The sequence below is a fragment of the Marmota flaviventris genome, chromosome 13 (assembly GCF_047511675.1).
Source record: "Marmota flaviventris isolate mMarFla1 chromosome 13, mMarFla1.hap1, whole genome shotgun sequence".
In the NCBI taxonomy this organism is placed as follows: Eukaryota; Metazoa; Chordata; class Mammalia; order Rodentia; family Sciuridae; genus Marmota; species Marmota flaviventris.
The window spans coordinates 11,943,752-12,084,586 of NC_092510.1; positions in this window are offsets into that span (position 1 = coordinate 11,943,752).

Here is a 140,835-nt window from a genome sequence, read left to right on the forward strand (position 1 = left end):
TGTTAGGGTTAGGTTTCATATTTGGGTTAGGGTTAGGGTTAGTGGTAGGTTTAGGTTTAGGGTTAGGTTTAGGGTTAGTTTTAGAGTTACCGTTAGGATTAGGGTTAGTATTAGACTTAAAGTTAGGTTTTGGGTTTGGGTTAGAGTTAGGGTTAGGATTAGCTTTAGGGTTAAGTTTAGGGTTAGGGTTAGGTTTTGGGTAAATGTTAAGTTTAGGGTTGAGGTTAGGGTTAGGTTTATGGTTAGGTTTCTGGTTAGGGTTCAGTTTAGTTTTATAGTTAGGGTTAGTGTTAGTGTTAGGGGTAGAGTTAGTGTTTGGGTTAGGGTTAGGGATTGTGTTAGGGTTAGGGTTACAGTTATGTTTAGGATTAGGTTTAGGGTTAGGTTTATGGTAAGGATTAGGTTTAGGGTTGGGGCCTAGGTTAGTGTTAGTGTTAGGGTTAGGGTTAGGATTACCGTTAGGTTTATGTTTAGGGTTTGTTTTAGTGTTAGTTTTAGGTTTAGTGTTTGGGTATCAGTTCGGATTAGGGTTAGCTTTATGGTTAGGTTTAGGGTTAGTTATAGGTGTAGGGTGAGGTTTAGGGTTAGTTTTAGGTTTTATGGTTCAGGGTAAGATTATTGTTATGGTTAGAGTTAGGTTTAGGATAAGGGTTAGTGTTAAGGTCAGGGTTAGCTTTTGCAGTTGGTTAGTGTTTGGGTTAATGTGACGGTTTAGTGTTAGAGGTTAGGTTTATGTTTAGTGTTAGAGTTAGGGTAAGGATTAAAGTTTAGTGTAGTATTAGAGATTGGTTTAGGTTTAGGGTAATTGTTAGGGTTAGGGCTAGTGTTAGGTTTAGGGTTAGTGTTAGGGTTATGTTCGTTTTAATAGTTTGTGTAATTTTAAGGTTAGTATTAGGATTAGTGTTAGCTTTCAGGGTATGGTTTGTGTTAGAGTTAGGTTTTGTGTTAGGGTTAGGGTTATGGTTAGTGTTAATATTAGGGTTAGAGTTAGGTTTAAGTTTATTGTTAGAGTTAGCGTAAGGGTTAGGGTTATGGTTAAGTTTAGGGTTAGTGTTAGTGTAAGTGTTAGGGTTCTGGTTAAGTTTATGGTGGTGTTAGTTTAGGATTAGGATTTGGTTTGACTTAGGGTTAGGATTGGTTTAGGGTTAGTGTTAAGGTCAGGGTTAGATTTAAAGTTAGTTTACTGTTAGGTTTAAGTTTAGGATTAGTAATAGTGTTAGGGTTAATGTTAGATGTAGAGTTAGGTTAGGGTTAGGATTAGTGTTAGGGTTCCGGTTAGGGTTTTATTGTAGTTTATGGATAGGTTTACGGTTATGGTTATGGTTATGGTTAATGTTAGGTTTCGGGTTAGCATTAGGGTTAGTTTTAGGTTAGAGTTAGGTTAGAGTTAGTTCAGGTTTTAGGTTAGGGTTAGGTTAGTTTTAGGATTTATGTTATTATTAGGGTTAGCATTAGGTTAAGTTTTAAGTGTTAGGGTTCCGTTCTCATTAGTGTTATGCTTACGTTAGGGTTAGGATTAGTGTTAAGGTTAGAGATAAGTTTATTGTTAGGGTTAGAGTGAGGTTTTGTGTTAGGGTTTGCATTAGGTTTAGTATTAGTGTTTGGGTTAGGGGTAGGATTAGGGTTAGGTTTAGGGTTAGGAAAGGGTGGTTTTAGTTTTAGATAAGGGTCAGGATATGGTTTGGGTTAGTTTTTTCTTAGGATTAGTGGTAGGGTAATTGTTAGGGTTAAGGTATTTGTTTAGGGTTAACATTACAGTTAATGTTAGGGTTAGTTGTAGGGTTAGGGTTAGTGTTAGGGTTAGTGTTAGATTAGGTTTAGGATAGTCTTAGATTAGGTTAAGGCTTTTGGTCAGTGTTGGGCCTAAAGAATGTTTTGGGTTAAAGTTCCTGTTAATGTTAAGATTAAGGGTTGGTGTTAGGGCTACTGTTAGCATTAGGATTAGGGTTAGGGTTTAGGTAAGTGTTAGCATTATTGTTAGGCTAGGTTAGGGTTTGATTAGGGTTTATGTTTTGGTTAGAGTTAGAGTTAGGGTTAGGGTTAAGATAAGGGTAGTGTTAGGGATAGTGTTAGGGATAGTGTTAGGATTAGGGTTAGGATTAGTTTTCGTGTTAGGGTTATGGTTAGGTTAGGGTTTGTGTTAGGGTTAGGGTTCATGTTAGTTTTACAGTTTGGGTTAAGGTTGAGGTTAGTGTTAGGGATAGGTTTAGGGTTAGTGTTAGGTTTAGGTATTGTTTAGGGTTAGGATCGGGTTAGTTTTGCTTTTAGGGTTAGGGTTAGGGCTAGGATTAGTGTTAGGTTTAGTGTTAGGTTTAGTGTTACTGTTAGAGTTAAGGTTATGGATAGGGTTAGGTTTAGGGTTAGTATTAGCATTCGGGTTTGGGTTATGTTTAGGGCTTAGGGTTAAAGTTAGGGTAGATTTAGGGTTATTGTTAAGGATAAGATTAGGGTTAGGGTTTGTGTAAAGGTTAGGTTTTGGGTTATGGTTACGGTTTGGATTAGGTTTACGGTGGTGTTAGGGTTAGTATTATGGTACATGGTTAGGTGTAGGTTTAATGTTAGGGTTAGCGTTAGAATTGGGTTAGGGTTAGTGGTAAGGAAAGGTTTAGGGTTCGTATTAGAATTAAGTTTAGGTTTAGGGTTTGTGTTATTGTTAGGGATTAGTATTAGGGTTATGGTTAGCATGAGGTTAGTGTTAAGGTTTGGGTTAGCTTTAGGTTATTGTGATTAGTTAGTACTTAGGGTTAGTGTTAGTGTATAGGTAAGGGATAAGGTTAGGGTTAAATTTCAGGTTAGGCTTAGGCTTACTTTAGAGTTAGGGTTAGGGTTAGTAGTTAAGGTTAAAATTTGAGTTTGTGTTATGGATAAGATTAGGGTTTGGTTTTCGGTTAATATTAGTGTTAGCTTAGTGTTAGGGTTAGGGTTAGGATTACTGGTGTGTGGTGGGGTTGGTTAGGGTAGGTTAAGGGGTTAGTGATAGAGTTAGCGTTTTGATTATGGTTAGTGATAGTGTTACGGTTAGTGTTAGGAAAGGGTTAGGGTTAGGGGTGGGTTAGGGTTAGTTTAGTGTTAGGGTTATGGTTTTTGTTCGTTTTAGGGTTATGATTATGGTTAGAGTTAAGCTTAGGGTTAGGATTAGGGTTAGGTTTCGTGTTAGGATTAGTTTTAGGGTTATGGTAAGGGTATGGTTCAGTGTTAGTTTTAGGGTTAGGTTTAGGGTTAGTATTAATGTTAGGTTTAGAGATAGGGTTAGTGCTAAGTTTAGGGTTAGGTTTAGGGATAGGGACAGGGTTAATATTAGGATTAGAATTAGTGTTAGTTTTAAAGTTGTGGTTAGGTTTTGGTTTTTGGTTAGTTTTGGGTTAGGGTTAGTGTACATTTTGGTTAGGGTTAGGTTATTGATAGGGTTAGGGTTCGGTATAGGTTTCTTGTTAGGGTTAGTGTTAGGGTTAGGGTTAGGGTTAGGATTAGGTTTAGGGTTAGTGTTAGTGTTTGGGTTAGGATTAGGATTAGTGTTAGTAATAGGGTTAAGGTAAATGTTCATGTTAGGGTTAGGGTTAAGGTTAATTTTAGGGTTAGATTTAGTGTTAATGTTAGGGTTAGTGTTAAGGTTACAGTAAGGTTTAGGTATAGTGTTAGAGTTGAGATACTTTTAGGGTCACTTTTAGGGTTAGGGTTAGATTTACGAATAGTGTTATGGTTAGGGTTAGAGTTAGGGTTAGTGTTAGGGTTCAGGTCAGTTTTAGCTTTAGTTTTATGGTTAGTGTTACTGTTAGAGTTAGGGTTAGGTAAGGGATAGCGTTAGGGTTGTATTAGGTTTAGGGTAATGTTTTGGGTTAGGGTTTGTTTTAGTGTTAGGTTTAGGGTTAGGTTAGGTGTAGGGTTAGGGTTATGTTTAGGGTTAGTTTTAGGGTTTGCTTTAGGGTTAGGTTTCAAATTAGTGTTATGGTTAGCGTTAGGGTTAGGGAAAGGGTCAGAGTTAGGGCACGTTTTAGGGGTAGTGTTAGGTTAGGGTTAGTATTAGGGTTAGGGTTTGTGTTATGGTGAGGGTTAGGGTTAGGGTTACGGTTAGGGTTAGTTTTAGGGTTAGTGTTAGGGTTACGGTTAGGTTTTGTGTTAGGTTTACAGACATTTTTAGGGTTAGTGTTATGGTTATGGTTAGTGTTACGGTTTGGGTTAGCCTTAAGCTTAGGGTTTAAGTTAGGGTTAGGTTTAGGGTTAGGGTTAGGTTAGAGTTAGGGTTAGGGGTAGGGTTCGTGTTATAGTTAGGTTTAGAATTAATGTAAGTTTTAAGTTTAGGGTTAGGGTAATTGTTAGCGTTAGTTTTAGGGTTAGTGTTAGGGTTAGTTTTAGGTTTAGGTTTAGGGTTAGGTTTAGTATTCGTGTTAGTTTTAGGGTTAGGTTTAGGGTTAGGTTAAGTGTTAGTGTTAGGGTTAGGGTTAGGGTTAGAATTAGTGTTAGGCCTAGGTTAGGTTTTGGGTTAGTGTTAGGGTTAGTGATAAATTTAGAGTTAGGATTAGTGTCAGGGTTAGTGTTAGGTTTAGGGTTAGGGTTAGTGTTAGGTTTAGGGTTATAGTTAGTGTTAGGATTAGGTTTAGGGTTACATTTAGTGTTAGGGTTAGGGTTAGGGTTAGTGTTAGGTAGTAGGGTTAGGGTTAGGGTTAGTGTTAGTTATAGGGTTTGTGTTAGGGTTTGGATTAGGGTTAGGGTTTGTTTTAGGGTTAGGGTTCCTGTTAATTTTAGGTTTAGTGTTAGTGTTTGGTTTAGGTTTAGGGTGAGGGTTAGAGTTAGGGTTCCTGTTATGGTTGGTTTTAGGGTTAGGTTTAGGGTTAGGGTAAATGTTTTAATTAGGGTTAGGGTTAGGATTATGGTTAGGGTTATGGTGAGATTTAGAGTCAGTATTAGCATTAGGGTTAGGGTTAGGTTTAGGGGTAGGGGTAGTCTTAGTGTTAAGGTTAGGGTTAGATTCAGGGTTAGTATTAGGGTTAGAGTTAGGTTTGGGTAACTATACCACTTAAGCTTAGTGGTATATTTAGGGTTAGGGTGTGTGTTAGGGTCAGGGTTAATGTTAGGGTTAATGTTCTGGTTAGAATTAAGGTTAGTGTTAGGTTAGCGTTAGCATTAGGATTAGGTTACGGTTAGGATTATGGATTGGGTTATGGTTTGTGTTAGGCTTAGAGTTAGGCTTCAGGTTTGATTTAAGGTTAGGGTTATGGATAGGTTTAGTGTGATTGTTAGGTTTAGTGTTAGAGTTCGTATTCTTGTTAGGTTTAGGATATAGGTTTAAGGTTAGCATTAAGATTAGTGTTAGGGTTAGGTTTAGGGTTATTGTTAGGGTTAGTGTTAGATTTAGAGTTAGGGATAAAGATAAGATTCGTGTTAAGTTTAGGGTTAGGGTTAAAGTAAGTGTTATGTTTCGGGTTAGGGTTATGGTTAGAGTGAGTGTTAGGGTTAGTGTTAGGTTTAATTTTAAGGTTAGGGTTAGTGCTAGGGTTTGGTTAGGGTTAAAGTTAGTGTTTGGGTTTGGTTAGTGGTTAGGGTTAGTTAAGGGAGAGGGTCAGGGTTAGATTAGGATAACGATTATGGTTTGGGGTAGGGATTATGTTAGCATTAGAGTTAGTGTTAGGGTTAGTGTTAGGGTTAAGGCTAGGTTTAGGGTTACTTTTAGGGTTAGGGTTAGGGTTTATTGAGGGTTGGACTTAGTGGAAAGGTTAGGTTTAGGGTTCATGTTAATGTTAGGAGATCTGTTAGGTTTAGGTAAGGGTTAGCAGTAAATTATGTTAGGGTTAGTGTTATGGTTTGGGTTAGTGTTTGTGTCTGGGTTAGGGTTAGGGATAGGGTTAGGTTTAACCTTCACGTTAGGGTTAGGGTTAGTGTTTGGGTTAGGGTTAGGTTTAGGTTTAGTGTTAGGGTTAGGATTAGTTTAGGGTTAGTGTTAGGTTTAGGGTTGTGGTTAGTGTTAGGGTTATTGTTAAGGTTAGGGTTAGGTTTAGGGTTGTGGTTAGTGTTAGGGTTAGTGTTAAGGTTAGGGTTAGGTTTAGGGTTAAGTTTACGGTTCATGTTAGGGTTAGGGTTAGGGTTCATGTTAGATTTATGGTTAGAATTAGGGTTAGGGATTGTGTTAGGGATATGTTTATAGTTAGTGTTAGGTTTACGTTTAGGTTTATGGAAAGGTTTAGGTTTAGTGTTGCATTTAGGGTTAGGGTTAGTGTTACGATTAGTGTTTGGGTTAGGGTTAGTGTTAAGTTTAGTCTTAGTGTTAGGGTTAGCATTAGGTTTAGATTTAGCTTTAGTTTTATGGTTAGTGTTAGTGTTAGGGTTAGGGTTAGTTAAGGGATAGGTTTAGGTTTGGTTTAGGTTTAGGGTTTTGGTTTGTGTTAGGGTTTGTGTTAGGGTTAATGTTAGAAATAAGTGTAGGATTAAGGTTAGCGTTAGGGTTAGGATTAAAATTAGAGTTAGGGTTAGTGTTACGGTAAGGGTCAAGTTTAGGGGTAGAGTAAGTTTTAGGGTTGCCATTAGGGTTAGGGTTAGTGTTAGGGATAGGTTTATGGATAGGGTTAATGATTGGTTTAGGGTTAGAGTAAGGTAAGGTTTAGGGTTAGCGTTAAGTTTAGGTTGAAGTTTAGGTTTAGTGTTAGGTTTTGGGTTAGGGTTAGGGTTAATGCTAATGTTATTATTAGGGATAGGTTTAGGGTTACTGTTAGGGTTAATGTTAGGGTTAGGTTTAATGTTAGGTTGAGTATTAGGTTTAGGGTTATGGTTAGTGTTAGGGTGAAAGTTAGGGTTAGTGTAAGGGTTATTGTTAGGGTTTGTGTTAGGGTTAGGGTTACAGTTAGGGTTAAATTTGGTGTTTGGGTTAGTTTTAGGGTTAGTGTTAGTGTTAAATTTAGTTTTTTAGATTAAATTTAGGTTTTAGGTTAGGGTTAGGGTTAGTGGTAGGTTTAGGTTTAGGGTTTGTGTTAGGGACTGTGTTAGGGTTAGGATTTCTCTTAAGATTAGGGTTAGCTTAGTGTTAGAGTTAGGGTTTGACCTAGCCTTAATAATAAACCTTAACCTAACACAAACCCAAACCCTACACCTTGACCTAACCCTAGTGATAATTCTGGCTTTAACCATAAAGCTAACTATAACCAGAACACTGATCCTGACCCTAACACTAACTCTAGCTCTAAACATCATGCTAACACTAACCCTAACCCTAACACTTGACCTAGCCATAACACTAACTCAAAAACTGTACCCAAACATAACCCTAGTTTGTACACTAGCTGTAGCCCTAACACTAGCCCAAACCTAAACCTAAACCTGGCCCTAATCCGAGTGCTAACCCTAATTAAACCTAACACTAAACCCAGCCATAAGCCAGTCCCTAACACTCCCCTAACCCTAGCTCTTATCCTATTTGTTACCTTAAGCCAAACTATAAACCTAATCCTAACCCTAGTCCTAACCTTAATCCATAGCCTAACGCAAACACTAACCCTCTTACTAGTCCTAACCCTATACCTCATTCTAGCTCTAACCATAACCCAAACCCTGATTCTAACCCTGACTGACCCTAACACTTACCATAGGTCTAAACCTGACCCTAACACGAACCTGAACCCTAAAAGTAGCCCTACTGGTAATCCAATACCTAAACCTAAACCTAACACTAGTCCTAGACCTAAACCTAATCCCAAATCTAGCCATAACTCTAGCCCTAGACCTGAACAACAACCTTGCTCTAGCCCTAACAATCACCCTTAACATAACCCAAACACTAACCCTACTTTTAGACCTAACCCTAGTCCTAATTCTGGCACTAACCCCAACACTCACTTTAAATTGAATAGTGACCATGACTAACATAAACCTAGCTCCAAAGCTCACCCTAATTCAAAACCTAATCCTAACACTACACTAGCCATAACCCTAACCCTAAATCTAGCCCTAATCATAACCCTAGCTCTTAACTACCCATGGCCCTAACCCTAGGCCTAAAATAACACAAAAACTAGCCCTAAACTTAGGCCTAAACCTAGCCCTAAATGTAACCCTAAATTAACCTGAGCCCTAACCCTAACCCTAACCCTCCCCTTAGACATAACTCTAGCTAAAAGCCTAACTTTTACCCTAAACATAGCCCTAGCCCTAGCCCAAACCCTAACCTAACACTAGCCCTAATCCTACCCTCTCCATAGCCCTAACCATAGCTCTAATTCTAGACACTACACTAACACTAGCCCTAATCCTAACCATAACCCTAGCCCTAAAACTAGCTCTAATCCTATCCATTACCCTAAACATTTCCCTAACCATAATTCTAACCCTAGGCTTAACCCTAACACTATCACAATCTCTAAACCTATCCATTACACTAAAACTAAAGTGTACCATAATCCAAAGCCTATTCATTACCATAACCATAACTCTATCCCTAATGCTAATTAAAGCCCTAATCCTAAACCTTAACATAAACTGAACCATAAGCCATACCCTGACCTTAATAATACATCCAGCTCTAAATTGACCCTTACCCTAAATCTAATCCTTACACTAGACATAATCATAAACATAACCCTAAATATATCCCTAACCGTAAACCTAGACTTAACTCTAGACACTTACCCTAACACAAACCCTAGCTCTAAACCTTATCTTAACTGGAAAACTAACCCTAACACTAGACAAACCCTAAATCTATCCATAACCATAACCCTAGCTCTTACATTACCCATACAACTAACACTATCCCTAAACCTCACACACAACCTAGCCCTAATCCTAGTCCTAAAAATATACCTAAGCATAGCCCTAACCCTATCCCTAGCACTAAACTTAACCCTAACTCTGGCCCTGGTCCTAACCCTAATCAAAATCTAATCCTTAGCCTAAACATAACAATAGCCCTAAAACTCAGACTAACCCTAAACCTAGCCCTAATCCTAACTGTAACAATAGCACAAATCCTAGCACAAGCTCTATCCATTACCTTAAAAATAACCTTAACCCTAATGGTAACCCAAGCAATAACCCTAACCCTAATCCTAACCGTAGCCCTGACTCTAACTCTAACCCTCACCCTAGCCCTAACCCTAGCTCAAACCCTAACACTTCTGCTAAACCTAACACTAACACTAACCCTAGTCCTATCTCTAAACCTAGCCAAAATCCTAACATTAACACAAGCCCTAACACCGGCACTAACCCTATCCTTTACCCTAAACATAAACCTAACCCAAATGTTAACCCTAGGCCTAATCCTACTGCTTTCACTAATGTAACCCTATCTATTACTCTAAACCTAACCTGAACCCTAAACCTAACACTATCCATTACTTTAACCCTAATCTTAATGCTAATTTGAGCCCTAACCCTAAGCCTTATCCTAAACCAAACACTAAACTGGACTCTAACCATAATAATACAGCGAGCTCTAAACCTGACCTTTACCCTAAACCTAACTTTCCACTAGACCTAGCCATAAACCTAAAGTTAACACTATTTCTACCCATAACCCTAGACCTGATATTAGCCCTAGCTCTAATCCTAGCTCTAAACCTAACACAATCCCTAGCCCTCATCCAAGCCCTAAACATAGCCTTAATCCTACCCAAACACTCACCCTATTCTTATACCTAATTTTAACCCTCGCCCTACCCCTGAACCTAGCCATAACCTCATCCCTTCCCCTAAAACTAACCATAACCCTAACACTAACATTAACCCTAATTCTATCCATAACCATGGGCCTAACCCTAACACTAAGTGCTAATCTAGTCCTAATTTAGCCCTGACCCTAAGCAAAACCCTAACTCTAGCCCTAAGAATAACTCTAACTCTCAACCTAGCCATATTTCTATTTCTAAGCCTTTCCATTACCGTAACCCTATCACTAGCCCTAACCTTAGCCCTAACTCTAGATCTAACCATAACTCTAAATTATGGTTATAAACTCTAAATATAACCCTAACTTTAAGCCTAAACCTCACCCTACCACTAGCTGAATACTATCGCTAATCATAAAACTAACTCTAACACTAGCCCTAGCCCTAAAACAAAACTGCGCCATTACCCTAACCCTAAAACTAACCTAAACCAAACCCTAACCCTACAACTAGTCATAACTCTAGCTCAAATTCGAGTTCTAGGACTAAAACTAACCCTACACTGACTCATATCCAAACACTAACACTAGCTCTATATATCACCATAACCATAAAGCAAATGCTAACACCATTCCTAGCCCAAACCCTAACCCTAAAACTAACCCTAATAATAACCCTATTTCTTATATCAGCCATAGTCTTAACCCTAGTCTTAACCCTAAAACAAAAATAGCCCTAATCTGAGCCTTAAAACTAGATTTAACCCTAACTCTAACCCTAACCCTAGCCCTAAACCTAACCCTAACCCTAACCCTAGCTCTAAGCCTAGCTCTAATCTATCCCTTATCCTAAGCCAAACCCTATCCATAATGCTAACCCTAGTCCTAATCGTAATACTTAGCCTAAAACAAACACTAACCCTATTATCAGTCCAAACCCTAGCCTTCATTCTAGCTCTAAACCTAACCCAAAACCTAACCCTAACCTTCACCTTTATTCTGACCATAACACTAATTATAAGTCTAAACCTGACCCTAACCTAAACTGAACCCTGTAACTAGCCCTACAAGTAAATGTTTACCTAAACCTAACCCTGACACTACCCCTAGACCTAAACCTAATCCTAAATCTAGTGATAACAATAGCTGTAGACCTAAACAAAAACTTAGTCCTAGCACTAACAATAACCCTTAACCTAAACCAAACAATAACACTACCCCAGACCTAACCCTACTCCTGATTCTTGCTTTCACCCTAACTCTAATCTGAACACTGACCCTGACACTAACACTAAACCTAGCTCTAAAACTGACTCTAAACCAAAATATAAACCTAACATTAGACCTAGCCATAACCCTAACTCTAAAACTAGCACTAAATAGAACCCTAGATCTTACATTACCCATAGAACTAACCCTAGACCTAAACCTAACACAAAACCTATCCCTAATGCAAGGCCTAAACCTACCATAAGCATAACCCTAACCCTAAACATAGTCCTAACCCTAAGCTTAACCCTCACCTTATACCTAAGCATAGCTCAAAGCCTAACATTTGGCCTAACCATAACCCTAGCCTTAACCCTAACAATAATCCTACCCCTAACCCTATACATTATCCTTATGATAACTCTATTCTTAATGCTAACCCTAGGCCTAACCCTAACCCTATTGCAAACCCTAAAACTCTCCATTACCCTAAACCTACCCTGAACCCTAAATCTAACACTATTCATTACCTGAAACCTAACACTAAACCTAATGATAATTTGAGCCCTATCCCTAAATCTTAACCTAATACAAACCATAACATTGACCCTGAACTTAAAAATACCCCTAGCTCTAAAACTGATCCTTACCCTAAACTTAACACTTCCACTAGACTGAGACATAGAAATAATCATAAATCTAGTCCTAACTTCAACACTAGACCAGACATTATCCCTAGCCCTAATTCTAGACCTAACCCCACAACAAACCTTAGCCCTCATCCTAGCCCTAAACCTAGACTTAATCATAACCCTAACCCTTACCCTAGACTTAATCCTAATTCTAACCCTCACTCTACCTCTAAACCTAACTATAACACATCTCTTACACTAAAGTTAACCCTAAACCTGTCCCTAATGCTAGGCCTAAGCTGAACACTAACCCTAGTTCTATTTCTTGCCCTGATTTAGCCGATCCCTAAAACTAACCATAACCCTAGCCCTAAGACTAACTCCTACTCTCTACCTAGCCTTATCCCTACTTCTATCCCTACCATTTAACATAACCCTAAACCTAGCCCTACCCCTTGCTCTATCCTTAGACCTAGCCCTAACCATAGATCTAAACCTAACTCCCAGTCTTAACCTAACCCTAAGCCTAAGCCTAACAGAAACACTAGCCCTAACCCTAATGCCAATCATATAACTAGCCCTAACCCTAAACATAGGACTAAAACAAAAATGAGCAATAGAAACTGAGGATGTGGGTCAAGTGGTAGCACATTGGCCTCGCATGCACAGGGTGCTGGGTTCGATCCTCAGCAACAATAAAAATATAATTAAAGAAAAAAAAGATGTTGTGTCCATCCCAAACGAAATATGTATAATATATATATATATATATATATATATATATATATATATATATATATATATATATATATATATATATATATAATTTTCTCTCTCTCTCTCAAGAAGAAAACAACTGAGCAATAGTCCTAACCTTAAATCTTAACTTAAACCAAACCCTAACACTACAACTAGACCTAAACCTAGCACTAATTCAAGTCCTAACCATAACCTTAAACTAATCCTGTCCTTGAATCATATCCTAACACTCACCCTAGGTCTAAACAACACCCTAAACTTAAACAGAACCCTAACAGTAACTCTAGCCATAATTTGAGTCATAATCTTAACCTTAAAACTAACCATGATGCTAACTCATATCCTAACACTCACCCTAGCTCTAAAGACCACCCTCACCTCAAACTGAACCCTAACAGTAAACCTAGCCCTTATTTGAGTCCTAACACTAACCCTAAAACTAACACTGTCTCTGAATCATATCCTAATACTATCCTAGTTATAAATATCATGCTAACATTAAACCTAACCTTAACACTAGACCTACCCCTAACCCTAGCACTAATTGGAACCCTAGTTCTTACATTATCCATTGCCATAACATTAGCCCTAACCCTAACACAAAAATTAGCCCTAATATGAGCCATAAACCTAAGTTTAACCCTAACTCTAACCCTAACTCTAGCCCTAAGCCTATCTCAAAGCCTATCCCTTACCTAAAGCAAAACCCCAACCCTAATGGTAACACTAGACCTATCCCTAATCCTTAAGCTAACCAAGGCCCTAACCCTCTAAATAGTTATAACCCTACCTTCACTCTAGCTCTAACTCTACTCAAAACCCTAACCATTATTTTGACCCTAACACTAACCCTAGGTCTAAACCTGGCCCTAACCCTAGACCAAACCATAACACTAGACCTAGACCTAAATCAAATCCTAAATCTAGCATTAACTCTAGCCCTAGACCTAAACAAAAATCTATCGCTAGCCCTCAAAGTAATGCTTAACCTAACACAAACACTAACCCTACCCCTAGACCTAAACCTAGTTCTAATTCTGGCTGTAATCCTAACTCTAACTCTAACCCAAACACTTATCCTGCCTTAAGGAGAAACCTACATCTAAACCTGACCCTAACCAAAAATCTAAACCTAACACTAGACCTAGCCGTAATCCTAACCCTAAAACTAGCCCTAATCATAACCCAAGCTCTTACATTACCCACATCACTTATCCTAGGCCTAAACCTAACACAAAACCTAGAGCTAATCCTAGGGCTAAGTATAACCGTAACCCTAACCCAAACCTAACACTTGATTAGTTCTAACCCTAATTCAAAGCCTAACATTTATCTAAAACATAAACCTACACCTATCCTTAAATACACCCCTAAAACTACCCCTAATCCTAAACTTAACCCTAACCCTAACCCTAGCTAGGTTTACTAGCTCTAAACCTTCCCATTACCCTAAAACTAACTCTAAACCTATTGATAACCCTAGGTCAAACCCTAACCCTAAACCTAACCAGAAAACTAACACTAGACATAATTCTAAACCTCACACTCGCCATAGACCTAACTCTAGCGCAAACCCTAACCCTTACCATAAACCTAAACATAACCATAGCCCTAACCCTAAACCTAAACAGCAATCTAACACTAACCATAACCCTATGCCTACATCTAACCATATCCATTACTCTAACCCTAACCCTAATGATGATGCTAGCCCTAATTCAATCCTAACCCTAACCACACTCTAACCTTATCCCTAGACTTAACTCTAAACCTAACCCTTGCCCTAGCCCTAACCCTAGCTCAAAACCTAACCCTTATGCTCAACATAACCCTAACACTAACCCTAGTTCTAACCCTAACCCTAACCCTAACTTAAGACCTATTCCTGACCATAACCCTAGCCCTAAGCTTAGCTCTAACTATATCCATTATCCTAACCATTACCCTTGCCATAATGCTAACCCTAGGCCTAACACAAACCCTATTGCTAAACCTAACCGTATCAATTTCTGTAAAAGTAACCTGAACCCTAAACAAAACCTATCATTACCCTAACCCTGACCCTAATGCTTATTTGAACTCTAACCCTAAATCCTAACCTCAACCAAACTCTAACCTGATCCTGAACCTAATAATTCCCCTAGCTCTAAACCTGACACTTAACCCTAAACCTAACCCTTAAACCAGACCTAGCCATAAACGTAATCCTAAAACTGTCCTCTCCTCAACCGGAACCCCACACCTGACATTAGACCTAGCATTAATCCTAGCCCTAACCCTAACAAAAACATCAGCCCTTATCCTAGCAGGAAACCTAGATTAATCCTAACTCTAATCCTAACACTAACTCTAACCCCAATACTAACCCTAGCCCTACTCTTTGCCCTAATTTCACCCTATCTTTAAATCTAACTATAACACTAGATCTAAGAATAAGTCCAGCACTCACACTAGCCCTATCACTAGATCTAACCTTATCCCTTAAAGAAACCCTAACCCTAGCCCTAAACTTAGTGCTAACCCTTGCCCTATCCATAGCCCAAGCACTAACCTTAGATCATAATCTATCTCTAAATCTAACCCTGAGCCGAAGCCTAAGCCTAACCCTAACACTAGCCCTAACCCTAACACTAATCCTAAAACTAACCCTAATCCTAGCCCTAGCCCTAAAACCAAACTGAGCCATAAGCTCCATCCCTAACCCTTAAACTAAACCAAAACCAAACCATAAACCTACCCAACCCTAGCCCTAATTCGAGTTTTAAGCTGAACCCTAAAACTAACCCTGACACTGACTCTGATACTAACACTAACCTAGCTCTAAACATCACCCTAATCATAACACTAACCCTAACACTAAATCTAGCCCTGAACTTAACCCTAAAATTAGCCCTAACCGTAACCTTTTTACTTACATTAGCCATAATCCTAACCCTAGCACTAACTTAACCCAAATCCTAGCCCTAATCCGAGGCCTAACCTGAGCTTTAACCCTAACCCTAACCCTAACAACAGCCATAGCCCTAATCATAACCATAACCCTATCCCTAAACCTATTCATTACCATAACAATAACCCTAACCCTAATGCTAACTTTAGACCTAAACCTAACCCTATCTCTAATCCTATCCCTATCCATTTCCCTAAACCTAACATGAACCCTAATTCTAAGCCTATCATTACCCAAACCGTTACCCTAATGCTAATTCAATCCCTAACTTTAAGCCTTAACCTATTCCAAACCCTACCTAGACTTTCTCCTTAATAATACCCCTAGCCCGAAACCTGACCCTAACCCTAAACCTAAATGTTACACTAGAGGTACCCATAATCCTAACCCTAAAACTATACTTAAACATAATTCTAGATTTGAAATTAGCCATACTCCTAATACTAGTCCTAACACTAAAACAAACCCTAGCCCTCCTCTTAGCCCTAAACCTAGCCTTAATCATAACCCTAATCCTAACCCTTATTGTAAATATCACCCTACCTTTAAAACTAAACTAACCCTAAACTAAATTTTAAACCTAAGTCTAATTCTATTCTTAAACTGAACACTAACCATAGACCTAAGCCTAGCCTTAATTTGGCCCTATCCTTAACCCAAACCTTAAGCTTAGCCCTAAGACTAACAATAATTCTCACACTAGCCCTATCATTAGTTCTAATCCTAGCCCTTACCATAACCTTAACCCTAGCCCTAACCCTTGCCCAATCCTTAGTCCTAGCCCTAACCCTAAGCCTAAGACTCACACTAACACTAAACCTAATCTTAAAGATAATCATAAAACTAGCCCTAACCCTGCAACTGGCAGTAAAAATAACCCGAGCAATAGCCCTATCCCTAAGCCTAACTTAAACTAAAACCTATCACTGCACCTAGACCTAACCATACCCTTAATGTGAGTCCTAACCCTAACCTTAAAAGTATACCTGACACTGATTCATAGGCTAAACTCACACTAGCTCAAAACACCATCCTAAACTTAAACCAAAACTTAACAGTAACCTTAGCCATTATTTGAGTCTTAACCCTAACTCTGATCCTGACTCATATCCTAAAACTAACCCTAGCTCTAAATATCACCCTAAACTTAAACTTAACCATAACACTAAAACTGCCCCTACCCCTAACCCTAATCCTAAAATGAACCCTAATTGTAACCCTAGTTCTTATATTAGCGATTTCCCTAACTCTAGTCCTAACCCTAACACAAATCTAGCCCTAATCCGAACCGTAAATCTATCTTTAACCCTAACCCTACCCTAACTCTAGCCCTAACCCTATCTCTAACTCAATCCCTTACCCTAAGTGAAACCCTAACCCTACTGGTAAACCTAGACCTTTACCGAATCCTTAGGCTAACCAAAATCCAAAACTTCTTAATAGTCCTGACCCTAGCCCTCATTCTAGCTCTAATCCTATCCCAAACCCTTTCACTAACCCTGATCCTTATTCTGACCCTAACGCATACCCTCGGTCTAAAACTGACCCTCAACCAAGAACAAACCCTAACACTGGCCATAACGCTAACTTATACCTAAACCTAAGCCTAACCCTAGCCCAAAGACTAATTCTAACTCTCACACTATCCCTATCCCTAATTTCTAAGCCTATCCATTACTATGACCCTAACCCTGGCTCTAACCCTTGCTATATCCTTAGTCCTAGCCTTAACCAAAGATCTAACCCTAACTCAAAATCTAAACCTAACCCTAAGCCTAAACCTAACACTAAAACGAGCTCTAATTCTAATGCTCATTGTAAAAGTAGCCCTAACCCTAACCCTAGCAGTAAAACAAACTAAGCAATAGCCCTAACCATAAACTTTAACTTAAACCAAACCCTAAAACTACACCTAGACCTAATCATAGCATTAATTTGAGTCCTAACCCTAATCTTAAATCTAATGCTGACCCTGACTCATATCCTAATACTCACCCTAGCTCTAAACACCCTCCTAAACTTAAACTGAAACCTAAAAGAAAACCTATTCATAATTCGAGTCTTAACCCTAACTCTGACCCTGACTCATATCCTAACACTAACCCTAGCTCTAAATATCATCCTAACCTTAAACCTAACCCTAACACTAGACCTACCCCTAAAACTAACCCTCATTGTAACCCTAGTTCTTACATTAGCCATTGCCCTAACATTAGCCATTACCCTAACAAAAAACTAACCCTAATCTGGGACCTAAACCTAGACTTAACCTTAACCCTAACTCTAGCCCTAACCTTAGCTCTAAGGCTATCTCTTATCCTATGACCCTAGCCCTAATGGTAGCCCTAGACCTATGCCTAATCCTTAGGCTAACCAAAATCCTAACCTTATTAATAGTCCTGACCCTAGCCCTCATTCTAGCTCTGATCCTATCCCAAATCTGAACACTAACCCTGATCCTTATTCTGACCCAAACACAAACCCTAGTTCTAAACCTGACCCTAACACTAGACTAAAATCTAACACTAGACCTGGACCTAAACCTAATCCTAAATCTTGACTTATCTCTAGCCCTAGATATAAACAAAAACCCAGCCCTAGGCCTAACAATAACCCTTATCCTAACACAAACACTAACCTTACCCCTAGATCTAAGCCTACTCCTAATTCTGGCAGTAACCCTAACTTGAACTCTAACCCAAACACTGACTCTCCCTTTAACAGTAAACCTAGTTTAAAACCTGACCCTAACTGAAAATCTAAACCTAACACTAGATCTTGGCAAAACGCTAACCCTAAAACTAGTCCTAATCATAATCCTAGCTTTTACATTACCCTCAGCTTTAACCCTAGGCCTAAACCTAACACAAAACCTAGAGATAATCCTAGGCCTTAACCTGGCCCTGATTCTAGTCCTAACCCTAGCTTATACCCTAATCTTAACCCTAAAACTAGCCCTAATCCTAACCCTAACCCAAGCCCTAACCTTAGCTCTAACCCTATCATTTACCCTAAGCCAAACCATAAACCAAATGTTAACCCTATACCTAACCCTAATCCTTAGCCTAACTTAAATACTAAGAGTATTACTAGTCCTAACCCTAGCCCTCATTCTAGTTCTAACCCTAATCCTGACCATTATTCTGATCCTAACAGTAACCCTAGGTCTAAACCTGACCCTAATCGTAAGCCAAACCCTAACACTAGCCCTACCGGTAAGCCTATAAATATACCTAACCCTAACACTAGATCTCGATCCAAAACTAATTCAAAATATAGCTATAATTCGAACCCTAGACCTAAACAAAATCCTAGCTCTAGCCCTAACAATAATCCTTAACCTAAAATAAACACTTACCCTATCCTGCAACCTAACACTAGTCCTAATTCTGGCTCTAACCCTAACTCTAATTCTATCTGGATCACTGACCCTGATCCTAACATTAACCTATCTCTAACCCTGTCCCTAACCCAAAACCTAGTCCTAACACTAGACCTAGCCATAACCCTAACCCTAATGCTAGCCCTAAACATAACCATAATCTTAAACCTAACAGTAGCCCTAACCCTAACCATAGTCCTAACCCTACCCCTAAACCTAATACAAAACCTAGCCATAATCCTAGGCCTAAACTTAGACCTAAGTATAACCCTAACCCTAACCCTAGCCCTAACACTAACCCTAACACTAACCCTTGCCTTAGATCTAACACTAGCATAAAGCCAAACCCTTACCCTAAACATTACCCTAGCCCTATACTAAACCATAACCCTAACCCTAGCTCTTATCTTAACATTAATCCTAGCTCAAACTATAGTTCTAATCCTGTCAATTACCCTAACCCTAACCATAATTGTAACCTTATCCCTTACACCAAACTTAACCCTAACCATAAAAGTATCCAAAGACCTAACCATAAACCTAAACCTCACCATAGCCCTAACCCTAGCTGAAACATTAAGCCTTACACTAAACCTAATCCTACAACTAGCCCGAATTCATACCCTAACCCTAATTCTAACCCTAAACCTAACATTATCCATTACACTAAACTTAACCCTAAGTGTAATGAAATCTCTAGCCATAACCCGAACCCTAAACCAAATCTTAACCATAAACATATCCCTAGAACTAAATGTAAACCTAAACCTCGCCCTAGCCATTACCCTAGCTCAAACACTAACCCTTACCCTAACCTAACCATAACACTAACCCTAAACGTAACACTTACTGTAAACAAAACCTAGTCCTATCCCTAAACCTAACTCTAATTTTAGACTTAATCCAAACCATAACCTATCCCTAACCCTAGCTCTACATCTATCCATTATACTAAATATAACCCTAACTTAATGCTAGACTTAACCCTATGGCTAAACCTAACCCATCCATTACCCTAAACCTTAACTGAAACCTAAACCTAACCCTATCCATTACCTTAACCCTAGCCTAAACCTAACACAAATGCAAGCCCTAACCTAAACTTTAACCTAAACCAAGTGCTAACCCTGACCATGGCCTTAATAATACGCCTAACTCTAAACCTGACCCTTACCTTAAACATAGCTCTGACACTAGACCTAGACATAACCTAACCCTAAAACTATCCTTAATCATAACCCTAGTCTTGACATTAGCCCTAGCCCTAGTTCTAGCCCTGAACCTAACAGAAATCCTAGCCCTAAACCTAGCCTTAATCCTAAACTAAACACTAACCCTAGCCCTAATCCTAATTCTAAACCTCACCCTAGCCCTAAAGCTAGCTAAAACCTCACCCATTCCCCTAAACTTAATCCTAACCTCAATGCTAATTCTAAACCTAGCCCTACCCCTTGGCCTAACCCTAACACTAATCCTAGCTCTAATTCTAGCCATAATTTCCTTTATCCCTAACCCTAACCCTAAGCCTAGTCCTAAATCTAAATCTAACTCTTGTCCTAGACGTTTCCCTAGTTCTAACCCTATCTCTTACTGTAACACTAACCCTAGCCCTAATCTTAACCCTGGATCTAACCTTAACTCTAAATCTCTAAATCTAACTCTAACCCTAAGCCTAAACCTCACCCTAACACTAGACCTAATACTAACACTAATTCAAAATCTAGCCCTAACCGTAGCCCTAGCAAAAAAAAAAAAAAAAAAAAAAAAAAAAAAACAAACGAGCAATAGCTCTAACCCTAACACTAACCCATAGAGGTCAAGATGCAGTAAAACCTTAAAACACAAACTGTTCCTGACAATGAACCTTGAATTGAGAAGGCCCAACCTGGGAAACATGGTAATGCTAGGTAAAAGATGAAATCTGACCAGTATCAAAGAAATTTGAACAAAACTAACTCTAACCCAAACATTAGTTCTAACCCTAGCCCTAATCCTAACCTCAACCCTAATCCTAAAACTAAGCCTTTCCTATTTATATAGCATGATCATAAAAGTCAAAAACTTGGGGTGCCTAGTAGGATAAGGTAACAGATGAATCCTGCCCAATATCAAAAATTCTGATCAATAATTGTGGAAGGTGTTTCAGTACATGACTGTTTCCCCTGTTTTCTCCTAAAGAGCTCTTGGATAAATTGTTTTTTCGTGCTTCGCTTAAGGTACTTTCACAAGCAACAAACCAAAGCATGCTCACAGCAAAGTGATTGAGTGTGTGAAGTTTCATGCAGCCAGCACCAACCCTGTTTGATTTCCAGCTCCATTTCCGTTCATACCTATAGGCCATAATGTAGTGAAACTTAAAAATTCAAATTGTTCCTGACACTGAACCATTGAACCTTGAAGGCCTAAACTTGGGAAGCCTACTAAGGTTGGTCAAAGATGAATCCTGTAGAGTATCAAAGTAATCTGACCAAAAAAAATCAAAGCTCCTTCAGTACATGTGTATTTTGCTTGCTCCTAAAGCACTCAGAGATAAGGTTGTTTCTTTCTACTTGAGCTTAGGGATACTTCACAGAAAACAAACCAGAGAATGCTCACTGAGAACTGATTGAGTGTATGAAGTTCCAAGCAGCTAGCACAAACCCTGTTTGATTTCGAGCTACATTTCCATTCTCCCCTATAGGGCAAAAAGAAGAGAAACATGAAAATTGAAACTGTTCCTGAGAGAAAACCCTTCTACATAGGAGGCCCAAATATTTGGGGTATAGTAAAACTAGGAAAAAGGTAAATCCTGCCCAGTATCATAGAAAAAAAAAAAAAAAAAAAAAAAAACAACTAACTCTAACCCTAACACCATGTCTAAACCTAGTCCTAACATTAAGTCTAACTGTAAACCTAATCTGTTTAGAGAACCATTGATCATAGAAGTTTCAAAATTGGGGAGTCTAGTGGGGCAAGCTTACAGATGAATCATGGGCAGTTTCAAAGAAATCTGACAAAATAATTGGGGAAGCTATTTCAGTACATGCATATTTCCCTTTTTTTTCCGTAAAGTGTTCTCAAATAAATTCGTTTTGCATGCTTCAGCTTATTACTAATTTAACAAGGAACAAACCAGAGAGTTCCCACAGAGAACTGATTGAGTGTGTGAAGTTTCAAGCAGTTAGCACCAACGTTGCTTGATTTCCACCTCCATGTCCATTTACCCATGTAGGTCAAAAAGAAGTAAATCCATAAAATACAAATTGTTCCTGTAGGCAAAGAATTGAACCGAGAAGGCCAAAACCTGGGGAATATAGTAAGGCTAGGTAAAAATATATCCTGCCCAGTATCAAAGAAATTTGAACAAGACAAACTCTCACCCTAACACTAGACCTAACTCTAACCTAACCTGTTTGGAGAACCTTTGATCATAGAAGTCTCAAAGTTGAGGAGCCTAGTGGGGAAAGCTAACAGATGAATCCTACCCAATATCAAAGAAATCTGACCAAATGATTGGGGGAGATAGTTCAGTACATGCATATTTGGGACACTTTCAAAAGATTAAAACCAGAGCGTCTTCACAGAGAACTGATTGAGTGTGTGAAGTTTCCAGCAGCTAGCAAAAATCCCTGCTTGATTTCCAGCTCCATTTCCATTTACCCATATAGGTCAAAATGAAGTGAAATCTTAAAAAAAAAAAAAACAAAAAAACAACAACAACAAAAAAAAACTGAAATACTGACAGCAAACCAGTGAACCTAGAAGTCCCAAACCTGGGGAACATAGTAAGGCTAGGTAAAAGATAAATCCTGCCTATTATCAAAGACATTTGAACAAAACTCCTGTAAACCTAACACTAGATCATAACCCTAGAGCTCACCCTAGCCTCTTTAGGGAACCTTTGATCATAGAAATCCCAAACTAAGGGAGCCTAGTGGGGAGGGGTAACAGATGAATCCTGCACAGTATCAAATAAATCTGAGCAAATAATTGGGGGAAGTGATTCAGTACATGCATGTTTCCTTGATTTCTCCAAAAGTAGTCTGGGATAAAGTTGCTTTGAATGTTTCAGCTGAGGGCAACATTCACAAGGAACAAATCAGAGAGTGCCCACAGAGAACTGATTGAGTATGTGTGGTTTCAAGCAGCTAGCACCAACACTGTTTGATTTCATGCTCTATTTCTTTTCAACAAAATGGTTCAAAATAAAGTGAAACCTTAAAATACAAACTGTTCCTGACAGCAAACCATTGAACCGAGAAGGCCCAAACCAGGGAACATTATGAGGCTAGGTAAAAGATGAATCCTGCCAAGTATCACAGATACATGGACAAAACTGACTCTAACCCTAACACTAGGTTTAAACCTAGCCCTTTACCCTAACTATAAACCTAATCCTAATCTGTTTAGAGAACCTTTTATCATAGAAGTTCCAAATTAAGGGAGCCTAGTGGGGAAAGGTAACAGATTAATCTTCTGCAGTATCAAAGAAATCGGACCAAATAATTTGGGGAGGTAGTTAAGTACATGTATATTTCCCTGTTTTCTCCAACAGTACTTTTGGAAAAAGATGTTTTTGCATGTGTCACCTTTGGGAAACTTTCAAAAGGAGGAAACCAGAGAGCACAAATAGAACTGATTGAGTGTGTGCAGTTTTAAGCAGTGAGCACCAACACTGTTTGATTTCAAGTTCCATTTCCATTTACCCGTTTAGGTCAAAATGAAGGAAACCTTAAAATACAAACTGTTCCTGACAGCAAACCATTGAAGGGATAAGTCCAAAAATTGGGGAAAATAATAAGGCTAGGTAAAAGACAAATTATACTAAGTATCAAATGAATTTGAACAAAACTCACTGTAACTCTAACACTAGATCTAATCCAACCCTAACCTAATTCTAACCTGTTTAGAGTACCTAAGATGATAGAAGTACCAACCTTGGGGAGCTTAGAGGCACAACTTAACATATGAATCTTGTGTAGTATCAATGAAATTTGATGAAAAATTGGGGGAGGTATTTCAGTACGTTCATATTTCCCTATTTTTTCTTAAAGTGCTCATGGATAAATTGTTTTTCATGCTTCAGCTTAAGGTACTTTCACAAGGAACAACCAGAGAGCGCCCACAAAGAGGTGATTGAGTGTGTGAAGTTTCAAGCAGCTAGTACTAACTCTGTTTGACTTCCAGCTCCATTTTCATTCACGTCTATAGGCCATAATAAAGTGAAATCTAAAAATTCAAACTTTTCCTGACAGTGAACTGGCAAACCTTGAAAACCCAAACTTGGGGATCCTACTAAGACTAGGAAAAAAAAATGAATCCTGTACAATATCAAAGTAATCCATGCAAAAAAATTGAAGCTTGCTCCTAAAATGCTCAGTTATAGCTGTTTCTTTCTAATTAAGCTTTGGGCTACTACCACAAGAAACAAATGAGAGAATGTGCACTGAGAACTGATTGAGTGTGTGAAGTTTCAAGAAGCTAGCACAAACCCTGTTTTTGAGTCCAGCTCCATTTCCATTCACCCCTATAGGGAAAATGAATTGAAACATGAAAATTAAAACTGCTCCTGAGAGCAAAGCCTTTTACTCGGAGGCCCAAACAGGGGAAATATACTAAGAATAGGAAAAAAATAAATCCTGCCCTGTATCCATAAGGCTAAAAAAAACCTAACTCTAACCCTAACACTAGTTCTAACCTTTACTCTAACCATAACCCTAAGCCTAACCTGTTTAGAGAACCTTTGATCATAAAAGTTTTAAACTTGGGGAGACTAGTGGGGCAAGCTTACATATGAATCCTGCACAGTATCAAATAAATCTGACCAAATAATTGGGTGATGTATTTCAGTACATGCATATTGCCCTGTTTTCTCCTAAAATACCATTAAACCAAGAAGGCCCAAAACTGGGGCACACAGTAAGGCTAGGTAAAAGATAAATCTTTCCAGTATCAAAGAAATTTGAAAAAAAAAACAACTCTAACCCTAATGCTAGCTCTAAAGCTAGCCCTAACCCTAACCATAATACTAACCCTTACCTGTTTAGAGAACCATTGATCCTAGAAGTGCCAACCTTGGGGAGCCTAGTGGAGCAAGTTAAAAGATGAAATCTGATGAAATTGTTGGGAGACTTATTTCAGTACATACATGTTTCTCTGTTTTCTCCTTAAGGGCTCTCGGATACAGTTTCTTTTGCATGCTTCATCTTTGGCCTACCTTCAAAAGAAAGAAACCAGAGAGTGCCCACTGAGAACTGATTGTGTGAAGTTTCAAGCACCTCATTGGACATCCAGCTCAATTTTCATTCACATCAATAAGTCATAATGAAGGGAAACCTTAAAATACAAACTGTTCCTGACAGTGAACCATTGAACCGACAAGGCCCAAACCTGTGGAGCATTTAAGGCTAAGTAAAAGATGAATCCTGCCCAGTTTCATAGAAATTTGAAGAAATCTAGGGCCGCATGGGTGCTCTCGGCGCAGATGGAAGGCTGGCCTGCGCAGTTTCTCTGGGCACAGACAGCAGTCTCAGCCACACAGGCTCTCTCTGCACACACGGAAGGAAGCACAGAACACAGAGGCTCTGCTTGCAGGTCACCAGACCGAGCTCTGGACATAGAAAAAGGTCACTCCAGAGCCACCCAACTCACCAAACACCATACAAGGGTAATAGATGGAATCCATCTTGCAAAAACTTACTCACCATCTATCAGTGGGTGTGGCTACTAGCTTGGTTCTGCAGCTTATCCGGTACCATTTTCCAGCTCCCCTACCTCCAGCTGTGATAACTCAAGATTTTTCTCACAAGCTTTTGGGGGGTGTAGCTATCAATGAGGAACAGCAACTGTACAGGCACCTTGTTTCTAATTCAGAGACTAAGAGAAGAGAGGCTCAAGGTAGAAGCTCAAGCACTCTCACCCTTGTAACCTCCACCATCCTGAGCACAGAGACTCAAGCTAGGAATAGAAAACTACACCTAATGCAAGAAAAGAAAACTGAGATCTGAGAGACTTTTTTTTTCTTTCTTTTCTTTTCTTGCTCTTCTCATCCATTCTCCTCTACACTTCCCCCTCTGGTCCTAACAACCTCAACATATGTGAAGCCAAGAACATTCCTTGAAATTGTACTTTAAGAACTGAATCACTAGAATTGTATAATAAAGAGGAATTGCATAGGCCCCACCTCACCACCTCTTTATTTGCTCTTATTTTCTTTCTCCCTCTCTTTCTTTTTTTCCTTATCATTTTTTCTAGTTTTTTCTTTCACCCACTATCCCACTTTCAGCCTCCTAACTTTTACTATTTATACATAGGGTAATTTTATGAATACAGATAAGGAGTTTGAATGTATACCTTCTTCCACGAATTCCCCCTATTCATTAGAGTTCTCCTCCAAAGTTGCTAAGTTAATCACATACACTCATTCCTTCCCCACCTTAACATAGCATCCTACTACTGACCCTCAGTTGCCTATACACCACCCAAATGGTCTACCTTTTATGAAACTAATGACTATATTCTAAATAATAATTGAAGCCAACATCTGTAGACACAGAGTCTAAATATAAATGTATTTATAATGGTTAGGTTTAGGCTTCGGGTTAGGGTTAGATTTAGAGTTAGGTTTTGATCTATGGTTAGGTATGGGCTAAGGATAGGACAAGGATTAGGACTAACATTTGGGTTAGTTTTAGGATTATGGTAAGGGATAGAGTTAGAACTAGTGATCGGGCTAGTATGAGAGAGTTAGTCTTAGGGCTAGTATTAGGGTTAGGGTTAGGGTTAGGGATAGGGCTAAATTAGGGCTCATGTTAGTGTTAGGTTTAGGCCTTGGGTTAGGGTTGGAGTTAGGATTACATTTAGGGTAAGTTATTGGTTTATAGATAGTTTGAGGGCTAGGGCAAGGGTTAGTATTAGGGTTAGGGCTGGGGTTAGGTTTAGGTTTATGATTAAAGCTAGGTTTAGGGCTAGGATGAGGGCTAATGTTAGTGTTAGGGTTAGGGCTATTATTAGGGTTAGGGCTAATGTCAGGTCTACTGTTACAATTAGGGATAGATTTAGTGTTAGGTTTATGGCTTGGTCCAGTGTAGGCTTTAGGTGTATAAACTAGGGTTATTATTAGGGCCAGGATCAAGGTGAGGGTTTGGGTTAGGTTAGGGTTTAGGTTTAGGGCTTGAATTATCATTAGGGACTCGGGTTAAGGTAATGAAAGTGTTAGGTTTAGTGTTTAGATGTGGTTTAGTGTAATGGATAGGGTTACTGTTAGGCCTAGGGTTAGCATAAGAGTTATCATTAGGGTAATGAATAGGGTTAGACCTAAGATTAGGGGTAGGGTTATGTATAGGATTAGGGCTTTTTGGGGTTACATTAGATTTACGTTTAGGGTTAAAGCTTGGTTTTGCACCTGGGGATGTGGCTCAAGAAGTAGCGTGCTTGTCTGGCATGCAGAGGGCACTGGGTTCGATCCTCAGTACCACATACCAATAAAATAAAGATTTTGTGTCCACCAAAACCTAAAAAAATAAATATTAAACAAACTAGGTTTAGGACTCGGATTAAGGCTAGGTTTTGGGTTAGGTTAGGGCTAGGGTTAAGGCTATGGCTAATGTACAAAGTAGCGTTATGATTAGAGCTAGTGATAGGGTCAGGGATATGGCTATGGCTAGTGTTAGGATTAAATTTACAGTTACAATGATGTTTAGAGCTAGGTTTAATGTTAGGGTCAGAGTCAGAGTCCAGATTACTTTTCAGGTTAGGGTTAGGACTAGAATTAGAGATAAGCATTAGGGCTAGGTCTAGGGTTAGGGTTATGATTTTGTTTTGTTTTAGGGCTAGGAGTAGAGTTAGGTCTAGTTTTAGGATTAGTGTTAATGTTAGTGTGAGGTTTAGGCTTAGGTTTAGGGTTAGATTTAGAGACAGGTTTAAATCTAGGCTTTGAGCAAGGGGTAAGGATAGGGCTAGGATTAGGGCTAAGTTTAGGGCTAGATATAGGGTGATAGTAAGGGATAGGGTTAGAACTAGGGATAAGGCTAGGGTGAGAGTTAGAGTTAGTCTTAGGACTAGGGTTAGGGTTGGGTTAGGGATAGGGCTAAATTAGGGCTGGGATTAGGACTAGGGTTAGTGTTAGGGTTAGGCCAAGGTTTAGGGCTAGGGTTAGTATTAGGTTTAGGGTTAGGTTTAGGGTAAGGGATGGGATTATTGCTACTTTTAGGACTAGGGTGAGGTTTAGATTTAGGGTTATGGTTAGGGATAGGTTTATAATTAAGGTCACGCTTATGGCTAAAATGTGGGCTAAGGTTTGTGTTTGAATTAGGACTAGGATTAGAGCTAGGGCTAATGCCAGGTCTAGGGTTACATTCAGGGAGAGTTTTAGGGTTAGGTTTAAAACTAAGTCTATTGTAAGGGTCAGGTTTCTTTTTAGGGCCAGGTTTAGAGCTATGGGTATTATTAGAGTCAGGGTCAAGTTTAGGGTTTTTATTAGATTAAGGTTTAGGTCTTAGAGTTATCATTACAGTTAGGGATAGGTTAATGATAGTTTTTGGTTTAGAGTTCAGGTTATGTGTAGGGTAATGGATAGGGATAGGGTTAAGGATAGGATTAGGGTTCAGCCTAGGGTTAGCAAAAGTGTCAGGGTTATAATTAGGGTAATGGATAGGCTTAGAGCTAGTGATGGGGCGAGTGTTATGCTTAGGATTAGGTCTAGGGTTAGGCCTAGGTTTAGGGTTAGTGCTAAGTTTAGGGTTAGGGTTAGCTTTAATATTAAAGCTAGGTTAGGGCTTGGATTAGGGCTAGGTTTTGCAATAGGTTAGGGGTATGGCAAATGTAAGAACTTTGTTATGATTAGGGCTAGTTTTAGCGTTAATATTAGAGCTAAGTATAGTTTTAGGGTTAGGTTTAGGGTTAGGGTGATGTTTAGAGCTAGGGTTAGTTTTAGTGTCAGGGTCAGTGTTCAGTTTAGGGTTATGGATAGTGTGAAAGCCAGAATTTGGACTAGGGTTAAGAGTAGGGGAAGGGTTAGTTTTTGGCTTTAGGCTAAGGGTTATTATTAGGGCTAGGGCTAGGTTTTTCTTTAGGTCTAGGGCTAGAGTTATGGATAGATAAGGATTAGGTTTAGGTCTAAGGCTAGTGTTAGGGTTAGGTGTAGGTATAAGGTTACCAGTAGGTCTAGTGTTAGGGTTTGGTTTAGGGTTAGGATCAGGTTTAGACATATGATTAGGGTTCGGGTCAGAATAAGGGTCAGGGTTAGGGTTAGGGTTTGGGTTAAGATTAGAGCTATAATGAGGACTAGAGTTAGGACTACTTATAGGGTTAGGGTTTGGGTTAGGTTAAGGAATAGAATTTGTATTACGATTAGCATTAGGTTTGGGGTTTAGCATAGGGTAAGGGATAGGGTTAGAGCTAGGGTTAGGGCTAGGTTTAGGGTTAAATCTAGGTTTAGGGCTCAGATTAAGGATGTTTTTTTGTGTTAGGGTTATGGCAATGGTTAGAACAATGGCTAATGTAAGAGCTATTGTTTTTAGAGTTAATTTTATGGTTATGGTTATGGGTTAAACCTCTAGTGTTAGGATTATGTTAAGGTTAGGGTGAAATTTAGAGCTAGTGTTAGTGTTAGGTTAATAGTCAGGGTAAGCTTTAGTTTTAGGGTTAGGGTTAGTACTCAAATTAAGGCTAGGGTTACTATAAGGGTTTGGTTTAAGTTTAGGGTGGTGTTTAGACCTAGAGTGAGTGTTAGGATAAGAGTCAGAGTTAGGGTTAGTATTAAGGTTAAGATTAGGACTCGAATTAGGGCTAGTTTTAGGTCTAGGTGTAGTGTTATGGTTTGATTTAAGTTAAGGTTTAGGGTTAGGGCTATTGCTCAGTTTTGATTTACTGCAAGGGTTAGTGTGAGGGCTAGTTTTATGATTAGTGTTAGGGCTAGGGCTAGTGTTAATATTAGGCTTAGGCTTAGGGTTAGGGTTAGATTTAGAGTTAGGATTAGATCTAGGGTTAGGATTACGAATAAGGATTTGGCAATGTTTATGGCCAGGTTTAGGGGTAGTATTGGGATTACAGTAATGGATAGGGTTAGAAGTTGTGATAGGGCTAGTGTGAGAGTTAGAGTTAATCTTAGGGCTTGGGTTAGGGTTAGGGTTAGGGATAGGGTTAAATTAGGGCTAGGATTAGGGCTAGGGTTAGTGTTTACCTTAGGCCTAGAGTTAGGGTGAGGGTTAGGGTTAAGTTTAGGGTACTGAATGGCATTATAGCTAGGTTTGGAGATAAGGTGAAGTTTAGAATTAGGGTTAGGGCTATGGTTAGGGTTAGGGTAATGATTAAGTCTAGGTTTGGGGCTAGAATGAGGGCTATGGTTTATTTTAATATTAGGGCTAGGGCTAATATGAGATCTAGGGTTATGGTTAAAATATTTTTAGGGTTAGGTTTATGGCTACATGTAGTGTAAGGGTTAGGTTTAGGGTTAGGGTCAGGTTTAGAGCTAGGGGTATTATAAGGGTCAAGGTCTGGGTTAGAAGTTTGGGATAGGTTAAGATTTAAAGTTAGGGCTCAAATTAGTGTTATGGTAACTGTTAGTGAAATGATAGGATGAGGTTTAGGGTTTAGGTTTGGTTTACAATAATGCATAGGTTTAGGATTAGGGATAGGGTTAGGTTTAGGCCTATAGTTAGGGTTATGGCAATGGACAAGGTTAGAGATAGGGTTAGGGTTAGGGCTAGGGTTATGGTTTTGATTAGGGCTAGGTTTAGGATTATGTTTAGGGTTAAAGCTCGGGTTAGGGCTTTGATTATGGCTAGATTTTGGGTTAAGTTAGTGCTATGGTTAGGGGTAAGGTGAATGTAAGTACCAGGGTTACAATGATTGTTAAATTTAGGATTAGGATTGGTGGTAGGTCTAGTGTTATGTTTAGGGTTAGGGTTAGGGTGATATTTAGACTAGGGTTGGTATTATGGTCAGAGTCAGGGTCAGTGTTAGTTCTAGTTTTCAGCTTAAAACTAGAATTACAGCTAAGGTTAGGAATAGGTTAAGAGTTGGTTTAGTTTAAGGGTTAGAGTTAGGGCTATGGCCCAGTTTTGTTTTAGGGCTAGGGTTAAATTTAGATTTAGAGTTAGGTTTAGGGTTAGGCTGAGGGTTAGAGTTAGGGTTTGATTTAGAGTTAAAATTAGATCTAGGTTAGGGCTAGAGCTAATGATAGGGCTAGGCTTAGGGCTGGGTTTAGGGCTAGGATTAGGGTTCCAGTAAGGGATTGAGTTAGAACTACCGATGGGGCTAGGGTGAGAGTTAGAGTTAGTTATAGGGCTAGACATAGGCCTGGGGGTGGGAATAGGAATAAATTAGGGCTAAGATTAGGGCTAGGGTTAGTTTTGGGGTTAGGCCTATTGTTAGGTTTGGAGTTAGAATTAAGTCTAGGTTTAGGGCTAGGATAAGGGCTGGGGTTTGTGTTAGGTTTAGGGCTAGAATTAGGGTTATGGCTAATGTCAGGTCTAAGCTTACAGTTGGGGATAGTTTTAGGATTAGTGTAATTTCTAGGTCTAGTGTAAGGGTTAGTTTTACTGTAAAAGTCAGCTTTAGAGCTAGGAGATATATTAGGGTCAGGGTCAGTGTTAGAGTTTGTTTGAGGTTAGGTTTTAGGGTTAGGGCTTTAATTATTAATTGAGCTAGTGTTAGTTGAGCTTAGTTTGAGTTAGGTTTTGGTTTAGATTTAGGGCTCGAATTAGCATTAAGTTTAGGGTTAGAGTTACGGTTAGAGTAATTGATAGGGTTAGGTTTAGTGTTCAGTTTAGGTTTAGGTAAAAACAAAGTTAGTGTTAACGATAGGTTTAGGGTTAAGCCTAAATGGATAGGGTTAGATTTAGATTTAGGACTAGGATTAGTGTTAGGTTTAGCGTAACTGTTAGGGTTTGAGTGAGGATTAGGAGTATAGCAACGGTTAGGTTTACGGTTAGGTCTAGGATTAGGTTTACAGTTAGGGTTGGTGTAGGTTTAGGGTTAGGACTAGGGTTAAGTTTACAGTTAGTATTAGAGTAGGTTTAGGGTTAGGGCTAGTGTTATCATAATGTTTATAATTAGGGTTAGGGTAATGGGTGGGGTTAGAGCTATGCTTCATTTAGGCTTATGTTTAGGGTAATGGATAGGTTTAGGTCTAGGGTTTTGGTTAGGATTAAGGCTAGGTTAGGGTTAGGTTTAGGTCTAGGGTTAGTATTAGGGTTAGGTTTAGGCTAAGTATTAGGGTTTGAGCTATGGTTAGGGCTAGGGCGACGGTTAGGGTTAGTGTCAGGTCTAGGTTTAGGATTAGGGTTAAGTTTAAGACTAGGGTTATCATTAGGGTTATGGTTATGTTTAGGGTAATGGATAGGGTTAGAGATAGACTTAGAGCTAGGATAATGATTAGGATAAAGTGTAGGGTTAGGTTTAGGTTTAGGGCCAGTTATAGGGTTAGGGTTAGGTTTAGGGTAATGGTTAGGGCTAGGGTTAGGAATAGCATAAAAACGAGGTGTAGGGTTCAGTTTAGGGATAGGTTTTGGGTTAGGTTAGGGCTACAGCTAATGTATGAACTAGAGTTATGATTAGGGCTACTTTTAGGGTTACGGTTAGGGCTAGTATTAATTTTAGGTTTAGGTATACTTTTAGGGTGATGTTAGAGCTAGGGTTAGTGTGAGGTCAGAGTCAGGCTCAAGGTTAGTTTTAGAGTTAGGTTAGGACTGGAATTAGGGCTAAGGTTAGGGCTAGGTGTAGGGTTAGGTTTTCGTTTGGGTTAAGGGTTAGGGTTAAGGCTATGGCTCAGTTTTGTTTTAGGGCTTTAACTAGATTAGGGCTAGTTTTAGGATTAGTGTTAGTGTTAGGGCTAGTGTAAGTGTGAGGTTTAGGCTTAGGGTTAGGGTTCTACTTAGAGTTATGGTTAGTTGTAGGGTTAGGGCTAGGGCTAGTGTTAAGGCTAAGATTAGGGCAAGTGTTAGGGTTATGGTAAGGGATAGGATTAGATCTAGGAATAGGGCTAGGGTGAGACTTAGTGTTATTCTTAGTGTTAGTGGTAGGGTTAGGGCTAAATTGAGGGCTAGGATCAGGTCTATGATTAGTGTAAGGGTTAGTTAGAATTAGGGTTAGTTTTTGGGGAAGGGATGGGGTTATAACAAGGTTCAGAACTAGGGTGAGGGACAAAATTAAAGATAGGGCTAGAGTTAGGGTTCAGGTTAGGATCAAGGCTAGGTTTAGGGCTAGGATGAGGGCTAGTGTTTGTGTTAGGGTTATGGCAAGAATTAGGGATAGGGCTAATGTCAGGTCTATGGTTATGGTTCGGGACAGTTTGGGGGTAAGATTTATTCCTAGGTCTAGTTTCAGAGTTAGGTTTAGGGTGAGGTTCAAGTTGAGAGCTACGGGTATTATAATTCAGAGCCAGGATTTTTGTTTCGGTTAGGTTGAGGTTTAGGGTTATTGCTCAAATTAGCATTAGGTTTGAGTTAGGGTAAGGAAAATGGATAAGGTTAGGTTTAGGCTTCATGTTCAGTTTAGGGCTCAGGTTAGATTTAGGGTAATGGATAGGGTTAGGGTTAGGCCTAGGGTTAGCATTATGTTTATGGCTATCATGAGGGTAATGGATAGGGTTAGAGCTAGGGTTAGGCTAGGGATATGTTTAGGATTACGGCTAGAGTTAGGGTTAGGGTTAGGGTTAAGGGTAGGGTTAGGTTTAAGGTATGGGTTAGGGTGTGAGCTAGGGTTAGTGCTAAGTATAGGGTTAGGTTTAGGATTAGGTTTAGGGTTAGGATTAGGGTTAGGTTATGGGCTAGGGTTATGTTTAGGGTAAGGGCTAGGATTTGAGCTAGTGTTAGTTATAGGGCTAGGTCCATTATTAGGTTCAGCCTTAGGTCTAGGGACAGGATTATGGTAGGTGTAGGTTTAGGTTTAAGGTTAGGGCTAGGGTTATCATTAGGGTTAGGATAAGGGTTAGTGTAATGGATATGGTTAGATGTAGGTTTAGGTTTAGGTTTAGGTTTAGGGTTAGATTTAGTTTTAGAGTTAATTTTAAGGCTACAGTTATGTTTAGGTTTATGGTACGTGATAGGTTTTGAGCTAGGGTTAAGGCTATGGTGAGTGTTAGATTTAGGGTTAGGTCTATTGTTAGTTTTCTGATTAGGGTTAGGTTTACAGTTAGGGTTACGGCTAGGGTTACTGTTAGGTTTAGGTTTAAGGTTAGTGTCATGTTTAGAACTATGATGAGTGTTAGGATATGAGTCAGGGTCAGGGTTAGTTTATAGGTTAGAGTTAAGACTAGATTAGGATTAGGATTAGTTTTTGTTGTAGTTTAGTTTTTGATTTAAGTTAAGGTTTAAGGTTACGTCTATTGCTCGGTTTTGTTTTAGTCCTAGGGTTTGAGTTAGGGCTAGTTTTACAATTAATATTAGGGTTAGGGCTAGTGTTAATGTTAGGCTTAGACTTAGAGTTAGGGTTTTATTTATAGTTAGGTTAGATCTAGGATTAGGCTACGATTAAGGATAGGGCAAGGTTTAGGGCCAGGGTTAGAGTTATGAAAAGGGATAGGTTTAGAACAAGGGATAGGGCTATTGTGAGAGTTAGAGTTAGTGATAGGGCTAAAATTAGAGTTAGGGTTGGGAATAGGGTTAAATTACGGCTAGGATTAGGGCTAGAGTTAGTGTTTAGCTTAGGCCTAGCAATAGGGATAGGGTTAGGTTTAAGTTTAGTATAAAGAATGGCATTAGAGCTAGGTTTAGACATAGGGTGAGGGTTAGAGTTAGGGTTAGGGCTAGGGTTGGGGTTAGGGTTATGATTAAGGCTAGGTTTAGGGCTAGGATGTGGGATAGTGTTCATTTTAGATTCAGGGCGAGGATTAGTGATAGGGCTAATATCAGGTCTAGGGTTATGGTTAAAGATAGTTTTAGGGTTAGGCTTATGGCTACGTCTAGTGTAAGGGTTAGGTTTAGGGTAAGGGTCAGGTTTAGGGTAAGGGTCAGGTTTAGAGCTTGTGGAATTATTAGGATTAGGATTTGGCTTAGGTAAGGATTTAGGTTTAAGGCTCAAATTAGCATTAGGGTTAGGGTTAGGTTATAGTTAGGGTTTGTTTTAATGTTCAGGTTTTGTTTAGGGTAATTTATACAGTTAGCATTAGTGATAGGGCTAGGGTTAGGCTTAGAGTTAGCATTAGGGTAAGGTTTATGTTTAGGTTAATTGATAGGGTTAGAGTTTAGGTTAGAACTAGAGTTATGGTTAGGAATATGTCTTGAGTTAGGGTTAGAGTTAGTGTTACAACTAGGGTTAGGTTTAAGTTTAGGGTTATGTTTAACATGAAGTTTAGGTTTTGAGCTACGGTTAGGGCTAGGTTTAGGGTTAGGGCTAGGGATAGGATTACAGTAGGTTTAGGGTTAGGGTTAGAGTTAGGGCTAGGGTTATCATTAATGTTAGGGTTAGGGTTAAGGTAACAGATAGGGTTAGGTTAGGTTTAGATTTGGTTTAGATTTAGAATTAGTGATAGGTTTAGGATTGCAGCTATGGTTCTGTTTACATTTATGGTTAGGTTTATGGTTTGATCTAGAGTTAGGGCTATGCTGAGTTTAATTTTAGGCCTATGTCTATGGTTAGTTTTCCAGTTAGGGTTAGGTTAACATTAAGGGTTCAGGCTAGGATTATCAATAAGTTTAGGTTTAGGGTTAGCGTAATGGGTAGGTTTAGGGCTAGGATAAGTTTAGGATTTGGGCTAGGTTTAGGGTGAGAGTTAGGGATAGGTCTAGGCTTATGTTTAGGGTAAGGGTTAGGCTTTGAGCTATCTTAGGACTAAGGTGAGGGCTAGGGTTGGGTATAGGGCTAGTGTTAGGTTTAGGGTTATGTTTAGGGCTAGGTTTAGCCCTAAAATTAGCTCTATGTTTAGAATTAGGTTTAGGCCTGGGGTTAGGTCTATGGGTAATTAAGATCTAGGGCTAATTTTATGGCTGGGTCTAGAATTAGCTTTAGGTTTTGGTTAATTTCTGGTTTAGAGTTAAGTTTAGTGTTAAAGCCAGGTTCATTATTTGAGTTAGAGTTAAAGTTAGGGTTAATGCCAGAATTAGGACTAGGTTTAGGTCTAGGGGTAGAGTTAGTGTTTGGGTTACGTAAAGTTTTTTTTTTTTTTTTTTTTTTTTTTTTTTGTGGGGGGGCGGGCTAGGGCTAGGATATTTTTTAGGTCTAGAGCTAGAGTTCAGGGTAGATTTAGGATAAGGTTTAGGTCTAGAGCTAGTGGTAAGGTTAGGTTTAGGTATAAGGTTACAAGTAGAGCTAGTGTTAGGGTTTGGTTTAGGATTAGGGTCAGGTTTAGACCTAGGGTTTATGCTATGGTCAGAATAAGGGTCAGGGTTAGGGTCAGGGTTTGGGGTAACGTTAGAGCTAGAATGAGATCTAGTGTCAGTACTATTAATAGGGTTAGGATTTGCTTACCCTAAGGATTAGGAATAGGTCTAGAGTTACATTAGGTTTAAAGTTTTGCTCAGGATAAGGCATATGTTTAAGGCTAGGGTTAGGTTTATGGTTAGGGTTAAAGCTAGGTTGAGGGCTCTGATTTGGGCTAGTCTTTGATTTTTAAGGCTATGATTAGGGCAATGGCTAATATAAGAACTAGGGTTACAATTAGGGATAGTGGTATGGATAGGTTAAGTGTTAGGGTTAGATTTAAGATTAGGGTGATATTTATAGCTAGGGTTAGTGTTAGGTTATCAGTCAGGTCAGTGTTAGTTTTAGGGTTAGGGTTAGGTCTCAAATTAAGGCTAAGTTTACTGTTAGTTTTCAGTTTAAGTTTAGGGTGGTGTTTAGAGCTAGGATGAGTGTTAGGATAAAAGTCAGGTTCAGGGTTATTTTTAAGGTTATGATTAGGACTCCAATTAGGGCTAGGGTTAGATCTAGGTGTAGTGCTAGGTTTTGGTTTAAGTTAAGTTTAGTGTTAGGCCTGTTTCTCGGTTTTATTTCAATGCTATGGTTAGATCTAGTTTCATGATTATCTTTAGGGTTAGGTCTAGGATTATGGTTAGGTTTAGGATTAAGGCTAGATTTAAGGCCAGGATTAGGGTTAGGTTTTGTTTTAGGTTTAGGGAAAGAATTAGGGCTAGGACTAATGTCAGGTCTACATTTATAGTTAGTAATATTTTTAGGGTAAGATTTATGGCTAGGTCAAATTAAAGTGTTATATTTAGGGAAAGGGTCAGATTAAGAGCTGGGGTATTATTAGGGTCAGGGTCAGGGTTTGGGTTAGGTTAAGGTTTAGGGTTAAGTCTCAAATTACCATTAAGGTTAGTATTAGGGTTAGGGTAATGGATAGTGTTAGGTTTAGGGTTCAGTTTAGGTTTAAGGTAATGGATATGGTTAGGGTGTGTGATAGGTTTAGGCCTATGGTTAGAATTAGTGTTATGGTTATTGTTAGGGTAATTTATAGGGTTAGACCTAGGGTTAGGGCTAGGATCATGGTTAGGATTAGGGCTAGAATTTGGGTTAGGGTCAGGGTTAGGGCAAGGGTTACACTTAGGATTAGGTTTAGGGTACAGTTTATGGTTTGAGCTTGGATTTTTGCTATGGCTACATTTAATTTAGGGTTTTGTCTGGGGTTATGGTCATGGTTAGCATAATGGTTAGGGCTAGGGTTATCATTAGGGTTAGGGTTTAGATGTCAGGTTAAAGAAAGGGTTAGGTTTAGGTTAGCATTAAGTTTAGTATTAGGGTTAGGATTTGAGCTAGCTTAGATTTAGGGTTAGGGTTAGGTACACTGTTAGTTTTAGTGTTAGGTTTATGTTTAGGGTTAGGGTAGGTTTAGCTTTAGGTGTAGTGTTTTCATTATGGTGAAGTTTAGGTTTAGGATATTGGGTAGGGTTCGAACTAGGGTTAGGGATAGGGTAGGGGCTAGGATTAGGGCTGGGGTTAGCATTAGGGTTAGGCCTTGGGTTAGTGTTATGGTTAGGTTAAGTGTAAGGGTTAGGAATTGAGCTAGGTTTAGGCCTAGGTCAAGGGTTAGGGTTACAGTCTGGGCTAGGGTAGGGTTAGGGTCAGGTTTAGGGCTAGGATAAGAATTAGTTTTAGGGTTATTGTTAGTGTAATGTATAGAGTTAGAGCTAGGGTTTAAGCTATGTTTACAGTTAGGATTAGGGTTAGAGTTAGGGTGAGGTTTATGGTTTGGGCTAGGGTTATGTTTAGGTAAGGTTTGGGGTTTTAGCTAGGGTTAGGGCTAGAACGAGGGTTAGGGTTAGTGTTAGGGCTAGGTTTTGAGTTAGGGTTATGCTTAGGGTTGGGTTTAGGGCTGTAATTAGGGCTAGGATTTGTGTGAGGTTTAGGGCTACTGTTAGGTATATGGGTAATGTAAGAGCGAGTGTTATGGCTATGGCTAAATTTAGAATTCATCAAGTGTTAGGGTTAGTTTTTGGGTTAGGATAAGGTTTAGAGTTAGGGTTTTTGTTAGGGTAAGTGTCAGGGTTCAGGTTAGGATTAGGTTTAGGGTTAGGTCCAGAATGAGGACTAGGATTAGTTCTAGGGGTAGATTTAGTGTTTGATTTAGGTTAAGGGTTATTGTTAGGGCTAAGGCTAAGGTTATGGCTATATTTTGGATTAGGTTTAGGTCTAGGGCTAGTGTTAGTGTTGGATTTAGGGTTAGGTTTACTGGTAGGGTTAGTGTTAGTTTTCGGATAAGGTTTAGGGTCTGGATTAAACCTAGGTTTAGTGTTAGGGTCAGAATAAGGGTCAGCTTTAGGTTTAGGGTTTGGGTTAAGTTTAGAGCTAGAATGAGGGATAGGTTTAGGACTAGTAATAGAGTTAGGGTTTGGGATAGGCATACAATTAGGGTTAGGACTAGGGTAGCAATAGGGTGATATTTGGACTAAGTGTTAGAAATACTGTTAGAGTTAGGAATTTGATTAGGGATAGTGTTAAGGTTAGGGCCAGGGTTAGGGTTAGGGTTAAAGCTAGAGTTAGGCCTTGGATTAGGGCTAGGTTTTATGTTAGGTTTAGGGCTATGGCTAATTTAAGAACTGACATTACGTTTAGGGCTAGTTTTAGGGTTAGGTTGAGGTTGAGGTCTAGTGTTAGGATTAGGTTTAGGTATAGGGTGATGTGAAGAGCTAGGATTAATTTTAAGGTCAGAGTCAGGGTTAGTATTAGTTCTAGGGTTAGGCTTAGGACTTGAATTAGGGCTAGGTTTAGGGCTAGGTATAGGATTAGGGTTTGGTTTAGGTTAAGGTTTAGGTCAGTGCTATGGCTTGGTTTTGCTTGAGGGCTAAGGCTAGGTTTAGGGCTAGTTTTCAAATTTGTGTTAGGGTTAGAGCTAATGTTAGGTTGTGGTTTAGGCTTAGGGTAGGGTTAGATTTAGAGTTAGGGTTAGATATAGGTTTAGGGCTACAGTGAAGGTTAGGGCTAGGGTTAGGGCTAGAATTTGAGTTATCATAAAGGATAGGGTTACAACTAGGTCTCAGGCGAGAGTTAGAATTAGTGTTGTTAGTGTTAGGGTTAGATTAAGGGTTAGAATTGGGGGTTAATTAGGGCTAGAATTAGAGCTAGGTTTAGTATTATGGCTGAGCCTAGGTTTATGGCTAGGGTTATGATTATGGTTATGGTTAGGCATGATGTTATAGCTAGCTTTAAAACTAGGGCGAGGATTAAAATTAGGGTTAGGTCTAAGGTTAAGGTTAGGTTTTGGATTAAGGCTAAGATTAGGGCTAGGATTATGGCTAGAGTTTGTTTTAGGGTTAGGGTTTCATTAGGGCTAAGACTAATGAAAGGTCTAGGGTTATGGTCAGAGATAGATTTAGGTTTAATATTATTAGTGTTAGGATTAGGTTTATGGATATGGTTAGGTTTAGGGTTCAGGTTAGGTTTAGGGTAATGTATAAGTTTAGGGTTAGGAATAAGTATATGGTTATCCTAGGGTTAACATTAGGGTTAAGATTAGGATTAGGGTAATGGAAAGGGATACAGCATGAGTTAGGGCTAGGTTTATGGTTAGGATTAAAGCTAGGGTTAGGGTTATGTTTTGGGTTATGTCAAGGGTTAGGGTTAGGGTTAGGTTTAGGGTAAGGGTTAGGGCTAGAATTAGGGTTAGGGTTAGGGTTAAAGGTAGGGTTTGGTCTTCAATTAGGGATAGGTTTTGTGTTAGGTTAGGGCTAGGTTTAGGGCTATAACCAATGTAAGAACTAGGGTTATAATTAGAACTAGTTTTAGGATTAGTGTTAGGGCTATATCTAGGGTTAGGTTTAGGTTTAGGTTTTGAGTGATTTTTAGAGCTAGGGTTAGTTTTAGGGTCAGAGTCAAGGTCAGGGTTTTGTTTTTAGGGTTAGGGATAGTAATCGAATTAGAGCTAGGTTTAGGGCTAGGTGTAGGCTTAGGGTTTGGTTTTATGTTAAAAGTTAGGGTTAGGGCTATGGCTCGGTTGTTTTGCAGGGCTAGGTGTAGGGTAGGGCTAATTTAGGATTAGCATTTTTGTTATGGCTTCTGTTAGTGAGATGTTTAGCTTAGGGTTAGGGTTAGATTTAGAGTTATGGTTAGATATAGGATTAGGGCTAGAGCTAGCGTTAGGGATAATTTAAAGAAAAGTGATAGGATTATAGTAAGGGATAGGGTTAGAACTAGAAATAGAACTAAGGTGAGAGTTAGAGTTAGTCTTAGGGCTAGGGTTAGGTTAGGTTTAGGGCTAAATTAGAGCTAGGATTAGGTCTAGCCTTTGTATTAGTGTTAGGCCTAGTTTTAGGCTTAGGTTTATGTTTAGGGATAGGGTTAGGTTTAGGGGAAGAAATGGGGTTGAAGCTATTTTAGGGCTAGGTCAAAGGTTAGAAGTCAGTTAGAGCAAGAGTTATGGTTTGGTTTAGTAATAAGGCTAGGTTTAGGGCTAGGATGTGGTGTAGAGTTTGTTTTAGGGTTATGGCAAGAATTAGGGCTTGGGCTAGTGTCAGGTCTAGGCTTACATTAGGATAGATTGAGGGTTAGATTTATGGCTAGGTCTAGTGTAAGGGTTCAGTTTAGGGTAAGTGTCAAGTTTAGAGCTAGGGGTATTATTAGGGTTAGAATTAGGTTTGGGGTTTGGTTTAGGTTAGGGTTTAGGTCTAGAGCTTGATTTAGCATTAGGGTTTAGTTAGGGTAATGATAGGTTTAGGATTAGGATTCATGTTAGGTGTATTGTAATTGATAGGGTTAGAGTTAGCAAAAGGGTTAGGGTTAGGCCTAGAGTTAGCCTTAGGGTTATAGTTGTGCTTAGGATAATGGATAGGGTTAGGGCCAGGGTTATGGCATGTATTAGGGCTAGAGTTGGGGTTAGGCCTAGGGTTAGGGTTACATTTAGGTTTAGGATATGGTTTAGGGTTTGAGCTAGGGTTAGCTCTAGGTCAAGTGTTAGGTTTAGGGTTAGGTCTAGGTTATAGTTAAGGTTAGTGTCAAGGTTTGCTGCAGTCTGGCTGGGCACAAATGCCGCAGTCTGGCTGGGCACACAATCACGAGCCACCACACAGCTTGTAGATTCAAACAGCAACTCTTTATTCCCGAACTCACACCAGCCGTCTACAATCACATTCTGGGGAAATCCACGTTCTCTGCCCAAATCCACACACTGGGCTTCTATCTCCAAAATATATACTGTCTCAATCCCGTGAGAACTCAAGGGGAACTCAGACAGCAGGATAGGCCCTATTCCCAGCAGGAATAATCTTAAACCTTAAACCTGGAACCTAAACTGGGAACACCCTAAACAAGATTATCTTAAACCGGGAACACCCTAATCCGCCTTGGTCCTTGAGCAAGGTCACCTACATTCAATGTCACTGCAACATGTCAGCAACATGGGGTATGCTGGCAAGGAAATTGTCATACCTACTTGGCTAATGGCTCCCAGCATCTTCCCCCTTCTGATTAATTAAACAACAAGCAATGTGGCTTAAGGACCGTGCCTGGTTGGTTGTCCAATTCAACATATGGTTCTTACCCTTCATCGGAAAACTGACCTTTAGGCGTCAGCCTCCTGTCTTAGGTTGATACCACTGCAATTGGATCATACCCGTCACTGACTACCGGTCCAGCATAAGCCATTGGCCCCCAAATTTTAGACCATCACTAGCAGAAGGGAGGAGGACACAGAAATGCCACGACACCAAGCCAATTGACGGCTCCTTGGGAAAAATTGCATCACTGGTGACACCATCAGCAAAGATATGTCAGCACTACCACAATTAACATGGGGTGTGCTGGCAAGGAAATAAAAATTGCATCACTAGTGACACCATCAGCAAAGATATGCCAGCATTACCACAATTCGCTGCACCAAACGATAGTTACATAGTCCAGGCAAGTTCTGCAAGCAGTTCAAAGCGGAGGAATCTATCAATATGTCCATTTCCTCCCCAAATCCGTTTCCTCCCAAGTAAGTTAACTCCTTGATTGAGCATTACTTGTTGAGTTATATTCATTGATGCATCAGTTTATACAGTTTACTGTGATAGCTATCATAGAAGCTGTAGTCTGGTTGTATCTTTGTCTTCACTGGCACTGGGATGAAGATAGGAATTCTGGCAATGATGCTAAAGAGACATTATCCTGAAAAGAAATATTAAATATAATGAAAAAGAAAGGTGAATGTAAACAAACAGATCTGTTAACCTACTTTAAAAACAATCCTTAACAGCTGTTTATCTAATTTAAATTAAACCATTTAAATCACGTGAATAAAAAAATAATAATAATAATTCAGATCCATTTTTTCATGAGCGCTCCTCATATAAGAAATATGGAAATACATACAGACATACAACACAAAACACAAGAGTGTACACAAACGTACAACACATAAGAAAATAGTAAAGGCCTTGTAGCTTTACCTGGGTGAAATCTCCATTGCAATGTTTAAAAACTCCACAGTCAAAAAATAAAACTGATCAGAAAAACATTAACCTAGGTTTGTATGAGCTCAAAAAATAAAAATAGAACCTTATGATGTGGAAAAATGCAATAATAAAATAGCTATTGAAAAAAGCATCCTGGTTAATCACTGTCGCAGATGTAAGAATCTCCAAGCTGGAGTTCTGGATATCAGCTGTTATGGATTTGAGTCAAATCATCTTCTTTTCGAGCTGTAGAAATTGTTTTAGTTAATCTCTCTGGAATCCAAATCGGCTGCTGTTCGCCCTGTGGAAAAACACAAACAGACCCCCGACTCCAGACAATCACTGGGTCAGGACCTTTCCATTGTCCTTTTAGAATATCTTTCCAAAGTACTTTAGGCTTATGTACATTTTTTGGACACATATGCCTTTCCGCAGCACTAAGTCCTGATGAATCCAAATTTTAAAAGTTTAGAGTAAAAAGCATTATTTTAAGTTTATCTTTGGGGGATATATACCCCCTTCCAATTCCCTCTTTTTGCTTTAATAAGTATGTTTTAATAGTTTGATGAGCTCTTTCAACTATGCCTTGTCCCTGTGGATTGTATGGGATTCCTGTTATATGAGTAATACCAAATGATGAGCAAAATTGTTTAAAAGAGGTAGAGGTATAGCCAGGACCATTATCGGTTTTTAACTGTTTAGGAACGCCCACAGTGGCAAAATTTTGTAAGTAATGAGCTATAACATCTTTAGTTTTTTCTCCGGCATGAAGGGAGCCCATCAAAAATCCAGAAGAAGTATCAACCGTAACGTGTAAATATTTTAATTTTCCAAATTCTGGCAAGTGTGTGACGTCCATCTGCCAAATATGGTTAGGTATCAGTCCTCTAGGATTGACTCCAAGATTAACTTGTGGTAAAAATGTCACACAATTTTGACATTGTTTTATTATATGTCTGGCTTGTTCTTTAGTTATTTTAAAACGCTTTTGTAAAGTATTAGCATTAACATGAAACCTTTTATGAAAATTTGTAGCTTCTTCAAATGTAGAGAAAATATATATGTCATGTGTAGTTTTATCTGCTAAATCATTGCCTAAACTAAGGGCTCCAGGCAATCCTGTATGTGCCCTAATATGTCCTATAAAGAATGGATCTTTTCTGTCCCAGATTAGACTTTGTATAGTGGAAAACAAAGAGAAAACAGTAGAAGAAGGGGAAATCCTACCAGCATCTTCAAGAGATACTATAGCATTAACTACATACTGACTATCAGAAAATAAATTAAATACAGAATCTTTAAACATCAAAAAAGCTTATAAAACTGCATTAAGCTCTACCTTTTGAGCTGATTGTTTCGGTACTAAAAATGTAAAAGTTCGATCTGGGGTAACTACTGCTGCTGTACCATTATTAGACCTATCAGTGAATATATTTGGAGCATTCATGATAGGTGTTTTTCTTGTCATTTTAGGAAAAACTACAGGATGCTTAGACCAAAAAGACAACAAAGGATTAGATGGTAAATGATTATCAAATGAAACATTAGATTTACACATGATTATTGCCCAAGTATTTAACTCATTAGCTAACTCATCAATTTGATCCATAGTATATGGAGTAATAATTTTATTGGGAGAAATTCCAAACACTCCCTTCGCTGCTTTTATTCCTTTGAGTATTAATTGTCCTACAGCCTCAGGATACCTAGTAAGAATAGTGTTAGGAGAATAAGATAAATGTATCCACAATAATGGACCTTCTTGCCAAAATACTCCTGTAGGAATATTTTTTGTTGGTATTACAATAAATAATAAAGGCAAACTTATATAAATTCTATCCAAATGCATATTTTCCATATATGTTTCAATAATTTTTAATGCCTTTCTTGCTTTAGGAGTTAACATGCGGGGTGAATTTTGATCTGATGGACCTTGTAGAATATCAAATAAAGGTCCCAACTCTCCTGTTGGTATACCTAGATAAGGCCTTATCCAATTTATGTCTCCCAATAACTTTTGAAAGTCGTTAAGTGATTTGAGTTGATCTACTCGTATTTGAATTTTTGGTGGACGGACCATGGTTGAGGATAATAGAACTCCTAAATAATTAATTGGAAAATTTAATTGTACTTTATCTATTGCTATCTCTAGATTATAATTTTTAATAAGTTTGTAAGTGTGGCATAACATTCCAGCAATATGTTTTTATCTTTATGTACCAATAATACATCATCCATATAGTGAAATATTTGCAGTTCAGGATTTTGATTTCTAAGTGGCTGGATTGCTTTGTTAACATATATTTGACACATAGTTGGACTGTTAGCCATCCCTTGAGGGAGTACTTTCCATTCATATCTCTGATCAGGACCTTCATGATTTAATGCAGGGATAGTAAATGCAAAACGTGGACTATCCTCGGGATGAATTGGAATTGAAAAAAAAAAAAAATCTTTAATATCAATAGCTAAAACATGCCAGGTTTTTGGCAAAGCAGACAATTGAGTAATCCCTGATTGAGCAGGTCCCATAATAACCATCTCATTATTAATGGTTCTTAAATCTTGCAATAATCTCCATTTACCAGATTTCTTTTTGATGACAAAAATGGGAGTATTATGGGGAGATATGGAAGTTTGTATATGTCCTTCCGCTACTTGTTGTTTGACCAGATCATGGGCTACTTGTATCTTTTCTTTAGTCAGGGGCCACTGAGGAACCCACACTGGTCTTTCTGATTTCCAAGTAATTTTGATTGTCTCAGTGGCCCTTTCTGAAAATCCAACCCATGTCTGTCTGTTCCTTGATCTATTTGTATTGGTGCTGCTATACCTTGCCCTTGTTTTCCTAATCTTTTTTCTTTCCTAAAGCCTTGTCTAGCCCTAGTAGTGGGCGCATTAGGATTGATGTTATTTGTTAACGTGAAACCTAATTGATCTAGGACATCTCGTCCCCATAAATTTATGGGAAGATGATCCAATACATATGGCTGTATAGTTCCTTCACATCCTTCAGGATCCTTCCAATCTAATATCATAGAACTTCTATGGGGATTAGTCGCCACTCCTAGGCCTCAAAGCGTTTGAGTGGCTTGTTGTAATGGCCAATGTTTTGGCCATTCTTGACGAGATATGATGCTAAGTTCAGCTCCTGTGTCCAGTAGTCCATTAAACTCATTACCTTGAATATTTAGTTTTAGTATTGGGCGAGAATCTAAATTTAAAGACAACATAGCCCAATCTACACCTGTGGAGCCTAATCCCCTGGAACCTCTTTCTACACTATGACTAGGAAATTTATTATGTAGGCTGGGTATTATTAACAACTGTGCTATTCTATCTCCAGGTGAAATTACTGATATAACTCTTGGAGAACTAGCTATAATTTTTATTTCACCTACATAATCGGGATCAATTACCCCAGGACTTATCATAAGTCCTTTTAATGTAGATGAACTATGTCCCAGTAATAAGCCTACTGTTCCTTGGGGAAGAGGTCCTTTTACTCCTGTGGGAATGATTTGAACTCCCATCTCTGGAGTTAATACTGCTCTGGCAGAGGCGCAGATGTCCAACCCTGCGCTCCCTCGGGTTTGTCTGATGAGGGATTTAATGGACAATGTGTCCTGGGCACTACCCTGATGGTGTTGCTGGGTTCCTCCACTGCCCCGTATATTTGTGGTTGTGGGCCCCAGAGCATTGGGCCCCTTTGTCCGTTTTTTGACAATGGAGCCTGATGCCTTTCTCCACGATATCTTGGATAAATACCTGGTCTTTGTCAGTTTTTTGATAAGGGAGTACCTTCTATGGTGGTTTGAGAACGGCATTCATTAGCCCAATGTCTCCCTCTATGGCATCGTGGGCAAATACCCGGTATTCTATTCCTTTGATACCTACTTTTGTTAAACCCTCCTCCTATGGGGCAATTCCTTTTAAAATGTCCTGTTTCTTCACAATCATAGCATGTTCTTGGCCTGGCATCTAAAACCTGTTGTACTGCAGCTGCCAAGACTTGCCCTTGTTCATTAATATCTCTACATAATTTAATATATGTGTTTAAATCTTCATGTCTCCATGGTCTAATAACTTCTCTGCAGCAACGATTTGCTTGGTCATAAGCCAGTTGTTTTATTAATGGCATTGCTTGTTCTGTATCCCCAAAAATTTTGGCAGCGGTTTGAATTAGCCTATCTACAAAGTCAGCATAAGGTTCATTAGCTCTCTGTATTACCTTAGATAGCTGACCTTGTAAATCTCCATGTCCTTGTAAAGTCTTCCATGCCCTAACTGTGTCTGCAGCAATTTGTGCATATATAGCAGGATCATATTCAATTTGTTGCCGTTGACCCTCATAAGGTCCTTTTCCTAACAACATATCTAGATTTCTTTGAGGGTAACCGGCTGCTGCATTTCGCCTAGCTGTCTCCGCGCAAAATTCCTCATTGGCAACCTTCCATAACAAATATTGTCCTCCATTTAGTACAGATTTACACATGCTAGCCCAATCTGCTGGCGTCATGTCCAAGTTAGTAATGGACTCGACCATGCTTACCGTGAAGGGAGCTTGGCGACCATAGGTTGTAACAGCCTCCTTTAACTGCTTCACTGTTTTAAAATCTAAAGCATGGTGAATTCGCTGTCCTCCTGCCTGTTCAAGTACAGGGCATGCTAATCTTTGAGGTCCTGTCTCAGGATCCCATTTATCAACTACGGGGTTTGAGGGCCACTCAGCTGTCTCCATCAGTGGGGCTGTTGGTTGAATTACGCCCTCTTGTGATAAAACGGAGTTAGTAACAGCCTCCTGCTGTGGCCTTTTTCCTAACAACCCCTTTTCCTTTAAATTTTCTTCCTCTGTCTGACTAGCTTGAGAGACCTTCTCTTTTGTTTGATCTAAAATGTCTTTCTCCATGGTCTGAACCTCTAACAATTTACTTAACATCTTTTCGGTTTGTTTTTTACTAATTTCTAATCTACTATAAAGATAATGCAACCCAATAAGATAACACAAAACAAAACCGAAACTGAATGAAACAAAAACGGAATAAAAAATCATTGTATCAATTTTCTCTTCCTCAGGTCCGACAAACTTCAAACTTTTAGTCAACCATTTTTTCCAGTTTGCCTGAGAAATTTCTAGGGATAGGCAGCTTGAAACAAAAACAAGATAAATCAAAACAATAACACATTGTTTTTTGAATTGGTCACCCATTCTTTCGCTCTTCCTCAGGGGCGAGCAATTTCACTTACCTCCAAGCTTCAGAAGTTCCCCGTACGAGCCGCCAAATGCCACAGTCTGGCTGGGCACAAATGCCACAGTTTGGCTGGGCACACAATCACGAGCCACCACACAGCTTGTAGATTCAAACAGCAACTCTTTATTCCCGAACTCACACCAGCCGTCTACAATCACATTCTGGGGAAATCCACGTTCTCTGCCCAAATTCACACACTGGGCTTCTATCTCCAAAATATATACTGTCTCAATCCCGTGAGAACACAAGGGGAACTCAGGCAGCAGGATACGCCCTATTCCCAGCAGGAATAATCTTAAACCTTAAACCTGGAACCTAAACTGGGAATGCCCTAAATAAGATTATCTTAAACCGGGAACACCCTAATCCGCCTTGGTCCTTGAGCAAGGTCACCTACATTCAATGTCACTGCAACATGTCAGCAACATGGGGTATGCTGGCAAGGAAATTGTCATACCTACTTGGCTAATGGCTCCCAGCAAAGGTTAGTGTTAAGTTTAGGGATAGGGTTATCGTTAGGTCTAGGGTATTGGATAGGGTTTGATGTTGTGTTAGGTTTAGGGTTAGGGTTAGGTTTTGGCTTAAGTTTAGGATTAGGGATAAGCTTAGGGTTTGGTTAAACTTAATTGTTAGGGTTTGAGCAAGGGTTAGCTCTATGGAAAAGGTTAGGGTTATGGTTATGTCAAGGGTTAAGTTTAGGGTAGATTTAAGGTAGGGGCTAGGGTTATCATCAGTGTTAGGTTTAGGGTTAGGGTGATGGGTAGGGTTAGAGCTAGGCTTTGGCCTAGGGTTATCAATAAGGTTAGGGTTAGAGTTAGGGTAAAATGTAGGCTTAGAGCGAGGGTTAGGGATAGGGTTAAGGTTATGATTAGGACTAGGGTTAAGGTTACGTTTAGGTTTATGCCATGGGTTAGTGTTAGTGTTAGGTTAAGTTTAAGTGTTAGGGATTGATCTAGTGTTTGGACTAGGACGAGGACTAGGGTTAGAGTCACTGTGAGGGTTAGTGCTAGGGTAAGCATTAGGGTTAGGGTTAGGTTAGGGTAATGGATAGAGTTAGAGGTAGGTTTTGGCCTATGGTGATGGCTAGTTTCAGGGTTAGTAATATGGCTAGGTCTAGTGTTAGGGTTATGTTTTTTGTTAGGATAAGTTTTAGAGCTAGGGTTTGTGTTAGGGTAAAGGTCAGTGTTTGGGTAAGGGCTAGGTTTATTGTTAGGGACAGCATTAGGCCTAGGGTTGGTCCAGGGGTAGGTTTAGTGTTTGACTTAAGTTAAGGGTTATTATTAGGGCCACAACTTTTTTTTTAGGGCTAGGCCTAGAGTTATCTCTAGATAAAGGATTAAGTGTAGGTCTAGGTCTAGTGTTAGGGTAAGGTTTAGTTATAGGTTTACAGGTAGTGCCAATGTTAGGGGTTGGTTTATGGTTAGGGTCAGGTTTAGACCTATGGTTAGTGTTAGGGTCAGAATAACGGTCAGGGTTAGGGTTAGGGTTTGGGATAATGATAGAGCTAGATTGAGGATTAAGGTTAGGACTACTAATAGAGTTAGGTTTGGGGTTAGGCTAAGAATTAGGTTTATAACTAGTGTAGCTTTAGGGTTAGAGTTTGGCTTAGGGTAAGGGATAGGGTTAGTGCTAGTTTTAGGGCTAGTGTTAGGGTTAGGGTTAGGGCTAGGGTTAGGTTTAGGGTTAGGGTTAAAGCTAGGGTTAGACCTTGGATTAGGGCTGGGCTACGTTTTGTGTTAGCTTTAGGGCTACAGCTAATGTAAGAACTAGGATTACACTTAGGGCCAATTTTAGGTTTAGTGTTACGTCTAGACTTAGTGTTTGGTTATGTTTAGGGTTAGGGTTATGTTTAGGGAAATGGATAGGTTAGGGTTAGCACATATCTTAGGGTTAGGTCAAGGGTTAGCATTAGGGTTAGGATTAAGGTTAGGGTTAGGGTAATGGATCGGGTTAGAGATAGGGCTAGGGCTAGGGTTATGGTTAATGTTAGGGTTGGTGTTAGGTTTAGGGTTAGTGCAAGGATTAAACTTAGGGTTAGGTTTAGAGTAAGGGTTAGGACTTGGTTGAGGTTTAGAGTTAGGGTTAAAGCTAGGGTTGGGGCTCACATTAGGGCTAGATTTTGGGTAGCATTAGGCCTAGTGTTAGGGATACAGCTAATGTAAGAACTAGGGTTATGGTTAGGGCTAATTTTACCTTTACAGTTAGGACTAAGTATATTTTTATGGTTAGGTTTAAGTTCAGGATGATGTTTTGAGCGAGGGTTAGTGTTAGGTTCAGAATCAGGGTCAGGGTTCATTTTAGGGTTGGGGATAGGACTCGAATTAGGGTAGGCTTAGGGCTAGATGTAGGTTTAGGATTTGGTTTAGGTTAAGGGTTATGGTTAGTGCTATGGCTCGTTATGTTTTAAGGCTAAGGATAAAGTTAAGGGTAGTTTTACAATTAATATTAGTGTTATTGCTTGTGGTAGGGTGACATTAGGCTTAGGGGTACAATTAGAGTTAAGGTTAATTCTAGGGTTAGGACTATGGCTATGGTTAGGGCTAAGGTTAGGTCTAGTGTTTGGGTTATGGTAAGGAACAGGGTTAGAACTAGGAATAAAGCTAGGGTGATAGTTAGAGTTAGTCTTAAGGCTAGGGTTAGGGTTAAGTATAGGGCTAAATTAGAGCCAGGAATATGTCTAGGATTGGTGTTAGAGTTAGGCCTAGGGTTAGGGCTATGTTTAGGATTAGGTTAAGGGTAAGGTATGGAGTTATAACTAGGTTTAGGGCTAGGGCGATTATTATAATTGGGTTTAGGTCTAGGGTTAGTTTTGTGTTAGAATTAAGGCTATATTTGGGGTTAGGATGAGGGCTAGGGTTTGTGTTAAGGTTATGGCAAGATTTAGTGATAGGGATAATTTCAGGTTTAGGGTTATGGCTAGGGATAGTTATAGGGTTAGTGTCATTGCTAGGTCTAATGTTAGGTTAAGGTAAGGCCCAGGTTAAGTGTAAGGTGTATTTTGAGGGTCAGGGTCAGGTTTCAGGTTTGCATTAGGTTAATTATTAGGGTTAGGGCTCAAATTAGTGTTAGGGTTAGAATTAGGCTTAGGTTCATTGATAGGTTTAGATTTAGGATTCAGGTTAAGATTAAGTAATTGGTAGGATTAAGGTGAGTGATAGGGTTAGGGTTAGGCCTAGGGTTAGTATTTGGGCTTGGGTTATTGTTAGGGCAATGAATGACATTAGAGCTAGGGTTAGGGCTAGGGTGTTGGATAGGATAAGGGCTAGGGTTAGGGTTTGTGTTAGGTTTAGGGTACAGGTTAGGTTTTGAGCTAGGGTTAGTGCTAAGGTGAGGGTTAGGTTTAGGATTATATCTAGGGTTACATTTACGGTTAAGGTTAGGGTTAGTGTTAGAGTTAGGGCTAAGGTTACCTTTAGAGTTAGTTTAATGGATAGGGTTAGATGTCGGGTTAGGTTTAGGGGTACTTTTATGTTTAGGGTTATTTTAGGGTTAGGGCTAAGATTATCATTAAAGTTAGGGTAATGGATAGGGTTAGATGTCAGGTTTGGGTTAGGGGTAGTTTATGTTTAGGGTTAGTATTAGGGTTTGGGCTAAGTAAGGGTTAGGATTTTATCTAGGGTTAAGTCTACAATGAGGGTTAGGTTTAGGGTTAGGTCTAGGATTAGGTTTACAATTAGGATTAAAACTAGGGTTATCATTAGGGTTAAGGTTCAGTTTAGGGTAAAGGATAATTTTAGAGATAGTATTAGGGCTACTGTTAACATTATGATTAGGGATAGGATTAGGTTTAGGGATAGGCCTAGGTTTATGTTTAGGGTTCAGTTTGTGTTTTATCTAGGGTTAGGTCTAAGGTGTGGGTTAGGGTTAGCGTGAGGATTAGGCTTAGGGTAAGGGATAAGGTGAGGTTAGGTTTAGGATTACACTTTAGGCTAGATTTAGGCCTCGAATTAGGGCTAGGTTTTGTGTTAGGTTTAGAGCTAGTTTTAGTGCTATGGTAATGTAAGGGCTATGTTTACAGTTATGGCTAGGTCTAGTGTTTGGTTTAGGTTTCGGTTAGTGTCACTTTGATAGCTAGGGTTAGTGTAAGCATCAGAGTCTGTGTTTGGAATAGGGTTAGGGTTAGGGCTAGAGCCAGAATTAGGATTGGTTAGGTCTAGATTTAAGTTTAGTGTTTGGCTTAGGTTAAGGGTTATCATTAGAGGTATGGCTAGTTTTTTTTTTTTTTTTTTTGTTATTGTTTGGTTTTTTTTAGGTCTTGATTAAAGATATGGCTAGATTTATGATTAGGTGTAATCTAGGGCTAGGATTAGGTTTAGATATAAGGTGGTGGGTAGGGCTAGTGTTAGGGTTTGGTTTAGGTAAAGGGTCAGAATAAGGGTCAGGGTTAGGGTTTAGATTTCGGTCATGGTTAAAACAAGAATGAGAGTAGGATTAGGACTAGTAATAGGGTTAGGGTTTGGGTTACACTAAGGATTAGTTTTAGGAGTAGGGTTAGCTTTAGGACTAGGGTTAGCATTAGGGTTGGGTTTAGGTAAAGGGTCAGAATAAGGGTCAGGGTTAGGGTTTAGATTTCGGTCATGGTTAAAACAAGAATGAGAGTAGGATTAGGACTAGTAATAGGGTTAGGGTTTGGGTTACACTAAGGATTAGTTTTAGGAGTAGGGTTAGCTTTAGGACTAGGGTTAGCATTAGGGTTGGGGTTTGGCTAGGGTAAAGGATAAGGTTAGATCTAGGGTTAGAGCTAGGTTTCAAGTTAGGGTTAGGCTAGTGTTAGGGTTAGGGTTAGGGTGAAAGCTAGGGTTAGGTCTCAGATTTGGGCTAGGTTTTGGTTAGCATTAGGTTTAAGGTGATGGCTAATGTATGATCTAGGGTTATGATTAGAACTAGTTTTAGATTTAGGGTTAGGACTTGGTCTAGTGTTAGGGTAAGGTTTAAGTTTAGGGTGATATTTAGAGGTAGGGTTAGTGTTAATGTCAGAGACAGGTACAGGGGTAGATTTAGGGTTAAAATTAGGACTCAAATTAGGGCTAGGATTAGGGCTATATGTAAGGTTAGGGTTTGGTTTAGGTAAAAGTTTATGGTTAGTGTTATGGTTCAGTTTTGTTTTAGGGCTAAGCCTATGGTTAGGGCTAGCTTAAGGATTAGTGTTAGGGTTAGGGCTAGTGTTAGGTTTAGGTTTAGGTTTAAAATTAGGGTTAGATTTAGAGTTATATTTAGATTTAGGGTTAGGGCAAGGTGTAAGGTTAGGGCTAGGGTTATTCTAGGCTGTGGCTAGGAATAAGGTTATGGTAAGTGATAGGGTTAGAATTAGGGCTAGGGCTAGGGCAAGAGTTATAGTTAGTCTTAAAGATAGTGTTAGGGTTAGGTTTAGGATTAGGGCTAAGGTTAGTGTTAGGTTTATTCCTAGGGTTAAGGTTAGGCCTAAAGTTAGTGTTAGAGAATGGGTTTGGTTTAGGATTAGGGTAAACAGTGGGGTTATAACTAGGTTTAGGGCTAGGGAAAGGGTTAGAATTAGGGTTAGGTTTATGATTAAGGCTAGGTTTTGGGCTAGGATGAGAGCTAGTGTTCGTGTTAGGGTTAGGGCTAGGATTAGCACTAGGGCTAATGTCAAGACTAGGGTTATACTTAGGGATAGGTTTCGGGTTATGTTCATTGTTAGGTCTAGTGTACGAGTTAGATTTAGGGTAAGGGTCAAGTTTACAGCTATGTGTATTATTAGGGTCAATGTTTGGCTTAAGGTTTGGTTTAGGTTAAGGTTTAGGTTTAGTGCTCGAATTACCATTAGGGTTAGAGTTAGGGTTAGGGTAATGAATAAGCTTAGGATTAGGGTTCAGGTTAGTTTTAGAGCAACGGATAGGTTTAGGGATTGTGATAGGGTTAGGGTTAAGCCTAGGGTTAGCATTAGGGTTAGGATTTTGGTTAGGGTAATGGATAGAATTAGAGCTAGGGTGAGGGCTAGGGTTATGGTTAGGATTAGGGCTAGGGTTAGGGTAGTGGATATAATTAGAGCTATGTTTAGGGCTATGGTTCAGGTTAGGATTAGGGCTAGTGTTAGGCTAGGGTTTGGGATAGGGCTAGGGTTATGTTAAGGGTAAAGTTTAGGCTTTGAGCTAGGGTTAGATCTAAAGTGAGGCTTAGGGTTATGTTTAGGGCTAGGGTTAGGTTTAGGGTTACACTTAGGTCTATGCTCAGGCCTAGGATTAGGGTTAGGTTTTGTGTTAGTTTAGGCCTAGTAATAGAGCCATTGGTAATGTACTAGGTAGGGGTAGGGCTAGTTTTAGGGTTCAGGTTATGGCTAGGTGTAGTGTTAGGATTAGGTTTTTGTTTAGGGTGAGCTTTGGAGCTAGGATTATATTAGGTTCAGGGCCAGTGTTCATGTTAGAGTTAGTGTTGGGTTTAGTGCCAGAATTAGGATGAGGGTTAGGTCGAGGAATAGGGTTAGAATTTGGGTTAGGTTAAGGGTTATTGTTAGGGCTAGGGGTAGGTTGCTGTTCAGGTCTAGGGCTAGAGATATGGCTAGATTTAGGATTAGGTTTAAGTCTAGGGCTAGTGTTAGGTTTAGGTTTAAGTATAGGATTACCAGTAGGGCTAATGTTAGGGTTTGGCCTAGGGTCAGGTTTAGACCTATGGTTAGTGTTAGGGTCAGAATAAGTGTCAGGGTTAGGGTTTGGGTTTGGGTTAGGGTTAGAGTTAGAATGAAGCTTAGGGTTAGGACTAGTAATAGGGTTAAGTTTTGGATTAGGCTCTGGATTAGTGATAGGGCTAGGGTTAGCATTAGGTTTAGTGTTTAGCTTAAGTTAATGGATAGGGTAAGAGCTAGGGTAAGAGCTAGGATTAGAGCTAGAGTGCGGTTATGGGTTAGGGCTAGTTTTAGGATTAGGGTTAAAACTATGGTTAGCTCTCAGATTAGGACCAGGTTTTGGGTTAGGTTGGGGCTAGTGTTAAGCCTACAACTAATGTATAATCCAGGGTTATGATTAGGGCTACTTTTGGGTAAGTGTATGGCTAGGTCATGTGTTAGGATTAGGGTTACCATTAGTGTGATATTTAGAGCTAGGGTTAGTGTTAGCATCAGGGTCAGTGTTCGGGTTATAGAGTTAGGGCTAAGGGTATGATTAGTGTTTAATTTGGTTAAGGTTTATCATTAGAGCTACGGCTAGGTTTTGTTTAGGTCTAGGGCTAGAGATATGGCTAGATTTAGGATTAGGTTTTGGTCTAGTGATAGTCTTAGGGTTAGGTTTAGGTATAGGTTTATTTCTAGTGTTAATGTTGGGGTTCAGTTTATGGTTAGGGTCAGGTTTAAATATATGGTTACTATTAGGGTCAGAATAAGTATCAGGGTTAGGTTTATGGTTTGGGTTATGGTTAGAGCTAGAATTGTGGCTAGGTTTAGGGCTAGTAATAGGGTGAGAGATAGGGTTATGCTAAGGTTTAGGGTTAGGCCTAGGGTTAGCATTAGGGTTAGGGTTAGCATAGGGTAAGGGATAATGTTAGAGCTAGGATTAGGGCTATGTTTAGGGTTAGGGTTAGGGCTAGTGTTCGGTTTAGGTTTAGGGTTAAAGCTAGGGTTAGATCTTGCATTAAGGCTAGGTTTTGGTTAGAGTTAGGGCTAGGTTTAGAGTTATAGCCAATTTATAGCCTACAGTTACTATTTGGGCTAGTTATAGGATTAGGGTTAGGATCAGGTCTAGTGATAGGGTTAGGTATATCATTAGGGTGACGTTTACAGCTAGGGTTAGTGTTAGGGTCAAATTCAAGGTCAGAATATTTTTAGGGTTAGTGTTTGCACTCAAATTAGTGCTAGGGTTAGGAGTAGGGTTAGGTTATGATTTAGATGAAGTTTTAAAGTGAGGGCTATGACTCGGTTTTGTTTTAGGTCTAGAGCTATGGTTAAGGCTAGTTTTAGGCTTAGCATTAGGTTTAAGGCTAGTGTTAGGTTTAGGTTTAGCTTAGGGTTAAAGTTAGATTTAGATTTAGGATTAAATCTAGGGTTAGAACTAGGTATAGGGCTAGGGTGAGGGTGGGAGTTAGTCTTATGGCTAAGCTTAGATTTTGGTTAGATATAAGGCTTAATTAGAGCTAGTAATAGGCTAGGTTTATGGTTATGTTTAGGCCTGTGGTTAGTTTTAGGCTTACAGTTAGGTTTAGTGTTAATGAGGGGGTTAGAGCTAGGGATACGGCTAGGGTGAAGGTTAGAATTAGGGTTAGGGCTAGGGTTTCATTAGAGTTATGGTTAAGGCTAGGTTTAGGTCTAGAATGAGAGCTAGGGTTTGTGTTAGGGTTAGGACTAGGATTAGTGTTAGGGCGAATATCAGATCTAGGGTTACGGTTAGGGATAGTTTTAGGGTTACATTTATGGCTATGTTTAGTGTAACTGTTAGGTTTCGGGTAAGGGTCAAGTTTAGAGCTAGGGGCATTATTAGGGTCAGGGTCAGGTTTAGGGTTTTGTATAGGTTAGGGTTTAGGGTTAAGCAATTATAGGGTTTGGTTTAGGGCTCAGGTTAGATTTAGCATAATGGATAGGGTTACATTTTAGGGATAGGGTTAGATTTAGGCCTAGGGTTAGCATTATAATTAGGGTTATGTTTGGGGTAATAGATAGGGTTAGAGCTAAATTTAGGGCTAGGGTTATGGATAGGATTAGGGCTAGGGCTATGGTTAGGGTTATGTGTTTGGTTTGTGTTAATTTTAGGGCTAGAATTACAGCTAGGGTAAATATCAGGTTTAGGGTTATGGTTAGGGATAGTTTTAGGGTTAGGTTTATGGATAGGTCTAGTATAAGGGTTATTTTTAGGGAAGGGTCAGTGTTAGAGCTAGGTATATTATCATGGGAAGGGTCAGAGTTAGGGTTTGGGTTAAGTTAAGCTTTAGGTTTAGGGCTTCAATTAGCATTATGTTTAGGGTTATGGTAATGATAGTGTTAGATTTAGGGTTCAGGTTAATGAAATATGTTAGGGTTAGGGATAAGTTTAGTGTTAGGCCTAGGGTTACCATTAGAGTTATGGTTATGGTTAGGGTAATGGATAGGGTTAGAGCTAGTGATACAGCTAGGGTTAGGTTTAGAATTCCTGCTAGTTTTAGGGTAAGGTTTAGGGCTAGTTTCTGGTTTAGGTTTAGGGTTAGGGTTAGGGTTAAAGCTAGGGTTAAGGCTCAGATTAGGCCTTGGTTTGGGGTTTGGTTAGGGCTAGGGTTAGGGCTATGTCTAATGTATGAACTAGTGTTGCAATTAGTGCTAGTTTTAGGGTTAGGGTTAGGGCTGGATCTAGTGTTACGGTTAGGTTTAGGGTTAGGATGATGTTTGGAGCAAGGGTTATTGTTAGGGTGAGTGTCAGAGTCAGGGATAGATTTAGGGTTAGGGTTAGAACTCGAATTAGGGCTAAAGTTAGTACTAGGTGTATGGTTAGGGTTTGGTTTAGGTTAAGGGTTAGGGATATAGGTTGATTTTGTTTTAGGGTTAGGGCTACGGTTAAGGCTAGATTATGAATTAGCATAATGGTTACGGCTAGTGTTATGTTGAGGTATAGACTTAGGGTTAGGGTTAGATTTAGAGTTAGGTTTAGATCTAGGGTTAGGGCTAGGGCTAGGGCTAGGGTTAGGGTGAAGTTTATGGTTATGGTAACAAATATGGTTAGAACTAGGGATACAGCTAGGGCGAGAATTAGAGTCAGTCATAGTAGTAGTCTTAGGGTTAGGGTTAGGGTTAGATGTAAATTAGGGCTAGGGTTAGGGCTAAATTAGGGCTAGGGTTAGTGTTAGGGTTAGGGCCTTATTAGGGCTAGGATTAGGGCTAGAGTTAGGGTTAATGTTAGAACTAAATTAGGGCTAGGATTAGGGCTAGGGTTAGTGTTATGGTTAGGGCTAAATTAGGGCCAGTATTAAAAATAGGGTTTTGTTAGGATTAGACCAAGTGACTGGGCTAGGGTTAGCATTGGTGTTAATGTTAAGTTTAGGGGAATGAGTGGGTTATAACTAGCTTTAGGGCTAGGGTAAAGGTTAGAATTAGTATTAGGCCTAGGGTTATGGTTCAGGTTAGGGTTAAGGTTAGATTTAGGGTTGGGTTAAGGGCTAAGGTTTCTGTTAGGGCTATGGCTAGGGCTAATATATGGTCTAATATCAGGTCAAGGGTTAATTTTTAGGGCTAATATCAGGTCTAGGGTTAATATTAAGGATAATTTTAGGATTAGATTATGGCTAGGTCTAGTGTAAGAGTTAGGTTTAGAATAACGGTCAGCTTTAGGACTAGGGTTAATATTAGGGTCAGGGTCAGGATCAGGGTTAGCATTTAGTTTAGCTAAAGGTTTAAGATTAGGGATCAAATTAGCATTAGCATTAAGTTTAGGGGTAGCATAATGGATAGGGTTTAGTTTAGGTTTCAGTTAAGGTTTAGGGTAATAGATGGGTTAGGTTTAGTGATCGGGTTGGCTTTAGCATTAGGGTTAGGGTTATGTTTAGTGTAATTGATAGGATTAGAGCTAGGGTTAGGACTAGGTTATGGTTTGGATTAAGTATAGGATTAGGGCTAGGTTTAGGGATAGGGCTAGAGTGTTATTTGGGGTAAGTTTTAGGGTTAGGGTAATTGTTAGCTTTAGGGCTACGGTTATGGTTAGGTTAGGGTAAGGATTAGTGTTTGAGCTAGGGTTAGGGCTAGGGCGAGGGTTAAGTTTAGGTTTAGGACAAGGTTTACCTTTATGGTTAGAGTAGGTTTAGTGTTAGGGATAGGGTTTTAATTAGGGTTAGGGTTAGGGTTAGGATAATAGATATGGTTAGTGCAAAAGTTCAGGCTAGGTTTAATGTTAAGATTAAGGCTAGTGTTAGGGTTAGGGTTTAGGATAGAGCTAGGGTTACGTTTAGTGTAAGGGTTAGGTTTTGAGCTAGGGTTAGGTCTAAGGCGAGGCTTAGATTAGGGCTAGGTTTAGGGCTAGGGTTTGGCTGAAGGTTATGCTTAGAGCTAAGTTTAGGCCTAGGATTGGGCCTAGGTTTTGTGTAAGGTTTAGGGCTAGGGTTAGGACTATGGGTAATGTAAGAGTTAGGGTTATGTTTAGGGCTAGTTTTAGGGTTAGGGTTATGGCTAGAGTGTTAGGTTAGGCTAGGTTTTGGGTTAGTGTCAGGTTTAAAGCTAGGTTCAGTGTTATAAACAGGGTCATTTTTTGGGATAGGTTTATGGTTAGGGTTAGTTCCAGAATTAGGACTAGGTTTAGGTCTAGGGGTAGGGCAAGTGTTCAGTTTAGGTTAAAGGTTATTGTTAGGGCTAGTACTATGTTTTTGTTTAGGGCTAGGGCTAGAGTTATAGCTATATTTAGGATTAGCTTTGGGTCTAGGTCTAGTGTTAGGTTTAGGTATAGGTATAGGGTTACCAGTAGGGCTAGTGTTAGGGTTTGGTTTAGGGTTAGGGTCAGGTATAGACCTAGGGTTTCTGTTAGGGACAGATGAGGGTCAGGGTTAGGTTTAGAGATAGAATGAGGGCTAGGGTTAAGACTAGTATTATGGTTAGTGTTTAAGTTGGGCTAAGGATTAGGATTAGGACTAGGATTAGCATTTGGGTTAGGGTTTGGCTTAGTGTAAGGAATAGAGTTAGAGTTAGTGTTAGGGCTAGTATTAGGGTTAGGGTAAGGCTTAGTATTAGGGTAAAAGATAGGGTAGGGCTCGGATTAGTTATAGAATTTGTGTTAGGGTTAGGGCTATGGTTAGGACATTGACTAATGTATGAACTAGGGTTATGATTAAGGCTAGATTTAGGGTTAGGTTAAGGCTAGATATAGTGTTAGGGTTAATTTAAGGTTAGGGTGATGTTTAGAGCTAGGATTAGTGTTAGGGTCATTGTCTGGGTCAGGGTTAGTTTTAGAATTATTTCTAGGTTTAGTTGTAGAGTTAGGGTTTGATTTAGGTTAAGGGTTAGGATTAGGGTTATGGCTTGGTTTTGGTTTATGGCTAGGGCTAGGGATAGGGCATGTTTTAGGATTAGCATTATGGTTAGGGGTAGTGTTAGGGTTTGGTTTAGGCATATTTTTACAGTTAAATTTAGAGTTAGGTTTAGATTTAGATTTAGGCTTAGATCTAGGTTTAGAATTAGGGCTAAGGATAGAACTAGGGCTAGGGCTAGGGCTAGGGCAAGAGGTTGAGTTAGTCTTATGGCTAGGTTTAGGGTTAGGATAGGATTAAATAAAGGTTAGGATTAGCAGTAGGCTTTGTGTTAGGCCTAAGTTTAGGGCAAGTGTTATGGTTAGGTTTAGGTTTATGGTTAGTTTTAGGGTACAGCATGTGGTTATAGGTAGGTTTAGGCCTAGGTTCAGGAATAGAATTAGGGTTATGGATCGGGTTATGGATCGGGTTAGGATTAAGCCTAGGTTTAGGGCTAGGACTATGGTTATAGCTAATTTCAGGGCCAATGTTATGGTTAAAAATAAATTTATGGTTAGGTTTATGGCTATGTCTAGTGTAAGGGTTAGGTTTAGGGTTGGGGGTCAGGTTTAGAGCTAAAGGTATTATTAGGGTCAAGGTCACGATTATTGTTTTGAATAGGTTAAAGTTTAATGTTAGGGCTCAAATTAGCATTAGAGTAAGGATTAGGGTAAAGATAGTGTTAGGTTTTGGTTTCAGGTTAGGTTTAGGGTAATGGATAGGGTTAGTATTAGGGATACGGTTAAGTTTAGGCCCAGGTTTAGCATTAGGGTTATGGTTATGGTTAGGGTAATGGATAGGGTTAGAGATAAGGGTTCGGCTAGGGTTATTCTGATTATTGATAGGGTTAGGCTTAGGGTTAGGGTTAGAGCTAAATCTAGGGTTATGGCTAGGATTATAGTTACGATTAATGATAGGGCTAGGGTTAGGGGTAAATCTAGGGATAGTGCCCAATATAAAGCTAGATTTTGGGTTAAGTTAAGGCTAGGTTTAGGGTAACGACTAATGAAAGTACCAGGGTTGCGATCAGGGCTAATTTTAGGGTTAGGGTTAGGGCTAGGTCTATTGTTAAGTTTAGGTATAGGGTTAGGGTGATGTTTAGAGCTAGTGTTAGTTTTAAGGTCAGAGTCAGGGTCAGGGCTAGTTTTAGGGTTTGGCTTAAAACTCGAATTAGGCCCAGAGTTATAGCTAAGTGTAGAGTTAGTGCTTAGTTTATATTAAGGTTTAGGGTTAGGTGTATGGCTTGGTTTTGTTTTAGGGCTAGGGTTAGTGCTAGTTTTAGGATTAGCCTTAGGGTTAGAGTAGTGTTAGGTTTAGGTTTAGACTAAGTGTGAGGGATAGATTTAGAGTTAGGTTTAGATCTAGGATTCCTGCTAGGGCTATAAATAGGGCTAGTGTTAGATCTATGGTTTGGGCTAGGATTAGGGTTCCATTAAAGTATAGGTTTAGAAATAGGGTTAGGACTAAGGTGAGAGTTAAAGTTAATCTTTGAGCTAGGGTTAGGGTAAAGGTTAGGTTTAGGGTTAAATTAGGTCTAAGATTAGGGCTAGGGTTAGTGTTAAATTTAGGCCTAAGGTTATAGTTAGGGTTATAATTAAGAGTATGTTTAGGGCTAGGATAAAGGCTAGGGTTTGTGTTAGGGTTAGGGCTAATATCAGGTCTAGGGTTATGTTTAGGAATAGTTTTAGGGTTAGTTTTATGGCTAGGTCTAGTGTAAGAGTAGGTATATGGTAAGAGTGAGGTTTAGAGCTAGGGGAATTATTAGGGTCAATGTCAGTGTTAGGGTTTGATTGAGGTTTGTTTTTAGGGTTAGGGCTCAAATTAGCATTAGGGTTAGGGTTAGGGTAATGATTGGAATAGGTCTAGGGTTCAGGGTACGTTTAGGGAAATTGATAATTTTGGGATAGTGATATGTTTAGGGTTAGCATTAGGGTAAGGGTTATGTTTATGGTAATGGTACAGTTAGACTTAAGGTTAGGGCTAGGGTTATGGTTAGGATTAGGTCTTGATTTAGGGTTAGGGTGACAGTTAGAACTAGGGTTTGGTTAAGGTTTTGTTTAATGTAAGGGTTAGGTTCTGAGCTATGGTTAGGGCTAGCCTGAGAGTTAGGTTCAAGATTAGGTCTAGGGATAGGATTATGGTAGGTTTTGGGTTAGGGTTAGGCTTACGATTAGGCCTAGGGTTAGTGGTAGGTTCAGTAAAAGGGTCAGGGTTAGTGTTAGGGTTTTGGATAGGGTCAGATCTAGAATGAAGGCAAGAGTAAGGGCTATTAATAGGGTCAGTGTTTTGGTTAGCCTAAAGATTAGTGATAGGTCTAGGGTTACCCTTAGTTTTAGGGTTTTGCTTAGGGTAAAAGATTGGTTTAGAACTAGGGTTAGGGCTATGGTTATGGTTAGAGTTAGGGTTAAAACTAGGTTTAGGACTCAGTTTAGGCCTAGGTTTTGTGTAAGGTTTAGGGCTAGGGTTATGGCAATGGCTAATGTAAGATCTAGGGTTACCATTAGGGTTAGTTTTAGTGTTAGGGTTTGGGTTAGGTTTAGTGTTAGGGTTAGGTTTAAGGTTAGGGAGATATTTATAGCTAGGGTTTTTGTTAGGCGAGGAATCAGGGTCACGTTTAGTTTTAGGAATACAGTTACAACTCGAATTAGGGCTAGGGTTACAGTTAGGTTTCATTTTAAGTTGAGGGCGGTATATAGAGCTAGGATATGTGTCAGGGTCAGAGTTGGTTTTAAGGTTAGGGTTAGGACTCAAACTAGGGCTAGGGTAAGGTCTAGTTGTAGTTTTAGGATTTGGTTTAAGTTAAGGTTTAGGGTTAGGGCTTATGCTCGGTTTTCTTTTAGTCATAAATTTAGGGTTAGGGCTAGTGTTAGTGTTAGGCTTAGGCTTAGTTTTAGGGTTAAACTTGGAATTAGGTTTAGATCTAGGTTTACGGGTAGAACTAAGGATAAGGTAAGGGTTATGACTAGGTTTAGGGTTATGGTAAGGGAGAGGGTTAGAACTAGGCATAGGGCTAGGATGAGAGTTAGTCTTAGGGCTATGGTTAGGTTTAGGATTAGAGATAGGGCTAATTTACGGCTAGGATTAGGGCTAGGTTTAGTGTTTAGTTTAAGCCTAGGGTTAAGATTAGGATTAGGGTTACATTTAAGAGTTATAATTATAGTTTAGAGATTAGGTTTAGAGTTAGAGCAAAATTTTGAGTATGGGATGCCTTTATAGCTAGGTTTAGAGGTAGGATGAGTGTTATAATTAGGGTTAGGGGTGTGGTTAGGGGTTAGGGGTAAGGGTTATGATTAAGGCTCGGTTTAGGGCTATGAGGAGGGTTAGATTTTTTTTTTTAGAGTTATGGCTAGGATTACTGCTAGGATATTTTCAGGTCCAGAATTATAATTAAAGATAGGTTTAGTATTAGGATTATGGGTAAGTCTAGTGTAAGGGTTAGGTTTAGGGTTAGCGTCAGGTTTAGAGCTAGGGGTATTATTAGGGTCAAGTTCTGGGTTAGGGTTTGTGGTAGGTTAAGTTTTAAAGTTAGGGCTCAATTTAGCATAAGCGTTAGGGTTAGGGTTATGGTAATGGATAGAGTTAGAAATCAGTTTAGGTCTAGGGTTATGGTTATGATTAGTGCTAGGTTTTGTGTTAAGTTAGTGCTAGGGTTAGGGTTATGGCTAATGTAAGTACTAAGGTTATGAGTACTGCAAATTTTAGTGTTTTAGGGCTGGGTATACTGTTAGGTTTAGGGTTAGGGTTAGGGTAATATTTAGACCTCAGGTTAGTGTTATGGTCAGAGTAAAGGTCAGGGTTAGTTTTAAGGTTGGGATTAAAACTCGAATTAGGGCTGGGTTTAGGGCTAGGTGTAGGGTTAGGGCTTGGTTTAGGTTAAGGGTTAGGGTTAGAGCTTTGACTCAGTTTGGTTTTAGGGATGGGTTAGGGTTAGTGAAATTTTTAGGATTTTGTTAGAGTTAGGGCTAGTCTTAGATTTAGGCTCAGGCTTCGGTTTAGGGTTAAATTTAGAGTTAAGTATTTATCTAAGGTTACTGCTAGGGCTAAGAATAGGGCAAGGGTTAGGACTAGGATTTGGGATAGGGTTAGTTTTATGGTAAGGGATAGGATTAGAAGGAGTGATAGGGTCAATGTGAGAGAGTTATTCTTAGGGCCAGGGTTAGGGATAAGGCTAAATTACGGCTAGGGTTAGTGTTAAAGCTAGGGTTGGAGCTAGTTTTAGAATTAGCATTAGGTTTGTGGCTGGTTTTAGGCTTACACATCGAGTTAGGTTTAGATTTTAAAGTTAGATTTCAATCTAGTGTTAAATCTAGGGCTAAGGATAGGGCAATTATGACAAAAAGGGTTAGGGTTAGAGTTAGGGTTACGTTTAGGGTAAGGGATGTGCTTTTGGCTAGGTTTAGGGCTAGGGCAATGATTAGTATTAGGGTTAGGGCTTAGTTAGGGTTAGGGTTATGATTAAGGCTAGGTTTGTGGCTAGGATGAGGTTTAGGGTTTCTGTTAGGGATAGGGCTAATGTCAGGACTAGGGTTATAGTTGGGGCTAGATTTAGTGTTAGCTTTATGGCTTGATCCAGTGTAAGGATTAGGTTTAGAGTAAGATTCAGGTTTATATCTAGGGTTATTTTTAGGGTCAGTGTCAGGGTTAGGGTTTGGGTTAAGTTAGAGTTTATGTTTAGCGTAATGACAGAGTTAGTTTTAGGGTTTATGTTTGGTTTAGTGTAATGGATAGGTTTAGGGTTAGGCCTAGGGTTAGCTTAAGGGTTAGGGTTATTGTTAGGTTAATGGATAGCTTTAGACCTAAGGTTAGGGCTAGGATTATGTATGGGATTAGGGCTAGTTTGGGGTTTGGTTTAGGTTTAAGTTTAGGGTTAAAGCTGGGTTTAGGACTCAGTTTAAGCTAGGTTTTGGGTTAGGTTAGGGCTAGGGTTAAGGCTACAGTGAATGTATGAAGTAGGGTTATGATTAGCACTAGTTGTAGAATTAGGGTAATGGCTAGGTCTAGTGTTAGGTTGAGGTTTACCGTGATGATTATGTTTAGAGCCAGGGTTAGTGTTAGGGTAAGAGTCAGGGTCAGGGTTAGTTTTTGGGTTAGGGTTAGGACTAGAATTAGGGATATGTTTAGGGCTAGGTGTAGGGTTGTGGTTTGGTTTAGGTTAAGGGTTAGGGTTACAGCTATGTCTCGGTTTTGTTTTAGGGCTAAAGCTAGTGTTAGGGCTAGTTTTAGGATTAGCATTAGCATTAGGGGTAGTGTTAGGTTTAGGTTTATGCTTAGGTTTAAGGTTACATTTAGAGGTAGGGTTAGATCTAGGGTTATGGCCAGGGCTATGTATAGGGCTAGGGTTACACCAAGAGTTAGGGCTAGGATTAGGGTTCTAGTAAGAGATAGGGTTAGAACTAGTGTTAGTGTTAGTGTTAGAGTTAGAGTTAGTCTTTGGTCTAGGGTTAGGGTTAGGATTAGTGATAGGGCTAAATTAGGGCTAAGATTAGGGCTAGGATTAGTGTTAGGGTCAGGCCTAGGATTTTGGTTAGGGATAAAATTAAGCCTATGTTTAGGGCTAGGATAAGGTTAGGGCTAGGATTATGACTACAGTTAATATCACATCTAGGGTTAAGTTTAAGAATAGTTTTAGGGTTAGGTTTATGGTTGGTCTAGTGTAAGGGTCAGGTTTATAGCTAGGGGAATTATTAGGGACACAGTCAGTGTTATGGTTTGGTTTAGGTTTGAGGTTAGGTTTAGGGCTCAAATTAACATTAGGGTTAGTGTTAGCATAATGATAGGGTTAGGTTTAGGGTAATTGATAGGTTTGGGGAAAGCAATAGGGTTAGGTTTAAGCCTAGGGTTAGCATTATGGTAAGGTTTATGTTTAGGGTAATGGATACAGTTAGAGTCAAGGTTAGGGCTAGGGTTATAGTTAGGATTAGGTCTTGTGTTAGGGTTGAAGGTTAGAACTTGTATTAGGTTTTGGGTGATGTTTAGCATAAGGATTAAGTTCTTAGCTATGGCTAGGGCTAGGTTGAGAGTTAGGTTCAGAGTTAGGTCTAGGGACAGGATTATGTTAAATTTTGGGTTAGGGTTGGGGTTAGGGTTAGACCTAGGTTTAGTGTTAGGGTCAGCATAAGGGTCAGGGTTAGGGATAGGATTTGGGATAGTGTTAGAGCTAAAATGAAGGCTAGGGTTAGGAGTATTAATAGGGTTAGAGTTTCAGTTAGTCTAAGGACTAGGGATAGGTCTAGGGTTACTCTTAGGTTTAGGGTTTCACATAGGGTAAGGGAATGATTTACATTTAGGGTTAGGGCTATGGTTAGGGTTAGAATTACAGTTAAAACTAGGTTTAGGGCTCGGTTTAGGGCTAGTTTTTGTGTTAGGTTTAGGGCTAGGATTACGGTAACAGCTAATGTAAGAACTAGGTTTGGGTTTAGCTTAAGCCTAAGGTTAGGGTTAGTGTTAAGTTTAAATTTAGGGTAAGGGATGACATTATAGGTAGGTTTAGAAGTAGGGTGAGGGTTAGATTTAGGTTTAGGTGTAGGGCTAGAGTTAGGGTTATGATTAAGGCTAGGTTTAGGGCTAGGATGAGGTCTATGTGCGTTTGTAGTGTTAGGACTAAGATTAGGGCTAGAACAAATTTCAGGTCCAGAATTATGGTTAAAGATAGTTTTAGGGTTAGGTTTATGGCTACATGTAGGCTAAGGGTTAGGCGTTGGATCATGGTCAAATTTAGAGTTAGGGGTATTATTAGGTTCAAAGTCTGGGTTAGGGTTTGGGATAGGTTAAGGTTTCAAGTTTGGGCTTGAATTAGTTTTAGAATTAGGGTTAGGGTAATTATAGGGTTAGGTTCATGTTCAGGTTAGGTTAAGGGTAATGGAAAGGTTAGGATTAAGGATAGGGTTAGGTTTATGCCTAGGATTATCATTATATTTAGGGTTATGGTTATGTTAATGGATAGATTTAGAGATCATTTTAAGGCAGAGTTATGGTTACAATTAAGGCTAGTGTTAGGGTTGTGTTAGGTTTAAAGCTAGGGTTAGGGCTTGGATTAGTACTAGGTTGTGGGTTATGTTAAGGTTAGGGTTACAGCTAATGCACGTACTAGGTTTACAATTAGGGCTACTTTAGGTTTTTAGTGCTAGGTTTAGTGGTAGGGTTAGGTTTACTCTTAAGGTGATGTTTAGAGCTAGAAGTGTTAGGGTCAGTGTCAGCTTCAGGGTTAGTTTTAGGCTTCGGCTTCCAACTCGAATTAGGGCTAGAATTAGGTCTAAGTGTAAGGATAGGTTTTGGTTTAGGTAATTGGTTAGTGTTAGAGCTATGGCTTGGTTTAGTTTTAGGGATAGGGCTATTGTTAGGGCTTGTTTTAGGCTTAGTTTTATGGTTAGGGCTAGTGTTAGTGTTAGGTTTAGGCTTCGGTTTAGGGCTAGATTTAGAGTTACGTTTTGCCTAAGTTTAGGGATAGGGATGAGGATACGGAAAGGTTTAGCACTAGGGTTTTGACTAGGGTTATGGTTACGGTAAAGGATACGGTTAGAACAAGTGATAGGGCTAGTGTGAGAATTAGAGTCAGTCTTAGGGCTAGGGTTAGTGTTAGGTTTAAGTATAGGGCTAAATTATGGCTAGGGTTATGTTAGGGCTAGGGTTAAGGCTAGTTTTAGGATTAGGCTTAGGCATCAAGTTAGGGTTAGATTTAAAGTTAGGTTTCGATCTAGGATTAGTGCTAGGGCTAAGGATAAGGCAAGGGTTACCACTAGGGTTAGGGTTAGTGTTAGGGTTTATTTTAGGGTAAGGCATGTAGTTCTATCTAGGTTTAGGGCAAGGGTGAGGGTTAGTATTAAGATGAGAACTAGGGTTAGGGTTAGGTTTATGATTAAGGCTATGTTTAGGGCTAATGTGAGGACTAGGATTTGTTTTAAGGTTAGGGATAGTATTAGGGCTATGGCTAATTTCAGGTCTAGGGTTACAGTTGGGGATAGATTTAGTGTTAGGTTTATGGCTTTGTCCAGTGTAATGGTTAGGTTTTTGATTAGGGTCCAGTTTAGGTCTAGGGTTGAATCAGGGTCAGGTTTAGGGTTTGGGTTAATTTAGTGTTTAGGTGCAGGGCTCAAATTAGTGTTAGATTTATGCTTAGGGCAATGAGAGTGTTAGGTTTAGGGTTTAGGTTTGGTTTAGTGTAATGTACAGGGTTAGGGTTAGGCCTAGGGTTATCAGAAGGGTTAGGGTTATTGTTAGGGTAATGGATAGGGTTTTCCCTAAGGTTAGGGCTAGGGTTTGTGTTAGTGTTAGGTTTAAATTTAGGGTTAAAGTTAGATTTAGGACTAAGACTAAGGCTAGGTTTTGGGTTAGGTTAGGGCTAGGGTTAAGGCTACCACTAATGTATGAAGTAGGTTTATGATTACAGCTAGTTATAGGTTTAGAGTTAGGTCTAGGTCTAGTGTTAAGGTTATGTTTATGGTGATGATGATGTTTAGAGCCAGGGTTAGTGTTAGGGTCAGAGTCAGGGTCAGGTTTAGTTTTCAGGTTAGGTTTAGACTATAATTAGGTAAAAGGTTAGGGCTAGGTGTAGGGTTAGGATTTGTTTTAGGTTGAGGGTTAAGCGTATGGCTATGACTTGGTTTTGTTTTAGGGCTAGGGGTAGGGTTAGGTTTAGGGCTAGTTTTGTGATTAGTCTTAGGTTTAGGGCTAGTGTAAGTGTGAGATTTAGGCTTAGGTTAAGGATTAGGGATAAGAGTAGAGTTATGGTTAATCTTAGACATAGGTTTAGGGTTAAATTTAGAGTTAGGTTTAGATCTAGGTTTTGTGATAGGGCTACGTATTGGTCTAGGGTAGGGCTACATTTAGGGCTATATATATGGTGATGGTAAGGGATAGGTTTACGACTAGGTATAGGGTTAGTGTGAGAGTTAGTTAGTCTTAGGTCTAGGGTTAGGGATAGGGCTAAATAATGGCTTGTATTTGGGCTAGGGTTAGAGTTAGGTTTAGGCCTAGGGTTAGGGCTAGGTTTAGTGTTAGGTTTAGGCCTAGGGTTAGGGCTAGGGTTAGTGTTAGGTTTAGGTCTAGGGATAGGTTCAGGTTAAGGGATGGGAATATAGCTAGTTTTAGGACTAGGGTGAGATTTAGGGTTAAGGCTAGGATTAACATTAGGGTTAGGTTTATGATTAAGGCGAGGTTCATGGCTAGGATGTTGGCTAAGTGTAATATTAGAGTTAGGGCTCGGATTAGAGATAGGGATAATGTCAGGTCTAGGGTAAGGTTAGGGATAGTTTTAGGGTTAGGTTTAAGGGTAAGTCTATTGTAAAGGTTAGGTTTCTGGCTAGGGTCAGGTTTAGAGCTATGGGTATTATTAGAGTCAGGGTCAAGATTAGGGTTAGGGTTAGTTTAAGGTTTAGGTTTAGTGCTCAAATTAGTCTTATGTTTAGGGTCAGGTAATGACAAAGTTAGGTTTAGGGTTCAGGTTAGTTGTAGGTTAATGGATAGGGTTAAGGCTAGTGCTAGGATTAAGGTCCTTCCTAGGTTTAGCATAAGGATTATAGTTATCTTAGGGTAATGAATAGGGTTAGAGCTTGGGTTAGGGCTAGGGTTATGGTTAGGATTAGGTCTAGGCTTAGGCTTAGAGTTATAGTTAGGGCTAGGGTTAGTGTTAGGGTTAGCTTTAGTGTTAAAGCTAAGGTAGGGCTTGGATTAGGGCAATGTTTTTGATAGGTTAGGGCTATGGCTAATGTAAGAACTAATGTAGTGATTAAGACTAGTTTTATGGTTAATGTTAGGGCTAGGTTTAATTTTAGGGTTAGTTTTGGGGTTAGGGTGATGTTTAAAGCTATGTTTAGTGTTAGTGTCAAGGACAAAGTTCGGGTAGATTAATGGTTAATGTTAAAGCCAGAATTAGGACTAGGGTTAGGTCTAGAGGTAGGGTTAGAGTTTGGGTTAGGTTAAGGGTTATTTTTAAGTCTAGGTCTAGTTTGTCTTTAGGTCTAGAGCTATAATTATGGCTAGATTTAGGATTAGGTTTAGGTCTAGGGCTAGTGCTAGGGTTAGGCTTAGGTATAAGGTTACCATTAGGGCTAGTGTTAGATTTCAGTTAAGGGTGAGGTTTAGATTTAGAGCTAAGATTAGTGTTAGTGTCAGAATAATGGTCAGGGTTAGGGTTAGGGTTTGGGTTATGGTTAGAGCTAGAATGAAGGCTAGGGTTAGGACTAGTTATAGAGTTAGGTTTTGGTTAGGCTAAGGATTAGTGCTAAGAATACAGTTAGCATTAGGGTGAGGGTTTGGCTTAGGATAAGGGATAGGGTTAGAGCTAGGGTTAGGACTAGTGTTAGAGTTAGGTTTAGGGTTAAAGCTCGTGTTAGGGCTTAGATTAGGGCTAGATTTGTATTAGGGTTAGGGCTAGTGTTATGGTTATGGCTATTGTAAGAAATACGGTTACAATTAGTGTTAGTTTTATGGTTAAGTTTAGGGCTAGGGCTAGTATTAGGGTTGGGTTTAAGGTTGGGGTGATGTTTAGAGTTAGGTTTAGTTTCTGGATATAAGTCAGGGTCATGGTTAGGATTAGGATTAGGGTTAGGTTTCAAATAAGGGCTAGGTTTAGGGTTGGTGTAGGGTTAGCGTTTGGTCTAGGGTAAGGGTTAGGGTTAGGGGTATAGCTCGGTTTTGTTTTGGGGCTAGGGCTAAGGTTAGAGCTAATTTTAGGATTAGCATTAGGGTTAGAGCTAGTTTCAGGGTTAGGCTGAGGCATCAGGTTAGGATAAGTTTGAGAGGTAGATTTTTGTCTAGAGTTAGTGCTAGGGCTAAAGGTAGTGCAAGGGTTAAGACTAAGGTTAGGGCTTGGGTTAGGATTAAGGTAAGGGATAGGGTTAGAAGTAGGGATAGGTCTTGTGTGAGAATTATAGTTAGTCTTAATTCTAGGGTTCAGGTTAGGGTTAGGAATAGGGCTATATTAGGGCTAGGATTAGGGCTAGGTTTAATGTTAGGGTTAGGCATAAAGTTAGGGTTATGATTAGGGCTAGGGCTATGGTTAGGGTTAGGGTAAGGGTTAGGGTTTAAGCTATAGTTAGGGCTAGGGGGAGTTTTAGGTTTAGTGTTAGATCTAGGTTAGGGTTATGGTTATGGTTATGGTTAGGTTTGGGTTCAGGGCTAGGGTTTTCATTAGGTTTAGGGTTAGTTTTTGAGTAATGTATTGGATTAGATTAGGTTTATGGTTAAGTTTAGGTTATGGTTAAATTTAGGTTTAGGGATAGTTTTAGTTTTGATTCATGGAAAGGTTTAGGGTTAAGTTTATGACAAGGGTTAGGTTAAGGGTTAGGTCGAGGGTTAGGTTTATGATTAGGGTTAGAAATAGGGTTAGGATTAGGGCTAGGGTTATGTTAGGGTTAGAGCTAGGATTACGGTTAAGGTTAGGATTTGGGCTAGGGTTAGATTTATGTTTACTGATAGGGCTAGGGTTATGTTTAGGCTAAGGGTTAGGCTTTGAGCTAGGGTTATGTCTAAGGTGAGGGTTAGGGTTGGGGCTACTTTTAGGATTATGGTTATGCTTAGGGTAGGTTTAGGCCTCAGATTAGGGCTAGATTTTGTGTTAGGTTTAGGCCCAGGGTTAAGGCTATGTGTAATTTATGATCTAGGGTTATGATTAGTGCTAGTTTTAGTGTTAGGGTTATGGCTATGTCTACTGTTATGTTTAGGTTTTGGATTAGCTTCAGGTTAAGATCTAGGTTTAGGTTAGAGTTAGGTTAATGGTGAAATCCAGAATTAGGACTAGGGTTAGGTCTAGGGATAGGGATAGTGTTTGCTTTTCGTTAAGGATTATGTTAGGGCTAGGGCTCAAGATTTTTTTAGGTCTAGGTCTAGAATTATGGCTATATTTAGGATTAGGATTAAGTCTAGGGCTTCTGTTAGGGTTAGGTTTAGGTATAAGTTTACTGGTAGGGCTAGTTTTAGGGTTTGGTTTAGGATTAGGGTAAGATTTAGACTGAGGGTTTGTGTTAGGGTAAGGATTTGACTTAGGGTTAGAGCTAGAATGAGGGCTAGGGTTATGACCAGTAACAGGGTTAGGGTTTGGATTAGGCTATGGCTTAGTATTAGGACTAAAGTTAGCAGTATGGATAGGGTTAGGCTTAGGATAAGTGATAGAGTTAGAGCTAGGTTGAGGGATAGGTTTAGAGTTAGGGTTAGGGTTAGTGGTAGGGCTAGGTTTAGGTTAGGTTTACTTCCTGGGTTAGGGCTCAGATTGTGCCAGTTTTTCTGTTAGGTTTAGGGCTAGGGTTAGGGATATGGCTAATATAAGAACTGAAGTTATGATTAGAGATAGTATTTGGTCTAGATCTAGTGTTTGCACTATCTTTAGGGTTAGTGTGATATTTAGAATTAAGGTTAGTGTTAGAATATAAGTCAGGGCCTGGGTAAATTTTAGGACTAGGACGTGAATTAGAGCTAGAAGTTTATGGCTAGGTTTAGGGTTAGGGTTTGGTTTTGGTTAACATTTAGGATTAGGACAATGGCTCGGTTTTGTTTAAAGGATAAGGCTAGGGTTATGACCAGTATTAGGATTAGCAATAGTGTTAGGTCTAGTGGTAGGTTGAGGATTAGGCTTAGGGTTAGGGTCAAATGTAGAGTTATGGTTAGATCTAGGGTAGGGTCTAGGGCTAGGGTTCAGGCTAAGGTTAGGGCTTGTGTTAGGTTTATTTTAATAGATAGGTTTAGAACTAGATATAGGGCTAGGGGGAGAGTTAGAGTTAGTCTTAGCCCAAAGTTAGTGGTAGAGTTAGGTTAGTGTTAAGTTTTAGCATTATGTCTAAATCTAAATTTAAGCTAGCATTAGTGCTAAGGTTAGTGTTAAGGTTAGACCTATGGTTAGGCTAGAAATATGGTTAGTGTTAGGGTCAGGGTTATTGATAAGTTTAGGGGAAAGGATGGGGTTATACCTAAATTCAGGTTTAGGGCAATGGTTAAAATTAGAGATAGGGCTAGAGTTAGGGTTTGGGTTAGGATTAAGGCTAGGTATAGGCCTAAGATGAGGACTAGTGTTTGTGTAAGGGTTAGGGCTAGGATTAGGGCTGGGGCTAATGTCAGGTCTGGGTTCATGGTTATGGTTAGTTTTAGGGATAGGTTATGGCTAGGTCTAGTGTAAGGGTTAGGCTTAGTTTAAGGGTCAGGTTTAAAACTAGGTGTATTATTAGGGTCAAGGTTACAGTAGGGTTTGGTTTAGGTTAAAATTTAGGGTTAAGGCTTGAATTAGCGTTAGGGGTGGGGTTAGGGTTCAGGATAGGGTAATTGATAGGGTTAGGTTCAGGGTTCATGTTAGGTTTAGAGTACTGAATAGGGTTAGTGTTAGCAATAGTGTTAGCATTAGGCCTAGGGTTAGCATTTGGGTTAGGCTTATCTTTAGGGTAATTGATAGGGTTCGAGCTAAGGGTAGGGCTAGGGTTAAGGTTAGAATTAGGACTAGGGTTAGGGTTAGGCCTAGAGTTTATGTCAGGGTTAGGTTCGGGTTAAGTGTTAGTGTTTGAGCTAGGATTAGAGCTAGCGTGAGGGTTAGGGTTAGAGTCAGGGCTAATGTTAGGGTTAGGGTTAGGGTTATGTTTAGATTAAGGTTAGAGTTTGGGCTAGAATTAGGGTTAGGGCGAGGGTTAGTGTTAGGGTTAGGTCTAGCTTATGGTTAGGGTTACAATAAGGGCTAGGTTTATGGCTAGGATAAGGGCTATGTTTGTTTGAGGTTTAAGGCTATCATTAGGGCTATGGGTAATGTAACAGCTAGGGATATGGTTATGGCTAGTTTTAGGGTTAGAGTTGCTGCAGTCTGACTGGGCAAACTAACCGGGTGTTGATGAGCAACTTGTGAAGGTTGATACTGCAGGAGCAGGAGCCACTTTGTTGTAGAACAGTAGAGGTATATATACACTTAACTGATTATACACAGCTTGTTTCAATTAACATCCAGATACATCAATTGGTCATTAAGGAATCCTCATCATCTTAATTACACACAGCTTAACTTAATTGACATAATCTAGACACAGCAGACAGTCATTAAGGAATCTCTATCATCTTAATGGCTCGCTGGCATTATTTTTCAAACCACTTCTCTTGGAAAATTGCCAGGCATAATCTTGACTTGTCTGTGGCTCCCATCAAGGGTTATGCATAAGTCTAGTGTTCTAGTTAGGTTTTGGGTTAGGATAAGATATAGAGCTAGGGTCTGCTTTAGGGTAATGGTCATTGTTTGGGTTATGGTTAGGTTTAGGGTGAGAGCCAGATTTAGGACTATTGTTGGGTCTAGGGATAGAGTTAGTCTTTATGTTAGGTTAATGGTTATCGTTAGGGCTAGTGCTAGGTTTTTGCTTAAGGCTAAGGCTAGATTTATGACTCTATTTAGGATTAGGTTGGGTCTAGTGCTAGTGTTACTGTTAGGTTTAGGTATAGGTCTACCAGTAGGGGAATGATTAGGGTATGCTTTAGTGTCAGGTTTAGACCTAGGGTTAGTGTTAGGGTCAGAATAAAGGTCAGGGTTAGAGTTAGGGTTAGAGCTAGAATGAGGGTTGGGTTAGGACTAGTAATAGAGATAGGGTTTGAGGTAGGCTAAGGATTATGGTTAGGACTAGGGTAGCATTAGGGTGAGGGTTTCGCTTAGGGTTAGAGGTAGAGTTAAGGTTGGTTTAGGGTTAGGGTTAGATTTAGGGTTATACCTAGGTTTACACCTCAGAATAGGGCAAGGTTTGTGTTAGCATTAGGGCTATAGTTAATGAAAGAACTAGGATTCCGATTAGGGCTAGTTCTAGGGTTAGCTTTAGGGCAATGTTTAGAGCTAGAGTTACTGTTAGGGTCCAAGTAAAGGTCAGGGTTACTTCTAGGGTTATGATTAGGACTCAAATTATGCTACGTTTAGGGCTAGGTGTAGGGTTAGCGTTTGGTTTAGGTTAAGGGTTAGGGTTAGGGTTATGGCTCAATTTTGTTTTAGGGCTACGGTATTGTTAGGGCTAATTTTCCAATTAGCATTAGGGTTAGGGCTAGTGTTAGAGTGAGCTTTAGGCTTAAGGTTAGGGTTAGATCCAGGTTTAGGTCTAGGGTGAAGGTTAGGGCTAGGGTTGGGGATAGAGATAGGGATAGGGTTTGAGTTATGGTAACAGATCGGTTTAGAACTAGGGATAGGGCTAGGGTGAGAGTTAGAGTTAGTTTTAGGGCTAGGGATAGTGTTAGGTTTAGGGTTAGGGCTAAACTAGGGCTAGATTAGAGCTATGGTTAGTTGTAGGTTTAGGCCTATGTTTAGGGCTAGGATTAGGGTTAGCATTAAGGTTAGGATAAGGTATGATGTTACAGCTACATTTAGGGATAGGCCAAAGCATAAAATTAGGGCTAGGGTTAATGTTAGGGTTAGGATTAAGGCAGGCTTAACGATAGGATTAGGGCTTGGGTTTGTGTTAGGGTTAGGACTAGGATTAGAGATAGGGATAATGTCAGGTCTAGGGTTATGGTTAGGGATAGTTTTAGGCTAAGGATTATTGCCAGGTCTATTGTAAGTGTTAGGTTGAAGGTTAGGGTCAGGATTACAGCTAGAGTATTATTAAGGTCAGTGTCAGGGTTAGGGTATGTGTTAGGTTAATGATTAGGTTTAGGGCTCAAATTAGCATTATGGTTAGTGTTAGGGTTAGGGTAATGGATATGGTTAAGTTTAGGGTTAAGGTTAGATTTAGAGTAATGTACAGGTTTAGGGTTAGGGATAGGGTTAGGTTTAGGCCTAGGGATAGAATTTGGTTAGGATTATGGTTAGGGTAATAGATTGGATTAGAGCTACAGTTAGGACTAGGATTATGGTTAGGTAGGGCTATGGTTAGGGTCAGGTCTAGGGTTAGAGTTTTGTTAGGGTTATAGTTAAGGTAATGGATAAGATTAGCGCTAGGGATAGGGCTAGGATTATGGTTAGGATTAGGGCTATGGTTTGGGTTAGATTTCGGGTTAGGACAAGGATTATGTTTATGGTTAGGTTTAGGTTAAGTATTAGAGCTAGGGTTAGGGTTAGGGCTAGGGTTAAACCTAGGGTTAGGGCTCTGATTAGGTCTAGGTTTTGAGTTAGGTTAAGGCTATTTAGGACTAGGGCTAATGTTAGAACTAGGGTTATGATTAGGGCTAGTGTTAAGTTTAGCATTATCTCTAAATCTAGTGTGTAGATTAGATTTAGGTTTAGGGTGATGATTAGTGATAGGGTTCGTGTTACTGTCAGAGTCAGGATCAGTGTTACTGATCAGAGTTAGGGATAGACTCGAATTAGGGCTCGGGTTAAGGCTAGGTGTAGGGATAGGCTTTGTGTAAGGGTTAGGATAAGAATTAGGGATAAGTCTAATGTCAAGTCTAGAACTAAGCTTTGGTTATGGTTAACTTAGGGCTTTGTTACAGTTTTGTTTTACAGCTAGGACTACTTTAGGATTAGCAATATTGTTAGCGCTAGTGGTATGGTTATTTTTAGGCTTAGATTTGTTGTTATGGTTAGATCTAGGTTTTGGGCTATGGCTATGTTTAGGGCTAAGATTAGGGCTAGTGTTAGGGTTATTAACAGATAGAGTTAGAACTAGAAATTGGGCTAGGGCGAGAGTTAGAGTTAGTGTTAGGCCTAGGGTTAGGGTTAGGTTTAGGGTTAGGTCTAAATTAGGAATAGATTTAGGGCTAGGTTTAGTGTTAGTGTTAGGCCTAGGGTTATTGTTAGGTTTAGGGGAAGGGAGGGGTTTTAGCTAGGTTTAGGGCTAGGGCAAGGGTTAGAATTAGGGTTAGAGCTAAGGTTAGGATTAAGGCTATATTTATTGCCAGGATGATGGTTTGTGTTAGGGCTAGGGCTAGGATTAGTGATAGGGCTAATGTCAGGTATAGATTTATGGTTAGTGTTAGTTTTAGGGTTAGGTTATGGCTAGGTCTAGTGTAAGGGTTAGGTTTATGTAAGGATCAGGTTTTAAGATAGGTGTATTATTAGGGTCAGAGATTGGGTAGGTTTTGGTTTAGGTTAAGTTTTAGTGTTAAGGATTGAATTAGCTTTAGTGTTAGGTTTACGGTTAGGGTAATGAATAGGATTAGGTTTAGGGTTCAGGTTAGTTTTAGAGTAATGAGTAGGGTTAGTGTTAGCAATAGGGTTAGCCTAGGGTTAGCATATGAGTTAGGCTCATCTTTAGGGTAATGGATAGTGTTAGAGCTAAGGTTAGGGCTAGGGATAAGGTAATGATTAGGGCTAGGGTTGGGGTTAGGCCTAGGGTTAGTGGCAGGCATAGTTTTAGGGTAAGTATTAGCATTTGAGCTAGGGTTAGGTCTTGGGTGAGGGTTAGGGTTAGAGTCTGAGATAGGGTTAGGGTTAGGTTTATATTTAGGCTACGGGTTAGAGTTTGAGCTAGGTTTAAGGCTTAGGTGAGAGTAGGATTAGGCTTAGGTCTAGGATTATGGTTAGGGTTACGATTCGGGCTAGGTTTAGAGCTAGGATAAGGGCTAGGTTTTGTGTGAGGTTTAGGGCTAACATTAGGGCTATGGGAAACATAACAGTTAGGAATATGTTTATGGCTAGTTTTAGGGTCAGGGTTATGGATATGTCTAGTGTTAGGGTTAAATTTTGGGTTAGGATAAGTTTTAGAGCCAGAATGTGTTTATGGTTAAGGGTCATTTTCAGGATAGGGTTAGGTTTAGGGTGAGTGCCAGAATTATAACTAGCATTGGGTCTAGGGATCGGGTTAGTCTTTAAGTTAGGTTAATGGTGATTGTTAGGGCTAGTGCTAGGTTTTTGTTTAGGGCTAGAGGTAGATTTATAACTATATTTAATATTATGTTTCATCTAGTGCTAGTGTTACTGTTAGGTTTAAGTATAGGTTTACCTATATGGGAAGTGTTAGGTTTTGGTTTAGTGTTAGGTTCAGATTTAGACTTAGGTTTAGTGTTAGGGTCAGTATAAAGGCCAGGGTTAGGGTTAGGTTTGGGGTAGGTTTAGAGTTAGGGTTAGAGTTAAAAAAATAGGGTTAGGACTCGAATTCAGGCTAGGATTTGTGTTATCATTAGGGCTATGGCTAATGAAAGAACTAGGTTTCTGTTTAGGGTTAGTTCTAGGGTTAGTTTTAGGGCAATGTTTAGAGCTAGGGTTAGTGTTAGGGGCCAAGTTAGTGTCAGGGTTATCTCTAGGGTTAGGGTTAGGACTCAAATTAGGGCTAGGTTTAGGACTAGGTGTAGCTTTAGGGTTTGGTTTAGGTTCAGGTTTAGGGTTATGGCTTGGTTTTGTTTTAGGGTTAGGGTAGATTTAGGGCTAGTTTTCCAATTGGCATTAGGGCTAGGGCTAGTGTTAGGGTGAGGTTTATATTTAATTTTAGTTTTAGATACAGGTTTAAGCCTTGGGCGAAGGTTGGGACTAAGTTTGGGGCTAAAGATAAGGCTAGCTTTGGGTTATGGTAAGTGATATGTTTAGAACTAGGGATAGGGCTAGGGCGAGAGTTAGAGATAGTCTTAGGGATAGGAATGGGTTAGGTTTACTGTTAGGGCTAAATTAGGGCTAGGAATAGTGCTAAGGTTAGTGTTAGATTTAGGCCTAGGTTTAGGGCTAGGGTTAGGGTTAGCATTAGGGTTAGGGTAAGGTATGATGTTACATCTATGTTTAGTGCTAGGACAAGGGATAAAACTAGGGTTAGGGCTAGGGTTAAAATTAGGGGTAGGATTAAGGCTAGGCTTAGACCTAGGATTAGATCTAGTGATAGGGCTAATATCATGTCTAGGGTTTAGGTTAGGCTACGGTTAGGGATAGGGCTATGGCTCAGTTTTGTTTTAGAATTAGGCCTAGGGTTAGGGCTAGTTTTATGATTAGCAATAGTGTTAGGGCTAGTAATAGGGTGAAGTTTAGGCTTAGTTTTATTGTTATGGTTAGATCTAGGTTTAGGGCTATGGCCAGCGTTAAGGATTAGGTTAGGGCTAGTGTTAGGGTTATGGTAACGGATAGGGTTAGAACTAGAATTAGGGGTAGATTGAGAGTTCAAGTTAGTCTTTGGGCTAGGTTAGGGGTAGGTTTAGGGTTAGTGTTAGGATTAGACCTAGGGTTAGGGTTAGTGTTAGTGTTAGGGTTAGGATTAGGTTTAGGGGAAGGGATAGGGTTATAGCTAGCTTTAAGACTAGGGCGAGGGTTAGAATTAGGGTTAGGACTAAGTTTAGGGTTTGGGTTAGGATTAAATCTAGGTTTAGGGTTAAGCTGAGAGTTTGTGTTAGGGCTAGGGATAGGATTAGGGCCCCCTGGTAGGGTTTGATTTAGGTTAAGATTTAGGGTTAATGCTTGAATTAGCTGTGGGTTAGGGTTAGGGTTAGGGTAATGGATATAATTAGGTTTATGGTTCCTGTTAGGTTTGGAGTAATGGATAGGGTTAGTGTTAGCGATAGGGTTATCATTAGGACTAGGGATAGCATTTGGTTATGCTTAACTTTAGGGTAATGGATAGGGTTACAGCTAAGGTTAGGGCTAGGCTTAAGGTTAAGTTTAGCTTTAGGGTTAGGGTTAGGCCTACGGTTAATTTTAGGGTTAGGTTTAGGGTAAGTATAGGAATTTGAGCTAGGGTTAGGCCCAGGGAAAGGTTTAGGTTATGAGTCAGGTCTAGGGTTAGGTTTAGGGTTAGGTTTATTCTTAGACTAAGGATTAGAGTTTGAGCTAGGCTTAGGTCTAGGGTAAGCTTTAGCATTAGGGTTAGGTCTAAGTTTATGGTTAGGATTATGATTAGGGCTAGGTTTAGGGCTAGGATAAGGGCTAGGTTTTGTGTGATGTTTAGGGCTAACGTTAGGGCTATGGGTAATGTAAGAGCTAGGGATATGGTTATGGCTAGTGTTATGGTCAGGGTTATGGATAAGTCTAGTGTTAGGGTCAGGTTTTGGTTTAGGATAAGGTTTAGAGCTAGGGTTTCTATTAGATTAAGGGTCATCATTTGGTTAGTGTTAGTTTTATGGTTAGGGCCACAATAAGGACTAGCGTTTGGTCTAGTGATAGGTTAAGTCTTCATGTTAGGTTAAAGGTTATTGTTAGGGCTAGTGCTAGGTTTTGTTTAGGGATAAGACTAGATTTAATGCCTCTATTTAGGATTAGGTTTGATCTAGTGCTAGTGTTAACATTAGGTTTATGTATAGGTTTACCGGTAGGGGTAGTGTTAGGGTTTGGTTTAGGGTTATGGTCAGTTTAGATCTAGGGTTAGTGTTAGGGTCAGAATAAGTGTCAGGGTTAGGATTAGGGTTAAAGCTAGAATGAGGGCTAGGTTTAGGACTAGTAATAGAGTTAGGGTTGGGGATAGGCTAAGGATTAAGGTTAGGACTAGAGTAGCATTAGGGTGAGGGTTTGGTTTAGGGTAAGGAATGAGTTAGAGGTACGGTTAGAGTTAGGGTTAGAGTCAGTGCTAGGATTAGGGCTAGAATTTGAGTTAACATTAGGGCTACGGTTAATGAAAGAACTAGTTTTCTGATTAGGGCTAATTCTAGGGTTATCGTGATGGCAATGTTTAGAGCTAGGGATACTCTTAGGGTTTGACTCAGGGTCAGGGTTATTACTATGATTAGAGTTAGGACTCAAAATAGGGCTAAGTTTAGGAATAGGTGTAAGGTTAGTGTTTGGTTTAGGTTAAGGGTTAGGGTTAGGATTATGGCTCAGTTTTGTTTTAGGGCTAGGGTAAGGTTAGGGCTAGTTTTACAATTAGCATTAGGTTTAGGGCTAGTGTTAGGGTGAGGTTTGGGCTTAAGGTTTTGGTTTACAACCGGGTTTAGGGCGATGGTGATGGATAGATTTAGGGTTGGGGCTAGGGATTGGTCTAGGTTTTGGGTTATGCTAAGGGATAGGTTTTGAAATTTGGATAGGGCTAGGGCAAGAGTTAGAGTTAGTCTTAGGGCTAGGGATAGAATTAGGTTTAGGATTAGGGTTAAATTAGGGCTATGATTAGCCCTAGGTTTAGTGTTATGTCTTGGCCTAGATTTAGGGCTAAGGTTAGGGTTCGCGTTAGTGTTACGGTAAAGTATGATGTTACAGCTATATTTTGGGCTAAAGCATGGGATATAATTAGGGTTAGGGCTCCAGTTAAGTTTAGGACTAGGATTAAGGCTAGACTTAGGGCTGGGATTAGGGGTAGGGTTTGTGTTATGGTTAGGGCTAGGATTAGGTCTAGGGCTAATGTCAGTTCTAGGGTTATGTTTAGGGATAGTTTTAGGTTTAGGTTTATTACCAGATCTATTGTAAGGGTTACGTTGAGAATTAGGGTCAAGTTTACAGCTAGGGGTATTATTAGGGTCAGAGTCAGGTTTAAGGTATGGGTTAGGTTAAGGTTTAAATTTAGGGCTAAAATTAGCATTAGGGTTAGGGTAATGGATATGGTTAGATTTCAGGTTCAGGTTAGGTTTAGTATAATGGATAGGATTAGGGTAAGGCATAGGGTTAGCTTTAGGCCTAGGGATAGAATTTGGTTAAAGTATGGCTTAGGTAATGGATAGGATTAGAGCTAAAGTTAGGACTAGGGTTATGGTTAGGTTAGGGCTATGGCTAGAGTTAGGCCTATGGTTAGAGTTAGGCCTATGGTTAGAATTTGCTTAGGGATATGGTTAGGGTAATGAATAAAATTATATCTAGGTTGAGGACTAGTGTTATGGTTAGGAATAGGGCTATGGTTCGGTTTAGATTTCGGGTTAGGACAAGGTTTAGGTTTAGGATTAGGTTTAGATTAATTGTTAGGGATAGGGATAGAGTTAGGGCTACTATTAAAACTAGGGTTAGGGCTTGGATTAGGGCTAGGTTTTGGGTTAGGTTATGGCTAGTGTAGGACTAGGCCAATGTAAGAACTAAGATTATGATTAGGGCTTGTATTAGGGTTACCATTAGGACTAGGTCTAGTGTTTATATTAGCTTTAGGTTTAGGGGGATGATTAGAGATATGGTTAGTTTTATGGTCAGATTCAGGATCAGTGTTAATTTTAAGATTAGGAATAGGACTCAAATTAGGGTGAGGGTTAAGGCTAGGTGTAGGATTAGGATTTCTATTAGGGTTAGGGTAAGAATTAGGGATAGGGCTAATGTCAGGTCTAGGGTTACATTTAGATAAGGGTTAGAGTTGAGGCTATGGCTCAGTTTTTGTTTTAGAGACCGGGCTAGGGTTAGGGCTAGTTTGGGGATTAGTGATAGTGTTAGGGCTAGTAGTAAGGTGAGGTTAAATCTTATATTAATTGTTATGGTGTGATCTAGGTTTAGAGCTAGGGCTATGGTTGAGGCTAAAATTAGGGCTAGTGTTATGGTTATGATAAGAGATAGGGTTAGAACTAGAAATAGGGCTAGGGTGAGTGTTAGAGTTAGTCTTAAGGCTAGGGTTAGGGGTTGGTTTAAGGTTAGGGCTAAATTAGGGCTAGAATTAGCGCTAGGGTTAGTTTTAGGGTTAGGGCTAGGATTAGATTAGTGTTAGTGTTAGAGATAGGGTTAGGATTAGGGAAAAGGAATGGACATATAGCTAGGTTTAGGGATAGGGTGAGAGTAGAATTTGGGTTATGGCTAGGTTAGGGTTTGCATTATGATTAAGGCTACCTTTAGGGCTAGGTTTGAGGGTTTGTGTTAGGGCTAGGGCTAGGATTAGGGATAGGGCTAATGTCAGGCCTAGAGTTTTGTTTAGGAATAGTTTTATGGTTAGATTATGGCTAGGTCTAGTGTAAGGATTACATTTAGGGTAAGGGTCAGGTTTAGAGCTAGGTGTATTATTAGGGTCAGGGTCAGGAGGGTTTGGTTTAGTTTAAGGTTTAGAGTTAAGGGTTGAATTAGCGTTAGTATTAGGGTTAGAAGTAGGGTAATGGATAGGGTTAGGTTTAGGGTTCAAGTTAATTTTAGAGTAATGGATAGGGTTAGTGTTAGCGATAGGGTTAGCATAAGGCCTAAGGATAGCATTTGAGTTAGGCTTATCTTTAGGTTAATGGATAAGTTTAGAGGTAAGTCTAGTGCTAGGTTTAAGGTTAGGATTAGGGTTAGGGTAAGATTTAGGCCTAGGGTTAGTGTCAGGGTTAGGTTTAGGGTAAGTTTTAGGATATGAGCTACAATTAGGGCTAATGTGATGTTTAGGGTTAGAGTCAGGGCTAGGGTTACGGTTAGGGTTATGATTAGGGCTAGGTTAAGGGAGAGGATAAGGCTAGGTTTGTGTGGTGTTTCTGGCTAGCATTAGGGCTATTGGCTAGGATTAGGGTTGGATTAGAGTTAGGGCCAGAATTAGGACTTGCGTTTTGAATAGGGATAGGTTTAGTCTTTGGGTTAGGTTAAGGGTTATTTTTAGGGCTAGTGGAAAGTTTTTGTTTATGGCTAGGGCTAGATTCATGACTATTTTTAGGTTTATATTTGCTCTAGTGCTAGTGTTACAGTTAGGTTTAGGTACAGGTTTACTGGTAGGGGTTGGGTTAGGGTCCAGTTTAGGGTTAGTGTTAAGTTTAGTTCTAGGGGTAAAGTCAGAATAAGGGTCAGGGTTTGGGCTAGAGTTACAACTAGAATGAAGGCTAGGGTTAGGACTAGTAATAGAGTTGGGGATTGGGGTAGGCAAAGGATTAGGGTTAGGACTAGGTAACATTAGGATGAGGGTTTGGCTTAGAGAAAGGGATGGGTTTAGAAGTATGATTAGGGTTAAGTGTAGCTTTAGGGCTAAGGTTAGGGTTAGGGTTAGTCTTAGGGTTAAACCTAGGTTTAGAGCTTGGATTAGCGCTAGGATTTGTGTTATCTTCAGGCCTATGGCTAATGAAAAAATTGGATTCATTTTAGGGCTAGTTCTAGAGTTAGTGTTAGGGCAATGTATAGAGCTATGGTTAGTGTTAGGATCTGAGTCAGGGTATGGGTTACTCCTAGGTTTAGGTTTAGTACTCAAATTATGGCAAGGTTTAGGGCTAGGTTTAGGGTTAGTGTTTGGTTTAGGTTAAAAGTTAGGGATAAGATTATGGCTCAGTTTTGTTTTAGGGCTAGTTTAGGGTTAAGGCTAGTTTTCCAATTAGCATTAGGAACAGGGTTAGTGACAGGATGAGCTTTAGGCTTAAGGTTTGGGTTATACTCACGTTTAGGGCTAGGACAAAGTTTAGGGCTAAGTTTGGGCTAGGGATAGGGCTAGAGTTTGGTTTATGGTAAGGGAAAGGTTTAGAAATAGGGATAAATCTAGATTGAGAGAGTTATTCTTAATGCTAGGGGTAGTATTAGGTTTGGGGTTAGGGTTAAATTAAGGCTGGTTTAGTGCTAGAATTAGTGTTAGGTTTAGGCCTAGGTTTAGTGCTAGGGTTAGGGTAAGGAGATGTTACAGCTACGTTTTGGGTTAGGTCAAGGGATAAAATTAGGGATAGGGATAGGGTGAAAGTTATGGTTAGGACTAAGGCTAGGATTAGTGCTAGGATTAGGACTACGATTTATGTGAGGATAAGGGCTAGGATTATGGCTAGGGCTAATGTCAGGTCTAGGGTTATGGTTAGGGATTGTTTAGGGTTAGGTTTATAGCCAGATCTATTGTAAGGGTTAGGTTGAGTGATAGGGTCAGCTTTGCAGCTAGGATATTATTAGGGTCGGAATTAGGGTTAGGGCATGTGTTAGGTTAAGGTTTAGATTTAGGGATCAAATTAGCATTAGAGTTAGTATAGGGTTAGGTTAATAGATATGGTTAGGTTTAGGATTCAGTTTAGGTTTAGGGTAATGGACAGCCTTAGGGTTAGGGATACTGTTAAGGTTAGGCCTAAGGATATAATTCAGTTAGGGTATGGTTATGGTAATAGATAGAATTAGAGCTAGGGTTACGGCTAGGGTTGTGGTTAGGATTAAGGTCATGGTTCGTGTAAGTTCAAGGTTTAATTTTTGGGTTAGGTATAGGTTAAGTGATAAAGCTAGGGTTAAGGTTAGGGATTTTATCAGGGCTAGATTTTGGTTTAGGTAAGGGATAAGGTAAGACTACGGCTATTGTAAGAACTAGAGTTAAGATTAAGGTTAGTAATAGAGATAGAATTAGGACTAGGTCAAGGTCTAGTGTTTAGATTAGGTTTAGGTTCAGGGAGATGATTAGAGATAGGGTTAGTGTTAGGGTGAGAGTCAGGATCAGTATTGATGATCAGGGAGAGGGATAGGATGTGAATTAGGGCTAGGATTAAGGCTAGGTGTAGGGTTAGGTTTTGTGTTAGGGTTAAGGTAAAAATTAGTGATTTTATACTAATTTCATTTCAGGTCTAGCATTACCGTTAGGCTAGTGTTAGGGTTAGGGCTATGGCTCAGTTTTGTTTTAGAGCTTGGGCTAGGCTTAGGGCTAGTTTTAGGATTAGCAATAGTCTTAGGTCTAGTGGTAGAAGAAGATTTAGGCTTATATTTATTGTTATGGTAAGATCTAGGTTTAGGGCTAGGGCCTGCATTAGGATTAAGTTAGGGCTAGTGTTAGGATTTTGGTAACGGATAGGGTTAGAACTAGAAATAGGACTGGGGTGTGATTAGAGTTATTCTTTGGGCTAGAATTAGGGGTAGGTTTAGGGTTAGGGCTAAATTAGGGCTAGGATTAGCACTAGGGTTAAAGTTAAGTTTAGGGATAGGGTTATGGTAGTGTTAGGGTTAGGGTTAGATTTAGGGGAATGGATGGGGTTATAGCTAGGTTTAGAGCTAGGCTTCAGGTTAGAATTTGATTTAGGCCTAGGGTTAGTGTCAGGATTAGTTTTAGGGTAAGTATTAGGGTTTAAGCTAGAGTTTGGTCTAGGGCAAGGGCTGGGTTAGAGTCAGGGCTTGGGTTAGGGTTAAGGTTAGTGTTACGATTAGGGAAAGGGTTAGAGTTTAAGCTAGGTTTAGGACTAGGTTGAGAGTTAGAATTAGGGTTAGGTCTAGGGTTATGGTTAAGATTAAAATTAGGGCTAGGTTTCGGGCTAGGATAAGGGCTAGGTTTCTGTGATGTTTATGGCTAGCCTTAGGGCTATTGATAATGTAAGCTCTCGGGTTATGTTTATGGCTAGTTTTTGGGTTAGGGTAATGGATAATCTAGTGTTAGGGTTAAGTTTTTGGTTAGGATAAGGTTTGGAGCCAGGGTTTGTGTTAGGGTAAGCTTCAGTGTATGGGTTAGGGTTAGGGCCAGAATTAGGAATAGCAGTGGGTCTATGGATATGGTTAGTCTTTGTGTTAGGTTAAAGTTTATGGTTAGAGCTAGTTCAAGATTTGTGTTTAGTCCTAGACCTAGATTTATGACTCTATTTAGGATTAGGTTTGTTTTAGTGCTAGTGTTACTGTTAGGTTTAATTATAGGTTTACTGGTAGAAGTAGAGTTAGGGTTTGATTTAGGGTTAGTGTCAGGTTTAGATCTAGGGTTAGTGTTAGGGTCAGAATAAGGGCGAGGGTTTAGGTTAGGGCTAGAGATAGAATGAGGCCTAGGGTTAGGACTAGTAATAGAGTTAGCATTTGGGATAGGCTAAGGATTAGTGTTACTAGGGTAGCATTAGGGTAAGGGTTTTTTTAGGGTAAGGGATAGTATTAGAGATAGTGTTAGGATTAGGGATAGGGATAGGGTTCGGATTAGGGTTAGTCTTAGAGTTAAACCTAGGTTTAGGGCTCAGATTAGCGCTAGGATATGTGTTAGCATTAGGGCAACGTCTAATGATAGAACTTAATTTCTGACTAGGGATACTTCTTGGTTTAGCATTGAGGCAATGTTTAGAGCTACGGTTACTCTTAGGATCCATGTCAGGGTCAGGGTTACTCCTAGGGTTAGGTTTAATCCTCAAATTATGGCAAGGTTTAGGGTTAGTGTTTGGTTTAGGTTAAGGGTTAGGGTTAGGTTTATGGCTCAATTTTGTTTTAGGGCTAGGTTAGGGTTAGGGCTAGTGTTCCAATTAGCATTAGGTCAGGGCTAGTGTTAGGATGAGCTTTAGGCTTAAGGTTAGGGTAATACTCATGTTTAGTGCTAGGTCAAAACTTAGGGCTAGGGTTGTGGCTAGGGATATGGCTGGAGTTTGGCTTGTGGTTAGGGATATGTTTAGAACGAGGGATAGGGATATGGTGAGATAGTTATTCTTAGGGCTAGCAATAGGGTTAGGTTTAGGGTTAGGGCTAAATTAGGGCTAGAATTAGTGCTAGGGTTAGTGTTAGGTTTAGGTCTAGGTTTAGTGCTAGGGTTAAGGTAAGGTATGATGTTACAGCTATGTTTTGGGCTAGGTCAAGGGATAAAATTAGGGATAGGGCTAGGGTTAAGGTTATGGTTAGGATTAAGACTAGGCTTAGTGCTAGGATTAGGGCTAGGAGTTATGTTAGTGTTAGGGCTAGGATTATGGCTAGAGCTAATGTCAGGTCTAGGGTTATGGTTAGGGATTGTTTTAGGGTTAGGTTTATAGCCAGATCTATTGTAAGGGTTAGGTTGATTGTTAGGGTCAGCTTTGCAGCTAGGATATTATTAGGGTCAGAATCAGGGTTAGGGTATGTTTTAGGTTAAGGTTTAGGGTTAAGGCTCAAATTAGCATTAGAGTTAGTGTTAGGGTTAGGGTAATGGATATGGTTAGGTTTAGGATTCAGTTTAGGTTTAGGGTAATGGACAGCCTTAGGGTTAGGGATAGTGTTAAGGTTAGGCCTAAGGATAGAATTCAGTTAGGGTTATGGTTAGGGTAATGGATAGGATTAGAGCTCCATTTAGGGCTAGAGTTACTGTTAGTTTAGGGATATGGTTAGTGTTAGGCCTAAGTTTAAAATTCGGTTAGGGTTATGGTTAGGGTAATAAATAAGATTAGAACTAGGTTTAGGGCTAAAATTATGGTTAGGATTAAGGCCATTGTTCGGGTTAGTTCAAGGTTTAGTTTTTGGGCTAAGTTTAGATTAAGTGTTGGGTCTAGAGTTAGGGTTAGGAATAGGGTTAAAGCTAGGGTTAGGGCTCATATTAGGGCAGATTAGGGCTAGGATTGGGGTTAGGTTAGGGATAAGGTAGGACTAAGGCTATTGTAAGAACTAGAGTTAAGATTAGGGCTAGTTTCAGAGATAGCATTAGGTCTAGGTCAAGGTCTAGTGTTTAGATTAGATTTAGGTTCAGGGAGATGATTAGAGATAGGGTTAGTGTTAGGGTCAGAGTCAGGATCAGTGCTACTGATCAGGGTTAGTGATAGGACATGAATTAGGGCTAGGATTAAGGCTAGTTGTAGGGTTAGGTTTTGTTTTAGGATTTAGGTAAGAATTAGAGATAGGGCTAATGACAAGTCTAGCATTATCATTAGGCTAGGGTTACGGTTAGGGCTATGGCTCAGTTTATTTTTAGAGCTAGGGCTAGGGTTAGGGCTAATTTTAGCATTAGCAATAGTGTTATGGCCAGTGGTAGGATGGGGTTTAGGCTTAGATTTTTTTATGGTTAGATCTAGGTTTAGGGCTAGGACCTGCATTAGGATTAAGGTTAAGGCTAGTGTTAGGGTTTTGGTAACGGATAGGGTTAGAACTAGAAATAAGACTGGGGTGCGATTAGAATTATTCTTTGGGCTAGAGTTAGGGTAGGTTTCTGTTAGGGATAAATTAGAGCTAGGATAAGCACTAAGGTTAAAGTTAGGGTTAGGCCTATGGTTAGGGCTAGGGTTATGGTTAGTGTTAGTGTTAGGGTCAGAGATAGATTTAGGGGAAGGGATGGGGCTATAGCTAGGTTTAGAGCTAGGGTTCTGATTAAAATTTGATTTAGGGATAGGGTTAGCATTCGGGTTAGAATTAAGGCTAAATTTAGTGCCAGATTGAGGGCTATGTTTGTTTGATGTTTATGGCTAGCATTAGGGTTATGGGTATTGTAAGTGCTCGGGTTATGGTTATGGCTAGTTTTTGGGTTTGGGTTATGGATAAGTCTAGTGTTAGGGTTAGGTTTTGGGTTAGGATAAGTTTTAGAGCTAGGGTTTGTATTAGGTTTATCATCAGTGTTTGGGTTAGGGTAAGGGCCAGAATTAGGAATAGCATTGGGTCTATGGATACGGTTAGTTTTTGTGTAAGGTTAAGGGTTATTGTTAGAGCTAGTTCAAGGTATGTGTTTAGGGCTAGGGCTAGAATTATAACTCTATTTAGGATTGGGTTTGGTCTAATGCTTGTGTTACTGTTAGGTTTACATATAGTTTTACCAGTAGGGGTAGAGTTAGGGTTCGGTTTAGGGTTAGTGTCAGGTTTAGATCTAGGGTTAGTGTTAGGGTCAGAATAAGGGTGAGGGTTTGGGTTAGGGCTAGAGCTAGAGCTAGAATGAGGCCTAGGGTTAGGACTAGTAATAGAGTTAGGGTTTGGGAGAGGCTAAGGACTAGTGTTAGGATTAGGGTAGCATTAGGGTGAAGGTTTGGCTTAAGGTAAAGGATAGGATTAGAGGTAGGGTTAGGATTAGAGTTAAACCTAGATTTTGGGGTCAGATTAGTGCTAGGATGTGTGTTAGCATTAGGGCTAGGTCTAATTAAACAACTTAATTTCTGGTTAAGGCTACTTTTTGGTTTAGAATTAAGGCAATGTTTAAAGCTAGGGTTAGTATTAGGATCCAAGTCAGGGTCAGAGTTATTCCTAGGGTTTGGTGTAGCACTCAAATTATGGCAAGGTTTAGAGCTAGGTTTAGGGTTAGTGTTTGGTTTAGGTTAAGAGTTAGGGTTAGGTTTATGGCTTAGTTTTATTTTAAGGCTAAGTTACGGTTAGGGCTAGTTTTCCAATTAGCATTAGGGACAGGGCTAGTGTTAGGGTGAGTTTTAGGCTTAAGTTTTTTGTTTGATCCAGGTGGGGTGTAGGGCAAATGTTAGGTCTAAGGTTGGGTCTAGGGATAAGGCTAGGTTTGGGGTTATGGTAAGGGATAGGTTTAGAACTAGGGATAGGGCTAGGGCGAGATTTAGATTTAGTCTTAGGCATAGAGATAGGTTTAGGTTTAGTGTTAGGCCTAAAATAGGGCTAGGATTAGTGCTAGGGTTAATGTTATGTTTAGGCCTAGGTTTTGGGCTAGGGTTAAGGTTAGCGTTAGTGTTATGGTAAAGTATGATGTTACAGCTATGTTTAGTGTTAGGGCAAGGGATAAAAGTAGGGATAGGGCTGGGGTTAAGATCAGGATAAGGATTAAAGCTGGTTTTAGAACTAGGATTAGGGATAGGGATAGGGCTAATGTCAGGTCTAGGGTTAAGGTTAGATAGGGTTAGGGATAGGACTATGGCTCAGTTTTGTTGTAGAACTAGACCTAGGGTTAGGGCTACTTTTATGATTAGCGATAGTGTTATGGCTAGTCGTAGGGTGAAGTTTACGCTTAGATTTATTGTTATGTTAGATCTAGGTTTAGGGCTATGGCTAGGATTAGGGCTAGGTTTAGGGCTATGGCTAGGGTTAGGGCTAAGTTTAGGTCTAGTGGTAGGGTTATGGTAACAGATAAGTTAGAACTAGAAATACGGTTAGGTTGAGAGTTCGAGTAATTCTTTGGGCTAAGGTTAGGGGTAGGGTTAGGGTTAGGACTTAATTAGTGCTAGGATTAGCGCTAGGGTTAGTGTTAGGGTTAGGCCTATGGTTAGGGTTATTTTTGTGTTAGGGTTAGGATTAGGTTTAGGGGAAGGCATAGGGTTATAGCCAGCTTTAGTGCTAGGGCAAGGGTTAGAATTAGGGTTAGGACAAAGGTTAGGGTTTGGGTTAGGATTAAGACTAGGTTTAAGGATAGGCTCAGGGTTTGTGTTAGGGCTACAGCAATGATTAGGGCTGGGGCTACTATCAAGTCTAGGTTTATGGCTAGTATTAGTTTTAGTGTTAGTTTATGGCTATGTCTACTGTAAGGTTTAGGTGTAGGGTAAGGGTCAATGTTAGAGCCAGGTGTATTATTAGGGTCAGGGTCAGGGTAGGTTTTGGTTTAGATTAAGATTTAGGGTTTATGCTTGAATTAGTGGTGGGTTCAGTTTAGGGTTTGGGTAATAAATAGAATTAGTTTTATGGTTCCGGTTAGGTTTAGAGTAATGGATAGGGTTAGTGTTAATGATAGGATTATCATTAGGCCTAGTGTTAGCATTTGGGTTAGGCATTTCTTTAGGGTAATATATAGGGTTAGAACTAAGGTTAGGGCAAGGGTTAAGGTTAGGATTAGGGTTAGGGTTACGGCTAGGCCTAGGGTTAATGTTAGGGTTAGGTTTAGGGTAAGTGTAGGCAGTTGAGCTAGGGATAGGGATAGGGTGAGGGTTATGTGTTAAGTTTAGGATTAGGGTTATCTTTAGGCTGAGGATTAGAGTTTGAGCTATTCTTAGGTCTAGGGTAAGTGTTAGCATTAGGGTTAGGTCTAAGGTTATAGTTAGGGTTATGATTAGGGCTAGGTTTAGGGCTAGGTTAAGGGCTAGGTTTTTGTGATGTTTAGGGATAATATTGGGGCTTGGGTAATGTAACAGCGAGGGATATGTTTATGGCTGGTTTGGGGATAAGGGTAATGGATAAGTCTAGTGTTGGGGTTAGGTTTTGGTTTAAGATAAGGTTTAGAGCTAGGGTTTCTATTAGATTAAGAGTCATTGTGGGGTTAGGGTTAATTTTAGGTTTAGAGCCACAATTAGGACTAGCGTTTGGTCTAGTGAGAGGTTTAGTCTTTACGTTAGGTTAAGGGTTATTGTTAGGGCTAATGCTAGGTTTTTGTTTAGGGCTATGGCTAAATTTATGATTCTATTTAAAATTAGGTTTGTCTAGTGCTAGTGTTACGGTTATGTTTAGGTATAGGTTTACCAGTAGAGGTAGTGTTAGGATTTGGTTTAGGGATAGGGTCAGAATTAGATCTAGGGATAGTGTTAGGGTCAGAATAGGGTCAGGGTTAGGGTTAGGGTTAGAGCTAGAATGAGGGCTATGTTTAGGACTAGTAATAGAGTTAGGGTTTGAGGAAGTCTAAGCATTATGGTTAGGACTAGGGTAGCATTAGAATGACGATTTGGCTTAGGGTAAGGGATAGGGTTAGAGGTTAGTGTTAGAGTTGGGGATAAGGGTAAGAGTTAAGGTTAGGGTTAGCGTTAGTGTTTGGGTTGAGTTATAGTTGGGGTAAAAATTAATGTTAGGTTTAGGGATAGGGTTATTGTAAGGTTTAGGGTTAGGATTAGGTGAGTGTTAGGATTAGGGTTAGGGTCAGGGTTAGGGTTACTGTTAGGATTCTGGTTACAGTTAGGACAGGTTTAGGTTTAGGGTTAGGTTAGCGTTTGTGTTAGTATTACGGATAGGGTTAGTAGTAGGGTTAGGGTTAGGATTAGGGTTACATTTAAGATTAAGAATAGGGTTAAGTTTAGGGTTTGGTAAGTGTTAGGGTTAGGGTTAGTGTTCAGGTTAGGGTTAGGGTTAGGGTAAGGTTTAGGGTTAGGGTTAGTGTTAGGGTTAGTGTTAGAGTTAGGTTTATTTTTAGGGTTAAGTTTAGGGTTAGGATTAGTGTTAGGGTTAAGGTTAGTTTAGGGTTACGGTTAGTGTTAGGGTTAGTTTTAGGGTTTGTTTAGGGTTAGGGTTTGGGTTAAGGTTAGTGTTACAATTAAGATTAGGTTTACATTTAGGGTTAGGATTAAGGTTACATTTAAGATAGGGTTACATTTAGGGTTAGGGTTAGTTTTAGGGTTAGGCATAGGGTTATGAATAGTGTTAGGTTTAGGGTTAGTGTTCGTGTTAGTGTTATGGTTAGGGTTCAGGTTAGGGTTAGGGTTAGCTTTTGAGTTAGGGTTAGAGTTAGGTTTAGGTTTATCTTTAGGGTTAGTGTTAGGTTTAGGGTTACTTTTGGGTTAGCGTTAGGGTTAGATTTAGCATTAAGATTGGTGTTAGGTTAGTGTTATGGTTATGGTAATGATTAGAGGTATTTTAGTGTTACAGTTAGAGTTAGGGTTAGGTTTATGGTTAGTGTTAGGGTTAGGGTTAGATTTAGTTTTAAGGTTAGGGTGAGTTTGATGTTGAGGTTTAAGGTTAGTGTTAGGGTTTGTTTTAGGTTTAGTGTTAGGGTAAGTGTTAGGGTTAGGTTTAGGGTTAGTGTTAGGATTAGGTTTAAGGTTAGGGTTTCATTTTGGGTTAGTATTAGTGTTAGGGTTAATGGTAGCATTAGCGTTAGTGTTTGGGTTAGGATTATAGTTATGTTTATGGTTACTGTTAGGTTTAGGTGTAGGGTTAGTGTTAGGTTTAGTGTTAGGATGAGGTGAGTGTTAGGGTTAGGATAATCTTTAAGGTTACTCTTTGTGTTAGGGTTAGGGTTAGGGTCAATGTTATGTTTAGGGTTAGGTTAGGGTTTGTGTTAGGGTTAGTGTTAGTGTTAGTGTTAGGGTTAGGATTATGGTTAGGTTTAGTGTTAGGGTAATATTTAGTGTTAGGGTTAGGGTTATTGTTTGTGTTAGGGTTAAGGATTAGTGTTAGGGTTAGGGTGAGGGTTACTCTTTTGGAAAGTTTTAGGGTTTGTATTAGGCTTAGGGTTAGGTTTACGATTAGGATTAATTTTAGGGTTAAGGATAGGGTTAGGGTTAGTGTTAGGGTTAAGTTTAGGGTTAGAAGTAGTGTAAAATATAGGGTTTGGGTTAGGGTCAGGATTGGTGTTAGGGTTATTTTTAGGGCTATGGTTAGGATTGGGTTTAGTGTTATGGTTAGCATTAGGGTTGTTAGGTTTATGGTTAGTGTTATGGTTAGCATAAGGAATAGAGTTAAGGTTAGGGTTAGTGTTAGCATTAGGGTTAGGATTAGGGTTAGGGTTAGTTTTAGAGTTTGGACATAGTTAGCGTTAGGTTTAATATTATGGTTAGTGTTCGGGTTAGGGTTAGGGTTACAGTAAGCTTTAGGGTTGATGTTAGTGTTAGGGTTAGGATTAAGGTTAGGTTTAGTGTTAGTGTTAGGGTAAGGTTTAGTGTTAGGGTTACGTATATGCTTAGGTTTAGGGTTAGTGTTTGGTTTAGTGTTAGGGTTTGGGTTAGGGTTAGGTTTGCAGTTAAGATTAGGTTTACGGCTAGGGTTAGGGGTAGTTTTAGGTTTAAGGTTAGGGTTAGAGTTAGTGTTAAGGTTAGTGTTAGTGTTTGTGATAGGGTTTGGTTTAGGGTTAGGGTTCTGGTTAGGGTTAGGGTTAGTTTTAGTGTTAGGGTTAGGGTTGGATTTCGGGTTATTTTTAGGGTTACTGTTAAGGTTAGGTTATTGTTTGTGATAGGGATAGGGTTAAGGTTATCGTTAAGATTATGTTAATGTTTAGGTTAGATTTAGGGCTAGGTTTAGGGTTAGGGTTAGGGTTAGGATTATGGATCATGAGAGTGTTAGGGTTAGTGTTAGGGTTAGGGTTAGGTTTAGGTTCATTGTAAAGTTATTGTTAGTGTTAGTATTAGGGTTAGGGATAGTTTTAGAGTTAAGGATAGGTTTAGGGTTAGTTTTAGATTTAGGGCTGGGGTTAGGGTAGGGTTAGAGTTCGTGTTAGTGTTAGGGATAGGGTTAGTGTTAGGTTTAGGGTTAGGTTTAGGGCTACCTTTAGTTTAGTGCTAGGGTTAGGGTTAGGGAGAGTGTTAAGGTTAGGGATAGGTTTAGGGTTAGGGCTATGGTTAGAGTTAGTGTTATATTAAGGATTAGGGTTAGTTTTAAGATTTGTTTTAGGCTTAGGTTTTGGGTTATGTTTAGGGTTAGTTTTAGGTTTAGGGTTAGTGTTAGGGTTAAGGTTAGGGTTAGAGTTCAGGTTAGGGTTAGGTTTAGTGTTAGGAATGTGTGTGTGAGGGATGTAGTTTGTGTTAGGGTAATGTTTAGGGTTAGGGTTTGTGTTAGGATTAGGGATAGGGTAAGGTTTAGGGTTAGTTTTAGGATTAGGGGTACAGTGAGGCTTCTGGTTAGGTTTAGGTTTAGTTTTAGGGTTACTTGTAGGTTAGGGTTAGTGTTAGGGTTAGGGTTAGGATTAGTGTTAGGGTTAGGGTTTGTGTTAGGTAAGAGTTAGAGTGAGGGTTGGGGGTAGGGTTAGGTTTAGGGTTAGGTTCAGTGTAAGTGTATATGTTAGGGTTAGCATTAGGAATAGTGTTAGTGTTAGGAATAGGTTTAGTGTTACTTTTAGGTTTATGGTTAGAATTAGGGTCAGGGATAGTGTTAAGGTTTGGGTTAGGCTTATTGTTAGGTTTAGTGTTAGGGTTAGGGTTAGGTTTATGATTAAGGTTAGTTTTTGTGTTAGGGTTAGGGTTAAGATTCATGTTAGGGTTAATGTTAGTTTTATAATTAGGGTTAGGTTTTCGGTTAGGGTTAGTTTTAAGGTTAGCGTATGGGTAAGAATTATGGTTTCTGTTAGGGTGACGGTTAGGTTTACATTTTGTGTTAGGTGAGAGTTAAAATTAGGGTTTTGGTTATAATTAGAAAGAGGGTTAGAGTGAGGTGTAGGGTTAGGTTTAGGGTTTGTGTTAGGGTTGTGGATAGTTTAAGTATAGTGTTATTGTTATGGTTAGGGTTAGTGTAATTTTTAGGGTTAGGATTAGTTTCAGGGTTAGGTTGGAATTAGTTTCTGAATTAGTGTTAGGGTTAGTGTTAGGTTTAGGGTTAGCTTTAGTGTTAGTGTTAGGGTTAGGGGTAGGGTTGGGGTTCATTTTAGGGTTAGGGTTAGGGTTATATTTAGGGTTAGTTCTAGGATTAGGGTTAGTTTTATAGTTAGGGTTAGGTTTAGGGTTAGGATTAGTGATCATGTGAGGGATATGGTTTGTGTTAGGGTAAGGGTTAAGTTTATGGTTAGGATTAGGGTTAAAGTGAGGCTTAGGGTTAAGTTTAGGGTTAGTTTAAGGGTTACTTGTATGTTAGGGTTAGTGTTAGGATAAGGGTTAGGATTAGTGTTAGGGTTAGGGTTAGGGTTTGTGTTAGGGTAAGATTTAGGGTGAGGGTTAGTGGTAGGGTTAGGTTTAGGGTTAGGTTCAGTGTTAGTGTTAGTGTTAGGAATATTGTTAGGGTTAGGGAATTGTTTAGGTTTACTTTTAGGATTAGGGTTAGAATTAGGGTCAGGGATAGTGTCATGGTTATGATTAGGCTTATGGTTAGGGTTTTGTTAGGGTTAGGTTTATGGTTAAGGTTAGTTTTGGGGTTAGGGTTAGGGTTCAAGTTAGAGTTAGGATTAGTTTTAGAATTAGGGTTAGGGTTTCGGTTAGGGTTAGTTTTATACTTAGTGTTCGGGTAAGAATTATGGTTTGTCTAAGGGTAAGGGTTAGGTGAAGGTTTTGTGTTAGATTAGAGTTAAAATTAGGGTTTTGGTTATGATTACAAAGAAGGTTAGAGTGAGGTGTAAGGTTAGGGTTAAGGTAAGTTTTAGGGGTATGGGTAGTTTAGGTATAGTGTTAGCATTAGGATTAGGGTTTGTGTTAGTGTTAGGGTTAAAGTAAGGGTTAGGGATAGGGTTACTGTTTGCTTTGTGGTTAGGCTTAGGGTTATGGTTACGGATAGGGTTAGTGTTGGGGTTAGGGTTATTGTTAGGATTAGTGTAAGGGTTAGTGTTAGGTTTAGAGTTAGTGTAAGGTTTAGGGTTAGGATTAGTTTCAGGGTTAGTGCTATGATTAGGGTTAGGTTTATGGTTAGTTTAGTGTTAGGGTTAGGGTTAGGGAGAGTGTTAGGCTTAGGGGTAGGTTTAGGGTTAGGGCTACGTTTAGGGTTAGGTTTAGTGTTACAGTTAGGGTAAGGGTTAGGTTTCATTTTAGGGTTAGGGTTAGGGTTATGTTTAGGGTTTGTTCTAGGGTGAGGGTTATGCTTAGAGTTCACTTTAGGTTTAGGTTTAGTTTTAGAGTTATGTTTATGATTAGGATTAGTGTTATGGTTAGTGTTCCTGTGAGGGAAATGTTGTGTGTTAGGGTAATTGTAAGGTTATGGTTAGGATTAGGGTTAGAGTGAGGCTTAGAATTCGATTTAGGGTTAGTTTAAGTGTTACTTGTAGGTTAGGGATAGTATTAGGGTAAGGGTTAGGATTAGTGTTAGGGTTAGGGTTAGGTTTGCATTAGGGTAAGGTTTAGGGTGAGGGTTAGGGGTAGGGTTAGGTTTAGGGTTATACTAAGTGTTAGTGTTAGCTTTAGGGTTAGGGTTAGGGATAGTGTTAGGGTTAGGGATAGGATTAGGGTTACTTTTAGGTTTAGGGTTAGACTTAGGGTTAAGGTTAGTGTTATGATTAGGGTTAGGGCTAGGGTTATGTTTACGGTTAAGATTAGTTTTGGGGTTAGGGTTAGGGTTCTGGTTAGGGTTAGTTAGGTTAAATTTATAAACGGGGTTAGGGTTTGGGTTAGGGTCAGTGTTAAGGTTAGTGCTAGTGTAAGAATTATGGTTTGTGTTAGGGTAAGGGTTAGGTTTAGGTTTTGTGTTAGGGTTAGAGTTAAAATTAGTGTTTGGTTATGATTGGAAAGAGGATTAGAGTGAGTCATAGGGTTAGGTTTAGGATTAATTTGAGGGTTACGGGTAGTTTATGTATAGTGTTAGCATAAGGGTTAGGTTTAGTGTTAGGTTTAGGGTTAAAGTAGGGTCAGGAATAGAGTTAATGTTAGGTTTAGAGTTAGGCTTAGGGTTAGGATTAGTAATAGGTTATTGTTGGGGTTATGGTTAGTGTTAAAATTATGTTAAGGTTTAGTTTTAGGGTTTGTGTTAGGTTTAGGGTTAGATTTAGGGATAGGTAAGGGTTAGGGTTAGGGTTCAGTTAGGGTTGGGGACACTGTTAGGTTCACTATTAGGTTTAGGGTTAGAGTTAGTTATAGGGTTAGGGTTGGGGTTAGGTTTAGTGTTAGGGTTGAGATAATTTTATGGTTAGTGTTATGGTTGGAGTTAGGGTTAGGGTTAGGTAAGTGTTAGGGCTAGGATGATAATTAGGGTTAGTGTAAGGATTAGTGTTAGGGATAGGATTAGATTTAGGGTTAGGGTTGGGGTTAGGTTAGTGTTAGGTTTAAGGTTAGGGTTAGGGTTATGGTTCATGTAGTGTTACTGTTTAGGTTAGGTTTATGTTATGTTTAGGGATTCTGTTAGTGTAAGTGTTAAGGTTACGGTTAGTTTTAGTGTTAGTTGTAGTGGTAGTGGTAGTTTTAGTGTTAGGGTTAGTGTTAGGTAAAAGTTATGGTTAGTTTTTAGGGTTATGTTTAGGTTATGTTTAGGGTTATGTTTTGGGTTAGGGATTTTGTTAGGGTTATGGTTATGGATAGGTTTAGGGTTATGTTAGTTTAGGGTTAGGGTTAAGATTACTGTAATGGTTACTGTTAGGTTAGGGTTAGGGTTAGAGTTAGGTTTAGTGCTACGGTTATTGTTAATTTTAGGGTTAGTGTTAGGGTTAGGGTTAGGTTTAGGGTTAGGGTTTGTGTTAGATTTAGGATAAGGGTTAGGGTTGGTTTTTGGATTAAGTTCAAGATTTGTGTTATGGTTACAGTTAGGATTATGCTTAGGGTTATGGTTATGGTTAGGATTAGTATTAGTATTAAGGTTAGGGTTAGGGTTAGGGCAGGGTTAAAGTTAGTGTTAGGGTTTGGGTAAGTGTTAGGATTAGGGTTAATGTTAAAATTAAATTTAGGTTTAGGTTTAGTGTTACGTTAGTGTTAGAATTAGGTTTAGGGTTTGTGTGAGGGATAAGGATAGGATAAGTGCTAGTTTTAAGTTTATGGTTACGGTTATGGTTACTGTTAGTGTTAGGTTTAGGGTTAGGGTAATACTTGGTTTAGAGTTAGTGTTAAGATTAGGGTTACATTTAGGGATAGCTTTAGTTTTAGGGTTAGGTTTAGAGATATTGTTACTGTTTGGTTTAGGTTTAGGATAAAAGTTAGGGTTAAAGCTAGAATTAGTGTTAGTGTTAGGGTTAATTTTTAGGGTTAGAATTAGGGTTTCTTTTAGGGTTAGGATAAGGGGTACAGTAGGGTTTGTGATAGGATTAGGTTAGAGTTAGTTTTAGATTTAGGGTTAGAGTTACAGATAGGGTAAAATTTAGGGTTAGGTTTAGGGTTAGTGTTAATATTACGGTTAGTGATAGGATTATGGTTTATGTTAGTGTAAGGTATAGCATTAGGGTTTGTGTAGGTGTTACACTTAGCGTTATACTTAGGGTTGTGATACAGGTTAGGATTAAGGTTAGAGTAAGGTTGAGGTTTAGGGTTAGGTTAGGGTTAGGGTTAGGGTTAGGGTTAGAGATAGTTTGAGGGTTAGGGTTAGGGTTACGGTTAGGGTTAGGATTTGGGCTAAATTAGGGTTAGTGTTAGGGTTATGGTTCATGTTAGGGTTAGGGTTACGGTTTGAGTTAGTTTTAGGTTTAGGTTTATGTTTAGGGTTAGGGTTAGTGTTAGGGACAGGTTTTGGGTTATGGTTAAAGTTAGTGTTTGGGTTAGTGTTAGGTGTCGTGTTAGTGTTAGGGTTAAGGTTATGGTTAGGGTTAGTGTTACGGTTAGAGTTATGGTTAAGTTTACATTTAGTTGGGGTTAAGGTTAGAGTTAGGTTTAGGGTTAATGTTAGAGTTAGGGTTAGGGTTATGGTTAGTGTTAGGTTTCAAATTAGGGTTAGGGTGAGGTTTAGGGTTGGTGTCAGGGTTAGGATTAGCTTTAGGGTAGGGATTAGGGTTAGGTTAAGGTTACTATTTGGTTTAGGGTTTGTCTTAGAGTTAGGGTTAGGGTTAGTGTTAAGGTGAGATTTAGTGTTAGAGTTAGGTTTGGGTTATGGGTAGGATTAGGGTGCGAGTTTGGGTTAGGATTAGAGTTATTGTTATGTTTAGGGTGATGGTTAGATTTAGAGTTAAGTTTAGTGTAAGTGTTTGGTTACTGTTAATGTTATGCTTAGGTTTAGTGTTAGTGATAGGTTTAGGGTTAGGGAGAGAGTTATGTACGGTTAGGTTTAGATTAAGGTTAGTGTTAGTGACAGGGTTAAAGTTAGGGTAAGGGTTAGTTTTAAGGTTAGGTTTAGGGTTAGGCTAAGGGTTAAGGTTAAAGTTAGGGTTAGTATTATGGTTAGGGTTAGGATTACAATTAGGGTAAGGTTTAGGGTATGGTAAGTGTTAGGTTTGGGGTTAGTTGTAGGGATAAAGTTTGGATTAGGGTTAGTGTTATGTTAGGGTTAGAATTAGGGATAGTTTTATGGTAAGGGTTAGGGTTAGGGTTAGGTTGGGGATAGGGTTGCAGTTAGGGATAGGGTTAGGGCTAGTGTTAGGGTTAGGTTTAGGGTTAGTGTTTGGGTTAGGGTTCGGGTTAACTTAAGGTTTGTGTTAGGGTTAGGGTTGGGATTAGTGTTAGGATTAGGGTTAGTTTTAGATATGTGTTAGGGTTAGGGTTAGGGTTTGGATTGTGGTGAGGTTTAGGGTAAGTTTTATGATTAGGTTTAGTTTTATGTTTAGAGTTAGTGTTAGGGTTAGGGTTAGGGTTAGTGTTAGGGTTAGGTTTAGGGATAGGATTAGGGTTAGGGTTAGTGTTATGTTAGGTTTAGCGTTAAAGTTAGGACTAGTGATTGAGCAAGGGTTAGAGTTAGGTTTAGGGTTAGTGTTAGGATTACAGTTAGTGTTAGTGTTAGGTTTAGGGTAAGGGTGAGGTTTAGGCATAGTGTTAGGGTTAGGGTTAGCTTTAGGTTTAGCATTAGGGTTGGGGTTAGGATTAAGGTAAGGGTTATGTTAAAGTTAAAATTTGGTTTAGGTATTGTGTTAATGTTAGGGTTACTGTTATGGTGAAGGTTCGTGTTAGAGTTAGGTTCGGGTTAGGGTTAGATTTAGGTTTCGTGATAAGTTTAGGATAAGTGTTAGTGTTAGCTTCAGGTTTAGGGTGAGGGTTAGAGTTAGGATTAGGGTTAGAGTTAGCGTTAGGATTAGGGTTCATGTTATGTTTAGTGTTAGGGTTAGGGTTAGAGTTAAGGTTAGTGGTAGGGTTAGGGTTAAAGTTTTTTAGGGTTAGAGTTGGGGTTAGGATAAGATTTAGGGATAGGTTTAGGGATAGAGTTAGTGTTAGTGTTAGGTTATGTTTAGGGTTAGGGATAGTGTTATGGTTAGGTTTAGGGTTAGGGTTAAGATTAGGGTTAGTGTTAGGATTAGGGTTAGAGTTAGTGTTAGGTTTAGGTTTAGGGTTGGGGTTAGTGATAGGGTAGGGTTTCACCATAGGGTTAGTATTAGGGTTAGAATTAGGGTTAGTGTTAGGGTTACGGTTATGGTTAGGTAAGGGTTAGGGTTAGGGTTGTGTTAGGCTTTTGGTTCTGGTTTATGTTAGGGTTTGTGTTAGGGTTAGGGTTAAGATTTGGGTTAAAGTTATGTGTAGGGTTAGGGTTAGTGTTAGTGGTAGGGTTAGTGTTAGGGTTAGGTTTAGAATTAATGTTAGGGTTAGGGTTAAGTTAACGTTAGGGTAAGTTTTAGAGTTAATGTTAAAGTTAATGTTAGTTTTAGTGATAGTGTTAGGGTTAGTGTTCAGGGTACGTTTAGGTTTAGGGTAATGTTTAGTGTTACAGTTAAGGTTAGGGTGATGTTTGGGTTACTTTTAGGGTTACAGTTAGTGTTAGGGTAAAGGGTAGGGTTACATATAGGCTTAATGTTAGCGTTAGGGTTAGTGTCAAGTTTAGGCTTACAATTCAGATTACCGTTAGGGTTAGTGGTAGGGTTAGTGTTAGTGTTAGGGTTAGGTTAAGGGTTAGTGTTAGGGTTAGGTTTAGGTGTATTGTAAGGTTTGGGTTTAGGGTTAGTGTTAGTATTATGGTTAGGGTTAGGATTAGGGTTAGTGTTAGTAATTGGGTTAATGTTAAGTTTAGGTTATGGATAGTGTTAGGGTTAGGAATAGGTTTAAGGTTAATGTTAGGGGTAGGGATAGAGTTATTGTTTTGTTAGGATTACGGTTCAGTTTAGGTTTAGTATTAGTTTTAGAGTTAAGGTTAGGTTTAGTGTTAGGGTAAGAGTTAGGGTTAAGTTTACGTTTAGGTGTAGGGTGAGGAGAAGTGTTATTGTTCATTAAGGGTTAGAATTAGGGTTAGTGTTAGTGTTAGGGTTAGGTTTGGGATTAAGGTTAGTGTTATTGATAGGTTTGGGATAAGTTTAGGATTAGTATTAGTGATAGGGTTAGGGTAGGCATTAGTGTTTGTGTTAGAGTTATGTTTAGAATTAGTGTAAGACAGTGTTAGTGTTAGAGATAGGGTTATGTTTAGTGTTAGTGTTAGGGTTAGAGTTAGGGTTAGGTTTCATCTTAGGGTTCGTGTTATAGTTACAGTTAGGCTTAGGATTAGGGTTTGGGTAAGTGTAAGTTTTAGGTTTATGGTTACGGATAGAGTTAGTGGTAATATTAGGGTTAGGGTTAGGGTTAGGCTAGGGTTAGTGTTAGGATTAGTGTTAGGGTTTTTCTTAGGGTTTCTGTAAGGGTGATTGTTAAGGTTAGATTTAGGGTTATGATTATAGTTAGGATTCAGGTTAAATTTAGGGTTAGGATTAGGTTTGGGTTAGGGTTAGAGTTAAGGTTTGTGTAAGGGTTAGATTTAGGGTTAGATTTTGGGTAGGGTTAGTGTTAGGGTTATTGTTAGATTTCAGGTTAAGGTTAGTTTTTGGGTTAGTTTTAGCGTTATGGTTAGGATAAGTGTTAGGTTAGGGTTAGGGTTAGGGTTAGGTTGGGGTTAGGGTTATGGTTACCATTAAGGATTGTTTTAGGTTTAGGTTTAGTGTTACGGGTAGAGTTAGGGTTAGGTTTAGTGTTTGGAAAGGGGTTAGGTTTAGGGTTAGAATATTTCATTAGGGTTAGTGTTAGGGTTAGGTTTTTTGTTAGGTTTAGGGATAGGGTTAGGGTTTCAGTTAGGATTATGTTTAGAGTTAGTATTAGTATTAGGATTAAGTTCAGGTTAGGGTTAGTGTAAGGGTTAGGCTTAGGCTTAGGGTTAGTGTTAGGCTTATGTTTAGGGTTAGGTTTAGTGTTAGAATTAGAATTAGAGTTAGGGATAGAGTAAAGTTTAGGGTTAGAGTTAGGTTTAGGGTTTGGTGAAGAATTAGCATCAGTGTTTGGGATAGGGTTATATTTTTGGGTATAGGGTTAGTGTTAGTGTTAGTGTTAGGGTTAGTATTAGGTTTAGGTTTAGGATTAGGGTGAGGGTTATTTTTAGGTTTAGGGTTAGGGTTAGGTTAGGGTTAGAAGTAGGGTTAGTGTTAGGGTTAGGGTTAGGTTTTCTGTTAGGGTTAGGATTCGCATTAGTTTTAGTGTAAGTTTTAGATTTGGGTATAAGGTTTGGGTAGGGTTAGGCATAGTGGTATGGTTAGATTTAAGGTTCATGTTAGGGTTATGTTTATGGTTAGTGTAAGGGTTAGGATTAGGGTTACAGTTTGGTAAGCGTTAGAGTTAGGGTTAGGTTAGGGTAAGAGTTATCATTTGGGTTAGGCATTGTCTAGGTTTAGGGTTAGGGTTAGGGTTAGTGTTACGGTTAGATTTAGGGTTACTGTTAGGTTACTGTTAGTGTCAGGATTAGGTTTTGTGCTACAGTTATGGTAAAGGATATGGTTAGGGTTACGGTTATGGTTACTCTTAGGTATCTGGTTACTGTTAGGGAGTGGTTTAGCATAGGGTTATAGTTAGTGTTATGTATTGGTTTAGGGTTAGGTTTAGGGTTAGTGTTAGAGTAAGGATTAGGGTTAGGGTAAGAGTGAGAGTTACGTTTAGGTTTATGGTTAGAGTTAGTGTTAGGGTTAGTGTTAGTGTTCGGGTTAGTGTTAAGTTTAGGTTAGGGATAGGTTTAGGGTTAGTGTTAGGGTTTGGGTTAGGGTTAGGGTTACTCTTTGTGTTAGAGGTAGGTTTAGGGTTAAGTAAGGGTGAGGGTTAGGTTAGATTAGGTTCAGGGTGATAGTTTTTGTTACGTTTGTGTTAGAGTTAGAATTAGACTTAGTGTTATTGTTAGGGTTAGGGTTAGGTTTAGAGTTAAAGTTATGGTTAAGTTTAGGGTTAGTGTTTGGTTAGGATTAGGGTTTTGGTTACGTTTGAGTTAGGTTTAGGTTTATAATTAGAGTTTGTGTTAGTGTTAGGGTTAGGGTTAGGGTGAGTTTTAGAGTTAGGGATAGGGTTAGTTTTAGGATTAGGTTTAAGTTACGGTTAGGGTAAGGGTTAGAGTTTATATTGGATTTAGGGTTCCTGTTAAGAATAGGGTTAGGTTAGATTTAGGTTAGGGTTAGGGTTTGGCTTAGGGTTCATGTTAAGGTTAGGTTTAAGGTTAGTGTTTGATTTAGGTTTAGGGTTAGTGTTAAGATTACTGTTAGAGTTCGCGTTAGTTTTTGGTTTAGTGTTATAATTAGTTTTAGGGTTAGAGTTAGTGTTAGGATTAGAGTTAATGTCAGGTTTAGAGTTAGGTTTAGTTTTAATGTAAGGGTTAGGGTTAAAGATAGTGTTAGAGTTTGGGTTAGCATTAGGGTTAGGATTATGTTTGGGTTTAGGTTTCGGTTTAGTGTTAGAGTTGATTTTATTGATAGAGTTATGGTTACTGTTAGGGTGAGTTAAGGGTTAGGGTTAGGGTTACAGTTAGTTTTACGGTTACAATTAGGTTTAGGTTTGTGGTTAGTATAAGTGTTAGTGTTAGTGTTAGAGATACTGTTAGGGTTAAAGTTAGGGTTAGGGTTAGGTTCAGCATTAGGATAAGGTTTAGGTTTAGGTTTAGGGTTATAATTTGAGTTAGTGTTAGGGTTAGGGTTAGGGTTAGGGTAAGTGTTAGGGTTAAGTTAGATTAGGGTTAGGGTTAGGATTAGGGTTAGTATCAGCATTGGGTTTAGGTTTGGGTTTAGGGTTCATGCTAAGGATAGGGTTAGGGTTAGATTTAGGTTAGTGCTAGGGTTTGGTTTAGGGTTCGTGTTAGGGTCAGGAGTAGGGGTAGTGTTAGGTTTAGGTTTAGGGTTATTGCTACGGTTAGTGTTAGGGTTACACTTAGGGTATATTAGTTTTTGGTTTAACATTATATATAGGTTTAGGTTTAGAGTTAGAGTTAGGATTAGGATTAATGTCAGTTTTAGAGTTAGGTTTAGTTTTAATGTAAGGGTTAGGGTTAGAGATAGGGTTAGGGATTGGGTTCATGTTAGGATTAGGTTTAGGGTTCGGTTTAGGTTTTGGAATAGGGTTAGAGTTGATATTATTGTTAGTGTTAGGGTTAATATTAGGGTTAGGTATGGGTTAGGGTTAGGGTTAGTGTTATGGTTAGGACTAGGGTTAGGTTTAGGTTTAAAGTATGGGTTGGGGTTACTGTTAGGGTTAGGATTAGAGGTTGTGTTCGAGTTATGGTTAGCCTTACTGTAAGTTGTAGGATTATGATTTGGGTTATGGTTAGATTTAGGGATTGAGTTAGTGTTTGGGTTAGGTTTAGGGTTAGGGTAATGGGTAGAGTTACAGTTAGGGATAGGATTAGGTTTAGTTTTAGGGTTAGGGTAAGTTTAGGTTTAGGGTTATGGTTAGGGTAAGAGTTTGTGTTATATTTAGGGTTAGGTTAGTGTTAGGGTTAGTGTTATTGTTAGGGTTAGGGTTAGGGTTAGGGTTAGGGTTAGTGTTAGGGTTAGGGTTAAGGTAAGGTTTAGGGTTAGGGTTAGGGTTATGATTAGAGTTAAGATTAATGTTAGGTTAAGGTTTAGTGTTATGGTTGGGTTTATATTTAGGGTTAAGTTAGTGTTAGGTTTAGGTTAGGGTTAGTGTTTGCTTTAGGGTTAGGGTTATGGTTATGTTTACTTAAGGTTAGGGTTATGGTTAGTGTTTGTGTTAGGGTTAGGGTTAGTGTTGTGTTTAAATTTCGGTTGAGGGTTAGGGTTAGGATTAATATTAGGGTTAGGTTTAGGGTTAGTGTTACAGTTAGGGTTCGGGTTATTTTTAGAGTTAGGGTTAGGGTTAGTGGTAGTGTTTGTGTTAGGGTTCGTTTTAGGTTTTGGATTAGTCTTTGTTTTAGGGTTATGTTTAGGGTTAGTGTTAGACCTAGTGTTTGTTTTACAGTTAGTGTTAGGGTCAAGTTTAGGATTAGTGTTTGGGTAAGGTTTAGAGATAGGATTAGGGTTAGTGTTAGTGTTACTATTAGGTTTAGTGTTAGGGTTAGGTTTAGGTTTAGTGTTAGGTTTAGGGTGAATTTTAAGGTTAGGGTTAGTCTTAGGGTTATGTTTAGTGTTACACTTATGGTAAAGATGAGGGTTTGGTTTAGGGTTTAGATTACGTTTAGTGTTAGGTTAGTGTTATGGTTACAGTTAGGGTTAGTGGAGGGTTAATATGAAAGTTATGTTTAGTGTTAGAGAAAGGGTTAGGGTCAGGGTTATGATAAGTTTAAGGTTAGGTTTCAAGTTAGGGTTAAGATTGGGGGTAATGTTAGGTTTATGTTAGGGTTAGTGTTAGGGATACTGTAAGTTATAGGGTTAGGGTTAGGATGAGAGTTAGGGTTAGGTTTCCGGTTAAGGTAAGGTTTATTGTTAGCTTTTGGTTTAATATTAGGCTTAGGTAATGGTTAGGGTTAGGGTTAGTGTTGTGTTTGGGATTAAGGTTAAATTTAGGGTTAGAGTTAGGGTTAGTTTTAGGTTTAGGGTTAGGGTTAGGGTTAGTGATAGTTTAAATTAAGGTTTAGGATTATGGTTAGTTTTAGCATTTTGGTTAAGTTTAGGGTTAGTGGTAGGTTTAAGATTACATTTAGGTTTAGGGTTACGGTTAGTGTTAGGTTTAGGGTTAGGGTAACAGTTTGGTTTAGTGTAAGGGTTAGGTTTAGGTTTCATGTAAGTGTTAGGCTTGTGGTTAGTGTTAGGTTTAGTGAGAAGTTTAGGGTTAGTGTTAGGGTTAGGGTTTGGGTTATGGTTAGTGTTAGGGTTAATGTTAGGTTTAGGGTTAGTGTAAGGGTTAATTTTAGGGTTAGTATTAGGGTTAGGGTTAGGGTTCATGTCAGCATTATGATTAGAGTTAGTGTTAGGTTTAGGTTTAGGTCTAGGTTTAGTGTTTTTCTTAGGGTTAGGTTTAGGGATAGTGTTAGGGTTAGGGATAGGTTTAGGGTTAGTGTTAGGGTTAAGCCTAGTGTTAGGATTAGAGTTATTGTAAGGGTTATGTTTAGGGTTACTTTTAGGTTTAAAATTAGGGTTATGGTGAGTTTTATGGTTAGTGTAATTTTTAGGGTTAGGGTTAGTTTTAGTGTTAGGTATAGGGTTCATTTGGGCATGAGGGTTAGGCCTAGAATTAGTGTTATGGTAGGGTTAAGGTTTGGTTAATGTTAGGGTTAGAATTAGGTTTAGGATTACGATAAGTTTTTGGGTTAGGGTTAGGGTTAATGTTCGGGTTGGGGTTAATTTTATACTCAGCAATACGGTTAGGGTTATGGTAGTGATAGGTTAGTGTTAGGGTAAGAATTATGGTTTGTGTAAGGATAAGGTTTAGGTTTAGGTTTTCTGTAAGGTTTAAGGTTAAAAGGGTTAAGGTTTAGTGTTAGGGTTAGGTTTAGTGTTACATTTAGGGTTATGATTAGGTTTAGGACTAGTGTTTGGGTTAGTGTTATACATAGGTTTATGGTTAGTGTTAGGGTTAGAATTAGGGTCAGTGTTACAGTTAGGGTTATGGTTACGAAAAGGTTTAAAGTGAGGCAAAGTTTTAGGGTTAGAGTAAATTTTATGGTTACATTTAGGTTAGTTATAGTGTTAGGGTTAGTGTTAGTGTTACTGATAGTGTTAGGGTTAGGGGTAGGGTTAGTGATAAAGTTAGTGTTGGGGTTAGGGTTAATGTTAGATTAGGGTTAGTGTTAGTGTTAGTGTTCATGTAACGGTTAGGGTTATGGTTACTTAAGGGTTAGGGTTAGTGTTAGGTTATGTTTAGGGTCATGTTTTGCTATAAGGTTTGTGTTAGGTTTATGGTTAGGTTAGGGTTAGGGTAACGTTAGATTTAGGGTTAGTGTTAGGTTAGGGTTAGCGTTAGGGTTAGTGTTAGGTTTAGGTTAGGTTTAAGTTTAATGTTAGAGTTATGGTTAATTTTAGGGTTAGTGTTAGGATTAGGGTTAGGGTTAGGGTTAGTGTTACGTTAGGTTTAGGGATAGGATTAGTGTTAGGTTTAAAGTTATGGTTAGGATTCATGTTAGGGTTAGGTGTAGGGTTAGGTTAAGGTTTAGGGTTAGCATTAGTGTTAGCATTATTGTTACGTTTAGGGTTATATTTAGGTTTAGGATTCGTTTTTGTGTTAGTGTTAGAATTACATTTAGAGTTAGTATAGGGGTAGACATTGGTTTAGTGTTACTGTTAGGGTTAGGGTTATAGTGAGGCTTAGAATTAGTGTTAGGTTAGTGTTAGCTTTAGGGTTAGAGTAATTGTTAGGGTTAGGGATAGATATTAGGTTTAGGTTTAATGTTAGGATTATGTTTAGGTTTAGGATAAGGGTTAGGGTTCATGTTAGGGTTAGTTTTAGGTTTTGTGTCAGGGTTATAATTAGGGTAGTGTTAGGGATAGGTTTAGGGTTAGGGTTAGGTGAAGGTTAGGGTTATTATTAGGGTTAGGATTAGGATTAAGTTTAGGTTTAGGTTTAGCGTTAGTGTTATGGTTAAGATTAGGTTTAAGGATAGGGTTACGGTTAGTGTTAGTGTTATGGTTAGGGTAAGGGTTAAGGTAATGTTTAGGCTAAGGGTTAGGTTAAGTTTTAGGGTTAAGGTTAGGGTTATGGTTAAAATTATTGTTAGTGTAGGTTTAGGTTTAGGGTTAGTGTTAGTGTTAGGGTTAGGGTTAGTGTTAGGGTTAGGGTTAGGATTTGTCTTAGAATAATGTTTAAGGTTCTGGTTATGGTTAAAATTAGGGTTAGGGTTAGGGTTAGGTTTAGGATTAGGTTAGGTTTGGGTTAGGGTTAGGTTTATGGTTCATGTTAGGGTTAAAGTTTAGGTTAGTGTTAGATTTAATTTTAAAGTTAGGGTTTGGGTTAGTTTAAGGGTTAGGGTTAGGATTCTGGTTGTAGTTAGGTTTAGGGTTAGTGTTAGGATTAGTGTTAGGTTTAAGGTTAGCTTACGGTTAGAATTACAATGAGGGTTTGAGTTAGGCTTAGGATAGGGTTACTGTTAGGGTTAGTGGTAGGGTTAGGTTTAGGGTTAGTTTTAGGTTTAGAGTTAGTGGTAGAGTTAAATTTATGGTTAGTGTTAGTTTTAGGGTTAGTGTTAGGGTTAGGTTAGGGTTGCTCATAGGGTTAGAGTTATGGTTAGTTTTATCATTTGTGTCTGGTTTAGGGTTATGTTTAGTGTTAGGGTTAAGGTTAGAATTAGAGTAAAATTTTGGTTTAGGGTTAGGGTTAAGGTTACAGTTAGTTTTGTTTTAGGGTTAGGGTTAGGGTTAGTGTTAGGTGATGGTTTAGGTTAGTGTACTTTAGGGATAGAGTTTCAGATGGGGTTACATTTATTGTTATAGTTAGGGTTATGATAAAGGTTAGGATTAGGGTTAGAGTTAGGTTTAGGTTTAGGGTTAGTGTTAGTGTTAAGGTAAGGGTTAGGGTTAAGATTAGTGTTAGGGTGAGGGTTAGGATTTGGGTTAAATTAGGGTTAGAGTTAGTTTTATGATTCATGTTAGGATTAAAATTAGGGTTAGGACTAGGGTTAGAGCTAGGGTTAGGGTTAGGTTAGGGTTAAGGTTAGGACTAGGGTAAGTGTTATGGTTAAGATTAGTGTTAGGTTTAGGGATAAGTTTGTGGTTAAATTATGGTTAAATTTATGGGTTGTGTTAGGATTAAGGTTAGGGATTTTGTTAGGTTTTTGTTTATGGTAAGGTTTAGGGTTAGGGTTAGTTTTAAAGTTAGATTTAGGGTTAGGGTTAGTTTTAGTTTTAGGGTTAGCCTTAGGGTTAGTGTTAGGGTTATGTTTAGGATTAGGTACGGTTAGTGTTACGGTTAGGATTATGGTTAGGATTAAGGTAAGGGATAGTGTTTGGGTTTGAGTTATATTTAGTGTTAGAGTTAGGGGTAGGGTTAGTGTTAAAGTTAGGGTTAGGATTTGGTTTACATTTAGTGTTACATTTAGGATAAGGGTTAGGGTTAGGTTTAGTGTTTGGGTTAGGATTAGTGTTAGCTTTAGGGTTAGGGCTTGGTTTAGGTTGTGTTAGTATAAGGGTTAGGGTTACATTAGGTTTTGAGTTAGGGTGAGGGTTAGGATTAGCATTGGGGTTAGGGTTAGGGTTATCATTAGGGTTAGCGTTAGGATTATGTTTAGGTATGGGTTTCGTTTAGGGTTAGTGTTACGGTTAGGGTGAGTGTTAGTTTAACTGTTAGGGTTAGGGTTGGGGTTAGTGTTATGCTTAAGGTGAGGTTAGGGTTTGAGTTAGGGTTAGGGTTGAGTTTCGGGATAGGTTAAGTTTACTTTTTGTGTTAGGATTATACTTAGAGTTAGTGTTATGGTTAGGGTTAGGGTTAAGTTTAGGGTTACTTGTAAAATTACATTTAGGTTTATGGTTGGGGTTAGATTTGGGGTTAGAATTAGAATTAGAGTTAGAGTTCAGGTTATGTTTAGGTTTAGTTTTAGATTTAGGCTTAGGATTAGGTTTAGGTTTAGTTTTAGGTTTAGTATTAGTGTTAGAGTTATGATTTGTGTGAGGGTAAGTGTTGTGGTTAGGGTTTGTGTTAAGGTTAAATTAGATTTGGGTTATGGTTAGTAAGAGTTTTAAAGTGAGGCATAGGTTTATTTTAGGGTTAGTTTTAGGGTTATGGGTAGGTTAGGGTTAGTGATAGGGTTAGAGTTAAGGTTAGTGTTAGGGTTAGGGTTAAGTTTAGGTTTGGGAATAGGGTTATGGTTAGGTTTAGGGTTAGTGTTAGGGTTAGTGATAGGGATAGGGTTGAGTTTAGTGTTAGTGGTAGGGTTAGGGTTAGAGTTAGAGTTAGTGTTAGGGTTAGGGTTAAGGTTAGGGTTCGGGTTAGTGTTATGTTTAATGCTGGAGTTATTGTTAGGGTAAAAGTTAGGACATTTTTAGGATTAGTGTTATTAGGTTTAGGTTTATGTTGGTTGTTAGGATTTGTTTTAGGGTTACATTTAGGGTTAGGGTTAGGGTTACTATAGTGAAAAGGTTAGGGTTAGGTTTAGGTTTAGTGTTAGGTGTAATGTTAAGTTTAGGGTGAGGGTTAAGGACAGGTTTACTGTTATGGTTAGGGTTCAGGTTAGCGTTCGTGTTAGGTTTAGTGTTAGGGTTAGGTTTATGGTTATGGTTATGGTTAGGATTAGTATTTGGGTTAGTTTTAGAGTTAGGGTTAAGGATAGTTTTAGAATTAGGGTTAGGATTAGTGTTAGGGTTAGGGTTAGGTTTAAGGTGAGGCTTGGGGTTAGTGTTATGGTAGGGTTAGGGTTAGGGTTAGAGTTAGGGTTAGGGTTAGATTTAGGGTTTGTGTTTGGGTTAGGTTTATGGTTATGATTAGGGTTATTATTAGTGTTTGGGTTAAGTTTAAGGTTAGGTTTAGTGTTAGGGTTAGTAATAGTTTTAGGGTTAGTGTTATCGTTAGGTTTAATGTTAAGATTTTTCTTACTGTTAGGGTTATGATTAGGGTATGGTTAGTGTTAGGGATAGGGTTTGGGTTAGTGTTAGGGATAGGGTAAGGTTTTTGGTTAGTGCTACGTTTTTGTTAGGGTTAGGTATTGTTATGGTTAGGGTTAGGTTTAGGGATAGGGTTTGTGTTATGTTTAGGGTTAGGTTTAATGTTGGGGTTAGAATTTTGGTTAGGGTTAGGGTTAGGGTAAGATTTAATGTTATGGTTAGGATTAGATTAGGGTTAGAGTAAGTTTTAGGGATAGGGTTAGGGCTATGGTTACAATTAGTGTTACTTTTAGTGTTAGGTAAGTGTTAGGCTTAGAATTAGGGATGGTCTTAGGTTTAGCTTAGAGTTTGTGTTGGGGTTCTGCTTAGTGTTATAGTTTGGGTTACGATAAGAGTTAAGATTAGGGTTAGAGTTAGGTTAGGGTTACGTTTAGGATTAGGGTTAGGGTTATGGTTAGCTTTAGAATTAGTGTTTATGTTAGGGTTAGTGTTAGGTTTTATGTAGGTTAGGGTTAGTGTTAGGGTTTGTGTTAGGTTTAGCGTTCATGTTAGGTTTAGGTTTGAGTTAGGGTTAAATTTAGGGTTAGAGTTATGGTGTTAGGTTTAGGGTTAGTGTTAGTGTTTAAATAGGGTTATAGTTAGGTTTAGGGTTACTGTTAAGATTATGGTTAGTTATAGTGTTAGGTTTTTGATTAGGGTTAGGGTTAGTGTTAGTGTTATGGTTAGGATAAAGTTAAGTTTTGATTTCATGGTAGATTTAGGGTTATGGATAGTGTTAGGTTAGGATAAAGGTTAGGGTTATTAATAGGGTTAGGGTTAGGTTTAGATTTAGTGTTAGGTTAGAGTTAGTGTTAGTGTTAGGTTGGGATTAGTGTTAGTGTTAGGGAGAGTTTTTGTGTTTGTGTTAGGGTTAGGGTTAGTGTTAAGTGTATGGTTAAGATTAGGGTTAGTGATAGTGTTAGGGTTGGGGTTAGGGTTAGATTTAGGGTTAGTGTTAGGGTTAGGGTGAGGTTTAGTGTTACGGTTAGTGTTAGTGTTAGGATTAGGGGTAGTGTTAGGATTAGGGTTAGGGTTAGTGTTAGTTTTAGGGTGAGGTTTCGTGTTTGGGTTAGGGTTAGTGATAGGTTAGAGTTAGTGTTAGGGTTAAGTTAAAGTTTTATGGTTAAAGTTAGGGTTTGTTTTACAGTTAGGGTTAGTGTTGAGGTTAGTGTTAGTGTTAGGGTTAAATTTAGTTTTAGGATTAGGTTTAGGGTTAGGGTTAATTAAATTTAAGGATTAGGTTTAGTGTTAGGGTTAGAATTCATTGTAGGGTATATTTATGGATAGGATTTTTGTTAGGGTTATGGTTAGGGATAGTTGTAGGGTTAGGGTTAGGGTTTGTGTTAGGGTTACCATTAGTATTATATTAATAGTTACAGTTATGGTTTGGATTAGGGTAAGGGTTAGGGCTAGTGTAAGGGTAGGTTTGGTTTGGGGTTAGGGTTAAGGTTAGTGTTAGCGTTAGGGTTAGGGTTAGGTTTAGGCTTAGTGTTAGGGTTAGAGTTTGCTTTAGTGTTAGGGTTTATTTAGGGTTAGGGTTAGGGTTCATGTTAGGTTTAGGCTTAGGGTTAGTGTTAGGTTTAGGTTTTAGTTTTGGGTTAGTGTTTGTGTTAGCATTACTGTTGGGTTAAATTATACTTAGGTTTAGAATGAGTGTAAGTGTTAGATTTATTGTTAGTGTAATGTTTAGGGTTAGGTTTAGTGAGATGGTTAAGTTTAGGTTTAGGGTTAGGGTTATTGTTTCGGTTAAGGTTAGGATGAGAGTTACGGTTAGGCTTAAAGTTAGGGTTCGGGTTAGGGTTACGGGTAGGCTTTCTGTTAAAATTAGGGTTAGGGTTAGGTTTAGGTTTAGGGTTAGTGTTAGGGATAGGGTTCGGGATAGGGTGAGGGTTAGTCTTATTGATATCATTAGGTTTAGGGTTTGTGTTAAAGTTACGGATAGAGTTATTGTTACAGTTAGTGTGAGGGTCAGGTTTATGGTTAGGGTTAGGTAAGTGTTAACGTTAGTGTTAGATTAGGGTTAGGATTATGATTTAGGCTTAGCATTAGTGTGAGGTTTAGGTTTAGGGTTTGTGTAAGGGTAAGGTTTAGCATGAGAGTTAGTGTTAGTATTAGGGTTAGGTTTAGGTTTAGTTTTAGGTTTAGGGTTATGTTTGTTTTAGGGTTTCAGTTAAATTTATGGCTAGGGTTACAGTTACAGTTAGTGTTACAGTTTGTTTTAGGTTTAGGGATAGTTTAGATTATGATAAGGGTTAGGGTTAGGTTAAGATTAGGTTTATGGTTAGGGTTCGTGTTAGGGTTAAGGTTAGGGTTAGTGTAAGGTTTAGATTTAGAGTTAGGGTTAGGTTAGGCTTAGTGTTAGGGTTAGGGTAGGGTTTAGCATTAGTATTTGTGTTAGTGTTTGAGATAGGTTTAGGGTTAGTGTTAGGATTATGGTTAGGGTGAGTGTTTGGTTTAGGGTTAGGGTTAGGGTTAGGATGAGGGTTAGGGTTAGGGTTATTGTTATTGTTAGGGTTAGGGTTAGACTTTGGTTTAGGGTTAGGGTTTAGTGTTAGTTTTAGTGTTAAGGTTAGGATTAATGATATGGTTAGTGTTGGGGTTAGGGATAGGGTTAGCTTTAGGGTTAGTTTTAGGTTTAGCATTAAGGTTTAAGTGAATGTTAAGTTTATGGTTAGTGTTAGGGTTAGGAAAAGGGTTAGAATTCGTGATAGGGTTCAGTTTATGGTTAGGGTTATGATTATGTTTAGGGTTAGGGTATGGTTAGCGTTAGGGTTAGGGTTAAAATTAGTGATGAGTTTAGGTTTACTTAAGGTTAGGGTTAGTGTTAAGTTAGGCTTAGGTTTATGGTTAGGTTTAGGTTTGGTTTTTGTTTAGTTTTTGGGTTTGTGTTACAGTTAGGATTGTGGTTAGGGTTAGTTTTAGGGTTAGGGTTAAAATAAGTATTAGGGTTAGGATTAGGATTAGGTTAAAGTTAGGGTTAGATTTAGGGTTATGTTTAGAATTAGTGTTAGTGTAAAGTTAGGGTTAGGTTAGTTTTAGGATTAGGGTTTGGGTTAGTGTTAGGATAAGGGTTAGCATTGTGTTAGGGTTACTGATAGGGTTATATATAGGTTTACAGTTACAGGTAGGATTAGGGTTAGGTTTAGGTACAGGTTTAGGGTAGGCTACCATTTGGGTTAGGGTTACAGTTATAGTTAAGTTAGGGTTAGGGTTAGGTTTAGGGTTAGTATTACAGTTAGGGTTAGGTTAGGTTTAGTGTTAGGGTTCGTGTTAGGTTTAGGCTTAGGGTTAGTGTTAGGTTTAGGTTTAGGTTTTGGGTTTGGGTTAGGGTTAGGGTAAGGGTGAGTATCAGTGTTTGGTTATGTGTTTTAATGAGGTTTAGGATTAGTGTTAGGGTTTGGTTTAGTGTTAGGTTTAGGGACAGGGTTATGGTGAGGGTTATGTTTAGGTTCAGGGTTAGGGTTATTCTTAGGGTTAGGAGTAGGTTTAGGGTTATTGTTAGGGTTAGGAGTAGGGTTAGGGTTAGGGTTAGGATTAAACTTAGGTTTAGGGTTAGTGTTAGGTTTAGGGTTAGACTTAGGGTTAGGTTTTCTGTTAGGGTTAGGGTTAGGGTTAAGTTTATGGTTAGTGTTAGGGTCGGGGTTATTATTTGGGTGAGGGTTAGGCTTAGTGGTATGGTTTAGTTTAGGGTTTGTGTTAGGGTTATGGTTAAAATGAGTGTTATGGTTAGTGTTAGTGCTAAAATTTGGGTTTGGTTAGGTAAGCTTTAGTGTTAGGGTTAGGTAAAAGATAGGGTTATGGTTTGAGCTAGGGATGTTTTTAGGTATACGTTTAGGGTTATGCTTTCTGTTAGGGTTAGGGATAGGATTAGGTTTTGTATTAGGGTTACAGTTACTTTTATGGTTAGGGTTAGTGTTAGTGTTTGGGTTAGTGTTAGTTTCATATTTAGGGTTAGGGTTATGTTGAGGGTTAGGTTTAGGTTTAGGGTCAGGGTTATTGTTAGGGTTAGGATTAGGGTTAGGGTTAAAATTAAAGTTAGGGTTAGGTTTAGTTTTAGAGTTATGCTTAGACTTAATGTTAAGGATTCTATTAGGGTTAGGGATAGGGTTAGTGTTAGGTTAGTGTTAGGGTTAGGTTTATGTTTTGAGGGAGGTTTAGGCTTAGTGGTATTATTAGGTTTAGGGTTTGGGTTAGGGTTATGGTTAGGGGTAGTGTTAGGGGTAGTGTTAGTGTTAAAATATGGGCTTGGTTAAGTAACCATTAGTGTTAGAGTTAGGTAAAATTTAGGGTTATGGTTTGGGTTAGGGTTGTTATTAGGTATAGGATTAGGGTTAAGTTTTCTGTTAGGGTTAGGGATAAGGATAAGTTTTGTGTTAGGGTTAGGGTTAGTTTTATGATTAGGGTTATGGTAACAGTTGCTGTTAGGGTTTGGGTTAGTTGTCAGTTTAGGATTATGTTAGGGTTAGGGTTTGGGTTAGGGTTAGGTAAGGGTTAGTTTTAGGGTTAGGGATCATGTTAAAATGAGGGTTAGGATTAGGGTAAGTATTGTTCGGGTTAGGGTTAAGATTAGGGTTAATTTTAGTTTTGGGGTTAGGGTTGCAGTTAGGTTTAGGTTTAGTGTTAGGGTTATGTAAGGTTTAGGGTTAGGCTTAGGATTAAGCTTCTTGTTATGGTTAGGGTTAGGGTTAGGGTAAGTGTGAGGGTTAGGGTTAGGGTTATGGATAGAGTTAGGGTTATGCTTAGAGTTAAGTTAGGTTTAAGTTTAGGGTTAGTTTTAGGATTAGTGTTTGGATTTGATTTATGGTTAGGGTTAGTGTTTGTGTTAGGGTTAGGGTTAGCGTTAGATAAGGGTGAGGGTTCGGGATAAATTAGGGTCAGGATTATGGTAGGGTTAGGGTTTGTGTTAGGGTTAGAGTTAGAATTATTGTTATTGTTAGTGTTAAGGTTAGGATTAGGATATTAGTTTTAAGGTTAGGATTAGGTTTAGGGTTAGTGTTAGGGTTAGGGTTAGGTTGTTTTTTGGTTTAGGGTTGGGCTTAATGGAACGGTTAGGGTTAGTGTTAGAGTTAGTGTTAGGGTTAGTGTTAAGGTTATGGTTAGGGTTAGATTTAGTGTTTGGGTTAGGGTATTTTAGGTTTAGGGTAAAGGTTGGGTTGTTTATTGTTAGGTTTAGGGTTAGGGTTAGATTTAGGGTTAGGGTTTGGGTTAAGGTTACGGTTAGGTTTAGATTTATTTTTAGTGTTATTATTAGTGTTAGTGTTAGGATTTGCATTAGGGTTAGTGTTAAGGTTATGTGTAGGTTTAGTGTTAGGGTTAGGGTTAGTTTTAGGGTTAGGCATAGGGTAATGGTTAGGGTAGGATTCGGGATAGAGTTAGGTTTAGGGTTATGGTTGGTCTTAGGGTTAGGGTTAGGGTAGGGTTAGGGATAGTTTTAGTCTTAGGGTTATGGTTCTTCTTAGTGTTAGTATTAGTGTTATTGTAATGGCTAGGGTTATGGTTAATGTTAGAACTAGAGTTGGTGTTAGGGTTAGGGTTAGCATTAGGTTTAGGGTGAGGGTTAGGGTTAGAATTAGGGTTAGTGTTAGGGTTAGTTTTAGGTTGAGGGTTAGGGTTAAGTTCAAAATTACTCTTAGGGTTAAGGTAAGGTTTAGGATTAGGGTTAGAGTTAATGTTATTTTTCGAATAAGTGATTGTGTTAGGGTTAAGGTTCAGGTGTTAGTGTTAGGGTTAGGGTTAGGTTTGTGTTACGGTTAGGGTTAGTGGTAATTATAGTGTTACAGTTAGCAATAGGTTAGAGTTATTGTTATTGTTAGTGTTAAGGTTAGGGTTAGTGTTATGGTTAGGGTTATGTTTAGGTTTATGTTTAGTGTTATTTTTAGGGTTAGTGTTAGGGTTAGTGTTAGGTTTAGGGTTAAGTTTAGGTTTAGTTTTAGGGTTAGTGTTCGGGTTAGTTAGGGTTAGGGTTAGGTTTAGGATTTGTGTAAGGGTTAGGGTTAGGATTAGTGTTAGCGTTACAGATAAGATTAGGGTTATATTTAGGGTTAGAATTAGGGTTAGTTTACTCTTAGGATTATGATCAGGTTTAAAGTGACAGATAATGTTAGTGTTAGGGTTAGGGGTAGAGATAGGGTTAGTGTTAGGGTTAGGGTTATGGTTAGGGTTAGTGTTATTGTTAGGTTTGGGCTTATGTTTAGGTTTATAATTAATGAGAGGATTAGAATAGGGGTTAGGTTTATTCTTAGGGTTAGGTTTAGTGTTAGAGTTAGGGTTCGGGTTAGTGTTAGGTTTAGTGTTAGAGTTAGGGTTAGACTTAGGGTTCATGTTAGAGTTAGGATTATGGTTTGCATTAGGGTTAGTGTTAGGGTTAGGGATAAAGTTAGGTTTAGGGTTGGGTTTAGGGTTAGGTTAAGGGTTTGTGTTCAGGTTACTTTTAAGGTTAGGGTTAGGGTTAGGTTTAAGGTTCGTTTTAGGGTTAAGTTTAGGGTTAGGGTGAGTGTGAGGGTTAGAATTAGTGTTCGTGTTAGGGTTAGGGTTAGAGTTAGTGTGAAAGTTAGGGTTACAGTTAGGTTTAGTGTTAGTGTTTGCTTTTGTGTTAGGGTTAGGGTTTATTATACTGTTAGGGTTAGGGATAGGTTTAGAATTAGTTTTAGGGTTAGGGTTAGGTTTAGGGTGAGTGTTATGATTAGTGTTAGGGTTGAGATTAGTGTTATGGTTAAGATTAGTTTTAGGTTTTGGGTTAAGATTAGTGATAGGGGTAGGTTTACTGTTAAGGTTACTTCTAGGATAAGCATTAGGGTTAAGGTTAGGCTTAGGGTTAGTTTTACGGTTAGGTTTAGGGTTTGAATTAGGAATAGTCTTAGGGTTATTGTTAGGGTTAAGGTTTCAGTTAGGATTAGGAAAGGGTTAGGGTTAATGTTAGTGTTAAGTATTGTGTTAGGGTGAGTATTAGGGTTAGTGTTAGGATTAGGTTTATGGTTACTTTTAAGTTTAGTGTTAGGGTTTTTGATAGTATTAGGGTTAGTGTTAATGTTAAGTTCAGGGTTAGTGTAAGGGTTAAGGTAAGGTTTAGGATTAGGGTTAGTGTTATTGTTAGTGTTAGAATTAGAGTTTGTGTTAGGGTTCAGGTTAGGGTGAGTGTTAGTTTTAGAGTTAGGATTAGGGTTAAGTTTGTGTTAGGGTTAGGGTTAGGCTTAATTATACTGTTAGGGTTAGGGATAGAATTAGAATTAGTGTTAGGGTTAGGGTTAGGGTTAGGTTTATGGTTAGTGTTAGTGGTAGGGTTATGATTAGGGTTAGTGTTAGAATAAGGGCTAGGTTTAGGGTTACTTTTAGTTTTAATATTAGGTTAGTGTTAGGGATAGGGTTATTTATGGTTAGGATTAGGTTTATTCTTAGGGTTTGTGTTAGGGTTAGTGTTAGGTTTATGGATAAGATTAGGGTTATATTTAGGGTTAGAATTAAGGTTAGGTTTAGTTTTAGGATTATAATAGGTTTAGAGTCAGAGTTAATGTTAGTGTTAGTGTTAGGGGTACAGTTAGGGTTAGTGTTACTGTTATGGTTAAGGTTATGGTTAAGGTAAGGTTTAGTGTTAGGTTTGGGGTTATGTTTAGGGTTAGGGTTAGTGTTAGTTTGGGGTTTATTGTTAGGGTTAAAATTAGTGATAGGTTTAGGTTTGTGTTTAGGTTTATTGTTAGGGTTAGGGTTAGGATTAGGTTTAGTGTTACAGTTAGTGTTAGGGTTATGGTTTAGTATTAGGGTTAGTGTTAGTGTTAGGATTAATGTTAGACTTCGGTTTTGTTTTAGAGTTAGGATTACAGTTTGGATTAGGGTTAGTGTTAGGGTGAGGGTTAGGGTTAGATTTAGGGTTGGGTTTGGGTTAGGGTTAAGGTTAGCACTAGGGTTAGGGTTAGCATTAGGGTTAGGGTTAAACTTAGTTTTATGGTTAGGGTTAGGGTTAAGTTTAAGGCTTGTGTTAGTGTTAAGTTAAAAGTTAAAATTAGGGTCAGGGTTAGTGTTAAGGTTTGAATTAGTGTTCAGGTAACAGTGAGTGTTAGGTTTAGGATTAGGGTTAGGTTGAGGGATAGGGTTAGGGTTAGATTTAATGTCAGTGTTTGTGTTAGGGTTAAGGTTAGGGTTTATTTTAGTGTTAGGTTTATGAATAGTTTTAGAGTTAGTGTTAGGCTTAGGGTTAGGTTTAGGGTTAGTGTTATGATTAGTGTAAGACTTAGGGTTAGGGTAATGTTACTGTAAGAGTTCGTTTTAGTGTTAGGGTTAGTGTTAGGTTTAGTTTTAGGTTTGAGTTATTATTAGGGTTAGGGTTATTGTAAGGGTTAGCATTGCAGTTAGGATTAGGATAGGGTTAGAGTTAATGTTAGTGTTAAATTTTTTTAAAGGGTTAATATTAGAATTATGTTTAGGGTTAGGGTTAGTGCTAGAATTAGAAGTAGGGTTATGGTTATGGTTAGATTTAGTGTTAGGGATAGTGTTAAGTTTAGGGTTAGTGTTAGGCTTAAAGTAATATTTAGGATTTGGGTTAGGGTTAGTTTTCATGTTCGGGTTAGTGCTACAGTTAGTGTTAGTGTTAAGGTTAGGGTTAGGGTGAGTATTAACGTTAGGATTAGGGTTAGGGTTATTTTTGTGATAGTGTTTGTGTTATGGTTAGATTTAGGTTTAATTATGGTGTTAGGGTTAGGGAAGGTTTAGAGTTAGTGTTAGTGTTAGGGTTAGGATTATTTATAGGGTAAGGGTTAGGTTTAGGGTTAGGTTGAGTGTTAGTGTTAAAGTTAGTGTTAGGGTAAGGGATAGTTTTAGAGTTAGGGTGAGAGTTAAGTTTAGGGTTAGAGTTAGTTTAGTGTCAGGAATAGGGTTAGCGTTTGTGTTAGGTTTAAGTTTAGAGGTAGGGTTTTTTTAGGGTTAGGGTTAGTGTTAGTGTTAAGATTACAAATAGGATTAGGGTTATATATAGGGTTAGAATTAGGGTTAGGTTTAGTGTCAGGATTGCGGTAAGTTTTAGATTTAGAGTTAGTGTTACTGTTAGGGTTAGGGGTAGGGTTAGGGTTATGGTTAGTGTTAGTGTTTGGGTTAGGGTTATTGTTAGGGTTAGTGTTAGGGTTTGGGTTAGTGTTATGGTTAGTGTTAGTTTTAGGGTTAAAATTAGGGTTATTGTTAGGGTTAGGTTTATACTTAGGGTTTGTTATAGGGTTAGTGTTAGGTTTAGGATTATCGTTAGGGTTAGGTTTAGGGTTAAGGTTAGGATTTGGGTAAGGGTTAGGGTTAGGATTAGGGTTGGGATAAGTGTTACAGTTAGTGTTAGATTTAGGGTTACCGTTAGGGTTAGTGTTTGGCTTAGGGTTATGGTTAGTGTTAGGTTTAGGTTTAGGGTTACAATTAGGTTTTGTGATAGGATTAGGTTTAGAGTTAGGGTCAGTGTTAGGGTTAGGATTACGGTTAGGTTTATGGTTAGGTTTAGGGTTAGGGTTAGTGTTAGGGTTACGTTTAGGGTTAGAGTTAGGGTTAGGGTTAGTGTTAGGGTTAGTTTTAGGGTTAGAATTAGGGTTAGGGTTAGTGTTTGTTTTAAGGTTTAAGTTAGTGTTAATGTTAGGGTTAGGGTTAAATTTGGGATTACAGTTAGAATTAGCGTTAGGTTGGGTTTATGGTTAGGGTTAGTGTTATGGTTAAGGTTACTGTTAGGATTAGTTTTAGGGTTTGGGTAAGTGTTAGTGTTTATGTTCAGGTTGTATTAGGGTTAGGGTTAGGGATAGTGTTAGTGTTAGTGTTAGACTTAATGTTTAGTTTAGAGTTAGTGTTAAAGTTAGTGTTAGGGTTAGATTTAGGATTAGGTTTATGTTTATGATTAGGTTCAGTGTTAGGATTAGGGTTAGAATTAGGGTTATGGTTAGGCTTAGGTTTAGTGTTAGGGTTAGGGTTAGGCTTAGGTTTATTGTTATGTTTAGAGTTAGGTTTAAGTTTATGTTTAGGGTAATTGTTAGAGTTAGGGTTAGAAGTAGGGTTAGGGTTAGTGTTAGGGTTAGGGTTAATGTTTGTCTTAGTGTTAGGGTTAGGGTTGGACTTAGGGTTTTGTTAGGTTTAGGGTTAGAGTTAGGGTTAGGGTTACAGGTGGGATTAGGTTTAAGTTTAGGGCTAGCTTTAGAGTTAGGGTTAGGTTGAGGGTTAGGGTTAGGGTTAGAGTTAGGTTTAGGGTCAGGGTTATGGTTAACGTTAGAATTAGTGTTAGGTTTAGGGTTAGGATTAATGTTAGGTTTAGGGTTAGTGTTTGTGTTAGTGTTAGGTTTAGAATTTGTGTTAGGTTTAGGGTTTGAGATAGGTTTAGTGTTAAATTTAGGATTAGGGTTAGGGTTAGTGTTAGGGTTACAGTAAGTATATGGTTAGTGTTAGGGTTAGGGTGGGTTGTGTTAGGGTTACGGTAATTGTTAGAATAGGGTTACATATAGGATTAGGGTTAGGGTTACAGTTAGTGTTAGTGTTTGGGCTTGACTAGGGTTAGTGATAGGGTTAGTTTTAAAGTTAGTATTACAGTTTTGTTAGGGTTAAGGTTAGAGTTTGTGTTAGGGTTAGTGTGAGGGTTAGGGTTAGTGTTAGTGTTAGGATTACAGTTAGAGCTTGTGTTAGGGTTAGGGTTAGGGTTAGTGTTAGGATTAGTGTTTGGGTTATGGTTTGGTTTAGGGTTAGTATTAAAGTTAGGATTAGGGTTCGAGTTAGGGTTAGGGTTATGGATAGGGTTATGGTTAGTTTTCGTGTTAGTGTTAGGGTTAGGTTTAGGGTTAGCAATAGTTTAATTAGGGAAAAGTTGAGGTTTAGTGTTATGGTTAGGGTAAGGGTTATTGTTACGGTTAAGATTAGGTTTAGGGATAGGGTTAGTGATAGTGTTAGGATTAGGGTTTGGGTTAAAGTTAGGGTTAATGTTAGGGTTTGTGTTAGGATTAGTGTAAGTGTCAGGTTTAGGTTTAAAATAAGCATTAGGGTTAGTTTTAAGGTTAGTTTTCAGGTTAGTGTTAGGGTTTGTGTTACAGTTAGGGTTAGTGTTAGGGTTAAGCTTAGGTTTAGGATTAGTGTTAGTGTTAGGGTTACAGATAGTGTGAGAAATGGTGATAGGTTTAGGAACAGGTTTAGGTTTATTTTTACGGTTATGGTTAGGGTTAGTATTATGTTTAGGTTTAGGGTTAGGTTTAGGATTATTCATAGGGTTATGGTTGGTTTAGGGTTAGTGTTAGCTTTAAGATTAGGCATAGGGTTTTTGTTAGGGTTAGGGTTAGGTTGAAGGTAAGGGTTAAGGTTAAAGTTAGGGTTAGGGTGATGTTTGGGGTTAGGATTATTGTTAGATTTAGGGTTAGTGTTAGGGTTAGTGTTAGGTTAAGGGTAAGGTTTAGGGTTATGGTTAGGGTAAGCTTTAGTATTAGGGTTATGGATAGGATTAAGGTCAGTGTTAGGGTTAGTTTTAAAGTTAGGATTAGGATTCGTGTTAGTGTTAGGGTTTGTGTTAGGGTTAGGGTTATGGTTAGATTTTTTGTTAGGGTTAGGTTTATGGTTAGTATTACAGATAGGTCTACGGTTAGATTAAAGTTTAGGGTTAGAGTTAGAGTTAGTGTTAAGGTTATGTTTAGGGTTAGAATTAGTGTTATGGTAAGGCTTAGGTTTAGTGTTAGGATTAGAGTTAGGGTTAATGTTAGGATTAGGGTTAGAGTTACTGTTCGGTTTAGGTTTAGGGATTGGGTTAGTGATAGGGTAAGGTTTCAGGTTAGGGTTAATATTAGGGTTAGTGTTAGGGTTACAGTTAAGGTTTGTTAAGGGTTAGGGTTAGGATTGGGTTAGTTTTAGGGTTATGGTTTGGGTTAGGGTTTGTGTTAGGGTTAGGGTTAGGGTAAGGGTTAGAGTTACGGTTACAGCTAGGTGTAGGTTTAGGGTTAGTATAAGGGATAGGGTTTGTGTTAGGGTTAGTTTGAGGGTTAGCATTATGTTTAGGATTAGTGATAGTGTTAAGGTTAGGGTTACGGTTAGGGTTTGGGTTAAGGATATGCTTAGGTTTAGGTTTAGAGTTAGTGTTAGGGTTAGGGTTACGGTTAAGGTTAAGATTTGTGTTAGGGTTAGGGTTATTGTTAATGTTAGTGTTAGTATTTGTGTTAGGGTTAGGGTTTGGGATAGCCTTAGGATTTGTTTTAGTGTTAGGGTTAATGTTTGTGTTAGAGTTACAGTTATGGCTATGGTTAGTTTTAGGTTTGGTTTATTGTTAGGTTTAGTGTTAGTGTTAGAGTTAGTTTTAGGGTTAAGTTTAAGGTTTATGTTAGGGTTAGGTTTAGGTTTAGTGTTTGGTTAGGGTTATAGGAATGATTAGTATTAGGGTTAGGCTTAATGTTTGTGTTAGGGTTTGCATTAGGGTTAGTGTTAGGGTTAGAGTTCGGGTTACCAATAGTGTTATATTTAGAGATAGGTTTAGGGTTAATGATAGTGTTAAGATTAGGGTTACAGTTAGTGTTATGGTTAGTGTTAGGATTAAGTATATGGTTAGTGATTGGGTTACCATTAGAGTTAGCTTTAGAGTTAGTGTTTGAATGAGTGTTAGGATTAGGTTTAGGGTTAGGTATAGTGTTAGGGTTTTGGTTATGGTTTGTGTTAGGATTAGGGTTAGGGACAGTTTTAGGTTTACCATTAGGCTTAGAGTTAGTGTTAGGATTCGTGTTAGTGTTAGGGTTTGTGTTAGGGTTAGGGTTAGTCTTAGGGTTAGAGTTATCGATAGTGTTAGGGTTAGGTTTAGTGTTAGGTTTATGGTTAAAGTTCATCTTAGTGTTAGGGTTAGGGTTAGGGTTAATGTTAAAATTAGGGTTAGGTTTAAGTTTAGGATTAGTGTTATTGTTAGGGTTAGGGTTAGGGATAGTGTTAGTTTTAAGAATAGGTTTAGGTTTTCTCTTAGGGTTAGGGTAAGGTTTAGAGGTAGTGTTAGGTTTAGGGTTTGGTTTAGGTTAGTGTTAGGGTTAGGGTTAGGGTGAGTGTTAGGGTTAGGGTTAGTGTAAGGGTAAGGGTTAGGGATAGGGTTAGTGTTAAGGTTAGATTTATGGATTGGGTTAGGGTTAGGTTTATGGTTATTGTTAGGGCTAGGGTTACAGTTGCAATTAGCGTTAGGCTTAGGGTTAATGTTAGTGTTTAATTTTGCATTAGAGTTAGTGTTAGGGTTACTGTTAAGGTTAGGGTTAGGTTGGGGGTTAGGTTTAGTGTTAGGGATAAGTTTAATCTTAGTGTTAGGGTTAGGGTTAGGGTTAGCGTGAGTGTTAGGGTTAGGGTTAGGGTTAGGTTTAGTGTTAGTGTTTTGGTCAGGGTTAGGTTTAGTGTTAAGTATAGTGTTAGTGTTAGGGTAAGGTTTAGAGGTAGTGTTAGGTTTAGGGTTAGGATTAGGTTTATGGTTATGGTTAGGGTTAGGGTTAGGATTAGTGTTAGTTTTAGGGTTTGGGTTAGAGTTAGTTTAAGGCTAAGAATTAGGGTTAAGGTTAGGGTTAGGATTAGTTTTAGGTTTAGGATTCAGTTTAGGGTTAATTTTAAAGTTAGGGTTAGAGTTAGGTTTAGGGTTAGTATTAGGTTGAGTGTTAGAGTTTGAGTCTGGGTTTGTGTTATGTTTAAGATTATGGTTATGGTTACAATTAGTGATAAGATTAGAGTTGGGTTTAAGTTTACTGTTAGGTTTAGGATGAGGGTTAGTGTTAGGGTTACTGTAAGAGTTAGGGTTAGGGTGAGGGTTAGTGTTAGGATTTAGTGTTAGGGTTAGGCTTAGACTTAGGGTTAGAATTTGTGATAAATTAGGGTAAGGTTTGGGGTTAGGATTAATATTAGGGTAGGGGTTTGGGTTAAAGTTAGTTTTAGGTTTGGTGTTAGGGTTACGATTAGTGTTAGGGTAATGTTTAGGGTTAGGTTTAGTGTTAGAGTTATGGTTAGAGTTAGTGTTAATGTTAGAGATAGGGTTAGTGTTAGTGTTAGGGTTCGGGTTAGGTTTAGTGTTAGGTTTAGGTTTAGGGTTAGGGTTAGTGTTAGGTTTTTTGTTAGAATTAGGGTTACGCTTACTGTTAGGGTTAGGTTTATGATTAAAATTATTGTTAGAGATAGGTGTATGGTTCGTGTTAATGTTAAGGTTAAGGTTAGGGTGAGTGTTAGAGTTAGGGTGATTGTTAGGTTTAGTGTTTGTGTTAGGGTTTTAGTTAGTGTTAATATAAGGGTTAGAGTTAGGGTTAGGATTAACTTTAGTGTTATGGTTAGGGTTAGGGTTTGTGTTAGGTTTAGGGTTAGAATTATGGTTGGAATTTTGGGTAGGATTAGCGTTAGGTTTAGGATTAGGGTTAGTGTTAGAATAAATTTTACAGTTATGGCTAGTGTTAGGGTTTGGGTTAGGGTTAGGGTTAGTGTTAGGGTTGTGTTAGGGTTAGTTTTAGTGTTAGGGTTAGCATTAGGGATAGGTATAGTGTTAGTGTTAGGATTAGCATTAGGGTTAGGGTTAGGCTTAGCATTAGTGCAATGGTTGGATTTAGGGCGTGGATTTGTGTTATGGTTAGGGTTAGTTTAGTGTTGGGGTTAGTATTAGGATAAGGGATAGGGTTAGTCTTAGGGTTAGAGTTAAGATTAGTGTAAGACTTAGGGTTTGTGTTAGGTTTAGGGTTAGATTTAGGGTTAACAATAGGGTTAGGATTAGGGTTAGTTTTAGGATTAGTGATAGGATTAGGGTTAGGGTTACATTTAGGGTTATGTTTAGGGTTAGGTTTTCTCTTAGTGTTAGTGTTATGGTTAAAGTTAGAATTAGTGTTAGTGTTCAGATTAGGGTAAGGTTTAGGTATAGGTTAACAATTAGGGTTCAGATAGGGTTCGGGTTAAGATTAGGGTTAGTGTTAGGGTTAGGTTTAGGTTTATAGTTAGTTTTAGGTTGAGGTTAAGGTTTTTTCTTATGTTTGTATTAAGGGTAAGTGTTAGAAGGTTTATGGGTAGGATTAGGGTGAATAGTAGGATTAGGGTTAGTGTTAGGGTTTGCATTAGGGTTAGGGTTAGGGTTTGGGTAAGTATTAGGGATAGGTTTTGTGTTAGGGTTAGTGTTAATGTTAGCATTAGGTTTAGAATTAGTGATAGGGTTAGGGTTAGGTTTAGTTTTAGTGTTAGAATTAGGGTTAGGATTCATTTTAGAGTTATGGTTAAAGTTAGTGTTAGTGTTCTAGTTAGGGTTAGTGTTAGGTTTAGCAATAGGGTTAGGGTTAGGGAGAGGTTTAGTGTTTTTGTGAGAGTTAGGGTTAGGGTTTGAGTTAGTGTTAAGTTTAGAGCTAGGGTTTGTGTTAGGGTTAGTTAAGGTTTGTGTTAGGGTTAGGTTTAGGGTTAATATTACGGTTAGTGTATGTTTTAGGGTAGTGTTAGGGTTAGCATTAGGTTTAGGATTATTGATATGGTTAGGGTTAGTGTTAGTTTTAGTGTTAGGTTTAAGGTTAGGGTTCATGTTAGTGTTATGGTTAGTTATAGGTTTTGTGTTAGGTTAACGTTAGTGATAGCATTTGTGTTAGGTTTAGGTTTATGGTAAGTGTTAGATTAAATTTAGGGTTAGCGTTTGGGTTAGTTTTAGGGTTAGAGTTAGGTTTATCATTAGGGTTAAGATTGAGGTTAGTTTTAGGGTTAGTGATAGGGTTAGGGTTAGTGTTACATTTAGGGTAATGGTTAGGGTTACGTTTTGTCTTAGGGTTAGTGTTGTGGTTTACATTAAAGATAGGGTTATTTTTCGGGTTACGGTTAATTTGAAGATTAGTTTAGTGTTAGGCTTTGGTTAGGTTTAGTATGTGAGACGAGATTAGGGTTAGTGTTAGTGTTAGGGTTTGGGTTAAGGTTAGGGTTATGGTTACAGTTCATGTTAGGGTTATGGTTAGGTATAGTGTAAGGTTTATGAATAGGTGTAGGGTTAGTGTTAGGGTTAGGTTTAGATTTAGTGTTAGTGTTATGATTATGGTTAGGGTTAGGGTTAGTGTTAGGGTTAAGTTTAGGGTTAGGGTTAGGTTTATTTTTAGGGTTAGCATTAGGTTTAGAATTAGTGATAGGGTTAGTGTTAGGGTTAGTTTTAGTGTTAGGGTTAGGTTTCATATTGGGTTAGGGTTAGTGTTAGGGTTTGGTTTAGGATTAGTATTAGGATTAGGGTTAGGGTTAGGGTTAGGTTTAGTGTAATATTTAGATTTAGGTTTAAGGTTAGGGTTAGTGTTAGTGTTAGCATTAGGGTTAGAGTTAGGGTTAGCTTTGGATTAGGCTTAGGTTTAGTTTTAGGCTTAGTGTTAAGGTAAGAGTTAGTGTTAGTGTTAGGTTTATGATAAGTGTTATGTTTGGTGTAAGATTTAGGTTTATTGTTAGGTTTAGAGATAGGTTTATTGTTCGGGTTGTGGTAAGTTTTAGGGTTAGGTATGGTTGAGAATTAGGTTTACCACTAGGTTTAGGGTTAGCGTTAGGGATAGTGTTAGGGTTAGGCTTTAAGTTAAAGTTAGCTTTAGGGTTAGTGATAGGGTTAGTGTCAGGGTTTGTGTTAGCTTTAGGGTTAGTGTTAAGGTTATGGTTACATTTAAGATAAGGGTTAGGTTTAGGATTAGTGTTAGGTTTAGTGTTAGGGTTAGGGTTAGATTTAGTGTTAGGTTTAGGGTAGGGATTTGTGTTAGGGTTAAGTTTAGGGTTTGTGTTAGTGTTAGGGTTACGGTTAGGATTAGGTTTAGTGTAAGGGTAGGTGTTAGACTTAGGGTTTGCATTAGGGTTAGTGTTAGGTTTAGGGTTAGTGTTGTGATTAGTTTTAGTGTTAGGGTTAGTGTTAGGGTTAGGATTAGTGTTATTGATTGGGTTAGGGATAGGATTAGGGTTACATTTAGGTTTAGTTTTCCAGTTCATCTTAGGGTTAAGGTTAGGGTTATTGTTATTGTTAAAGTTAGGGTTAGTGTTATGGTTAGTTTTAGGTTTAGGGTTAGTTTTATATTTATGGTTAGAGTTAGGGTTAGTGTTAGCTTCAGGAAAGGGATTAGGGCAAGTGTTAGTGTTAGGGTTAGGTTTAGGTTTAGTGTAACAAATAGAGATATTGTTAGTCTTAGGGTAAATGTTAGAGTTAGGGTTATGGTTAAAGTTAGTCTTATGCTAAGGGTTACGATTTGAGTTATGTTAAGTGCTAGGGTTAGTTTAAGAGTTAGGTTTAGTGTTAGGGTTAGGGTTAGACTTAGAGTTTGGTTAAAGTTTATGGTTAGTGTTAGGGTAAGGTTTAGGATTAGTGTTAGGTTAAGTGTTAGGGTTAGTTTAAGAGTTAGGTTTAGGGTTAGTTTTAGGCTAAATGTTAGGGTTAAATTTAGGGTTAGATTTAGGTTTAGGGTTAGGGTTCTTTATAGGATTAGTGTTAGAATTAGGGTTACGTTAGGGTTAGGGTAAGTGTTAGAGTTACGGTTAAGGTTACTGTTAGTGTTATGTTTAGGTTTAGGTTTGGGGTTAGGTTTAAGGTTAGGGTTACCTTTAAGTTTAGGGTCAATGAAAGGCTTAGGTTTGGAGTAAGGGTTAGTGTTAGGTTTATGGTTAGGTTTAGGTTTAGGGTTAGGGTTAGTTAACAGGGTTACAATTAGGTTAAGTTTAGAATTATGGTTTCAGTTAGAATTTGTCTTCAGTTTATGGTTAGTGTTAGGGTTAGGGTTACGGTTACGGTTAGGGTTACGGTTACGGTTATGTTTCGTGTTATGGTTAGGTTTAGGATTTGTGTTAGGGTTAGTGTTAGAATAGGATTTGGATTACGGTTAGGGTTAGCATTAGGGTTAGGGTTAGGGTTAGGACTAGTTTTAGGGTTAAGATTATGGTTAGGGTTGGTGTTAGGGTTTGGGTTTGGTTTTGGATTATTATTAGGGTTCAGTTCAGTTTAGGTTTAGTGTTAGGGTTACCATTAGTGTTAGGTTTAGGGTTAGCCTTAGGTTTAGGGTTAGGGTTAAAATTAGGGTTACTGTTAGGGTTCTGGTAACGGTTAGGTTTAGGGTTAGTGTTTGGGTTCGGTTAATGGTTAGGTTTAGAATTATAGTAAGTGTTAGGTTAGGTTTTGAGGTAAAATTATTGTTAGGGTTAGGGTTAGTGTTAGTTTTAGGTTTGCTATAGGGTTAGTGTTATGATTATTTTTAGGGTTAGGGTTAAGTTTGGGTTAGGGTTAATGTTAGTTTTAGGATTAGTTTTAGGAGTAGTGTTAGGGCTAGGGTTATGGTTAGTGTTAGGGTTAGGATAGGGTTCATGTTGGGGTTAGGCTTTGGGTTAGGTTTAGGGTTCATGTTATTGTTAGAGTTAAAGTTAGTTTTAGCAATATTGTTAGGGTTAGGGATAGGTTTACGTTTAGTGTTAGGGTTAGTGTTAGGGTGAGGATTAGTGTTATGTTTAGGGTTAGGTTTAGGAATAGGGTTAGTGTTAGTGTTAGCCTTAGGTTTAGGTTTAGATTTAGTGTTAGCATTAGCATTATAATTAGGTTTAGGTTTAGTTTTAGTGATAGTGTTAGGATTAGGTGTAGTGTTAGGGTTAGGGTTATGGTTATGTTTAGATTCAGTGTTAGGATTAGTGTTGTGGTTAGGGTTAATGTTAGTGTTCAAATTAGGGTAAGATTTAGGGTTAGGTTAAACATTACGGTTAGGTTTAAGGTTAGGGTTAGGGTTAGTGATAGTGTTAGGGTGTGGGTTAAGGTTATTTTTAGGATTAGGTTTAATGTTAGGGTTTTTAGGGTTAGGGTTATTTTTAGGTTTAGTTTTACAGTTAGGATTAGTGTTAATTATAGGTTTAGTTTTAGGATTAGTGTTGGGGTAAGGTTTAGGGTTAGGTTTAGTGTTAGATTTGGGTTAAAGTTTGTATTATGGTTATGGTTAGGGTTAGTGTTAGTTTTAGGATTGCCTTTATGATTAGAGTTAGTGTTAGGATTAGTGTTATTGTTAGGTTTTGCCTTAGGGTAGTGTTCGGTTTTCTGCTATGGTTAGAGTAAGGGTTAGTGTTAGTGTTAGGGTTAATGTTAGCTTTAGGGTTAGTGTTAGGTTTGGAGTTAGTGTTAGATTTAGGTTTAGGGTTAACGTTAGTATTATGGTTAGGGTTAAGGTTGGTCATAGTGGTAGGGCTGGAGTTAGAGTTAGGATTAATATTATGATTAAGTTTAGGATTAGGGTTAGTGTTAGGGTTACGTTTATGGTTAGGATTAGGTGTGGTGTTAGGTTCAGGGATATGTTTATGGTTAGTTTTAGGGTTAGTGTTAGGTTTAGGGTTATTTTTAGGGTTATGGTTGGGCTTAGGGTTATTTTTAGGGTTTGGGTTAGGTTTAGTGTTAGAGTACAGGTTAGGGTTAGTGTTATTGTTAGGGTTAGGGTTAGGGTTTGATATAGGGTTAGGGCTAGGTTTACGGTTAGGAGTAGGTTTTGAGTTAGGGTTATTGTTAGTGTTAAACTTTGCATTAGAATTAGTGTTAGGGATAGTGTTAGGATGAGATTTATGGTTATGCTTAGTGTTAGGGTTAGGGATAGGAATAAGTTTTGGGTTACTGTTAGTGTTAGGGTTAGGGTTATGTCTATGGTTAGGGTAAGTGTTAGGGTTAGGGTAAGGGTACATTTAAGTGTTAGGTTTAGTGTGAGTGTTAGAGTTAGGGTTAGGTTTAGGTTTGATTTTATATTTGAGTTAGGGTTAGGGTTAAGGATAAAGTTAGGGTTAGTGAATGGTTAAGAGTTATTGTTAGGGATAATTTTATGCTTATGGTTATGGTTTGATATAGGGTTAGGTTAAGGGTTAGGATTAGGATTAGGATTAGTGTAGGGGTTAGAATTAGGATTAGGGTTAGTTTTAAAGTTAGGGTTGGATTTAGAGTTAGGGTTAGTGTTAGGGTTAGGGTTAGGGTTTTTTATGATTAGGGTTAGGATTTAAGTTATGGTTAGGGTTAGGTTAGTGTTATGGTTACAGAGAGGATTAGGGTTACATTTAGGGTTTTGGTTAAGATAAGAATTAGTGTTTTTGTTGGGGTTAGGGTTACTGTTAGGTTTAGTGCTATATTAGATTTAAAGGTAGAATTAGTGTTAGGGGTAGGGTTAGTTTTAGTGTTAGTGTTTGCATTAGGATTAGTGTTAGGGTTAGTTTTAGGGTTAGGGTTCGTTTTATGGTTAGGGTTAGGGTTGGATTAGGGTTAGTGTTAGGGTTAGAGTTAGGGTTTATGTTAGGTTTAGTGTTAGGGTTATAGTTAGGTTTAAATTTGGGTTAGGGTTAAGGTTAGGGTTATGGTTAAGGTTAGGGTTAGTGTTATATTTAGGGTTAGGGTTAAGGATAGGTTTATTGTTAGGTTTAGCATTAGGGTAATGTTTAGGGTTCAAATTAGGGTAGTGTTAGGCTTAGAGTTAGGGTTAGTTTTAGGTTTAGTGTTAAAGTTAGGGTTAAACTAGGGTAAGGGTTAGTGTTAGGGTTAGGGTTAGGGTTAGGGTTAGGGTTAGGGTTAGGGATAAGGGAAGGATTAGGGTTAGTGTTAGGATTAATTTTAGGATTAAGGTTAGTGTTAGTGTTAGGGTTAGGGTTAGGCTTAGGGTTAATATTAAATTTAGGGTTTGTGTTAGGTTCAGGGTTAGGTTTACAGTTAGGATTAGTGATAGGCTTAGGGTTAGGTTTAGCGTTAGTATTAGGAAATGGTTAGGATTATTGTTAGGGTACTGGTTAGGACTAGGTTCACGGTTAGTTTTATAATTAGGGTGAGGATAGGGTTAGGGATCAGGTTATTGTTAAGGTTAGTTTAAGAGTTAAGTTTAGGGTCAGTGTTACGGTTAGTGTTAGGGTCTGTGTTAGGGTTTGGGTAATGGTTTGTGTTAGGTTCAGGGTTAGGGTTAGGGGTTTTGTTAGGGTTAGAATTAGTGTTAGGTTCAATTAGGGTTAGAGTAAGTGTTAGGTTTAGGATTAGAGTTCGTGTTAGGTTTTGGATAAGGTATACGTTTGGAGTTAGTATTCCTGTTAGAGTTAGTGTTAGGGTTAGTGTTACAGTTAGGATTAGGATTAGAATTACTGTTAGGTTTAGGGTTAGGGTTAAGTTTAGTGTTAGAGTAAGGGTTAGGGTTATGGTTAGTGTTAGGGTTTGGGTTACGGTTAGAGTAAGGTTTAGGTTTAGGGTTAGTGTTAGTGTTTGGGTTAGGGCTAGGTTTCCAATTAAGGTTAGGGTTAGTGTCAGAGTTACGGTTAGGGTTAGGATTACGGATAATGTTAAGGTTAGTGTTAGGGTTAGGTTTTTGTTAGGTTGAGGGTTAGGGTTAGGGTATGGGTTAGAGTTAAGGTTATGGTTGGATTAGGTTTAGTGTTAGTGTTAGGGTTAGCGTTCATGTTAAAATTAGAGTTAGTGTTTGTTTTAGGGTTAGGGTTAGTGATAGGGTTAGGATTATGGTTAGGGTTACCGTTAGGGTTATGTGTAGGTTTAGTGTTTGGGTTAGTGTTAAAATTAGGGTTAGGATTAGCTAAGGGTTAGGGTTAGGTTTAGGATTATGGTTTGGGTTAGGGTTTGTGTTATGGTTGTGGTTAGGATTAGGGACAGAATTGAGGTTATGGTTAGGATTATGGTAGAATTAGGGTTAGGGCTCGTTTTAGGTTTAGGGTTAGTTTTAGTGTAAGTGTTAGGGTTAGGGTTGGTGTTAATGTTATGTTTAGGGTTAACACTAAACCTAACCCTAAGCTTAACCATAAATCTAACCCTAAACATAATGCTAACACTAAACCTAAACCTAAACCGAACCCTAACGCTAAATCTAACCCTAACCTTAACCCTAAACCTATAACAAAACCTAACCCTAACTGTAACCATAACCCTAAGTCTAAACCTAACCCTAATCATAAACCTAACACTAACCCTTACCCTACCCTAATATGAACCCAAATCTAACCCTAATCCTAACCTAACCCTAATACGAACTCTAAACCTAGCCCTACACATAACCCTAATCTTAACCTAACCATAAGCCTAACCCTAACCTAAACCAGGATTAGGGTTTGTGTTAGGGTTAGTGTTAGGGTTATAGTTAGGTTTAAAATAAGGTTAGGGTTAGGGTTCGTGTAATATTTAGGTTTAGGGTTAAGGATAGGGTTAGTGTTACATTGAGCATTAGAGTTAGCTTTAGGTTAGAGTTGTGCTTAGCATTAGGCTTAGGTTTAGGGTTAGTTTTAGGTTTAGTGTTATGGTTATGGTTTGTGTTTGTGTTAGGGTTAGGGTTAGGATTAACAATAGGTTTAGTGTTTGGTTTAGTTTTTTTTTTTGGGGGGGAGGGGGTTTAGGGTTATGGCTATGGTTAGTTTTAGGTTTAGAGTTAGGGTTATCATAATGGTTAGAGATAGTGTTAGGTTTGAGTTTGGAATTTGAGTTAGGGTTAGGGTTAGAGTAAGGGTTTCTGTTAGGGTTAGATTTAGGTTTTGTTTGTGGTTAGTGTTTGTTTTTTGGGTTAGGTTTAGGGTTTAGTTTAGTTTTGGGGTTAGGGTTAGAATTAGGGTTAGGGTTAAATTAGGGTTAGGGTTAGTGTTAGGGTTGGGTTAGGTTTATATTCAGGTTTAGGGTTAGGTTTAGATTTAGGGTTAGGTGTAGGATTAGATTACAGTTAGGGTAAGGGTTAGGGTTAGTGTTTGGGTTAGGGTTATGGATAGATTTTGTTTAGTGTTAGGGTTAGTGTTAGGATTAGGGTTAATGTTTGGTTAGCATTATGTTTAGGGTAAGTTTTAGGCTTAGGAATAGGGTTAGTGTTAGTTTTAGTATTAGGTTTTGTTGTAGGAATAGAGTTAGTGTTAGGTTTAGCGTTTAAGTTAAGGTTAGGTTTAGGGTTAGTTTTAGGGTTCTCTTCGGATTAGGGTGTTAGGGTTAGGGTTACAATTAGAATTAAGGCAAGTTTTTGTTTTAGTGTTAGGGTTTGGTATAGGATTATGGTGAGGGTTAGGGTTAGTGGTAGGGTTATGTTTAGTGTATGCTATTGTTAGGTTACTGGTAGTGTTAGTGTTGGGGTTACAATTAGGATTAGGGTTAGGTTTAAGGTTAGTCTTAGTGTTAGGTTTGCATTAGGGTTAGTGTTCAGGTTAGCATTAGAATTAGTGTAAGGGTTAGCGTTAGGTTTAGAGTTAGTTTTAGGGTTTGAATTATGGTTCATCTTACGGTTAGGGTTAGGATTAGTGTTAGTATTAGGGTTAGGTTTAGGATTACAATTCATCTTAGGGTTAGGGTTAGTATTAGGATTAGTGTTAGATTTAGGGATAGGGTAAGTGTTAGTGTTAGAGTTAGAGTTAGGGATAATCTTAGGGTTAGGGATATTTTTAAGGTTAGTATAGGATTAAGTTTAGGGTTGCTGTTAATGTTAGGGTTAGGGTTAGTGTTAGGGTTAGTGTTAAGGCTAGGCATACAGTTAGGTTTAGGGTTAGGGTTAAGGTTAAGGTTAAGTTTAGTGTTAGGGTTAGTGTAAGTTTAAAGGTTAGGGTTAAGTTTAGGGTTAGTTTAAGAGTTAGGGTTAGTAAGATTTAGGGTTAGGGTTAGTGTTAAGATTAGTGTTATGTTAAGGGTTAGGATTTGTGTTCTGTTTAGGGTTAGGTTAAGGGGTTGTGTTAGGGTTAGGTTTAGTTTTAGGGTTAGGGTTATGTACAGGATTAGATTTAGATTTAAGGTTACAGATAGGTTTAGGGTTTGTGTAAAGGTTAGTGTTAGTGTTAGTGTTAGGGTTTGGGTTAGATTTAGGATTAGGTTTTGGGGTTGGGTTAGGATTAGGTTTAGGTTTAGTGCTAGGGTTATGAATAGGATTATGTTTAGATTTAGGGTTAGGTTTATTGTTAGGTTCAGGTTTAGGTTTAGGTTTAGGGTTAGGGTTAGTGTTAGTGTTAGTGTTAGTGATATATTTAGGTTTAGTCTTAGGGTTAGGTAAGATTTAGGTTTAGGATTAGGTTACATTTAGGTTATGGTTTGGGTTAGTTTTTTTAGGGTTAGAATTAGGGTTAGTGTTAGGTTTTGTGTTATGTTTAATGTTAGGTTTAGGGGTATGGTTAGGATTAGTGATAGGTTTTTTGTTAGGATTAGGATTAGTGTTAGGGTTATGGCTAGATTTAGATGTAGGATTAGGGTTATAATTTGTGTTACAGATAGTGTTAGGGTTAGATTTAGGCTTATGGTTAGGATTTGGCGTAGAGTTACATTTAGGTTTAGGGATTGGGTTAGTGTTAGGGTTAGGGTTAGGTTTACTGTTATGGTTAGGGTTCGAGTTTGGGTTAGTGTTAGGGTTAGGTTTAGTGTTAGGGTTAGTATTAGGGTTAAGGTTGAAGTAAGGGTTTTGGTTATTGTTAGGCTTAGGGTTATTGTTAGGGTTAATGTTCAGGTTCAGGTTAGGGTTACATTTAGTTTTAGGGTTATGGTTACATATAAGGTTAAGGCCATACTTAGTGTTCAGGTTATCATTAGAGTTCGACTTAGGGTTAGTGTTAGGGTTAGCATTGGTGTAAATGTTAGGGTTAGTGTTAAGATTAGGGTTAGAGTTAGAGTTAGAGGTAGGGTTACTGTTAGTGTTAGGGTTAGTATTAATGTTAGGGTTATGGTTATGGTTAGGTTAAGTTTTAAGTTTTGTGTTAGGTTTTGGTTTAAGTTTAGGATACGTGTTTGTGTTAGGGTAAGGTTTACAGTTTTCGTAAGGGTTAGGGTTATGTTTAGTGTTAGAGTTAGGGTTAGCGTTAAGGTTAGTGTTAAGGTTAGAGTTTACTTTATGTTTTGGCTTAGACTTAGTGTCTTGTTTAGTTATATTAGGGTTTGAGTTAGTGTTAGGATTAAGGCTACATTTAGGATTAGGGTTTGTGATAGGGTTTCGGATAGGGGTAGAGTTTCAGTTATGGTTAGGATTCAGGTTAGGGTTAAGGTTAGGGTTAGGGTTAGGTTAGGGTTAGGTTACTGTTAGGGTTAGGGTTTGTTTTGGGGTTAGATTTAGGGTAAGGGTTAGCGTTAGTGTTAGAGTTAGTGTTAGGTTTAGGTTAGAGTTAAGGTAAAAGTTAGTATTAGGGTTGGGGTTAAGATTAAGTTAAGGTTAGGGTCAGAGTTAGGGTTAGTATTAGGGTTAGGATTAGGGATTGTGTTAGATTTAGAGTTAGGGTTAGGGCGAGGGTGAGGGTTACGTTTAGGGTTAGAGTTATTTTTATAGTTAGGTTTAGGGTTAGAGATTTTTTTAGGGTTAGTGTTGTGGTTTGGGTTAGGGTTAGCGTTATTGTTAGTGTTAGGGTTAGGGATAGGGTTACAGTTAGGATTAGTGTTAAGGTTACATTTTGGGTAGGTGTTAGTGTTAGGTTTAGTGTTAGAGTTTGTATTAGGATTATGGTTGTTGTTAGGTTTAGGGTTACACATAGGATGAGGGTTAGGTTTAGGATTAGGTTTATGTTTAGGGTTAGTTTTAATGTTAGGGTTAGGGTTAGGGTTAGTGTTATTGTTAGGGTTAGCAACAGGGTTACTGATTGTTTTAGTGTTAGTGTTAGTGTTAGGGTTAGTGTTAGTGTTCAGGTGATGGTTAGAGATAGTGTATGGTAAGTGTTAGGATTAGGATTAGAATGAGGGTTAGAGTAAATGTTAAATTTAGGTTTACGGTTAGGTTTAATTTGAGATTTAGAGTTAAGTATATGGTTAAGTTTACTTTTAGGGTTAGTGGTAGTGTTGGGGTTTGTGTTTTTGTTAGGTTTAGGCTTAGGTTTAAAATTTGTGTTAGGGTTAAGAGTTAGGATTAGGGATAGGGTTAGGTTTAGTATTAGGGTTATGTTTAGTGTTAGTGTTAGGGTTAGGATTAGTGTGTTATGGTTAGGGTTAGTGATAGGTAAGTGTTAGTGTAGGGTTAGTTTTATGGTTAGAATTAATGTTAGCATTAGGGTTAGGGAGAGGTTTAGTGTAAGGTTTAGGCTTAGGGTTCAGATTAGGTTAGAGTTAAGGATAGGTTTAGGGTTTGCGTTAGGGTTAGGGTTTGTGTTAGAGTTAGTGTTAGGTTAGGGTTGGGGTCAGGTTTATGGTTAGGGTAAGGTTTAGGGTTAGGTTTAGTGTTAGTGATTGGGTTAGGTTTAGGGTTCAAGTTAGGGTATGTGTTAGGGTTAGCGTTACAGATAGGATTTGTGTTAGAGTTAGGTTTAGTGTTATGGTTAGATTACAATTTGAGTTAGGGTTAAGTTTAGGGTTAGGGTTAGTGTTAGGTTAAGGGTAGGTATAGGGTTACTGTTAGTGTTAGTGTTAGAGTTTTAGTGTTAGTGTTAGGTTTAGGTTTTGGTTTAGTGTTAAAGTTAGGTTTAGTGTTAAGTTGAGGGTTATGGTTAGGGTTAGGGTTAGTGATAAGGTTAGGGTTAGGTTTAGAGTTAGTATTAGGTAAGGGTTAAGTTTATTGTTAGGGTACTGGTTAGGATTATGTTAAGGGTTAGTTTTAGAATTAGGGTGAGGATCAGGGTTAGGGATCTGGTTAGGGTTAGGATTATTTTAAGAGTTAGGATTAGGGTTAGTGTTAGGGTGTTAGTTACAGGGTTAGTGTTAGGGTTAGGTCTATGGTTTTTGTTAGGTTGAGTTTAGGATTGGGGTTTGGGTTAGGGTTATAATTAGGGTTATGTTTGGATTAGTATTAGAGTTAGTCTTAATATTAGGGTTATGGTTAGGGTTATGGTTAAGAATACACTTATGCTAAGGGTTAGGGTTAGGGTTAGGTTTAGTGTTAGGGTAAGGGTTAGGGTTAGGTTTAGGGTTAAGAATATGGTTAGGTTAAGGGTTAGGGTGAATGTTAGGTTTGGGGTTATGTTTGGGGTTAGAATTAGTGATAGGAGCAGGATAGGGGTTAGGTTTATTGTTAGGATTGAGTTTAGGGTTAGGGTTAGTGTTACGGTTGGATTTAGTGTGAGGTTTAGGGTTAGGTTTAGGGTTAGTGTAAGGGTTAGGGTTAGGGTTAGGGTTAGGGTTAAACTTAGGATTCATGTAAGAGTTAGGGTATGGTTTGCATAAGTGTTAGTGTTACGGTTAGGTTTAGGGTTAGTTTTAAGGTTGGGTTTAAGGTTAGGTTTAGGGTTAGTGTTAGGTTTATGTAAGGGTTAGGGTTATTTATAAGGTTGGTGTTAGGGTTAAGTTTAGGGTTATGGTTAGTGTTAGGGTTAGAATTAGTGTTCGTGTTAGGGTGATGGTTACGGTGAGTGTCAGGGTTATGGTTAGAATTAGTATAAGGGACAGGGTTAGGGTTTGGTTTAGTGTTAGTGTTTGTGTAAGGATTAGCGTTAGGGTTTATTATACTGTAAGGATTAGGGATAGGTTTAGAGTTACTTTTATGGTTAGGGTTAGGTTTAGGGTGTTATGATTAGTGTTAGTCTGAAGATTAGTGTTAGGGTTTGGGTTAAGATTAGTGACAGGGTTAGGGTTAGGGCTAGGTTTAGGTTTAGGTTTAGGCTTAGGGTTAGTGTTAATGTTAGGGTTAGGGTTAGGGTTAGGATTAGTGCTATTGTTAGGGTTAGGATTATGGTTAGTGATAGGGTTAGGAATAGTTTTAGGGTTAGTGATAGTGTTAAGGTGAGGGTTAAGTTTAGAGTTAGTGTTATGATAAGTATTAGGATAAGGATTAGAATTAAGGTTAGGGTAAATGTTAGGGTTACATTTAGGGTTAGGTTTAGGGTGAGTTTTAGAGTTAAGTATAGGGTTAGGGTTAGTTTTAGGGTTAGTTGTAGTGTTAGTGTTAATGTTTTTTTTTTTTTTAGGTTTAGTCTTAGGGTTAGGGTTTCTGTTAGGGTTAAAAGGGTTAGGGTTATGCGTAGGTTCAGTATTAAGGATATGGTTAGGGTAATGGTTAAGGTTAGGGTTAATGTTGGTTTTATGGTTAGGGTTGGTGGTTAGAGTAAGTGTTGTGGTTAGGGTTAGTATTATGCTTAAAATTAGGGTTAGGTTTAGTGTTAGGGACAGAGTTAGTGTAAGGGATAGGATTAGGGTTAGGATTAGGGTTAGAGTTAGGGATAGGGTTAGGGTTTGTGTTAGTGTTAGTGTTAGGGTTAATGTTAGAGTTAGTGTTAGGTTTAAATTTAGTGTTAGGGTAAGGGTTAGGGTTAGGGTTAGTGTTAATGATTGGGTTAGGGATAGGGTTTAGGTTAGGTAAGTGTTAAGGTTAGGGTTAAGGATAGGATTAGTGTTAGGGTTATGGTTATGGTTGGATTATGATTTGAGTTAGGGTTAGGTTTACAGTTAGAGTTAGTGTTAATGTTAAGGGTAGGCTTAGGGTTAGAGTTAGGTTTATGCTTATGGTTAGGTTTAGGGTTAGTGTTAGGGTTAGTGTCAGGGTTAGGGTTAGTGTTAAAGTTAGGGTTAGTGTTAGGTTGAATGTTAGGGTTACTATTAGGGTTAGTGATAGGGTTAGGATTAGGTTTAGGTTTAGTATAATGTAAGTTTTATGTTTATTGTTAGGGTACTGGTTAGTTTTAGATTCAGTGTTAGATTTAAAATTAGGGTGAGGATCAGGGTTAGGGATTGGGTTAGGGTTAAGGTTAGTTTAAGAGGTAGGATTAGGGTTAGGATCAGGGTTAGTGTTAGGGTTAGGGTTATGGTTGGTGTTAGGTTGAGATTTAGGTTTAGAGTTTTGGTTAGGGTTAGGGTTGTGGTAACGTTTGGATTAGGGTTAGAGTTAGGTTTAGGGTTAGGTTTAGTGTTAGGGTTAAGAGTAGCGTTAGGATTAGGATTAGGTAAGGGTTATGGTTATTGTTAGGGTACTAGTTAGGGTTAGGTTTAGGGTTAATTTTAGAATATGGAGAGGTTCAGGATACAGATCGGGTTAGGTTTGGGGTTAGTTTAAGAGTTAGGATAAGGGTTAGTTGTAGTGTTAGTGATAGGGTTAGTGTTAAGGTTAGTGTTAGGGTTAGGGTTATTGTTTGTGTTAGGTTAATGGTTATGTTTAGGGTTTGGTTTAGGGTTAGAGTTAGGGTTACAGTTGAATAAGTTTTAGAGTTAGGTTAAGGTTAGGATTAGGGTTAGTGTTAGGGTTAAGAATAGGTTTATGCTTACGGTTAAGTTTAGGATTAGTGTTAGGATAAGGTTTAGTGTTATGGTTAGGTTTATGGGTAGGGTTAGGATTAGGGTAACAGTTAGGGTTACTGTTAGGTTTAGGGTTAGAGTTCATGTTAGAATTAGGATTAGGGTTAGTGTAAGGTTTAGGATTAAGGGTATGGTTACCATTAGTTTTAGGGTTAGTGTTACTGTTTTGGATAAGTTTAGGGTTAGGGTAATGGTTAGAGTTAGGGTTAGGGTTGGTGTTTGTGTTAGGGTTAGGGTTAAGGTAAGGATTAGGGTTAGGTTAAGGATTATGATTAGAGTTAGTGTTAGTCTTAGTGTTAGGTTTTGGTAAGTGTTAGGCTAACGGTTAGGGTTAAGATAAGTGTTAGGTTTAGGATTAGTATTAGGATCAGGATTAGGGTTAGGGTTAGGATTAGAGTTACGGTTAAGTTAGGGTGAGGTTTAGGTTAGAGTTAGTGTCAGGGTTAGGGTTAGGGTTGTGGTTAGGTTTCATATTAGGGTTAGGTTTAGGGTTATGTTTACTTAGGCTTAGGGTTAGTGTTAGGATTAAGGTTATTTTAGGCTTAGGGTTAGGGTTAGTGTTAGTGTTAGGGTGAGGTTTTGGGTTATTGTTAAGTTTAGGGTTAGGTTTACGGTTAGTGTTAGCATTAGGGTTATGGTTAGTGTTATTGTTAGTGTTAGGGTTAGGATTAGTGTTATGATTAGTGTTAGGGTTATCTTTATGATTAGGCTTACTGTTAGTGTTAGTGATTGGGTTAGGGCTAGTGTTTTTTTTTCAGTTTAGGATTAGGCTTAGTTTAAATGTAAGGGTTAGGGTTAGGGTTACAGTTAAATTTAGGATTTGGGTTAGTGTTAGGATTAGCGTTAAGTTTTGTGTTAGGGTTGGGATTAGTTTTAGGGTTACGATTACGGTTTTTGTTAGGGTTAGGGTTAGGTTTAGGTTTTGTGTTTGGGTTAAGTTTAGGGTTAGACCTTCAGTTAGTATTAGGATTAGATATAGTTTTAGGTTTAGGGTTATTGTTAGGGTTAAGGTTAGGGTTGAGGTTAGTGTTAGGGTTACGTTTAGGTTTAGGGTTAGTGTTAAGTTAATGGTTAGATTTAAGCTTAGGA